Below are 144,179 nucleotides of genomic sequence, written 5' to 3'. Positions count from 1 at the left end.
AAAATTAACAAAAAATCACTTCTTGAATTTAAAACATCTGGTGATACACAAAAAAGTAAAAATTTGGCCTATGTCATTTAAGTAAAAAAAAAGGCTCTTGTTTTCGTGAAATTATCGATCAGTGGAACTTGATGACCCGCAAGCGTCAAGGAAAAACTATTACCGAGGGAATGCAGGAAGCGGAAATCATTTGTTGTTGCAAAAAAAGTCGTTGGAAAAGTGTAACGTTAATATGTCTGAAGGTAAGGGGTTTATATACAAAAGATTCTTGTTCCAGTGAACTGTCTAAAAAATTCAGAAATTTCTCAGTTACGAGCAAATTTAAAATCGATTGTTCGGATGGAGCAGTGGGGGGGGGGGGGGGGGTTTTTTTTGCTGGGAGTGTTGAAATTATTCGTGTCACACACGAACTTCCCCCGGGGAAAAGAATTGGACTTTTCCCCCATTTAATCTAAGGGCGTTAGGGTTAGCAATATACCCGGTTTCCCAAATTTAAAAGTGAATTATCGTCGTTAAGCATTGTCTTTTAGGATAAACTAAAAACCGGGCTGCCACGTCTTGGAGAGAGCTGCCAGCACCGTAAACTAAACACATTTAAGGTTTTTTTCTAGAACTTCCGGGGGGATTGAAACATTGCTGCAGACATTTCCATTGGTTTCCCGTAAAACGTTTGGGTTTAAGGGGATCAACCTAGGTGAAAGGGCACTGTCTCGTCACCGGAAAGGGAAAATTTCGCTTGTTTTACTTCAGAGGGAACAAGTCTGCTTCACATTTCGTAATCTAGTTAAGGGAGTAAAAACTTTCCCCCTCAGTACAGTAAGAATCAGTTGTAAAATAACACCGGAAACAGAAGCAACGTTAAAAAATATAAAAACACGGAAATTTCTGGTCACTTTTTATGGGAACTACAGACGGCAATACGCGTTTTGTTTCAAACAAATGAAGCTGGAAGTCGAGTACATTTAAATTAACCAGGGGAAATTGGACTATAGTGAAATATTTAAAACATTTCTCATTGAAAATTTTGTAAATAAAACATAACACATCAAAAGACATATGAAAATGTTTGTAAGAGTTAAAAAAAGCCGTCTTTCGAGTGAAATAGACACGAAAAACAAATTTTAATTTGCAATTTAGGAAAAAAGGGGTTTAAAAAGTTTTGCATAGATGAAGAGGATGGACGTTCTCATACTACATGGATTTATTCACAAGTAAGTTATTTTATTTGTTTTTTTACACTAAATAAAAATTTATTTTAATAAAAACTTCTACGATTTCTAGATGTTTTTTAGGATTTTGGGGCCCGAAACTTTCTGAAAGAGGGTTTTTAATTTGACAAGACAGTTTGGCATAACAACCAAGAGTCCCCGCTACACTGCATGCAAATTTTAATCTATTTTATAAAAAAGACCCGCCACCTGTCATATGTAAGAAGCCCCCTCCCCTTTTTATGCCCCCCCTTTTGGGGGGGTACGATAAAGATTGCCCTTTCCGCTTTCCCCCTTCCCCCAGAATGTTGTGTTCGCGCCTAGCTCCAAAGTATTTGACATAGAGTCACAAAATTTACAGGGAAAGTTGGTCACATTGAAGTTGTGCACCTGGGGGTTTTTCGCCAGATTCATTCAGTCGGGGGGGGGTTTTGCCCCGACTTGTAAAAATTGTCATTTTAGTGTTGTGTCAGCTAGCTCCAAAAGTATTTGACGTGCAGTCACAAACTTTACGGGAAATTGTCGCATGTGTAGTTGGCCCTTTGGGGGTTTCGCGTCCGATTTATTCAGTCGTGTAGGAGTTTTTGCCCCTTACTTGTTAAAAATTTGGGCATTTTTAATGTTGTGTCGCGTGTAGCTCCAAACATTTGACCAGATCCCAAAGTTTTCGGAAAGTTGGTCACATGTGCACGTGCACCGGGGGGTTTTGCGTCCGGATTCATTTAGCTTTGTAGGAGTTATGGCACCTGACTTAGTTAAAATTGTCATTTGAATATTTTGTGCACAGCTCCAAAAAATTGACCTAGAGTCACTAAAGTTTTTCAGGAATTTTTTAGCATGTGCGGGTTTTGCACCTGGGATTTTCGCGCCGATGCATTCAGTCAGTAGGAGTTTTGGCCCCTGATTTAGTTAAAAATTTGGGCATTTTATGTTGTTTTTTGCCTACTCAAAAGTTTTTTAAGGTCACAAAAATTTCAGGAATGTCGGGCAGCATGTGTAGATTGCACCTGGGCTTTTTTTGTTCAATTCATTTAGTCCGTAGGGGGTTATTGCCCCCGACTTAAAAAAAATTGGTCATTTGAATTTTTGTCCGCGTACTCCAAAGTATTTGACCTAGAGTCCCAAAATTTTCAGTAATGTTGGTCAGCAGTGCATTTGCACCTGGGGTTTGCGTCCCGATTCATTTAGTCGTGTTTGAGTTATTGCCCTACTTAGTTAAAAATTGGTCATTTTATTGTTGTGTCACACGTAGCTCCAAATGATTTGACCAGAGCACCAAAATTTAGAGGGAAAGTTGGTCAGCATGTGCAGTTTTTGCACCTGGGTTTTTTTACGTCCAATTTATTCATTATTAGGGGTTATGGGCCCCCCCTTTTTAAAAATTGGGGGCATTTTAAAGTTTGTCCCCGCGTAGCCCAAAAGTATTTGACAAGTCACCAAAGTTTTTCAGGAATGTTGGGCAGCAGTGCAGTTGTGCACCTTTGGGTTTCGCATCCAATTCATTCAGTTGTGTAGGGGTTTTGCCACTGACTTTGTTTTAAAAAATTTGGGCAATGAAAGTGGTGTCGCGCGAGCTCCAAAAATTTGACCCAGGTCACCAAAAATTTTTAGGAAGTTGGTCAGCATGTGCAGTTTTGCACCGGGGGGTTTCCGCGCCGGGTTCATTAGTCATGTAGGAGTTTGGGGCCCCCCGACTTAGTTAAAAATTGGTCATTTTTGTGTTTTGGGGCATGCCTACTCCAAAAGTATTTACAAGATCACAAAACTTTACAGGAAAAGTTGGTCAGCATGTGTAGAGGCACCTTGGGGTTTTCCCTCCAGATTCTTTTTGTCGTGTAGGATTATTGCCCCCCGTTTGTAAAAAATTGGGCATATGAATGTTGTGTCACGCGTACTCCCAAAGTAATTTTCCTAAGTCACCAAAGTTTTCAGGGAATTTGGTCAGCATGTCATTGTGCATCTGGGGTTTCGCGCCCCGATTTATTCAGCGTTAGGGGTTTTTGCCCCTACTTTTGTAAAAAAATTGGGGCAATAATGTTGTGCACGCGTAGCTCCCAAAATATTTTTACCTAGAGTCACCAAAATTTACAGGAAGTTGGTCAGCATTGCAGTTGTGCACCTGGGGTTTTTTTCGTCCGATTATTTAGACATGAGGGGTTATGACCCCTGACTTGTTAAAAAATTGGGCATTTTAAAGTTTTTTTACATAGCTCCAAAAGTATTTGACCTAGATCACCAAAATTTACAGGAAAGTTGGTCAGCATGTGCGTTTGCACCTGGGTTTTTGCATCCAGATTTTTTCTTAGTAGAGTTAGGTCCCGGACTTTTTTTAAAAATTGTCAAAATTTTTAAAGTTTTGTCGCGCAACTCCAAAAGTATTTGACCAAGTCACCAAAGTTAAGGGAAAGTTTTGGGCAGCATGTGCAGTTTTGCACCCGGGGTTTTTTTCGTCCAATTTATTTATTTTTTAGGGGTTAGGCCCCGGGCTTAGTTTTAAAAAATTTGGGCATTTGTTTTGCGGCGTAGCCCAAAAAAATTTGATCAGAGTCACCAAAGTTTCAGAATGTTGGTCAGCATGCAGTTGTCACCTGGGGTGTCGCATCCGATTCATTCATATTTTAGGATTATGGCCCCTGACCTGGAAAAAAAATTTTCATTTTAATGTTTTTTCGGGGATAGCCCGAAAATATTTTTTCCTACATCATTACGAAGAGAAAAGAGTTGTTTTAAAAATCTCAAGAAAGCTAAATTTTTAATGTACATTATATATGGTTTTTATTGCATTTTTTTTAAGCAAAAAAAGCTTTCCCCCAAAATGTTTTGTTCTTTTTTATGTAGTGGGGGCATCTCTGCCCCATAGACACATTTCTAGTTTAAAAAAAATAGATCTATCATGTCTATGTGATTGCGTGCACGTCTTTCCACCCCCGTCCGTCCCTCAAAACTCGTGTTCGGACCCTACCCTTTAAGGATTGATTTTAAACTTCAAACAAGAAGATGGCGAGGTAATGTCAGAGCAATTGAAAAGGCCTGAAGGTCAAAGGGCAAGTCCAAAAAGACTAAAAGGCACAAATGTTTCATCATATTTTTAAGTCTTTTGTACAACTTGTCCCGAGCATGAAAGATTTGACTTTTAAAATTGGGAGTAGATAGATGACGATAAAAAAGGCATAGCTTAGAAAAGGATCGTAGGTCAAAGGGCAAGGTCACCTTGAGTTTAAAAAGGGCAAAACTTCCATCATATGATTATTACCCATTCAAGATGACCTAATGACAAGTTACATAACTCTAGCTGTTAGGCCTACTTTTTGTTAAAAATATGCATGCCCTTTTCGTAGCCCATTTCTGGGAAATGTGAAGGGCCCTGCTCCATACGCGTCTGTTGCCTCTATTGCAATTTCCGTCCTGAGCATAAATTTTTTTAGCTCCCTGTCCATAGTGACAAGGGGAGCTTTGTGATCACCCTTTGTCCGTCGTCCGTCCGTGCGTCCTCCTCAACAATTTTTTGTCTGAACGATATGGTTTCATTTATGATTTTATTTTTAACCAAACTTGCACACAAATTGTTTACCATAGATCTCGGTTCCTTTCTTAACTGGCCAATCCCTTTTGGTTCCGAGTTTTGGCCCCTGAAAGGGCCAAAAACACTATTTTTTCCTTGCGCACAATCGCTTTTTTTTATGATTTTATTTTTACAAACTGGCACACAAATTGTATCACCATGATCTTTGGGTTTCCTTTTTTTGAACGGCCAATTCCATTTTGGGTTTTCCCGAGTTATGGCCCCCGAAAGGGCCAGAATTCTTTTTTTTGCCTTGTCGCACAAAAGCAGCTTCTTTAGTATTATTTTAACCAAAATTGCACACAACTTTATCACTATAAGATCTTGGTTCCTTTTTGAACTGGCTAGTTCCTTTTTGGGGTTTCCCGAGTTATGGCCCCTGAAAGGGGCCCGAATTAGCATTTGACCTTGTCTGCACAATTGCAGCTTCATTTTTTATTTGAATTTAACAAACTTGCACAAAAATTGTTTGCCATAAGATCTCAATTCCTTTTTGAACCGCCAAACCCCTAATGGGTTCCAGATTTTGGCCCCTAAAGGGCCAAAATTAGCTATTTTTCCTTGTCTGCCAATAGCAACTTCGTTTAAATCTTTTTTAAACCCAAAATTGCACACAACTTGATCACCACAAATCTTGGGGTTTTTTCTTAACTGGGCCCAAATTTCCCTGGGTTCCAAGTTATGGGCCCCCTTTAAAGGGCCAAAATTGGTATTTTTGGGTTTTGCAGCCATATAGAACTTCATTTAGGGGTTTTTTTGATACAAACTTCCCCAAAAATCTTCAAAAACAATAAATTTGGATTCCATACAAATCAATCCAATCTATTTCCAAGTTATTTTTAATTATCCCCCGGAAAAAGGGGGGGGGGGGGGGGGGGGGGGGGGGGGGGGGGGGGGGGTGATAAAAATTCTGATTTTAGTCAAAATTTTTTTAAATTTAAAAGGGGTTATTGAAAATAAGATATGACGAAATTTTATTTTTGTCAAAAGATTTTTTGGGCAAATTCCTTTTTTTTTTCCCCTTAAAAAAATTTTTCTTTTAAAATTTCTCCTTTTTTGTTACTAAAATACTTATTTTTTGTAACTTTTTTTTTTTTATTGGCCGAAGGGAAAAAACCAAAAGCACTTTTCGTGGGACAACTGGATGGTACTTCCAATTTTTTTGGTGTATTTTACATATCTGTACCTTGAAGAATTTTTTTTTTTCTTTTTGGTTAAATTTTTTCCTTTGTTTTTCCGTCCTTTGGACTTAGATATTTTTTCTGAGGACCTTGTTGTCCTCAAGTGCAATGATAACAGGTGAGCGATATAGGGCCATCATGGCCCTCTTGTTTTTTTGTTTTTTTTTTGGTTGGGTTTAACGTCGCACCGACACATTTTAGGTCATACAGCGACTTTCCAGCTTTGATGGTGGAGGAAGACCCCAGGTGCCCCTCCGTGCATTATTTCATCATGAGCGGGCACCTGGGTAGAACCACCGACCTTCCGTAAGCCAGCTGGATGGCTTCCTCACATGAAGAATTCAACGCCCCGAGTGAGGCTCGAACCCACATCAATGAGGGGCAAGTGATTTGAAGTCAGCGACCTTAACCATTCAGCCACGGAGGCCCCGAGTATAACTTTATAACCATTAAAGTTATTGACTTTAAACATGGCCTATAGGTAGATGGTAATGAGGTGATGTGCAGAGCCTTCAACTGGTTCTGAATGTTAAAGGTCAAGGGCACAAATTGATCCATAAGGTCAAAATTGGCCATGATCAAATTTCAATTCCGGAGCATAAGTAAATAACCATGAAAGACATTGACTTCAAACATTGACTTGTCGGTAGGTGGCATATAGAGGATGTGAAGAGCACATAAATAGGGTCAGACTAGGTCAAAGTCACAATTTGAGCTCAAATTTCATATGTGTCCGTTTGATTTCATGTCTGGAGCATAACTTATTAATTTCAATGTACATATATTGACTTTGTTTGATATATGTAGGATGTGATGAGATGAAACACAGTGTGGTAGGACAAAGGTCAAAAGGTCAAGGTCATAGCAAGGTGAAATCTAAACATCATATATTATGTCTAGAGCATTTATTAGAAACTGTTAAGGTATTAACTTGAAACTTTGAATATAGGCAGGTGTTGATGCGGACAGCGATAAATTACATTGCAGCCCCCCGCCCTACAATCCCCTGGCTGTGGTCCCGCCCCCACCCCCATCATTTTTTGACAATTTAACTTTTTTTTCTCATTTAGCTTCTTGCCCTTTGGGATCAGGGCTAAAAATAGAAAACCTTGAAACAACTTTTTCTCATGAACAGCTTGATAGATCTTCATCAGACTTGGTCTGTAGAACCATTGTAAGGTCCTCTTCCAATTTTATGCAAAAAGGGGCAATTGGCCCCTTTTACGGGCCACTACAGCTAAAAATAGAAATACCATTAAACAACTTCTGAACATGAACGGCTGGAGTCATATTCATCAAACATAGTCTTCAGCATCATTATAAAGTCCTCTCCCAAATTTTTACAAATTGGGGCACTTGGCTCTTTTATGGGCCTCCAGAGCTGAAAATAAACAAACTTTTAAATCACTTCTTGAAATGAACGGCTTCATAGATCTTCATCAAGCTTGGTTTGTAGCATCATTATGCAATGTTATAAGGTCCTGTCAAATTTTGTTCAAATGGGGGCACTTGGCCGCTTTTAGGGGCTGCTAGAGCTAAAAACAGAAAATCATTTAACTGATTTCTTCTCATGAATTATTGATGGATCTTCATCAAACTTGGTCTGTTACATTATCATATGTTCCTCTCTAAAGTTTCTTCAAATGGGGGCACTTGGCCCCTTTAAGGGGCTGCTAGAGCATAAAATAGAGAAACATTTAAATGACTTCATATGAACCGTTCGATGAATTTTTATCAAACTTGGTCTGTAGCATCTTCATAAGGTCCTTTCTCAAGTTGTTCAAATGGGGGCACTTTGCCCCTTTTAGGGGCTGTTAGGGCTAAAGTAGAAATACCTTGATACAACTTCTTCCCATGAACTGCTTGATGGATCTTCATCAAACTTGGTCAGAAGCATCATTATAAGGTCATCTCTCAAATTTGTTCGAATGGGGGCGCTGCTAGAGCTTAAAATAGAAAATCCTTTAAACAACTTCTTATCATTTACTGCTTGATGGATCTTCATCAAACTTGGTATGTATCATAATTATATGGTTCTCTTCCAAGTTTGTTCAAATGGGGGCCCTTTGCCGCTAGACCTAAAAGTAGAAAATCTTTTTAAAAGTCTTTATTTTTTTTTAATTTAGTACTTTGGCAAAAGCAAGATCTAATTAGGTCAAAGTCGGCCTCAGGTGAGCGACTTAGGTCCACTTGTGCCTCTTGTTACCACGTCTCCCTCCCCACCCACCACCACCTGTACCCCACCAAAAATATCTTTAAATATGCTTTTTCTCCTCCTCCATTGATATTTATAACCCTTCTGGCATATATACAGCCGCGCTTGGCTCTTGTTAATTTCAAATTTTAGGTTAAAGTTAAATTGCATTGTATGTACATGTATTAATGCAATTTTTTTAAAACCTACTAGATTCTAGGCCAAATGCTTTCAAACTTCACCTCATGGGATGGACAAGTGACACAACCAGATAGCTTTTATTTTGTCAAAATTATGCTCATTAACTTTTATGACAGTTTTGCATGTAAATATATTTCTTAGAAATAACTGGATCAAATGTTTTCAGATTCTCTTCAAAATTTATAGTTGAGCAGGCTCTGTCATTAAACAAATCTTGATTGTAAATGGGCTTGAATGTAATGTCTACCAGGTTTTAATCTGTGAGTAAAAATGTTGAACTGTTATCAAGATTTCCCTTTTAAGAGAAACAGGAAGTAAAATAAATATAAAAAAGATCACATGATTATATTTATGGGCCATGATTTATCTGGATTCTATGAATGTATGTTTAGAACATTTATTTTTTCAAGATTAATTTATCTTGTGGGCAGGCCATCTTACCTCTATAGTGCACAACATCTTAAATAATGACATCTCTTTTGACATGTTTGAGTGCTGATATCTTGTCTCTTGCATATGACAAATTTATCATCATCTCGAGTGAGTGTCATAAATCTTGTTCAGTCCTTTAATTTTGAAGACAGGATGACCTTGACCTTGTACTTGTTGGAAGGGGTGGGGGACAGGATGACCTTGTACTTGCAGGGGCGGGGACTTAAATAATCTCTGAATAGGCAGGACTCTAATTATCTACATGACTGATGACCTTAATACACACAAAGGGTCTTAATATATAGATATAAGATGTTGTGGGCTTGATTGAAATTAAAGACGTTGTGCTTATCAGATAAGATGTTGTACACCCAATGTGCGACCATAACTCTGACATGTTTTTAAGCAAATTATGCCCCCTTTTGGACTTTTGAAAAATCCTAGTTAAAGTGTGCCCGGTGAAAAGCATCCATAAATGGGACTTGTATTCCAAGGCACTTAAGTTTAGTTGGAGTGGCAGGCGCTGAAACTCAAGAGTTAAGACACCAGGTTTCGTAGTCTAACCATTTTGTCTGCTCTCTTATTAGATGAATTCCAGTTATACTGTTTGACACAGTCACATCCTTTGTTAAGTCAGTTTAATTGTGCGCCCGTCTGAAAGACGTGAGGAATGATAGGAACGCCCTTGGTGGGCTGGCAGGCGATGTCCACAGACTTTATTCCTAGCATTTCTTCTTCATTCATTGAGGGATTTTAATGTAATTTGGCACAAATATTTACAATCATGAGGGAGAGTGTCATGCATAAGAACCACGTCTCCAAGTCTAAGGTCAAGGTCACACTTGGAGGTCAAATATTAGTTAACAGAATGTCAGGAGCATTTCTTTTTCATGCATGGAGGGATTTTTTTTGTAATTTGGCACAAATGTTCACCAATGTAAGAGTGTATGCGCAAGAAACAGGTCCCTAGGTCTAAAGTTATGGTCACACTTAGAGGTCAAAGCTCAAATATAAGAATGAATGTTTTTCTAATGGCTTTTTAGCGGGTTGATGAATGCTTCTATCTATTGTCACCAAGGTACCCATGACAATCATTTTAGGTCAAGGCCAATTGGTCAAATGTCAAGGTCACTGTCACTTCTTTTATTGAAATGCATATATGAAAAGAGAATGATTCCACCTCATTGACTTCCAAGTTCATTTTTATTAATCATACAAATTATTTATTATGATTGTGCAGTCCTGTAACAAAAACTTTTTCTTCTGATATTTAGCTTTCGATGGGTTTATTTTGTGACTATGGCACCCTTGAATGTTTGCATGTAATATTGTTTTCATTTACAAGTGTCTTAAATATACCTGAAGTCAGAGTCTAAACCAGTATTCTATTACTGGAGTCCATATATTGTAATACTGGTTCATAGGTTAAAGAACTGACCAAGAATGCGCAGCCATTGGAAAGTTTGTCAGAATTATGTGCTCCTTAACAACCAGTTTCATGTTGGAGTTTAGGGCTTATTTTAGTAAGGGTTCCCATCTAAAATATCATCTAGGATGAGAGACTGATACCCTATTCACTGTATCACTATTTATCCATGATATGTGTTTTCTGTTTCCAGGCTTGTCTGTGTTCACTGGATTGCTGCTGTTTACTGGTGTGTCGTATGACAGCAGATGAGACAACTTGTCATCCGAATCTAGAAACAACTCATTATACCCTTACGAAGAGCAGTTGTATGGACAGTTGTCACAGGAGGTTCACTTCTGTTTAGCTGCAGTGGTTGGATTCTGTCCCTGGAATACTAAGAATTAAGGTATGCTGATAGATAAATATTCTCATATTTTACTGAAATTTGAATTATGAGATGAGGAGCAATGAGTGTTTGAAGAAATGTTGACTCACACTTTTTGACTAGTTCAGGTTATTTTTTTCAAGCATGGTGAAGATATTACAATTTAAAGAAGTCTTTATTTTAAACATTGCGTATTGTATCCTGTAACATTGTTTGTTGCTCAATTATTGTTTATTTTGGAAGTTAAATGTTAATTAGAATTACAGGATTTTAAAAATCATGTAAGTTTACATGTACATGCTTAAGAGTTCAAACAGAATAAAGAATTTTGATGGGAAATCAATTGGTTTTAGTTCCTTATGTATTTGTTTTGGTATTTTTGAGATGATTGAATAGATTTATATTTTCTAGGCTAAATAAGATGAATATTTGTTTTCTAATAGTGGTGTAAAATCCTCAGATACCCCCCCCCCCCCCCCCCCCCCCCCCCGGTTAGGAAAGTATCATCATTGCATCATTGTGTCATTCAAACAGATCCCAGGGGAGAAACATCTAGAGATGGTTTTATGGAGGATGGAGAAAAGGTTGAGTCTAATTTCTTCTTCTTTGAATTTATTTTTCATAAGATTTTTTTTGGCAATGAGAATTTTCAGAGTGTAATCAAAAACTGTCATAACCCAGCTAAAAATGCCGCTATTTTCTGGAAATTATAATCACTGCAGCTTTTTTGCAGAATATTAGGACTCATTTTTGCAGAATGATATTAAGCAGTTTTAGTGGAAATGGATAAATGAGACTTAGTGGGGAATATGTTATCTGCATAAAAAAAGATTTGCTCTGGTAAAGTGTGTATTTCAGAAGCCTTGAAGAATTATTCTTATTTGTGGAAGAAAACAGGCAGGTAGGAAGCATTTTCAGATGGTGGGGGTGGGGGAGCACATTTTGAAAATCAGCCGGCCTATAACAGAGCCAGAAAGAAACGTTAAACTACAGGTCTTTTTGTTTCGTGCTTTGTTTTCTTTTTTTGCTTTTTTTACTTGTGTATGCTTAGCCCATCTAAAACAATTACAAAACTGCAGGGCATTGCTGAAATTGACTCGATCACTTTCAAAATAACTGCCAAGATCATTACCTTAATTGGTCAAATTATGCCCTAATATCAATACATGTTATGGGCATGAGATGAATGAATGAAGTGAATGATGGCCTCTAAAACTATCCTGGATTGCTTTAGAAGGTCCCTTATGTGAAACCTCTAAAGTGACTCCTCTGTACCAAATTTCTTTGATGATTTCTGTAATTTAAATTAGTCCCAATGGATAAAGTAATTGAGACAAAAGAGTGACAGTATTGAAACAAAAAACTCTACACAAAATTAAGTCTCAAATATAGTACACTTGATTTTACCACAAGGCTTGAAGTTAGCGTAGTTAATGCTGTTTCTTTACAGTATTTCAGTGGTGTAACGGCAGGCAGTCAGCCTAACTATAAAATTAAATATCTCTTTGTAGTCTTCATTTAAGATGTCTTTGAAATGTTGAAAGTAGTTATGATTTTGTGGGAGCAAAAACAGTGTTTAAAAATGTCTTAAGGTTTCTGCACATTTTCCAGCTTAGAAACTGCCCAAAAATAGCTATGTCGACCTTTCTGCGGTTTTTTAGATCTTTTCCAGTATTTTCCATAGACAAAATTCTTTGCAGTGTTGTCCAGTAACTTTCCACAAAATGTTTTTTGTTGTTGTTTGTTTTTTAAACTACAAAAGAGATGATTTCCATAGTTTTCCACAAATTTTATCTTAATTCCACTGGCAGGTACCGGGAATGTAATTGATATTGAAGATAAGTCGTTACATAAGAACACTATTCTTCATGTATGTTTGAAACTTTTTTCACAGACTTTGACTGGGGTGTGTGGCAGGGAGGAAATATTTTTCAACATTGGCAATGTTTGATCTGATAGATACCCTACAATACGTCCAAGACATTACTCCTATGAAACGTCTGGAGCTTGCTGATACTGCAAAGGTAAATAAACTGTAAATCAAGATGTTTTTGCGAGGATATTTTTTTTTGGCTTAGTATATTCACAGGCTATCTGTATTAATTTACGGTATTTGTAAAAATGAATCTGTCATGGCTATTATTGTGAATATATATGTAAATATAACCATATATATGGAAATTTATCCAAGACTGATAAATAAGTAGACTAGCTCTTAGACTATGATACATTTTTTTACATTTTTATGATTGGCTAAAGTGAACTGAGCCAGTCTATATCCTATGATAATGTCCAATATCATAACATCATTCCTGTATGAAAATCTCTAATATAGACTGACTTTTGTCTCTATGGAATTGAATTCGACAGAAAGGGAAAAAATTTAGCAATATAATTTATTAATCTCCCGCCCCAAATGGTGGGGGCTTATAGGAATGGTCTTTGTCCGTCCATCCTTCCATCTGTCCGTAACACTTTCGTGTCCGCTCTGTATCTCATGTCAGCCATGCCGGTTCAAGGTCAAGGTCACAACTGAGGGTCAAAGTTTGAGCCTTCCATTTTGTGACTACTCTATATGTTCTAATTCCCTTGAAGGATTCATACGAAAATTGAGTCAAATGATCACTACATCAAGGCAGTGTGCAGAACTCATGAGTCAGCCATGCCAGCTCAAGGTCGAGGTCACAACTCAAGGTCAAAAGTTTTAGCCTTCCATTTCTTGTCTGCTCTATATCTCCTAAACCCCTTGAAGGAATTTTATTAAACTTGGAACAAATGATCACCTCATCAAACGATATGCAGAACTTATGAGTCAGCTATGCGGGCTCAAAGTCAAGGTCACAACTTGGGGTCAAAGGTTTGAGCCTTCCATTTTATGTCCACTCTGTATCTCCTAAACCCCTTCAAGGATTTTCATCAAACTTGGGTCAAATGATCACCTCATCAAGAACTCATGAGTCAGCCATGTCAACTCAAGGTAAAGGTCACAACTCAAGGTCAAAGATTTGAGCTCTGTCTCTCCTAAACCCCTTCGAGGATTTTCATCAAACTTGGGTCAAATGATCACCTCATCAAGAACTCATTAGTCAGCCATGTCAAGTCAAGGTAAAGGTCACAACTCAAAGTGGAAGGTTTGAGCTCTGTCTCTCCTAAACCCCTTGAAGGATTTTCATGAAACTTGGGTCAGATAAATACCTCATCAAGACATTGTGCAGAATTCATGAGTCAGCCATGTCAGTTCAAGGTCAAGGTCACAGCTTAAGGTCAAAGGCTTTCACTATCCGTAGCAGTGGCGGGAGATTTAGCTGTCTTTCAGACTGCCTTGTTATCAGTCTAGTGGCTAGTCTAATAAGTAAGTAAATTTTATCAAGATGAAAGTAGATGGAAAATGTTTACCTTGGGGACCAATTTCTGTTCTAAACAATATAAATTTGCATTAGCGTATGGGTGTAGAGAAAAGATATAGAATAAATAACCAAAATAATAGTGGTCCTATACCTGAAAAGGACAGATAACACAAAGAGTCACTTGTCAATATTTTTTTTTTCTACATGGCTAGTCTTTTGACAGTGAATGACCTTTCAACAGAAAAAACTGTAAAGTATTTGGATAAATCACAACATTTTCTGAAATGGCTCCAGTTTGGGTAATATCAATGTAAAAATCCACTTAAAAAATGTGAAATTCCTACTTTCAGGATGTTTGCAGGTTGGAAATAAGTTGTTCCATCCATTCCAGGTGGGGACTTTCATCGACTACCCACGTTAAACAAGAAACTTTACCTTTACCTTTACAGGACCTAGGCCTTTGATATTTTGTATGTAGCATTGCCTTTTGGTCCTCTACCAAAAATATTCAAATTATAACCCTGGGGTAAAAAGAGGCCCTGCTCCGGGAGTCTCAAGTTTTACATAAACTTATACAGGAGAAACTTTAAAAATCTTTTTGCTTGAAAATGCAAGGCCTATGCTTTTGATATTTGATATGTTGCATTGCCTTGTAGTCTCCTACCAAAATTGTTCAAATTATGCCCCTGGGGTTAAAAGAGGTCCTGCCCTGGGGGTCCCAAATTTAACATAGACTTATATAGGGAAAAATCTTTTTGTCTTAAAAGTTCAAAGCCTAGGCCTTTGATATTTGGTATGTAGCATTGCCTAGTGAATCTGTAACAAGATTGTTCAAGTTATGCCCCTGGGGTGAAAAGAGGCCCCACCCTGGATTACATATTGTGTTATATGAGTTTAGTTATATAGGAATAAATACTTAAAAATTATCAGATCATATTTCCTACACTGTTTAATTATAAATACCTGATGACCTCAGTGGATTAGGGGTCACTTGACTGTGACCTTGACCTACTGACCTACTTTCTTGTTTTTAGCTCACCTGAGCACGAAGTGCTCGGGGTGAGCTATTGTGATATCTCACCGTCCGGCGTCCGTCCGTCCGTCCACACTTTTCTTTAAACAACATCTTCTCCTAAACCACCAGGCCAATTTTGATGAAACTTCACAGGGATGTTCCATGGATGGTCCTCTTAAAAAATTGTTCAAAGAATTGAATTCCATACTGAACTCTGGTTGCCATGGCAACCGAAAGGAAAAACTTTAAAAATCTTCTTCTCAAAAACCAGAAGCCCTAGAGCTTAGATATTTGGTGTGAAGCATTGCCTAGTGGACCTCTACCAAGTTTGTTCAAATCTTGACCCCGGGGGCAAAATTGACCCGCCCCAGGGGTCACTACTTGATTTTACATAGAAAATCTTAAAAAATCTTCTTTCCTCGAAAACCAGAAGCCCTAGACCTTAGATATTTGACATGTAGCATTGCCTAGTGAACCTCTACTAAATTTGTTCAAATCGTGACCCCGGGGTCAAAATTGACCCCGCCCCAGGGGTCACTTGATTTTACATATGAAAATCTTCCAAAAATTTCAAAAAATAAACCAGAAGGCCTAGAGCTTAGATATTTCACATGTAGCATTGCCTAGTGGACCTCTACAAAATTTGTTCAAATCATGACCCCTGGGGTCAAAATTGACCCCGCCCCAGGGGTCACTTGATTTTACATAGGAAAATCTTAAAAAATCTTCTTCTCAAAAAGCAGAACCCCTAGAGCTTAGATATTTGACATGTAGCATTGCTTAGTGGATTTCTACTAAAGTTATTCAGATCATGACCCCGGGGTCAAAATTGACCCGGCCCTGGGGGTCACTTGATTTTACATATGAAAACCTTCAAAAATTTTCTTAAAATAAACCAGAAGGCTTAGAGCTTAGATATTTCACATGTAGCATTGCCTAGTGGACCTCTACAATATTTGTTCAAATCATGACCCCCAGGGTCAAAATTGACCCCGCCCCAGGGGTCACTTGATTTTACATAGGAAAATCTTCAAAAATTTTCTAAAAATAAACCAAAAGGCCTAGATCTTAGATATTTGACATGTAGCATTGCCTAGTAGACTTCTACAAAATTTCTTCAAATCATGACCCCCGGGGTCAAATTGACTGCCCCATGGGGTTACTTGATTGTACATAGAAAAATCTTCAAAATTTTCTAAAAATAAACCAGAAGGCCTAGAGCTTAGATATTTGACATGCAGCATTGCCTAGTGGAACTCTACAAAATTTGTTCAAATCTTGACCCCCTGCCAGGGTCAAATTGACCCAGCCCCAGGGGTTACTTGATTGTACATTGGGAAATCTTCATAAATTTGCTAAAAATAATCCAGAAGGCCTAGATCTTAGATATTCGATATGTAACATTGCCTATTAGACTTCTACAAACTTTGTTCAAATCATGACCCCCGGGGTAAAATTGGCCCCGCCCCAGGGGTTACTTGATTGTACATCGGAAAATTTTCCAAAAAATTTCTAAAAATCATCAGTTTTACATTTGAAACATGTAGCTCATATTACTCTGGTGAGCGATCCAGGGTCATCATGACCCTCTTGTTAAGATACAGCCTTGAAATTTGGATGACATGTACAGTTTTACACACTTTTAGCATCGGTTTGTCATTTCAAACATGTGGCTCTTATTACTTAGGTGAGCGATTCAGGGTCATGATGACCCTCCTGTTTACTTTTTAGGTAAAGTAAAGAAATTTGACCCAAAGTTAGACATAATTCAGTATAAATCATCATAATATTATCTGAAGTCCAGAACTTTAAAATTACTTATTCTGTTGGATTTCTTGTATTTTTTAGCAGTGCTCATGTTAAGGTATTGTGATCACGCTGTGTCTGTCGTCCGTCCGTTCGTGTGTACGTGCGGACGTCAAGTCATCGGTCGTCAATATTTGCGTTTAAGGTATTGGACCCGTAATTGAGTACCTCCTTTTTGAAGAGTATTCAATTCCTACCATCAATCTACTTTACAATTTTCAGGGGGGCGTAGGTTCAAGCCCTGCTGGAACCAAATTTTTTTTCTCCATATTTTCCTTTTTTAGCTCACCTGTCACAAAGTGACAAGGTGAGCTTTTGTGATCGCGCGGTGTCCGTCGTCCGTCCGTGCGACCACGCGTGCGTGCGTCCGTGCGTCCGTAAACTTTTGCTTGTGACCACTCTAGAGGTCACATTTTTCATGGGATCTTTATGAAAGTTGGTCAGAATGTTCATCTTGATGATATCTAGGTCAAGTTTGAAACTGGGTCACGTGCCTTCAAAACTAGGTCAGTAGGTCTAAAAATAGAAAAACCTTGTGACCTCTCTAGATGCCATATATTTCATGAGATCTTCATGAAAATTGGTCAGAGTTGTTCACCTTGATGATATCTAGGTCAGGTTCAAAACTGGGTCACGTGCCTTAAAAAACTAGGTCAGTAGGTCAAATAATAGAAAAACCTTGTGACCTCTCTAGAGGCCAAATTTTTCATGGGATCTGTATGAAAGTTGGTCAGAACGTTCATCTTGATGATATCTAGGTCAAGTTCGAAACTGGGTTACGTGCCTTCAAAAACTAGGTCAGTAGGTCAAATAATAGAAAAACCTTGTGACCTCTCTAAAGGCCTCATTTTTCATAGGATCTGTATGAAAGTTGGTCTGAATGTTCACCTTGATGATATCTAGGTCAAGTTCGAAAGTGGGTCAAGTGCGGTCAAAAACTAGGTCAGTATGTCTAAAAATAGAAAAATCTTGTGACCTCTCTAAAGGCCATACTTGTGAATGGATCTCCATAAAGATTGGTCAGAATGTTCACCTTGATGATATCTAGGTCAAGTTCGAAACTGGGTCACGTGCCTTAAAAAACTAGGTCAGTAGGTCAAATAATAAAAAAACTTTTTGACCTCTCTAGAGGCCATACTTTTCATGGGATCTGTATGAAAGTTGGTCTGAATGTTCATCTTGATGATATCTAGGTCAAGTTTGAAACAGGGTCAACTGCGGTCAAAAACTAGGTCAGTAGGTCTAAAATTATTAAAATCTTTTGACCTCTCTAGAGGCCATATTTTTCAATGGATCTTCATGAAAATTGATCTGAATGTTCACCTTAATGATATCTAGGTCAGTTTCGAAACTGGGTCACGTGCGGTCAAAAACTAGACCAGTAGGTATAGAAATAGAAAAACCTTGAGACCGCTCTAAAGGCCTCATTTTTCATAGGATCTGTATGAAAGTTGGTCTGAATGTTCACCTTGATGATATCTAGGTCAAGTTCGAAAGTGGGTCAAGTGCGGTCAAAAACTAGGTCAGTATGTCTAAAAATAGAAAAAACTTGTGACCTCTCTAAAGGCCATACTTGTGAATGGATCTCCATAAAGATTGGTCAGAATGTTCACCTTGATGATATCTAGGTCAAGTTCGAAACTGGGTCACGTGCCTTAAAAAACTAGGTCAGTAGGTCAAATAATAAAAAAACTTTTTGACCTCTCTAGAGGCCATACTTTTCATGGGATCTGTATGAAAGTTGGTCTGAATGTTCATCTTGATGATATCTAGGTCAAGTTTGAAACTGGGTCAACTGCGGTCAAAAACTAGGTCAGTAGGTCTAAAATTATTAAAATCTTTTGACCTCTCTAGAGGCCATATTTTTCAATGGATCTTCATGAAAATTGATCTGAATGTTCACCTTAATGATATCTAGGTCAGTTTCGAAACTGGGTCACGTGCGGTCAAAAACTAGACCAGTAGGTATAGAAATAGAAAAACCTTGAGACCTCTCTAGAGGCCATATTTTTCATGAGATCTTCATGAAAATTAGTGAGAATGTTCACCTTGATGATATCTAGGTAAAATTCAAAACAGGGTCACGTATCTTCGAAAACTAGGTCAATAGGTCAAATAATAGAAAAACCTTGTGACCTCTCTAGAGACCATATTTTTCAATAGATCTTCTTGAAAATTGGTCAGAATTTTTATCTTGATAATATCTAGGTCAAGTTCAAAACTGGGTCACATGAGCTCAAAAACTAGGTCACTATGTCAAATTATAGAAAAAACGACGTCATACTCAAAACTGGGTCATGTGGGAAGAGTAGAGCGATTCAGGACCATCATGGTCCTCTTGTTTTCTAGTAAGTTTTTACTTCTTTCAAGACTTATTATGGATGTATTGTACAAAAGTGCAAAATTTTCATTTTATAAGCGATTTCTTGCTGTTCAAAGTGAATTTACCTCTGAATCAGGAGGGGTAGAGTTAGACATCTTTAAAAATACTGAGTTACATGTGGTAAAAGTTCTCTATTTTGCCTTCATTCTTAAATAAATAGATTACATATTGTGGGAGAAATGCAAGTAGGTTTTACTTCTGCCCCAAGGTTATTTTTGAATGAAGTAAGCAAAATTCAAAACAGACCCACAGGATTCGACCTCAATTTTACAATGTTTGTGTTAGAATTCTGTCTCATTAAATCTGACAGTGTTTACTTGAGGCACCCTAGAAAAAATGATATTTACAGTTTTATTTTGTGTTTTATAATTGTTTAAAAATAGTTTGATGTTTCTTTTATCAAAATTAATGCTGTAATGAATTTTCTGAAAACGTTTTAGATAGTGGCCATCACTTTGAAATTTGTCTCTACTTGAGCTTGAGGAAATACCATAAATTACCCGTTATACAAAATTTGCAAAAAACGGCACGGTAAAAGTTGTTTAGAATTTGCTAAACAGTGCAAAACATGGTCAACTTTAAGAATATACCAAGCAAATGCTATTAGGGGTCCAATACCTTAAACGACATCTCCTCCAAAACCACTGAATAAGTGAAACTTGGCAATGTTGTTCGTTGGGGGGTCCTCTACCAAAGTTGTTCAAAAGGTTCCGCTTGGTTGCACATAGGGGCTGCCAGAGCTAAAAATAGAAATAACTTAAAACGACATCACCCAAACGGGTGGTCCGATTTTGAAATAATATCACACAAATGGACTTTATGCTACCCTCAACCAAGATTATTCAAATCATTAGGATTCATCAAAAGACATGGCCGCTAGAGGGCGTGGTCACTTTTCCCAATATGTATATAGAGGAAACTTTAAAAATCTTCTTGTATGAAACTGCTAGTCCGATTTTAGAATAATTTTACACAAATGGTCATTGTGTGACCCTCTCATAAGCTTGTTCAAATTATGTAGATTCCTCAAAAAAGATGGCCGCCAGAGAGCATGGTCACTTTTCCCTATATGTATATAGTGGAAACTGCTTGCCTGATTTTAGAATAATTTTACAGAAATTGTCCTTGTTTGACCCTCTACCAAGATTGTTCAAATTATGCCGATTCACCAAAAAATGGCTGCCAGAGGGCGTGGTCATTTTTCCCCTATACATATAAAGTGGAAACTTTAAAAAGCTTCTTGTGTGAAATTGCTTGTCCGATTTTAAAATAATTTTATAGAAATGGTCATGTGACCCTCTACCAAGATTGTTCAAATTATTTTGATTCCTCAAAATGCATAGCTGTCAGAGGATGTGTTCACTTTTCCCTATATTTATTATAATTGAAATTTTAAATATCTTCTTGTGTGAAAATGCTGGCCCAAGTTAAAAATAATTTTACAGAAATGGCCCTTGTGTGACCCACTACCAAGATTGTTCAAATTATTTTGATTCGTAAAAAAAATGGCCGCCAGAGGGCATGGTCACTTTTCCCTATATGTATATAGAAGAAACTTTAAAAAATCTTTTTTGTGTGAAACTGCTGGCCCAATTTTAAATAATTTTGCACAAAATTTTTATGGTTCTTGTGTGACCCTCTACCAAACTTGTTCAGTCTTTTTCCGATTCGTCAAAAAACATGGCTGCAAGTGGGTGTGGTAACTTTTCTTCTCTGAATCAATAATAACTAGAGCCTTGATATTTGTCGTGTGATATCAGATTTTTAAAGTATACAATAATTGTTCAAATTATTGCCCTAGGTTTAAAAGTGTGTGTGTTACATGTATATAATATAGGCTAACATGGAAGAATTCTATCTGTTATTGATACAAACACACTTGGAAACAGAATTACACATAAGTTATCATTTCAGCCAGTTTTGCTTCAATGATAATGACTGCTTTTTTGAAGAAGGTGTGGAAGTGAAATATTCAGTGAGGATGAAAGTCACCATGTGATATGAATTGTGTTGCTGTTATGTTAAACTCAGCAAAACAGACAATGAAGATAAATGAGGCTAACTTTGCTTTTGGCAATCGACTAATGTAAAACGATGCTTTGAATTATCCTATTGGTCAAATTATAGCATTACTGATTTATTTTTAAAAACAAAGAACAATGAATATCTTTAAGTTTAATGTGGCAGTCTTAGTCTACATTACTTATGAAAATACTGGTAGTTTATTGCTGAATGACATGTATGATTATTTTGTGATTTACAGAAACAGGCACAGTGGTAACAGGCTGCTTAAGGACATGAGAGAGATGGCACTGAGAATTATGTTTATTGACATTTGTGAAAACACAAACAGGTAAATTTGTATCAAATTTTAACACTAAGTTTTTAAACATGTATGTAAATACATCTATTAATTATCCCCTGCCAATGAAATCAGGAAGGTGGTATTGAAATGGCGTTGTCTGTCCAGCCATTTCTCAGTAACTAGCAAGTAGAATTTCATCAAACTTGAAATAAACATGAACCAATATACTGCGGTGATGCCCGTCAAGTTTTTTTTTATTGGTCAATTTCCATTAGAGTTATTGCCCTTGATTTAAAGGTCCAATACTAAGGAAAGTGAACATTTTAATTTCTTTTAAAAAGCACAGAAACTATTTCATTTTATTGGAAAATGAAAGTTGGTATGTAGAAATTCGAAATAAATCGCAGTATATGTACAATTATTTTTCTATGAAGTATGAAGAAAGTTAAAAAGACCTGGGGGGTCATTCTGTCGATTCATTGAAATTTCAACATAATACACATACATTTCTTTGAGTTCCAAAGACCTTCTGTAAATTTTGACCTGCCAATCTTCATTATTTAGTGTCTTGCAGAAGTCTATGCACTGGCTATGAAAAAAAATGCCAACTCACTTTCCCTTAGTAATGGACCTTTAATGAAAAATGTTCGTCTGCAGCCATTCCTCAGTAACTAACAGTTAGAATTCCATTAACTTTGAAATAGACATGAACCAAGATACTGAGTGGGATGATGCCCTTCAAGTTTGTTTTTGATTGGTCAATTTCCCATAGAGTTATTGCCCTTGATTTAATGAAAAATGCACAAAAATGTCCAACCGCAGCCACAGCCATTTCTCAGGAACTAGTAGGTAGAATTTTATCAAACTTGAAGTTAACATGAGCCAACATACTGCAATGATGCCCGTCAAGTCTTTCTTTTTATACGCCCGTTTGAAAAACGGGACGTATTATGGGAACGCCCCTGGCGGGCGGGCAGGCGGGCGGGCGGCGTCCACAGACCTTGTCCGGAGCATATCTTCTACATGCATGAAGGGATTTTGATGAAACTTGGCACAGTTGTTCACCATCATGAGACGGAGTGTCATGCGCAAGAACCAGGTCCCTAGGTCTAAGGTCAAGGTCACACTTAGAGGTCAAAGGTCAAATTCAAGAATGACTTTGTCCGGAGCATATCTTCTTCATGCATAGAGGGATTTTAATGAAAGTTGGCACAATTGTTCATCATCATGAGAAGGAGTGTCATGCGCAAGAACCAGGTCCCTAGGTCTAAGGTCAAGGTCACACTTAGAGGTCAAAGGATACAAGAATGAAAACTTTGTCCGGAGCATTTCTTCTTCATGCATAGAGGGATTTTGATATAACTTGGCACAAATGTTCACCACCATGAGGCGGAGTGTCATGCGCAAGAACCAGGTCTCTAGGTCTAAGGTCAAGGTCACACTTAGAGGTCAAAGGATACAAGAATGAAAACCTTGTCCGGAGCATGTCTTCTTCATGCATAGAGGGATTTTGATATAACTTGGCACAAATGTTCACCACCACGAGACGTAGAGTCATGCGCAAGAACCAGGTCCTTAGGTCTAAGGTCAAGGTCACACTTAGAGGCCAAAGGTCAGATACAAGAATGACTTTGTCCGAAGCATTTCTTCTTCATGCATGGAGGGATTTTGATGTAACTTGACACAATTATACACCATCATGAGACGAAGTGTCATGCGCAGTTCCCTTCTTTCGAATTACTTCCCTTTGTTGTTACTATAAATAGCTTATATTGTAACTTTTTCATTACTAGTCATAGGGAAAAATCGAGACCACTTTTCTGTAGTACAATATGCATGCTACATCCAATTTTGAGGTGTATTTTGACCAGTCTCTACCTGGTAAAGATTTTTGTGAGGACTTACAATTTTTTTTTTTCATTTTTTTTTTTTTTTTTTTTTTTTTTTTTTAAGATTAACTTTCCTTAGTTGTTACTATAAATAACTTATATTGTAACTTTTTTATAATTGACCGTAGGGAAAAACCAAGACCACTTTTCTGTGGTACAACATAGATGTTACTTTCCAATTTTAGGTGTATTTTAAGGTATCTCTACCTGGTAAGGAGTTTTTTTTGTGGACTTAGAAAAACAAAACACTTAGTTATTACTAAACAACCACAAAGTTAAAATTCCATTTGCAAATACAGGTGCTAGAGTAAAGAAATTTGCTGTGACGGGCGTATATTGTGACATTCTTGCTCTCTTGTTGATTGGTCCATTTCCGTTAGAGTTATTGCCCTTGATTTAATGAAAAATACACGTCTGCAGCCATCTTAGTAAGAAGTTTGTAGAATTTCATAAAACTTGAAATAAATATGATGATGCCCGTCATGTTCTTTTTTTTATTGGTCAATTTTCCATAGAGTTATTGCCCTTTAACTGTTTAAAAATCCGCAGATTTGTTCATAACAAACCAACCAGTTGGAAGAATTGTGAATCAAACAGTGTCATCAGCACGTGAGCTTACGTGTAGTGTCCCCCAGGGAAGCTGTTTAGGGCCGTGGCTCTACCTCACGTACGCAGGAACGATTTTTGACATTGTTCCCCCGTCCATTTCCGTCTATGGCTTTGCCGACGACCACACCGCAAGCACACGTTTTAAGCCCGAACCATCCATCGAGGCAAAATCCATTGGTGAACTGGACGAGTTTGCTACAGATTCAAATGGGTGGATGAACAGTAACAAACTAAAAATGAATTCCTCAAAAACTGAACATATTGCCTTTGGGAGCGCCCCTCAGTTGAATAAGTTAAACATTCATGAGATAGATATTTGTGGTGATAAAATCAAGAGACAGAGTAACATCAGATATTTGGGGGCCTATTTGGACGAAACTTTAACTTTCAAAGAGCATATAAAAATAAAGTGTAGAACGGCAATGTTGAACTTTTTCCGAATCAAAAACATTCGCAAATACTTGACTCAGGATGCAACTGAAACCTTAGTGCTATTATTTCTGGTTATTTCGCATTTAGACTACTGTAATGTTATTTTATACGGTATTTCTGATTGTGACATCGTAAAACTGCAACGCATTCAAAATATGTGTGTGAAGTTAGTTCTGAATCGTAGAAGAAGAGACAGTTCTAAGCAGGCACTCTACGATTTGCACTGGCTGCCGATCAAAGCCAGAATAAACTTTAAGATCTTGACGTACATGTTCAATTGCCATGTTGGAAATGCGCCTGCATATTTGATTGAACTCTTAACACCGAAAATCCCCCAGCGCTCCCTCAGATTCTTGGAGTCATCAGTTGACTGTTACACCGTCCCTTTCAACAAGCGAAAAACCTTTAGTGATAGAAGCTTTAGTACTATAGGGCCAAAGTTGTGGAACAATTTACCGCTGAACATCAGACAAAGTTCTTCAATTGACAGCTTTAAGAAAAAGTTGAAAACGCATTTCTTCAGAGACTACTTTACATCATTCTAAGTTTTGACTGAGTTTTAAAACAGTGATGCTAGTGACAGTGATAGAAATTTAATGTTTGTCTGTGATAATTATATGTTAGTAATATTTTAAAATATAGTATTATCATTAACTTTAAATTAATAATTGCTATTTTAATTCGTTTTAATTAATCTTATTTGAAATATTTTATATTTAATATTTTATTTCAACTTGTATTGTACAACGCCATTGAATATGTTTTAAATGTAGAAATAGGCGTTTAAGCAAATAAACCAGTTTCAGTTTCAGTTTCATTCTTTTCCATGAACATTTGTTATAAACATGTAAAGTTGTGTACCTGGTCGCCACCTTGCCTTGGTCACACCCCCTCCCCCCCTCCCCCCCCCCCCCCATCCCCTCCCCCCCTCCCCAAAAAAAATTCATTCCTTTTTTTATTTCTTTTTTTTTCAAACATGTAAATTTGTACCATTCTCTCACCTCACTCCTCCAACGAGTCATGCTCACCATCCCGATCATGCATCCCCCACTTTTTTTTTTTCATTTTTAATTTTCCATCAATATTTCTAATTAACATGTAAAGTTTTGTACCCTCTCCTTCTCTCACTCCCCCCACCCCACACACAAAAAAAAAAGCATTCATTTTCTGTTGATTTGAATTTGACTAATGAAATTATTTGCTTCCTTGTAACATTCTTAACTTTTTGCCAGATATATTTTTTGCCATTCCTCACCACAGACCCTTTTGGCGGGGGATATCAATTCATTGAATTTGCTTGTTCAATTAGCATTGCAATCCATTTTTCAGCAATACTTGAAGGTATGCTTTTATCGGAAATTAAACAAGAGGTCTTAAAGAGCCTAGCCTTTGTTTGACTGTACTTAAGAGACTGATGTCCTTCCATCAAATTTGGTCACTAGCACATGTTCGACTGTAATTAAGAAATGGCTGACCTTAATGTGCATTCAGTCATCTTCACAGGTTTCGCTGTACATTGGCCCGGTGGCCTTGGTTTACATTTGGTCACCAGATTAGGACTAACAGTACTTAAGTGGCGTTTGTTCATATGTTGTCATCAGTATAGGTTTATCAGTATTCAAGGCTTCACAAGTTCACAAGGGTTTCCAGTACTTGAGAGTTAATTTGTGACCATCAGTGCCGCTCGAGTTCATAAAAATCTAATGACCTTAGCTCGCATTTTGGTCATCAGAACAGGCTTGACAGTACTTAAAAGCAAGGTGACCTTGGTTTTGCATATGGTCATCGACCCTAAGGGTTCACGTGTGTTCATCACTACATGTATAATTGTTATTAGAAGTCTGGTGGCTTTGGTCCACAGGCGGTCATGAGCAAAGGTTTGACTGTGCTTAAGAGCCCAGTGGTTTTGGTTGATAATGGACATCAGCACAGGTTTAACCCTATTTATTAGCTTGGTGGCCTTGGTTATATGTGATCATCAGCACAGGTTTAACATTGCTTGAGAGTTTATGTGCAATAACCAGCTCAGGTTGACTGTACGTAAGAACCTGGTGAGCTTTGTTCATATTTTGGTCTTCAGAACAGATTTAAAAGTACTTAAGTATAATGTGACCTTGGTTTAGATGTGGTTTTCAGAACAGATTTGACAGTACTTAAGAATAAGATGACCTTTGTTTACATGTGGTCTGCAGAACTGGTTTGACAGTACTTAAGAAAAAGGTGGCCTTGGTTTACATATGGTCTTCAGAACAGGTTTTTAAGAATAAGGTGGCATTTGTTTATATGTGGTCTGCAGATTTGGTTTGACAGTACTTAAGATGAGGTGACATTGGTTAATATGTGGTCTTTAGAACAGGTTTGACAGTACTTTAAAAAAAGGTTTCCTTTGTTTACGTGTGGTCTTCTGAAAAGGTTTGACAGCTTTTAAGAATAAAGTGACCTGGTTTACATCTGGTCTTCAGAACAGGTTTGACATTGGTTAAGAATAAGGTGACCTTGGTTTACATCTGGTCTTCAGAACAGGTTTGACATTGCTTAAGAATAAGGTGACCTTGGTTTACATCTGGTCTTCAGAACAGGTTTGACATTGCTTAAAAATATGGTGACCTTGGTTTACATCTGGTCTTCAGAACAGGTTTGACATTGCTTAAGAATAAGGTGACCTTGGTTTACATCTGGTCTTCAGAACAGGTTTGAAATTGCTTAAGAATAAGGTGACCTTGGTTTACATCTGGTCTTCAGAACAGGTTTGACATTGCTTAAGAATAAGGTGACCTTGGTTTACATCTGGTCTTCAGAACAGGTTTGACAGTGCTTAAGAATAAGGTGACCTTGGTTTACATCTGGTCTTCAGAACAGGTTTGACATTGCTTAAGAATAAGGTGACCCTGGTTTACATCTGGTCTTCAGAACAGGTTTGACAGTGCTTAAGAATAAGGTGACCCTGGTTTACATCTGGTCTTCAGAACAGGTTTGACAGTACTTAAGAATAAGGTAAGGTTACATAATATTACACATGTACTTTAACCTTTTTAGCTCACCTGTCACAAAGTGACAAGGTGAGCTTTTGTGATCGCGCGGTGTCCGTCGTCCGTCCGTCCGTGCGTGCGTCAGTCCGTCCGTAAACTTTTGCTTGTGACCACTCTAGAGGTCACATTTTTCATGGGATCTTTATGAAAATTGGTCAGAATGTTCATCTTGATGATATCTAGGTCAAGTTCGAAACTGGGTCACGTGCCTTCAAAAACTAGGTCAGTAGGTCTAAAAATAGAAAAACCTTGTGACCTCTCTAGAGGCCATATATTTCATAAGATCTTCATGAAAATTGGTCAGAATGTTCATCTTGATGATATCTAGGTCAAGTTCGAAACTGGGTCATGTGACTTCAAAAACTAGGTCAGTAGGTCTAAAAATAGAAAAACCTTGTGACCTCTCTAGAGGCCATATATTTCACAAGATCTTCATGAAAATTGGTCAGAACGTTCACCTTGATGATATCTAGGTCAAGTTCGAAACTGGGTCACGTGCCTTCTAAAACTAGGTCAGTAGGTCAAATAATAGAAAAACCTTGTGACCTCTCTAAAGGCCATAGTTTTCATGGGATCTGTATGAAAGTTGGTCTGAATGTTCATCTTGATGATATCTAGGTCAGGTTTGAAACTGGGTCACGTGCGGTCAAAAACTAGGTCAGTAGTTCTAAAAATAGAAAAACCTTGTGACCTCTCTAGAGGCCATATATTTCATGAGATCTTCATGAAAATTTGTCAGAATGTTCACCTTGATGATATCTAGGTCAAGTTCGAAAGTGGGTCACGTGCCTTCAAAAACTAGGTCAGTAGGTCAAATAGTAGAAAAACCTTGTGACCTCTCTAGAGGCCATAATTTTCATGGGATCTGTATGAAAATTGGTCTGAATGTTCATCTTGATGATCTCTAGGCCAAGTTCGAAAGTGGGTCACGTGCCGCCAAAAACTAGGTCAGTAGGTCAAATAATAGAAAAACCTTGTGACCTCTCTAAAGGCCATATTTTTCATGGGATCTGTATGAAAATTGGTCTGAATGTTTATCTTGATGATATCTAGGTCAAGTTCGAAACAGGGTCATGTGCGGTCAAGAACTAGGTCAGTAGGTCTAAAAATAGAAAAACCTTGTCACCTCTCTAGAGGCCATACTTGTGAATGGATCTCCATAAAAATTGGTCAGAATGTTCACCTTGATGATATCTAGGTCAAGTTTGAAACTGGGTCACGTGCCTTACAAAACTAGGTCAGTAGGTCAAATAATAAAAAAATCTTGTGACCTCTCTAGAGGCCATACTTCTCATGGGATCTGTATGAAAGTTGGTCTGAATGTTCATCTTGATAATATATAGGTCAGATTTGAAACTGGGTCAACTGCGGTCAAAAACTTGGTCAGTAGGTCTAAAATTATTAAAATCTTTTGACCTCTCTAGAGGCCATATTTTTCAATGGATCTTCATGAAAATTGATCTGAATTTTCACCTTGATGATATCTAGATAAAGTTCAAAACAGGGTCACGTACCTTCGAAAACTAGGTCAATAGGTCAAATAATAGAAAAACCTTGTGACCTCTCTAGAGACCATATTTTTCAATGGATCTTCATGAAAATTGGTCAGAATTTTTATCTTGATAATATCTAAGTCAAGTTCAAAACTGGGTCACATGAGCTCAAAAACTAGGTCACTATGTCAAATAATAGAAAAAACGACGTCATACTCAAAACTGGGTCATGTGGGAAGAGGTGAGCGATTCAGGACCATCATGGTCCTCTTGTTTATAATTTTCTCCTGGTTTAATTACACTAATCTTTAAGGCAAAAGTAGCCCAAACAAAGGTGCATCATAGTGGTGAACATTTGTGCTAAGTTACATCAAAATCCCTCCATGCATGAAGACGGAATGCTCTGGACAAAGTCCTTCTTGAACTTGGCATTTGACCTCTAAGTGTGACCTTGACCTTAGACATAGGGACCTGGTTCTTGCGCAAAACAAGCCATTTCATGGTAGTGAACATTTATGCCAAGTTACATCAAAATCCCTACATGCATGAAGAAGAAGTGTTCCAGACCAAGTCATTCTTGTATCTGACCTTTGGCCTCTATGTGTGACCTTGACATTCGACTTAGGGACCAGGTTCTTGTCCATGACACTCCGTCTCGTAGTGCCAATTAATATTCAAATCCTGTTTTGCATGACAAAGTTATACACTGGACAGGAAAAATGTCCCATTGACCTTTTATCTCAAAGGGTGATCTTGACCTTTTAGCTAAGGCTCTGGGTTTTACGCATGATACTTTGTCTAATCATGGGGAATATTTATGCCAAGTAATATTAAAGTCCCGTGATGGATGACAGGGTTCTGGACCAGACAGGAAAACAACCCTATTATTATTATTATTATTATTATGATACCAGATTTATGTAGCGCCCTTTTCATGATAAACATGTTCAACGGCGCTTTACATATACTGCAGCCACACAGGGCGTGAAATCATCCTCTACTAGTATAGACACGGAGCGATCTGACAAGAGGGACAGAGTGAGATAAAGCCCCCAGAATAGACAGAGAGAACATTTCAGATACAGACGTGTCCGGCTAACTTAGGCTAGCTCTTTTCGAATAGACAGTCTGGTTCTTTAACGTGCCAGGTGTATAGCACCGATACACGTGAAGCCGTCTTTCCTGGGAAGACCCAGTACAGGCCTCTAGTTAGGTGGGAGACACTCAACAGCATCTCAGAAATTTCCAGTGCCTGGACCGGGATTCGAACCCCAGACCTCTGGATTGACAGTCAAGCGTGTTACCACTAGACCACCGGCCCACCTTTGACGTCCAATTGTGACCTTAACCTTTGAGTTAGGGGTCCGAGTTTTGCGCATGACACGTCATCTTATCATGTGGAACATTTTTACCAAGTAATATTAAAATACCTTCATGGAAGGCAGAGTAATAGACCGGACACAAAACAGACCCTGTTCATGCCATGGTAACATTTGACTGCCAGGTGTGACCTTGACCTTTAGGCTAGGGGTCTGAAAGTTGTGCATGACACATTATGAGATACATTTGTGTAATATTAAAATCCCTTCATGGATGGCAGAGTTATGGACCAGACAGGAAAAAGGCCCTGTTGACATTTGACCTCCAACTGTGACTTTTAAGCTAGGGGTCTGGGTTTTGCACATGACACGTCGTCTCATCATGGAACATTTGTGCCAGGTAATATTTAAATCCCTTCATGGATGACAGATTTGATGACCTGACACGATTTTGCGGGAGGACGGATGTAAAGACAGACGTAATGATGGACGGATGGAAAAGCGCATTCCTATAGTCCCAGAAACTGGTTTTTAACCAGTAGGGGACTAATAAACCGATTTTTTATCGCTTTTCAACATGGCGTCAAAACGGACGTGCATGGTAATTTTTGCGACGTTATAGCTAAAAAGTTTCACAAATAACCAAGAAAACAGTTACACATTCATAGCTGGGGTAACTTCTACTTTAATATGATATCAAAATCATATGCGGGTTGTAAAAAAAAATACAAAGTGCTATTCCACCTTAATGTCTAGTTGTCAAGCAGTTTTGTTTTAGGTTGTAGACAAGTGATAAATTTGCAAACAGTTAATTCTTGTTTCAGTTCTGGTCCAACAGAGACAAATATTTATAAACCTGCAGACAGTGGAGCTCTCCATTATTGATTAGAAGGGTATTACAACATCAACATTCAGGAAAACCTGGCCTTATTAACATGTAGAGATCTTTCATCTAAGATCATGTAAGTTAAATGATACAATAAAAGTGATATTTCTACTTTGCAAGTTAATACTGTACTAAGGAAATTAAAAACGTGATTAAGAGATCTGTATTCTACATACATTCAGAATCTCGTATATCATTTGATGTAACACAATTCTTTATTTTGCATTTTACTCAAAGAGCATGCAGTTAAAAGTGTTGAATGGATATAGTATCTGAACCAATTTTTAGCTCACCTGAGCACGTACTGCTTAAAGTGAGGTATTGTGACCGGTCAATTGTCCAGCGTTGTCCGGTGTGCATCAACTTTTCCCTTGTTCAAACTCTAGATGACACTCGGTCTTTATGAAACTTGGTCAGAATGTCTTGATTTCGAAACTAGGTTATGTGGGGATAAAAACTAGTTCAGTATACCAGATCAAAGGAAAATCTTGTTTACACTCCAAAGTCCAAATGTTTAGCTTTGAAAGTTTGTCAGAATGTTCCTCTTGATGACCTCTAGGTTAAGTTTGAATATGGGTCATGTGAGGTCAAAATCTAGGTCACACGGTCAAATCAAAGGAAAAGCTTGTTAATTAGGCCACATTTATGACCCTATCTTCGTGAAACTTGGTCAAAATGTTTGTCAAGTTAGAATATTGGTCATCTGGGGTCAAAAACTATGTCACCCGATCAAAAACTGAAGAAAAATATTGTGTATGCAATAGGGGATGGCTGCATTTTTGCACTGGATCTTCATGAAATTTAGTCAGAATGTTTGTTTTGATGACCTCTAAGTCAAATATTAATATGGGTAATCTTGGGTCAAAAACTTGGTCACCCGTTCAAACAAAGAAAAACAAGCACCACCTTTTTCACTGGATCTTCATGAATCACAGAGTCTTAGATGATTTTGAATCTGGGTCAAAAAATAGGTCATCTTGGCAAATCAAAGGTTTATTCTCTAGAGACCTCTTGTTTGCTCCAATCTCACGAAACAGGCAGAATGTTTGTCTTTATAAAATTTTAGACTAGGCGTCATTTGGTCAAATCAAAGAAAATGCGTGTTTACAATCAAGAAGCCACTTTGATGGTCCAATCTTAATGAAAATCATTCAAAATTTTGTCTTCATGTTATCTCTGACGGGTTAAGAATGGATCAGGTTGGGGCCAAAACTAAGTCACTTGGCCAAATCAAAGAAAAATCTTGTTGACACTCTAGAGGACACGTAATTGCCCCAATCTTGGTGAAACTTGGTCAGAATATTATCTTTTTTAATGCTCGGATGAGTTTGAATCTGTGTTATATGGTGTCAAAACTGGATCATTAGGTCAAACATGTTTACACTGTTATGGTAGGTTACTCAGCTGAGCGACCAAGGGTCATCTTGGCTCCCTTCTTGAACAACGTACATTGTCATTTGAAACATTTATCCATAGCGCTGTACAAACAACTGTTCGGAAATGTTTTATATTAATTACAAATCTTTCAAACTAACAAAACATGTTTACAATGTTTTCAGACCACCAGTTGCAATCCAGAACCTAGATTTCAGCACCACTAAGTAGTAAATTCATAGACCATTAGTTTTACGTCCAGGATCCCTCTTCAACTGAAAATTTATCAGACAATGATTGCAGTTATATCTGGATCTCAAGACATTTATGTAACAGTAACTTAGTCTTTACAGTCAACCAATTCTACTAGACTAAGTAGACACAGACTGATGAAAGTACTAAGGTGGATCCCAGTTTAACTGAGAAGTAACTCATCTTGCAGACCAGCAGTTGTGCATAACTATTTGCATACCAGCTCCTATGAAATTGTATGTAATGTTTAAAAGATAGTTTTTCGATACAACAATATGAATCTGAATTAGAATAATGGGCCTCGCAGTGCAATTCTATTTAAACAAAGAAGTTGAGATTTTAAAACCAGTAAATATAGAATCACCTGTAATGATTAGCGACTTCTTTAATTCTTTTGATTATGTGGATGTTTATGTTCTTAAATTTGAACCCAAGATGAAAACCTTCAGATATTGTTATGTTTTTTAGCTCGACTATTCGAAGAATAAGTAGAGCTATCCTACTCACCACAGCGTCAGCGTCGGCGTCACACCTTGGTTAAGTTTTTCGTACCAGTCCACATTTTGACAAAGTCTTTTGAGATAAAGCTTTGAAACTTTCAACACTTGTTAACCATCATCATGTCCAGTTATAGGCAAGAGTACATAACTCCATCAAGGATTTTGGCTGAATTATGGCCCCTTTTGACTTAGAAATCTGGGTTAAGTTTTTCGTACCAGTTCATATATTTTGTAAAGTGTTTGAAATATGGCTTTGAAACTTTTATCACTTATTCAGTATAATAGTCTATATCTGTAGGAAAGAGTACATAACTCTATCATCTATTTTGGCTGAATTATGGCCCTTTTTGGACTTTGAAATTGGTTCTGTTTTCATACAAGTCCATGTTTTGTCAAAACTATTTGACATATGGCTTTTAAAGTTTGAACACTTGTTTATCATTATGATTTCCATCTGTAGGCAAGAGTACTATTTTGACTGAATTATGGCCCTTTTTGGACTTTGAAATTGGCTCATATATTGCCATTTAGTGCAAGACTTATTGAAATCAAAGTAAGGCCTAAATTAAAATTATGTTTGTTTGCCGCTTCCGCCCGACCCACTAGAAATGCGCCGGTCCAAAAACATTTTTGACCCAAAAAGTATGATCTTTTTTTTTTTTTTTCTGTTCATTAAATATTCTTTTTGTCATGTATCTTCTCGTTGAATTTGCAGTCTGGATCATGCTTTAAATAGCAATGAGAGCGTCGTTGATCGCCGAAAGAATGATGTCAATCAAGATGTCCCGACGTAATGTAATAATCGTGCCACCGATTATTTACTGTATCTCGCACACGGGTAGATGTCGATAAAATCCGCGGAGACCGATTAATTCTTCCATTTTCCCCGCCATGTATCCAACTGGCACGTGGCGTTTTAATGCACTGACCTAGAACTCATGAATATTCCGTATGTTTCCGTAATTGATTTTCAGTGAATGAATTAAATAACGATAATCATTTAATTTATTAATTAATATCGCATGCGCAGATCCATCTCGTTGTTGTAAGGAGAAGTCCTCTGTGTTACCATAACATTTCGTATTTCACGATGGTAAAATTGTCACGCATTAATATCATGATTTTCGTTCAATTTCATGAAAAACTACTCTACTACTCAACATTAATATTCTTCTTCATGCCAGAATGCTATAAAAATATTTTATACTTCTTTGTTCATGCATAATAGTTCCGCAAAACCGTTCTACGAAATGTCAACAGTAAAATTTTCGCGAGTAGGACAAGTGTTTTATTCAATAAACGGACATTTCAAGAAACTGTCACCTGTACACGAAAAAAGATACAGGTAATATGGATACAATTACATTACATAGAATTAATATTGATGGTCTGAGCAGAATTCGAACCCATGCTGACGTGCGTAAAAGCTGGAGAGCTTACCACTATGCCAGCGTGCCATTGGTAGACAAATTTATATAGATATTTTCGGACAATAATTTCATATACTTGTAATGGCCGTTTTGCATACGCATCAAAAGTGAACAGGGAAAAGAAACAGAATGCATTGCAGCTAACGAGAGTTCCAGAAGGAAAACGAAGCTGAAACGAAAACGTGCTTGATTCTCTGTATGGAGATTACTTTTCCCTAAAACGAGTCGAATTTTTCTTTGCCCATACAAATACAATGTAGTAAAACAATTGTACAGAATCCTTGTGATTCGCATGTACCCATTTCATTATCCGGCGGCGACGTAGTGCCTTTGTATCAGTAACATATCATCGTCATCCATAGACACAGGAATTTCTTTTATATATTTGTGAGGGCACTAGCCCATTCCAAAACGTTTTTTTAAAGAAAATATATAAGTCGCTAGGAAACCTCGTATCATAATGATCCCTGAAAGTCCTCTATTAAACAGTTTACTTACTGACGGCAGTTTTTACCCTCGTTTTCTTTGCAAAGGTATGGCACGACATTGCTAGCCCAACATGTGTTTAAGCTGTTGCGCACGTGTTTTGTCTGTTTTTCTGCCGAATTGTTTGGTTAGATTGCCAAAATCAAGAATCAATAAGGATATAAATCAGTGCAATGCTAATTCTGAAGATCGCGAACATCCTTTTTATTTGAATATTTACACAAAGGAAACATATTTCCATGATCATTGAAAAAAACAAAAATTGAATTGCAGGATGAACTCTTCTGTTAGTTTGTCGTCAGATTAAAGAAAATGATAGGTAGCCCTGCAACTTTTTTTACTTTAAATCACCACTGACAAATTCAGCTGTTTTACGATGTTGTAAAAAAAGATGAGACTTGCGAAATAATTGCATATATGTCCTCATAACTGTTATTCTTTAAGTACAAATGTAGTATGTGACCAAAATGATCACAGTGTGTTATTTTCGCATTTTAGCATTTTTAAAAGTGTTTGAAAACATGTTTACTAAAACATGTACTGCGTGATATCATTATTCTAAAAACTCGTGACTTATTTTCGATAAATCGTGTTCAAAGAAATGACAAGCCTTGTTGGCGTCGGGACATGCCGATGATACATGTACGTTTTAAAATAAAAATGCACTTGACTAAACAGGATTTTTCCAAAACCGTATTGCTAGATCCATATACATTTTTGTAGGTAGACTTTCCGAATATTTGGTTGAACGTGGGCGCAAGTTGTAAAGAGCCAGTCTTAACGAATGAAAACACGTAAATATCGGCCCATTTTATACGTCATAATGGATTTCCAAATGGAACGGGAAGCAGACGTTTCTTCAATTATTTTGGCGGGAAATCTGCACGTGCCTTCCATAATGTTCTTTGGTATTGTCCACGAGTTTACAGAAAATTTAGTATTTGCGTTATAAATTTGTATTAAATATCGGACCATCTTATACGCCATAATGGATTTCCAAATGAAACGAGAAGCTGACGTTTCTTCAATTATTTTGGTGGGAAAACTGCACGTGCCTTCCATGATGGCCGCATGTTTACAGAAAATTTAGTATAATGCGTTATATTTTCGTGTCAGCAGTCATGTTCAATTTTTTATGGAATGGTAAACAAAATGTTCTAGATCTACAACCAAATGAAAATACATGCTTCAGAGCTTGAATCTATTTCGTTTCTGTAGGCCAGCGGCCGTTTCTGAAATGGTCGAGTATATATTTTTCATTCGAGTTCTTAATATTTCATTGATGTGTTCAGCATCCAAAAAGAAAGGATGTTAATGTTTAAACAGCAACAGGGTGATAATGACGATCCTTTCACTTATTTCTTATTTTGCAAAAAAAAAATAAAAATTACCGACCTACCGACCTAGTCCTTGAAGTACTGGGTCGGAAGCGGCAAACGAACATATTTTTAAGGGTGGCCTAATACAGTAACATTGTTTGTCTAATCTATTTATTTCTTTTGTCTGAATATCCGTGGAAATATTTTGACCCCATTCTTCAATCAATTCTTCGAATAGTCGAGCGCGCTGTCATCAGACAGCTCTTGTTTTATCTCAGATCAGTACAAAGAGGGCAAGATGAACTCATAACAGCTTGTCTAATCATACATAACACATAATGATTGTACAAATTATATATGTCATACCATGTGTCTTTCGCTCTGACAGTTCATATACTGCCATTTGTTTATTGATGACTATGAATACTCAGGGAAATCAGATTCAGTATGTTTTACATAACATGCCTTTCTTATATCTCATTTTGTACATACATGTACATAGCATAGACAATACATTTTAATTGATATGTAAGTATACTGTCTATAATTCCGTAGCAGTTTCATTCTCACTTAATTGATGCCAAGCATTTTGTTACATCACTCAGGGAATACACATTTCATGTCATATTATCATATACTATTACCTGTTTTAATTGGTAACAAGCTTCAGGCTTGGAGAAAAAAGTGAGCTTACAGAAGTGTAAATATGTTCCTCCTCTAGCCTGTTATTTATTTTTTAGTTCTTGTTTGTACACTAAGATTTGAACGTGTTTTCCATATTGTTTTGTACATAAACATGCATGCATTGTTTAAGTTGAATTACATGTAAATAGGTTGTCTATACATGTATATATATCTTGTGTTTGGTTTTATAGTAAGGAAATACAGATTGTTGTGTTATTATGTAGCAGACTGCATTGTAAATGAGATAGTTGCATTCTTACCCTATCAAAAATGAATATGTTTTTTGAAAAACAAATATTACACAGGTGCATTTTAACATTGTGTCCGTGGTAAATTTTGTGCAAATCTTTGTCAGCCTTCAGATCTATTAACAAGGGACAAATACAAAACACTTTTTTTTTGTCTTTCAGCAATTTATTTCAGTGTAAAGTTATATTGCATTGGCACAGACTATAGTATACAGTATTAACTCCCCCTGTCAGCTGTTCTGATAAAAAAAAAAATGATTTTTTTATAGATTTTAACTTCCATCAAGAACTATACTCTTCTAAATTTTAATGTGGAAACTATTTGATTTTCTCCATATATGCATTTTTATTTGTAATGTAAACAGTTTGGACCTTATATTTTCCAGTTACATTTGTAATTCACTTGTACATATTTGTATATAATACAAAATGTATGTTCATTTATGTCAAAATGCATAGTAAGTTGTAAGTGCTGTCAAAAACGTTAAACCGAACACACACACACACACACACACACACAATAACAAATTGGGCCCTGGCAGACGAGTGATTAAGGAGGCTGACTTCAAGTCACGTACTTGCTCCTCTCTACTAATGGTTTGAAATGGAAGGTCAGTGGTTCTACCTAGTTACCAGCCAATGCCTAAATATTACTGAAGTACACTTGGGGCCCCACCATATCAAAAGCAGAAAAGTTGTTTTATGACACGATTGTGTTGACTGGATGTTAAACATAATAAAATGATAACACATACTCTCAATTTATCGATGATGTCCTCTGCCAAGCTAACCATTTCAAAGGAGTTTGGATTCGTGTATTTGTCAAACTTGTAAATATGTAAATAAACATCACATGTTTTTGCTGAGGTTGTGAATATGAATGGGCAGCAGTGTTTAGGGTTTAGTTATCAATGTGTAATTTATGTACATTTTATTGTTTATTTACCACTGATGTAACAGACTCTGTGTTACAGTTCAGTCTTTAAAATAGTGAAGTAAAATAGGTTAAAACAAATTTAGTTACTGTCTGTTCTGTATATATGTATACATACATATAATAATTATATTTCTGTTTGTACATACATGTAACTTTATTCAGTTAAGCTTTGATGTAAAAAGTGTATATTATTTTTGTCTTCATTCAAACAATGATTATGTTTGAAATGTAATGTGGAATTTGGTAAATGAAGTCAGTATCATGAGTATAAGCTATTTAGTCCAAGAGCATGAGAAGGGAAATAACTGCTGTAATGTGGAATTTGGTAAATGAAGTCAGTATCATGAGTATAAGCTATTTAGTCCAAGAGCATGAGAAGGGAAATAACTGCTGTAATGTGGAATTTGGTAAATGAAGTCAGTATCATGAGTATACGCTATTTAGTCCAAGAGCATGAGAAGGGAAATAACTGCTGTAATGTGGAATTTTTTTAAATGAACTCAGTGTTATGAGTATATGCTATTTAGTCCAAGAGCATGAGAAGGGAAATAACTGCTGTAATGTTGAATTTGTTAAATGAACTCGGTATCATGAGTATATGCTATTTAGTCCAAAAGCATGAGAAGGGAAATAACTGCTGGAGTAGAATGTGACCTGTTCTAAATATTGGACAATTTATGTACTACCACTAGGTAACAATTATTCCATAGAAAAATTCTGGAATATAATGTTTTTGAATGTTAAATTACGCCATGCTGTTGCATACGTTTTGACGTCGTTGTTATGACGTCATGTTCCTCATGACGTCATCAACGTTATTGCTTGTAAACATTATACCCCTGATGAAGGCATTAAAAGCCGAAACTAGTTGGAAATAAATTAAAAACCAGTTTGAAGTTGTTCTTCCGTTTTCAATTGTATAGAAAAATTCTCTAAGTCATATATTTTTTGTCCAGTAAGGTAAATTACAAGCAAAACAACCTTTACATAGCATGAGTTTCTCTAAATCTTTTTATCAAGATCATGTTAGCCATATAAATGAAGTTTGCTTGTGAGACGTTTTACTGTATACTTGTTGATAAATTTGCTAGAAAATTACTTTGTTTGACAATTTTGATAATGGTGTTTCATGTTTAGATTTCTATAGCATAAAGTAAACAGACAAACCTGTATATAAATGCATTGCTTCCAAAAGACAAAGAATGGCCTTTGTGTTGGGGTGGCCTTTATTCACAGGTTAAAATAAAATAGAAATATTAAATTTGGAAACGAAATTAACAGAACCCTTTATAGTCAGTTGAGCTCAGCTCACAGGGAATCATTGGCAAAGGTTTGACTGTACATAATTATTTCATTTAAGATAAGCTATTCATATTTTCTAATCAATTCATCACATATTTCAACCATATGTGTTTCCCATCTTATCAGAGAGAAACTACATCCATGCAATCTGTCGAAGACCTTTTAAGTTTCACGTAAAATCTGCAAACAAAATTGGAAGTTTTCCTGTTTAAACGCCTGTGTCTTCGACGTGTTTTATTAAGGACTGAGGTATTTGTTAAAATGATAACGGTGTGGTAGTTGTTGAACATAATATATACTTTTAATATAATGACCATATTTGTATAAATACATATATAATACATGGATATCACTAGTCTATCAAAGAGGTATTGTAGAAGAGAAAGCTTTCATTTATTTTAGGGATAAACATGGAAACCACAGTCCTTCAAAAGATAATAGGTACGTGTAGATTTCTCGGAAGCACAAAGCATCACAAGCACAACCGCAGTCCTTCAAGTTTCATTGAAACTTTTTTATTATTATAATGAGAGGCTATTTTAGGATATAGAGCATCTGAACCTCATTACTTCAATTTTCTCTGATATTGTTTCTTTCATATATTTTTAATCAGGCCATTTTAGTAAAGGTACAATAGTACTAAATAGGTAATCCAGTCGCACTTTTGGGCACTTTCCGATAGTGGTGGACAAAAAAGTCCTCATTTTTTCCGCGGTTAAAGTGGAAATTTCATGGTTTATTTAAGCCAGTTCCTGTTTTTATTTCATTGTGGATCTATTATGGACAGGATATTTTTTGTATTTATAGAAATGTAAAAAACCTTATTACTCATGTGTTCATACCCACATTAGCTGTCAGTTTGAAGGATATTCCATAGTGTTAACCTGTCATTCAAATCAAAATTCAGAAGATACATGACCCTTACATTCTGTAGTGGATTTTTTTGTTGTTTATAGGTCATTTAAGAACATTTGGTGTAGTAATCCTTTTTTTAAAGTGGCCCTGACTATATGTTACAGCTGTCAGAAAATTGTTAATTTCATAAATAACTTATAGCAAATTTATATACTACTGTACAGTCTAAATGGAATTCCCGTCATTTGATAACATTTTCATTTTTGGCGTTTCTGATTGTATAATTGGAAGGGTACTAATCAAAGGAGCAGGAACACTTGTTACTTTGAAAAAAAAATCAAACATAGTGAATAAAATCTAATAATTGTTTAAATAGAATATAAGACTACATACATGTTCAAATTAATTTAATGTTTTATGAACTGATATTTCATGAGTCAGGAACCGTAATGTTGCCTATACATCTTTAGTTTAAAGGTATACCTGACCTAAATTTTGTATTTGAAAACACAAATAGTTTCTAGATATAGTTTTAGTAAACATCAAATTAACAAGTTTATATATATTTTGTTTGTACCATGCATTAGGTTAAATTAAGTACACACTGTATACATGTATAGCTGGACACGGTATAGATGTCCATAGAGAAGTTTTCATTGGATATCTTTAATGTCTCATGAACCGGGTTTTCATGAGCCAATAAAAATGATTTTGCCTGTACAACATTTTAGTTTAATTTTTTCATGACTTGTTTTCATTAACCAGGAACGATGACTTTGCCTATACTCCTTAATAAGTTTTAATGATTCTTGAATCGTGTTTTCATGAGCCGGGAACCATGACTTTGCCTATACTCCTTTATAAGTTTTAATGATTCTTGAATCGTGTTTTCATGAACCAGGAACGATGACTTTGCCTATACTCCTTAATAAGTTTTAATGATTCTTGAATCGTGTTTTCATGAACTAGGAAGGATGACTTTGCCTATACTCCTTAATAAGTTTTAATGTTTCTTGAATCGTGTTTTCATGAGCCAGGAACCATGACTTTGCCTCTACATCTTTAGTTTAATGTTTTGTGAACCGTGTTTTCATGAGAAAGGAACCATGATTTTACCTGTAAATCTTAGGTATGATATGCCATGTATTTTTTATGAGCCAAATACCATACTTTTCGCTATACATCTTCAGTTTAATGTTCCATGAACCATGTTTTCAGGAACCATGAGATGTTTTCAGGAACCATGAACCAAGTTTTGGCCTGTTGAAATTTTGTGGTTATCATATGCTTATTATCCCCCGCCGATGAAATCGGGAGGGGGGTATTGAAATGGCGTTGTCCGTCCGTCAGTCCGTCCGTCCGTCCGCAGCCATTTCTCAGTAGCTACTTGGTAGAATTTCATGAAACTTGAAATAAACATGAACCAACATACTGCGATGATGCCCGTCAAGTTTTTTTTTTGATTGGTCAATTTCCCTCAGAGTTATTGCCCTTGATTTAATAAAAAATGTCTGTCTGCAGCCATTTCTCAGTAACTAACAGGTAGAATTTCATCAAATTTAAAATAGACATGAACCAAGATACTGTGCTGATGCCCGTCAAGCATTTTTTTTTATAGGTCAATTTCCCTCAAAGTTATTGCCCTTGATTTAATGAAAAATGTCCGTCTGCAGCCATTTCTCAGTAACTAGCAGGTAGAATTTCATCAAACTTGAAATAGACATGAACCAAGATACTGTGACGATGCCCTTCAAGTTTTTTTTCGATTGGTCAATTTTCCATATAGTTATTGCCCTTTAATTGTTTAAAAATCCACAGATCTGTACATAACAAACCAACCAATTGGAAGAATTTCATTAAACTTCTTCCATTCTTTTCCATGAACATTTATTATAAACATGTGATGTTGTGTACCTACACCTGGTCACCACCTTACATTGGTCCCCCCCCCCCCCCCCCCCCCCCCCCCCCCCCCATTTTTTTTTTTTTTTTCATTTTTCGTTTTTTATCAATATTTATAATCAACATGTAAACTGTTGTATCCTCACCCCATCCCCCACCCTCCACCCAAACAAACCATTCATTTTCTTTTAATTTGATTTTGACTAATGAAATTATTTGCTTCTTGGTAACATTCTTAACTTTTTGCTGGATATATTTTTTTCCCGTTCCTCAACTCTGACCCTTTCGGCCGGGGATTCCAATTCATCGAATTTGCTTGTATTTATCTTGTTATCAACTGTTTATGATATGTTCAATGTATTAGCTTACCAAAATATGTGCAAAACATATTTTACTTAATATTATAAATTTTAATGTATTGTATTGAGAATGTGTTGAATTAAAAAGTAACAATGAAAGTTATATTTGATATTATTGTTTATTATTCCAGTTTTAACAAATTGGTCGTTTCATATGGAAATGTTTTACTTGAATTTATCCCGGTCACATTTTTAAACTGAGAAACTAAGAAACTGTGATATGAGTAAAGACCTTGCTTAACGTACCGCTACTTTTCGTTCATGTCTTGCACATTCAAGAGCGGTGCTTTGATTATTCCATCATTTCATACTCAGAGGTTGAGTTGGTATTAACAGAATACAAGTATGGTCGTTCATAGGTAGTTATACGTACTTTTGGAATATAGATTTAGGTTCAATTCAAATCTTCAATTTATTAGCTGGATGGAGAGCTGTGTTACTCGACCGCATATTGGTTAAAGTTTTGATGCACTTTCTCTTTATCTCTGCAATTACTTTATCGATTTGTTTCAACCTTAAAATAGATATTCCTCATCATCAACCACATCATATGACAAAGGGGTAATAACTCGCGCAGCAATATTTCATGAATTATCCCCTTTTTAGCTAGGCTGAGAAAGGTGAGCTACTTTGATCACGCTGTGTCCGTCGTGCGTGCATGCGTCCATCTGTCGTGAACAATTGTGTTGAAAAAACATCTCCTCCAAACCCACTGCATGGATTTTGAAGAAACTTGGCATAGATGTTCCTTGAATGGTCCTCTACAAAAGTTGTTCAAACGGTTCTTCTTGGTTGCACATAGGAGCCACCAGAGCTAAAAAAAGAAAACTCTTCTAACAACATCTTATTACAAATGGTCAGATTTTGAAATAATTACACAAAATAGTCCTTATGTCACCCTGATAATTGTTCGAATTATACCGATTCGTCAAAAAACATAGTTTCCAGGGGGCTTAGTCACTTTTCCCTATATGTATACAGTGAAAATTTATAAAATCTTGTGTGAAATTGCTGGACCGATATTTAACTCTACTATTCGGGGAATAGGGGGGCTATACTACTCGCCCCGGCGTCGGTGTCGGCGTTTGCGAGACCCTTCTTGGTTAAAGTTTTTCGGCAACCTTTGTTTCTCTGTCATATCTTTGTTACTTTTGCTTATATCATACTGTAAGTTCACATAAACATTGTCCAGCATACAGACAAAGTATGTGTAGGGGCTGGGCCCATTATATCCAAGGTCAAGGTCACCAAGGAATTATTTTCATGTTAATTTTTTTCGAAAGCTTCGTTTATAGACATATATTTGGTACTTTAAAAGATAATGACTTGAAATTAAAAGTATTTGTTTATAATCATCTGCATGTGTGGCTACATACCCCATAACTCTAATTGTGTTTTGACAGAATTATGCCCCTTTTGTACTTAAACTTTTTTGCAGTCTTTGCTTTCTGGACACTACTTTAATGCAATATAAGATAAAGACTTGAAAGTTAAAATGTATCTTTATCATCATCATCTGCATGTGTGGTAACAATCCCCATAACTCTGATTTGTATTTTTGACCGAATTATGCCCCTTTTATACTTAGATTTTTTACAAACTTCGTTTTCTGGACATAACTTTGGTACTATATCATGACTTGAAACTCAAAATATATCTTTATCATCATCATTTGCATGTGTTGTAACAATCCTGATCTATAACTCAAATTTGTGTATTTGATGGAATTATGCCCCTTGGTGTATCTTCCTTTTAAAGTAGAGGTCTCTTATTCAGACATATATTCATTTTACTGTCAAATCCCTGAATAGTGGAGAGCGCTGTCTTACGGACAGCTATTGTTATACGCCTGAAGGGACGTATTATGTTATGGTTACGGTGTCTGTCCGTCTGTCCGTCTGTTAGCAATTTCGTGTCTGCTCTGTAACTCGTGAACCCCTTGAAGGATTTCAAAGAAACTTGACACAAATGTTCACCACACTGAGATGACGTGCAGAGCGCATGTTTTGAATGTCTCATTTCAAGGTCAAGGTCACACTTAGGGGTCAAAGGTTATATGAGTGTGTTTCATGTCCGCTCTGTAAGTCTTGAACTGCTTGAAGGATTTCAAAGAAACTTGGCACAAATGTTCACCACACCGAGACGACATGCAGAGCGCTTGTTTAGGATGACTAGCTTCAAGGTCAAGGTCACACTTAGGAGTGAAAGGTCATATATGACTTTGCTGTGTCCACTCTGTAACTCTTGAACTGCTTGAAGGATTTCAAAGAAACTTGGCACAAATGTCACCACTCTAAGGCGACGTGCAGAGCACATGTTTAGGATGACTCACTTCAATGTCACACTTGACAGGTCATATACGACTTTGCTTCAGGTGAGTTTTTCTGATCGCTTGATTGCCGTCGTTTGTCATCTGTCTGTCGTCTGTCAGCATTTAGCTTGTGTATGCGATAGAGGCTGTATTTTTCAACTGATCTTCATGAAATTTGGTCAGAATGATTACCTTGATAAAATCTAGGCCGAGGTCGAAAATGGGTTATCTGGGGTCAAAAACTAGGTCACTAGGTCAAATAAAAGAAAAACCTTGTGTATGCGATAGAGACTGCATTTTTCAATTGATCTTCATGAAATTTGGTCAAAATGATTGCCTGATTGAAATCTAGGCCAAGTTCGAAAATGGGTCATTTTGGGTCAAAAACTAGGTCACTAGGTCAAATCAAAGAAAAACCTTGTGTATGCGATAGAGGCTGTACTTTTCAATTGATCTTCCTGAAATTTAGTCAAAATGATAACCTTAATGAAATCTAGGCCGAGTTTGAAAATGGGTCATCTCGGGTCGAAAAGTAGGTCCTTAGGTCAAATCAAAGAAAAGCCTTGTGTATGCGGTAGAGGCTGTATTTTTCAACTGATCTTTATGAAATTTGGTCAGAATGATTGCATTGATGAAATCTAGTTCAAGTTTGAATACGGGTCATCGTGGGTCAAAAATTAGATCACTAGGTCAAATCAAAGAAAAACTTTGTGTATGCGATAGAGGCTATATTTTTCAGTTGATATTCCTGAAATTAAGTCAGAATGATTGCCTTGATGAAATCTAGATCAAATTTGAATATGGGTCATCGTGGGTCAAAAAGTAGGTCACTAGGTCAAATCAAAGAAAATCCTTCGGTATGCAATAGAGGCTGTATTTTTCAACTGATCTTTATGAAATTTGGTCAGAATGATTGCATTGATGAAATCTAGTTCAAGTTTGAATATGGGTCATCGTGGGTCAAAAATTAGATCACTAGGTCAAATCAAAGAAAAACTTTGTGTATGCGATAGAGGCTATATTTTTCAATTGATATTCCTGAAATTAAGTCAGAATGATTGCATTGATGAAATCTAGACCAAATTTGAATATGGGTCATCGTGGGTCAAAAAGTAGGTCACTAGGTGAAATCAAAGAAAATCCTTCGGTATGCAATAGAGGCTGTATTTTTCAATTGATCTTCATGAAATTTGGTCAGAATGGTTGCCTTGATAATATCTAGGTCAAGTTCGAATATGGGTCATCTCGGTCAAAAAAATAGGTCACTAGGTTAAATAAAGAAAAACCTTTTGTATGCGATAGAGGCTACTTTTTTTCAACTGATCTTCATGAAATTTTGTCAGAATGATAGCCTTGATGAAATCTAGGTCAAGTTTGAATATGGGTCATCTGGGTTTAAAACAAGGTCACTAGGTCAAATCAAGGAAAAACTTTGTATAAAATCTGAGCAGAATGGTTGCCTTGATGAAATTTAGGTCAAGTTTGAATATGGATAGTCTGGGGTCAAAAGCTAGGTCACTAGGTCAAATCAAAGAAAAACCATGTGTATGCGATTGAGGCTGTATTTTTCAATTTGTCTTCATGAAATTTGGTCAGAATGATTGCCTTGATGAAATCTAGGTCAAGTTCGGATATGGGTCATCTGTGGTCAAAAACTAGGTCACTAGGGCAAATTATAGAAAAACCTTGTGTATACGATAGAAGCTGTTTTTTTAATTGATTTTCATGAAATTTAGTCAGAATGATAACCTTGATAAAAAGTTAGGTCAAGTTTGAATATGGGTCATCTGTGGTCAAAAACTAGGTCACTAGGTCAAATCAAAGAAAAACCTTGTGTATGCGATAGAAGCTCTATTTTTTAATTGATCTTCATGAAATTTGGTCAGAATGATTGCTTTGAAAAAATCTAGGTCAAGTTTGAATACGGATCATCTGTGATCAAAAACTAGGACACTAGGTCATATCTAAGAAATTCTTGTTTAAACTCAAGAGACAACATTTTTGGTTTAATCTTAATGAAAATTGGCCAGAATATTTGTGTCCATGAAATCACTTGGTCAAACATGTTAACACTGTTATGGTGTGTTTCTCAGGTAAGCGACCTAGGGCAATCTTGGCCCTCTTGTTTATGTAAATGAATATACCTAGCAGTTTTTAATGAGATTGGTTTGAAACATTATTCTAATATGGCTAACAGTGCTTTAACCCTAAGACTGCCAGAGGGCCACTTTTGTGGCCCGGCTAATGCACTAAAATTGCCAGAAGGCCACTTTTGTGGCCCGAAACCGGCTTAGTTTAGGATCGTTTAATTCAGTATCTTGTTGCTAAAAAGAAGGTTTGATGAAATGTAAATAGCTGTTATTTTGTACACTTACTGAAGTCATTTGCGCCGTGACGTCGTCTACGTGATGTTTCGCGCCGTAAATTTTCAATTACGTTGGTAATTGAATTTGTTTGTACAGTTTTATCTGATACTGTATTTCTATAAAAATTGCGTGGAAAGAAAATTTTCGGTACACTGGGCCCTCGTTTGCACTGTCTTGCATGAAATACATAATGGTTAACCATGTCAAACTAAAGTCTTCTTTCATCAAGGGACAGTACCCTGTATTTACCGTTGATAAGAAGAATTAGATATGCGAGTTTCTCCCCTTATCTACCCGTTTGGTAACATAACGTATCTTATCACCTAGCCTGAGATTCAGTCGGTGATATTTTTTGCTTTGTCATAACATGCGCGCTATCTTATGTGTATGAGAAAGTTGCTGTTACTGGCCCGTTTAGTTTCTAACAGTAGAACAGAAACACATGAAAAACCAACCGACTGGAACCCAGGCTACTTTTCACAAATAAACAGTGTTATTATCATCTATAAAAGAAAAGGAAAGACGAAATGCATGGGAGTCCGTATAATTAATGCAAGAATTTTACAGGATAAAATATTTTCATGATCACCTCAAATAATAACCAACCTTATGAAAAGATAGCTATGATGTAATTATGATCATATGAATTGTAATGATAAAAATATCATTTCATCAGTGATATGTGATTGAAATTTTAATTAAAAACATTTAAATTGTAAAGGTATCCGGATAAGAAAATTTTGATTCATCAAAAGCTTTTAAAACTCGATTTGTAATATTTAGTGTTAAAATAACATTTTGCTTCAAGGCTTTCTTTCGATTTTATTAAATGAAAGTTCATTTTTGAGTACAGGCTATGAAATGGACTAAGGCAGTCTGGCATTGTGGAAACTTTAACTTGCAGCAATTAAAACACATGTATTTACAATATGTAACAGTACAGAAAGAAAAATATTAATAAAAAATTAAGACACCGGTCACATTATTTTAAGTACTAAAATTTTAGGTTTATCAGACCACTATCGCATTTGCATTTGCTTAGTTAATCAAGTATGATATGTTGCGCAACAGAACATCTGGTTGTATATATCCGTATGGATAGCACACACTGCATGCAGTTGTGTGAACTCGCAATTCTGTGATCAAAAGTATTCAATAATTTCCGAAAAAGTCAACGTTTTAGAATATATTTTTAGGATAGAAATAATTATGATGGTTTAATTAAATATCCAGTTCATTTTCTTTCTTTTCATTTCATCATGAAGTTTTTCTTTTATAGCTGACCCTTATACAGGCGCGGATACCTGCTGTGTTAACATAAGTTTATCATATTGTCATGCTGACAGCTACTATACTTAACACTTTGCTATTAATCAGAAACACAGTACACCCTTATATATAATTAGCAAAACAGCCAACATGCTATATGATATTTTACTTTCAGATCAAAATTACTGTAATATTAAAATCTATTTTAAATAAAAAGATATCAAGTTAAAAGATATATCATGTCAAGCCACTGTTCACATTTAAACTTAGAATAGTTTTGACAACTATTTGTTCGACTGTATGATGATTACAATTAAACACTCGAATCAATAGAATATTTTATATACTTCCAGTAGTGCTAAATTTATATGTTAGTCCATTATATCATATAGCAATCTGGTAATACATAAAAATACTATTTTTATTTCGCACGCACTAATTTCACTTTTGCAAAAATGCAACCGATATATTCTGTCAGTCACAGTGAAGCGTGGATTTACAATTTACAAAACTATAAACTGTAATTTGTGGCATTTTAAATCTGTTATATTCTAAAATCGAAATTTTCAATGATACGTGGTTGAGACAATTTACATTTTTTTGACACGACTGACTTTTACCGAAATACATAGTAATTTTTGACACCATTTTCTTTTTTTGACATGAAATAAACGATATGTAACGAAAAATGGGATAAAGGCAATATTTGATCTTTTATTTTTAAAACAATCAGCCAAAAAACTTGAGCTTTACAATGGTATTCCAGCTATAATAGATCCATTATCTTTGCCTCTACTACGGAATACTTCAAGCAAGACCGAGAATCTTATCAGCTAACCGAACATAACTCGGACATTTTGAGCAGAGTGGCTAAAGTGCAATTTTAGCCATTTTTGAATGCAAATGGAAGCAAGATGCTATTGAATTACTTTAAATATTTTTATATCATCATTTTCTTTGTTTATTATACTTTCACGTCATAACAGTGATAAAAATGGTTTCAGAGGAGAAACAGTATTAAATGTCCTTTAAAGTAAGCGAAAAACGTGTTTTGCTTGCATTTTATATAGGTTATATAGGGAAATACTATGGTTGGTTTCAAATGAAATTGGAAGCAAGAAGAAATAGTGTTACATTGATAAAAAATACACCAGTGGAAAGATAAGAAAATGAATTTTATGGTAGGAACAGTGATAAATTTAAATATCAGAACAGGAAATAAGAATGGTCGAAACAAAATGTAATCCTTCTATATTTCAATGTAAATCTCAGGCCTGTCTGATATCGGAAAGTCTCTGCGGCGGCTCTTCTCGCACCCCGCTGCGGATGGCTTGATAAGACGCCTAAGAAGAAAAAAGTTGGGTATGGTATGTAATTTGTAGGATATATATTGTACGAAACGAATTTATCCTTCGTTCTGAATGGACTTTGTGCTAATGCAGACAGTTTACTGAGCTTCATCATTGAATCTAGACAATGAAGTTTGTATAAATATGGTATATTTTCTACCCTGCAATTGTATAGCACACGTGTGAACGTTTCAGTTTGCTCAGTCTAAAAGCATTTTTTCTTGTATGTTCGTTGTCTCGTTACTTTTCTCCGTCCAGGAAAGACAATTCACTTGTTTCTATCTTCGATTACTGTTTAACTCCCCTTTCGGAAATTATCAACAGACGCACAGTCAGTGAAAGAGAAAGATTTTTGCAGGGAGATTGAAATAGTTAAAATATAAGATAAAGTAGAGGATAGTAAAATTTGGTTGATAACACACTTCGTTACAACTAATTGCATGTATGTTGGCATACTACCTGCTTGAAAGATTCAAGCTTGAGCAGAACAATACGACGAGAGTATTTGGAAAAAGGAAAATTTATAATAATTGGAATGTATGTGGGAAGTTACACATTTATAACACCATAAGTTAACTTTTCCAAAATGGAGAACATATGGATGGAAGTGTTTCCACCGGAACAGATGAGAATAACCGAAAACATTTGCCAGATCGTTATGTCTAGCCTGTAGTTTATTTCATGTTCATTTTCGTAATGAATTTGATGAGAAAAATTGTGACAGAGACGAAGAAGTAACACATTGATATTATGCTGAATCATTCTGTTATGGATTGTAACCAGTACCCCGATTATCTGCGCATAGGGTTTGTGACAATATTGGGAAGAAGAGTGGGGAAGGGGCGGGGGGGGGGGGGGGGGCAGTACACAGCAAAATAGGTAACAACATAACGAAACATCGGTTAATTACGACTTCTCATTCCCCGAATTCACTCATCTTTAACACTTGAATAGCGAATTTGGTAACATCGAAAAACTCGTGAAATAAGGAATAATAATTTTAGCAAATAAGTAATGAGTTCTAACGTACAGTTTCTGTTTGAATTCCGTCGACCATAACATTAAAATTAAATTAAAATCATGATTATAAGAGTATAAATGAGGGGAAAATAAAGTTTGTAATGTAGGCAAACACAATGTTTTAACGACTTTTAAAACCACATAATAACAAATTATTTCCAATACACACACGCACACACATTTACTCGTTGTGTATCAAAAATATTCAAAATTTTGATAAAATTGGTCGTGAGTTTATGCAATGATTAAAAACCGACACTTATATAGAGCAGATGGTTAAAAAATGCAAATTGTCTAATGAGTTTTTGAACGCTTGTGATAATATACTGTCTATACTAGTATGCGGCACATTTCATTCGTGCACATGCCCAGGCTTGGGCACACAGGCGCTATTCAAATGTTCATTGGTGGACAGAACAAATAATAAATCAGAACTGAAAGGATTCATTTCCGTTGTACATGGGACTGATCAATAAGCCAGACAGAGTACTTCGTGGTTTGGAAATATGTTTACCCGCACCATAATCCAAAACGTTTTGAAATATCTACATTTTGTAACCGTTGAATAAGACACCTTATTAAGCAGTTTTTATAATATATATTGTGACAGTTTTTTTTTCACACCCATTAGATTAGCCCCTGAACTTTTCAAAATATTTCTAACGGGAGCATTACGTCAAATAGTATGATGCCAAATGCAATCAAAAGCGTACAGCTACAAAACAAAGAATCAAAATTTACGAAAAATGGTGCGTTTTTGCATTGCATTCAAGGAGAATAACAAAACAAAACAAAAAAGTAAAAATGTTGAGTACATTTCACGCCGACAACTTAGGTAATAACCAGAAACCCATGGTCATAACCAAATATAATAAATACATAGGAGGTGCTGGCCTCAATGATATGCTTTCAACTTCTTATTCTGATCAACGAAAAACATTGAAAATGAGGGAAAGGGTATTTTTATCTGCTTCACAGATTTACTATTAACGCTTAAATTTCATATAAACAGAATACTGACCGTCCATAAAGTAGGTTAAAATTCATGGAAGGAGTTGTCAATTCGCTTTCTTATGAACATCTTTGAACCAGGCGACACTTTGTTCCTCGGGGCGATGTTATGTTGACGTCACGTCAACGTGATATTTAGCGCCATGTACGCATAAAGAAATAGCGCTTTCAAATTTCATAAAATATTTTACTTAATAACATGTTTTAAACGAAATATCACATTGCACAAATGTTTTGATTCATCATTTATACACATACTGAATTAGTTATCCACTTTGCTGAATAATTCGCAATAATTTTCGCTCGAACTGAATTCTGCCGCAAGACATATAACCGTTTCCGGTCCTGGCGTGTTTGACAAATACCTACTATTGGCGCCATGCTTGCGCGAAGAAACAGTTCCATCATATTTGATATAAATTTTACAATAAAGAACATATAAGGGCCCCCGTGAAATTAGTACGCCCGACGTAAAACCGCCCATCGTGTATAAACAGTGATAAAGCACTGTTTTGCTATAAATTATTTCTTAATTTATGTCTTCCATAGTAAGAAATTTCTACTTTTACTTTTTTTCTAATATATTGTTGTAAAGCTTGTGCTCTGAATCGTCTACATGCATATACCAAATTTGGCATTATTACTTTTTTTTTTTTTTTTTTTTTTTTTTTTTTGATTTAACGTCGCACCGACACATGATAGATCATATGGCGACTTTCCAGCTTTAATGGTGGAGGAAGACCCCAGGTGCCCCTCCGTGCATTATTTCATCACGAGCGGGCACCTGGGTAGAACCACCGACCTTCCGTAAGCCAGCTGGATGGCTTCTTCACATGAAGAATTCAACGCCCCGAGTGAGGCTCGAACCCACATCGATGAGGGGCAAGTGATTTGAAGTCAGCGACCTTAACCACTCGGCCACGGAGGCCCCCTTTAGTAACTTTACACAATGATAAAGCCCATTAAAAGAAAGTGCGGTCAACGTGGCTAAAATCCATGAATCTTCCTCGTTTTACAAACAATGTCTTGGACATAACTTGAATACTATGTAAGGTACTGACATTGATAGAGGTCTGTAAGAGGGAGTACAGCGACAAGGAACCATAACTCTAGATGGTCCCTTTTTCAAATCATCTGCCTTTTTTGAAAACCTTGTCCGGGGCACAGTTGAATACGATGTAAGATATTGACAGAGGTAAGTAAGAGGGAATACAGTGAGATGAAACCATAATTCTAGATGATCTAATTTTTGAATTATCTCCTTTTTTATGACAACCTTGTCTGAGGATAAAATTCGAGTACTATTCAAAGTATTGACTTTATATCTTACATAGAGATCAGTGAAAGGGAATGCAGTGTTAAAGTACCACAACTCTTTCTAACCACATTTCTCCTTAAGGCTATATACCAATAAAAGAAATTGTTCTTTGTTTCATATGAAATTCAGCTAATTTAGATCAATTCTGTTACAACGGTTTCTAGATATTCACTCCGTCGTAGACCTGTTTTCTACAAGGTATTCATATACATGTATTTGCTTCAAGAAAACGAAAAGAAAAAGGGGTGTTGAATAGTATGCAATGAAATGAAAGTCAACTGAAGTCAGGTACCCCCATATTGCCCCATTTCAGAAAGCGGTTCGCAGAATAAACATCCTACTTTCGTTTTCAAGTAAACAACTCGAAGACATGCAAATAGTAGCACGAAAAGTGTCTTATTGTATGTAAAATTCATTCCGCGAGTGAAATAATGCCCATTTGGCCGCCGATTTACACGCAAATGCGTGAAAAAATGTAAGAAATACGATCTATTTATTAGGGACTTCTTTCACCTCGGAAGAACATTTTTGACCGAATTACTGCATTATTACCTTAACACAACATCTGTACCAGGAAAGCCCCTTATGCTACAGTAATAGCAGGGAGCATCCATTAGTGTTTTTGATCAGTTAATTACTTTTAAACCTGGTTCCCATGCTGACTTACATTCGTGAAGACAAACAATCTTATATAGTTTTAATCAAGATCAGGTTTAGTTTATACATAATTTATTTTACGTCGATTGTGAAGGAAGTTCTACAACTTATATTAATCACTCTCGACACCTCATTCCTGATGGAATCCATCGCCACGAGGGTATGAGAGAAGAGGCCAGTTTCCCTTTTAACGCTGAGCGCCAAGCATGGGAGCTATTGGTACCATTTTTCACGTCTTTGGTATGACGCGGCAGGGGATCGAACCCACGACCTCCCGCACTCGAAGCGGACGCTCTACCACTAGGCTATCAGATCAGGTTTAAACTCTATAATGTGTACAAGGCTTTTATCCGATTTGACCTACTGACCTACTTTTGACACCAAATTTAACAATTTCAAAACTGTCCGAACCTTTATACAGACAGATATTTTGAAGTAGTTTTGAAAGGACTAAGCAAAAGTTGTACTTTTTATATTGTTAACAAAGCAAATGCGAATGCCAGACGACAGATCATCAAGAAAGCAAGAGTTGTCATCTTTATGCTTTATAATTTATCTCACATCAAACCTGTATATAATTTTACAGAAAGTTTCTTTTTTATATTTATAGTTGGTGAGAAGTAACAATTTAAAACAAATTCTTAAAGGAAAGAAACTCAAAAAGTGACAGTTTAAAAGCTCATTATTATTTTTCCTAAATGGTTGTACTGCAAATTTTCAAAAACAAATTCTTCAAAAGCACTGAGCAGGTCAACACCAAACTTCATTTTAATGATCCTAGGGTGAACTCCTTACAACAATACCGAAAGAATTAAAACCCAAGCAGAACTGCGGTAGTCATGGCAACCGAAAGGAAAATCATTATTAGATAATCTAATTTATGTCGTATTTATTGCTCAAATAAATTACGTTAAATTTTATGGAGTAATTACGGAATCCTGTTTGCACATTATCGTATGTCATCCGTAGCGCTTTGAGGTTGACGCACGACAATGCGACAGGACATCGCGACAATGCAACGCGACACACGGCAATGCGACGCGACATCGCGACAATAATATCATTGTGTCGCCTTTCAAAAGCACAATGTTTTGCATTGTCGAGTTGCAATGTCGTGTGTCGTATCGCACTGTTGCGATGTCGTGTCGCATTGACGCGATATCGTGTTGCATTGTCGTGCGTCGCGGTCTGACTTTTCTGCTAGTCGCGAAGCGCGACAACGTGACCCGACACGTGACAACGCGATATGACACGTGACAATGCGAAACGATATTTCGCATTGTCGTCTTGAAATGCCTTGCGTCGTGACTGTGCTGGAATCGCGGCATCATGTTTATGACCAATTTTTTTTTTCGAATAGTCTGTTCCACTGATCTGTCTCGCGATACAGATAGTACAAACGCGTGTAAGAGTCTAGGTTTTGGAAGAACATTTCACAAAATTGGTTGAAACTTTCCCTGTTCGTGACTTTGATATGCAGGTATCCGTTTTCGACATATAGTGATAAATCGAAAGAAAATTACACCTTGTATATCTATTTGTTAGCTCATTTTCAAGTAAAACAAAACACTGCAATCTCTCCGTACTTTCTTTCCAAACTTTAATAGGTCATCTAAATCAAGTGTATGAAAGAATAAAACAGATACAAGTTCTGCTAGTTCTGAGCGTTACGCGGTATAGCTCAGAACGTATGTCTTAACTTGGGCGAAGCATAAAATCGCGGGTATATTTTGTGCGATTCAGTGACGCGGAACGTCACATGATGTAAGGCGGGCTATTGCACGACCAGAGCCGTGTTAAATCAGTTCTAGGCTTGACTTCTATACAGACACACGTATTTTCTCTATTCAAATTCGGATATGTTTCTCATTTAAGTTTGTACATCACGGAAATAATAACATTATTTTAATGTACAGTGCTATTGTTTTGGAAAGGCGTACAGGGATGATACCCAACATCTAGTGGTATGACAGTCGGCGTATCTCGCCGATGTCAAATCAGTGGAGGTTCCCGAGTTTTTCCCTTTAAAATAAAAGGTTTTACTTCAGGTTTTCCTCGGGTCGACCACGTCTGTAAGCGTTTTCATAACCATGTACGGGTGTTTTACAACAAGGATCATCAGTTATAACTTTATTTTGTATTTTTCGAGGAGCAAATGATCAAAGATGTTTAGTTGTAGTTGCAGATTTGTTGACAGAATGAAAAAGAAATATTCATTTGAATCAGTTGTACAAGATTTTATTATTCTGCATAGATTACTTGATGTTTTTATATAGAATATACTTTTTCATATCGAAAGTTTTCATTTAGTCCAGAGCATGATTTAAGCTTATTTTGTGCACGTTTGGACTTATGTTGATAATATACATAATTACATTATAACAGTAACGCCTTTCAGAATTACTTTAAACTACTTAGAACTATTATATAATCACAAATTTGTTACCGTACATGTACATACTTTGTGCGCCTGCCTTTCGTCCAATAAATATAGTAAGACTTGCCCACTGCAAACTGGAGTTTGTGTGTAGTTAGGTTAAGACATAAGCTACCTTTGCTTGAGCTAATATGAATGCACTCTACCAGTTAACTAACTGCACGTGAAGTTCGTGAACGAAGTCATAATCTGTGCCTTATGTAAAGAACGATTTAATTTTTGGCTATCTTCTTCAATAGGTACCAATATTTTAGAATTGCAATGTAAATAAATATTTTTAAACAACACAAAAAAGAATTATTAATTCTCACTTATAAACAGACCAGCAATGATAGCTTTATACCGCAGTCTGCAATACTTGACACATTAAAAATTAAGTGGGCTGCGCCATGTGAAACCTACGATGTTCCGTTAGGGCCAGAGCCAGCTTCTTATGAAGGCAAAGGTACGAGTGTACGATGACGAAGCGCCAAAGTACGATGTTGAAAACACGACAGTCAAATAGCGAAGGGCCATCGCATCTTCGTACTTCACCATCGTACTGTTGCCTTCCTGTCAATCATGCGTGGAACTTATTTGTACGACGTATAACCGCCCGAGTGTATTAGTTTAATCATATTTTATTTGCTCTATACATATTTACAATAACAGATCATATACACAGCTTAAAAAGTAAAGCAAAAACGGTTGGGCAACAAGTTCTTACAACATTAATGAATGCCCTCCCATAACAAAACATATAAAAGTTGATCAGCTGACAATTATAACCTAAAGGAGCACAAAACAATGTAAATGAGCAATATATATGTTTTGGTTTTTAAAAGACCTTAGTAAGAAAGAAGAAAATAGCTCGAACAGATTGAAGAAGTTGATGCCAGTTTCCACAAGGATTAAGAACGAGTTTTAGAGTCACGAGGGATGTAATTAAGGACTATTAATGATACACATCCAATCGCTATTCAAAACGATTAGTATGTTTAATATAGTTTTAAACTTCGATGAATAGTTCTTCATTTTCCTCTGGTAACAGCACATGTTTTCCCAATAACAAACAGTCCAAGTTCAAAGGATGAACATGTCGTGTCAGCCTAAAAATATTTATGCGATGTTCGTTAAAGTTTGACATTGAAAAAAGTAATGCGCAGCTTCTTTGCATACGGCTCCACTGTGACATGGTGCATTTTCACGAAGATGATTTAAGAAAAGGTCATTGTTTAAGTTACTGCAATTGATTCTTATTCTTGTATGATAAAATGAATAACGACTTTCAAGATAATAAGAACGAACCGGCGATGGTTCAAAATTTTTCTTTAATCTACTTTTGAAAATACTCAGTGATGGTGAATTCCGAATTTCAAGTTCAAGATTGTTTCATAAGGAAATTGAAGATAAATGAATGAATTTGAGTATATCTGGGTTCTCCTAGCAATAGTAATATAATGTTCACTATTACGTAGATTGTACGGTACATTTTCTGTAACAATGTTTGGAAAATTTCTATTTAAGTTTTCTGGTAATAGATCATTGTGTCCTTTAAAAAATTGTAATTAGTTTTTTGAATTTTTCTCCTATCAGAAATTGACACCCATCCTATTTCAACAAGAAGTTTATTGATAGAAACTGATTTGGTTAAACCTGTAACTATTCTTGCTGCTTCATACTGAAGTCTTTCTAGTGAAAGTTTATCATATTCAGTACAGCCATCCCAAACGACAGATGCATATTCTAAAATAGGTCTCATGTAAGACAGACAGATTTGGTTTAAAGAAACTCTTTTTTACCTAAATTCAAGAGCTCTCATTGAACCTTAGAAGCTGATGCAGAAATATTATTTATGTGTTCGTGCCATTTGCAATCCTGACTTAAAGTTAACCCAAGGTGTTTATGATGTTGGACGTAATCTAATTTTATGTCATTAAAACATAATTCTGATTTTCTAAAGGACCCTAAGGAAAAGAACATATTAACTTCATTTTTTTTTTTTTTTTTTTTTTGGTGGGGTGGTGGGTGGGGATTGAACTGAACTAACCACTGTTTTGCCCACTCATTTATCTGCCTCCGCCCGAGTGTATAAATAGCGTTTAAACACGGTTTCCTATCTATTTTCGTTCATTTCATTTATGCCCTTAATCAAAAACAGTAGATAAATAGAGGATACATGCGCGGTTCCAGCCAATTTTCTCAGAGGGGGTCCGACCGCCCCCCCCCCCCCCCCCCCCCCCACACACACACCGACCCCTGGACAATTTTGAAATTTAGCGCTTCATTTTCTGCTTTCTGGGGCATTCTAGGAGCATTTCAGAACACCTTTTCAATGCCATTCTATATACAATACACCCCTTATTTTCACAGTTTTATAGGCTAACCTGTTAAATTTAGGAAAATGATAAAATCAAGTTTTCTTGAAGGTAATGTACTACTTAGTTTCTTTTAGATAATTAATATAAGTATGACTTATGTCGGGGTCGTATGTAGCAGCAGTCGCATATACTTTGAATGCGGTCCTAATGTTGTCTTTATTTTCTTTCCAAATTCTTTCCTTTTTTAACGATTTTCCAGTGGGGGTCCGGACCCCCGGTCCCCCCTATGGATCCGCGCATGGGATATGTGTTTGTTTTGAGTTAGTGAGAAAATTTCAAATATTTTCACGAGCGCGTAGCTTCGAGGTGAGATAATATTCAATATTCGCGAGAAACAAACACATTTTCTTTTTATTTTATGCTTATTTACGTTTGGATCACAGGTAGCAGTACCGTAGACCTAAAAAAAAACTAGGAAAATAGTAAATTATAGAAAAATTTTTTTAGATGGTGTTGGATGGTGTTTTTTTTAGGTCTACGATACTGCTACCTGTGGTTTGGATGTGCGTTGATCTCAGCGCGGGAAAAAAAGACGCGCGTAAACAGATATGACGTCAGACGTGTCTTACAGCATAAATTTCCATTAATATTGGAATTACTAATAATCTTGTGTAACGTAAATGTACAAGAAAAATCCAATTGTATTGAACAGAAAATAACAGAATACGTGCATAACAAAATAATAGTAGGCCTATTACATGCGAACATGATAGCAATCTCGTGCGAACGTGATTGCTATCATGTGCGCACGTGTTAATTTCAACGTCCGTACGTGGTAGCTAACACGTGCGCACGCGATAAAATACAACTTTCTTATGTCCCGGCTATGCCACCGTACTCACACGAGTAGGTAGCCGATCCCACTTTTATACCAAAGGAACCATTGTCACAGATGTTTGAAAAAAGTGATTTTGTTCAATTTTATGCCTTTTTAACATTATGAGGGTAAAACCATCCCTTATAAAGGCATGAAAAAATGAAAACCAGATATCAAAATTTTGTGAGCAATGAAATGTGTGCAAAATGAACTAAAGGTTTTAGGTTTAGTGGGTCCTCCCTATTTCAAAAATATTGATAAATGGTAAGACGTTTTTATTACCTAGACCCATATTTCTCGGGTCACATTATTTCGCTTGATTTGTGTTAGATTAACAGGCATACGACAAAATATGGAGTGGAGTCATGGAGTGGGAGTTAGGAGTGACCTTGGAGCTAAAAAATGGAGTGAGATTTTGGAGTCAAAATCATATGTTTTTTTTTTTGTTTTTCATATCAGATATATTGATTACATGATGGAGGTCATAAAGAAGGAAAGTGGTGGAACGAGAATGTTGTTGGAAATAGCGAATCTACTGATGATGATGATAATGATGATAGTTTTTGTAGCGTTATTTGTTGATGATGTTTATGTGAAGTATGCTGATATTACCTTTGTCAATGTTTTTATAATGCTGATGATGAAAATGCAGCTGATGATGTTAATAGCACTGATGACGATGATGTTGTTATTCTTTTATTGGGAAAGGGAGGGAAAAGAATGACATGTAGTTATGCCGCTTTTTTATGATGATTTTGTTTTGATTTTTTATTGCTGCTGCTGCTGTCGATGATGATTATGATGATGATGATGATGACGGTGATGATTTTTATGACAGGATATTTTTAATGACGGTGTTCATAGGATGAAGTCTTTTAGAAGATATTTTCATTATAATGTTGTCAGTGAAATAAGAATGGCATGCATATGATTATGGAAGGGAATCTCCGCCAGGACATGCATGCTGCTAAATGACATTGCTATGTTATTTACATACATATGCGTTCTGCAACATTGCAGCTGCATTTTAGTTTCTTACATTTGCCTTACAAGAAATTCATCTTGAATGCTTCTTAATGCTAAGAAAACAGTCCTTTCATGAATATCGGTTATTCTTGCATGTAATTGACAAGTGCGTTCAATCTTTTTGTTTGCTTACTGCAATATTGAAATGTATACTCATGCTATTACTAACTGTATTCTATGTTTTCTTACGCGTGTTTGACGTTGTTGCTACTGAATGTAACGAGCTATTAACAACGTTGTGACTTGTGAATATTCCGAAATTTTCATAACTTGATTGTTACTGCTTTTTGGATTTAACATTAGTGATGCTTGCAACCTCTTGGTTCTTGTTTATATTACAGTTTCCCGGCAAAAATAATATACTAAAACACATGGCTTTAATAAATATTTAAACTTGCAGTATAACAAAAATTTAAGCACGGTAGTGCATTACAACATTACAGGGAACCAACAAAAAGCAAAAAATTTAGCGCAAATTAGTATACACGGGAGACCACTCTCGACGGCAAATTCACGTGTTCGGTAGTTTCCGTGGGTTAAACGGTGAGAGAGTCTAAAACTTACCCGTGTATACTTGTGTTGTTTTCGGTAGAAATTACGTCCCTGGACAGTTGGAAATTATGAGTACTTTTTTACTAAAACACCGTTCATGGTTCACTGATTTTACGGAAACTGCCGGAATTCTGGTTCCCATCTTTCTACGAATTTCATATTACAAATGTTGAAGTCGCATTTGATTAACTTCGTGCTGCTTATAGTGCTTACTTAGCACTGTTTTCGCCTTGCATAAATTTCAATCATTGCAATACTAAGAATCCATGAATTTAAAGTAGGGACCTACATAGAAAAGGTCTACAACAGGGACCTATATATCAAAAACAAAAAACAACGAACAACAACTAAATGTTAACATGCATTTGTTAGTTTTATATAATGGAGGAACGATTTAATCAATTTCAGAAAGTAAAACGTACAAAACACTTAGAACTTGTTCACATAAACATTTTAATATGCCACAGAATGGATGCATTTGCCATTTACACGCAAGAATATGCATTTTACATACATGCAGTGACGAAATGCAAGGCATGTGCCACTAACAGATGGAAGGTAACACAAAGAAGCATGAATGTTGCATTTAGTTTAAAACGAATAACACAAGGCAACAAGCATTTGTCATTTAGCAGCATGCATGTCCTGGCGGAAATTCCCTAAAATGCAGTTGCAATGTTGCAGAACGCATATGTAAGTAAATAACATAGCAATGTCATTTAGCAGCATGCATGTCCTGGCGGAGATTCCCTTCCATATATGATACTGATAATGATTTATGTTGTTGTTATTGGTGAAAATAATTGATATTGTGATGATGAAAGTGTAATTAAAACATTTGTTTTGAATTGATACTTAAATTAAATGAAAAAACTGTATATATGGTTTTAATTTTTAAATCATCATCATCATTAAGATCTGTAATCATAAGAAAAAAATCATCATGGTATTTTTACCAGTATTGAACTGGAAAGCTCGTGATTTGAACTTTTTATTTTTTCAAATAAGTTTGATATCAGATTTGAATTCCTCCCTGACTCCCCAGCCCCCACCACCACCCCTACCCCCGAAAAAAAAAAAAAAAAGCCAACATCTTGCCAATTTGGACACATAGAAAACATTAACCTTGTTTATACTAGTTTATTTTATGTTTTCCAGTGAATTATAGAGTTTTCTCAGTGAAATAAAAGTGATAATCCACAGTTTTGAAACAGTAGATTATCATTTTTATTTTTCACTGTTTTTGCCGAACTAATTCCGGTCCTTCGCCGCGACTGAAGTCAAATTGTATACCGAGCGTTATGAATACCGGGGACCATAATGACGATGACGTCGTTAGGATGACGTCATTTGTGTTATGCTTTCTGTTGATTTTTCCCGCGATTTTCGACATTACAAAAGTAAAGTATTACACATAAAATAAAAAGAAAATTTGTTTGTGTCAGTGAAATATCAATTTTATTTCACTCGTGAGAACCAAAAAAAAAGTCATTTCCACTAGTGGCTACGCCACTCGTGAAAATACCAGTTTTTGATGCTCACTTGTGAAATAAAATTGATATTTCACTGAAACAAACAAATATCCTCTATATTATACATCAAACAAATTAGGCTTGTCAGTGCAAGTCATGGCATTATTCAACTGCTGCATGTTTGGGTACTCCTTTATCACCAATCTAATTACCATGTCTTCTGATCAAAAATTCTTGAAAGATAACAGCAATTATAAATAAAGTTGCTCTTGATATGGAAAAAAGACCATTAGAAGGTTTTAAGGTCACATGTTTTGTCATTCTCACTCATTTCAGTTGTTACACTAGTCCTGCAAATTGTTCTTTAGTGTCACTCTCTTGCACACCGGTATGGTGAGGAACGAACGACAACTCTGCTTGGAGATTGCTTTAGTGTGTGCCTTATAAGATCCATTCATCCTCATGCTTTGACACATTGAAGTGTTATTATTATCATCGTCATCACCGTCATCATCATCACCATCGTCACCATCAACATCGCAATTATCACAACAATCATCATCATCTACATTTTTATCACCACCACTAGTGTTGTTATGGTTGTGATGATAGTGGTGATGTTGATGATAGTAGTGACACACTACTATCATCAACATCACCACTATCATCACAACCATAACAACAATCATCATCATTACAAATACTATCATCACCAGCAGCACTACCATCATCAAGATCATCATAACCATCATCATCTTTATCAAGATTATCATCTTCATCACCACCACCAACATCATCATCACCAACAACAACACCACCAGATAATCATCATCATCATTACCATCGTATTCATCATTAACAACATCATCACAATCACCACTGCCATCATCACCACTGTTATCAAAATAATCATCATCATCTGTTATTACATCATAATTATCATCGTTAGTTTTACTGATGTGTTTGCTGATGAACAAGAAGAAAAACAGATGTGGTCGGAGGATAACGCTTTGTTGTTATTGTTACTGTTGATGATGATGACTATAGGTCTTTGTATTGTGCTTAATAATAATGGCGATGATTGAAATTTGGACAATTCTTATCCTTAGGCGTAAAAAATGTTTGTTTCCGGTATCCCGACCTACCCTAAATTTTTGGCCTGACCCTAAATGTTTTTATGGCCCTGGAGACCTTTTGTTTTTCAACTTTTTAACAAAATGTTGCAAAACTGCATTTTTTTATGCTTTAAACATGTTCAGTGCTGTCAGAAATTAACATACTGATGCTCTAAAGGCATAACTCCCCTATTTGTATTGATTTTTTTGACACAAAAATAATTTCCGAAAAGTCTCACTTAGATATCTATTCTTGCATAAAAACTACTTTTTTCACTGGATCCGCCCATGCATTAACGGGAGAAAAATCGTGTGCAAACAAGGCAATTCACGTGCTGTTAATACATGATTTTTATTTTTGAAATGCTTTGCCAGGGACGTATGTATGTATTTCTGCGCAAACTGATATTTGGCATCTGCATCTTGTTTCTTTCATAATAACATCATCTTGTAGCATTATAGATACAATGTAATCCATAGTATGTTTAGCTGTATCGGTTTCCAACCCCAAACGTACTGCCCCCATCAATGTACGCTCTAGCTTCTCTTAGAGTTTACTCCCTTTACAAAGCGTCTGTTCAGTTATTGTAAATAACTGTGAATAAATAAGTATCGCGTGTAACTTGTGCTGTTGCCCGTTTTTAGGTATTATATTAATGATTTTTGTTAGTATCAGTCGGTTTGTTTTTACCTGATTTTTCGCAGAATTCATATAATAAACCTCAAAAGCTAGTCACTAGCTTCGTACTCATCCGTACTCTGTGTTCGTACTCAAAATAATTCGAATGTAAAATTGTACGTTATTCTTAAAATTATGTTCCTGTTAATCAAATTTTTAAGTTATATGCAAAATTATGTTTAATGTAACGTTTGTTATAAACTAAAAATAAAAATAAGATGCTCAAAAACCTTCAAATCACGCTTTTGGTAGTGTTGTTGTTATGTGTGCCCTGGTTATGGATATTTAAAACATGTTTACCGTTTCCAAGAACAACCGAATGGTAACTAAAAATGTACCGGAATCGTAAAGTCATCACATATGAAAACAATGCATTTAGTCGTCGTGTAATGTTTTTTTATGCAAGAATAGCGACAATACACGTTTGTTTTGTGTATTAACGCCTGCAGAAGCCCTTGGGATATGTTTGTGACCTCGACCTTCGGTCTCGGTCACAAACAATCCCGCGGGCTTCTGCAGACGTTAATACACAAAAAAACGTGTATTATCCCTACAATAAAAATCCAATTCCAAAAGTCTTTTGAACGACAGCAACAACAACTAAATTTTATACAATTTACACTATCGCGTAACCATTTCATTCTTGGACAAACCCCTTAAAACATTTAAACAATTACCATTTAGGCAATCAAATTGTATGTCAAGGTTTTTGTGTTTGTTTACTTATTTTATCGATCCATATCTATTTATAGGTGACTACGTGCTATTAACAATGTTTACGGACTTTAACGAGAAACTACGGATTCTCGATCGTTCTACATGCGTCTCTTTACTTCTGATAGCATATTTAAACCGCTCACGCGTTAGCTCAGAAAGCATTGAAAACAGAGTGAAATATAACAAACTTATTTGGAAATGGCTTGGAATCTTGTACCAGTATGGTCTGGAGATTTTGATTTCTTTGGCCGTCAGAGGGATTTATTCTCTGACTGGCTAGAGCATTTTGATGATGATTGGCGCGCAGCAAGTTTCGAGGACTCACGGCGGAGGTTCGACCGGGAGTTGGACAGGGTCCGAAGGGAGCTGCACAGAATGGATGCCGAGCCGCATACGCTTGATGTTCAGCAACCCTTTATCACAGGTAGGTGATGTTTTATTTCATTTTCGTACAATTTTGGAGACTTTTAGTCTAAATAATGAGACCTCGGGCAGACCGATTTTACATTTTGATATTTTACGTTGTCTACCTAGGAGGCGGATATCGACAAGTCAAAATAATATAACGATATTCAACTCTCGAGTACAATTATTTGGACTAGGAGACTTTTTCTAGGGCGTAGATCGAACGCGGATCTCATTGTTTTATTGATGTGTAAGTTGCAGTTAAATCTTTGCAGTAGATCTAGCCTCTAGTTACATTCTTCCGAAATGCACTTTTTTCGCTCTAAGTCTTTCAGACAGATCTATCTGTACAACTTTGCGGTAAATAAATTCTAGTTATCACAGGAGTCTGAAATTCTATCAATAAGACTCGAGTCTATCTTTTATTTTATATGTAGAATCTATGGGGTATATTTTTTTAAGATAGACTCTGGGTTCTTATTGATAGAATTTAAGACTCCTGTGTAGTAATCGATAGGCCTGTTTTATCTAGTTATAAACTTTGCGACCTCAATTACTACGCCCCTGAAATATAAGAACAAAACATTTCAAGCCTTCAAGGCCAAAGTTTAGGTTGTTTTGTTACAATTATTGGACAATGAACAAGTTAAAAGTACGCAAGTACTGCAAGCAGTATAAGATTATACTTATACTTAAGACTACATAGACATCAACATTTATTTCATTTGACATTTTTTCTTATTTCGTTTTCAATAGAATCTACACTAATTTTAAATAATTAAACATTGAATTACAATCAATACATTATGTACAGTCAGACCAGTTTTTACGTAGTCCATTAGATCTTAACAAATAGAACGTATGTTAAGGTAGTTCTGCACGTTTGGATCGAAATTTTTTCTACAATGTAGAATTTGATTAAACTCTGATTTTTCAAAACTTCAGAATATACCTAGAAAATTCAGCAAATAAAAAAGATAGGGTCGTGTGCTTGATTTTTTGCTAGACTGATTTGAAAAATGTGGACCTCGCGCAATATTTCATAATGGGAGTCTATGGGAAAATCAAAACTTTCATAACATTTTCGCGAATAGAAGTTTTTCTACAATGTAGATTTTGATGAAACTTCTCACAGTTGTAAATAGACACATGACATATAATTTGGTGGAATAAAATATATAGGTCCATATGCTTATTTTTGAGATATTTGACCATGATTAAAGTGAAGTGGACATTTCACGCTTTTTAAGACATTATTTTGATTTTTTATGTGTCATATGTTTTAATATCATATTTTGACTTGAGAAATATAGCAATAGTGTCATTGTAATACATTTACTCACAGGTTGCGATTAATTCATAAAATGACTTTCATTTCCGTATGCCGAATCCAAGCTTTATTCTACGTTTTCCGGATAAATGACGTTACGCCATCACTTCCGGTTTATCAAACGTGCAGAACTACCTTAAATTACTTTTGTAAAATGACTTGATCTTTATCTGAACTAAGAAACTCATATCACTTCGATGCAAGCAATAACTGTTTTAATCACTTAAGTATCACAAGGATTTTCGCTGACTGAAAAATAGTCTACGGGTCCCTTTAAAACTTTTGCAATGATATTTCTAAATGCGTTTTGTTTTTTTCCCCAGATCCGTCCGGTAACAGAAAGCTCTCACTCCGTTTTGATTGCAGTGCATTCAAACCAGAGGAGATTACGGTGAAAACATTGGACAACAAACTCAATGTCCATGCTAAACATGTAGAGGAAGGGCCAGGACGCAAAATTCACCAGGAATTTACCAGGGAATACACACTTCCAGAAAACGTCGATCCGAAGAAGCTGAAGTCTCATCTTTCTTCTGACGGTGTTTTAGAGATTGAGGCCCCGGCACCAAAAGCCGTTGAGGCCCCAAAAGAAGTTTTGATTCCTATCGAACATCTTCACAGCAAGGGGAGCTCAGAAAAGAAAGAAGAAAAGTAACGCAACAGTTGTCGTCCTTGTTAACTTTAGGAAGGATTTGCGTTGGACATTCAAACAGAATGTTGAATAGACATTTAATTTTTTAGTTTTGTGATTTATTACAACAGATAGTTGTGAATTACAATATGTAATACTGTGACATTTTATAATCTGCAGATGTGATTTGTAGACAGACTGATTTCATGCCATATCATCTGTTGTATTTTGCATTCATGTGCTCATTTTGTCTTCTTAATGAAGTGATCAATAAAATTGATGTTCATCCAAACTCCGTTTTCATCTTAATATAGTACTTTTTGCTGCGTTTAACGTCGCACCGGTACAAATATAGGTCATACAGCTCTTTCCAGCTTTGATAAGGGAGGAAGACCCCCATGTGCCCCTCCGTGCATTTAATTATCAAGAGCGGGCACCTGGGTAAAACCACCGAACTTCCGTAAGTCATCTGGGTGGCTTGCTCACATGAAGATTTTAACGCCCCGACTGAGGCTCGAACCCACATCGGTGAGGGGTGAGTGATCTGAAGTCAGCGACCTTAACCACTAGGCCAGGGAGGTCCCTCACAAGATAGTAACCCTCCTAAATTCTGGAGTTAACTGAACTAATTACGCTAACACAGGAAGCTTAAGAAATAATTTATCCCTTGTTTTACATACTAAGTTGCCAAAAATTATGTTGCACATTCTCTTTTTAACTATACATGTGTAATTGGTAAACAATAACCGGTCCCGCGGGACAATATAATGACTGATACATGTACAAAAATACCACTATATTATAAAACATGTATCATAGGGGGTAGCATGTATGACGTGCATGCAGTGTCAGTTTTGACTGATATTTTCTGTATTGCTAGGTGTCGGTGGCTTAGCCAACTAGCAGTACTGATTGGCTTAGGCTCTCTCAATGTCCATTTTGTGTTGTGTTCTGCAACTGTATGGCGTAATTTGAGCGATTGTCAGGAGAATGTACCGACAATTCAACTTGAAGTATTCAAGTGGACTTGTTGAGGTCACGATCGCTCCCACACATGTGTTACAAGAGCACTTTGACTTATCCCAGAGCTCGAGTGATTCAAATGAATCTCAAAGAGATCAATATAAAGACAATCTCACGTCAGGTCCATTTTATTACTGAAGTTAATTTTTTTATTGTAAAAGACGTCAAATCGCGGCTTTTGTTTGCTATCACGTTTCTGGTACTGCACCATAAATACAAAAATGAAAAAATAAGATTAGGGAAACACTCGTGTAATTTAATAGCAACGGCACAATTTTGGAGTTTTGTCGTCTGCTTCAGCCTCATACGCAGTGATGTCCCTTTCAAGATTTTAATGAATGAAATGAATTTAATCAAAAATGAGAGTCATAAATGACTTTCATGGTATTGTCATGTGGTGAAAACTAGAGACAACTGCTGCTCGGATAAGCAACATAATCCTGGACACGTGTTGGTGTTTTAAGTAATATGACGTCAGCTCAGGTACTGATATAGCGTACGGTATACGATGCACACTGCTTTGACACTATTTTTGTAGTCACGAATATCCAAGTAGCAGAGGCAAAACAAACATCCTGTCTAAGTACGATAAAAAATTATCTTAAATGCATACATTCGCGTTATCAAAATAAATCCATCTTCTAAGTCAAGAATGTTTCTTAAAACTGCCATTTTCCGTAGACTCTAACCCTGAACCAATCAAGTATTCTTTTTCAATCGTTTATTTGGACACTGCACCGTCTGAGCATCAACACCCAACCGTCGATTCAAAAACTAAACCAAGTATTATTAAACTTTCAGTCGTAGATTCGAACACAGCCATTCTAGTAATTCACTGTTCTAGCACTGATTTTCAACAATCGATTCTAGCACTGAACCATTTTAGTATATTATTTTTCATTAATTTTCTACCGTTGCTTCTAACCCTGAACCATTTAGTATTAATTTTCAACCGTAGATTCGAACACAACCATTCTAGTTTTTTTTTCAAATGTCGATCCAAACATTGACATCGTAGTATTTCCTAACAATGATTCTATTACTAAACAGTTCTAGTATTAAACTTCAACCGTCTTTCCTAGAAGTCGATTCTGACATCGAGTCTACCACTGCACCGTTTGAGTATTAATCTTCAGATCTAAACATACGCTTTCAGTTATTATCTAGATAAGTATCTAATTCTGGACAGAGCTGTCAGTAAATCCAGGGTTTCTCCAAGTTCCATCTTCTACCAGAAGGCTTTGTTCTGTCTGTGTTTTGAATGGTCCATAAACTGAAAGTGAAGCAATTCAGAGATGCATATTTCCCAACGTTGCATTCTAAATGAGCAGTGTACATTTTTTTACAAATTTTTAAAATTCCATCTTGTGTGTAAATTTATGTTCAGAATGATCACAATTGAAATTCATTAAAAACCATTTCTTTCAATGTTGCGTAAGGCTATGTTTGAATCTATTTTGATTCATTATAAAGCACTTAATTTTCAATAAAAATGATCAAAAGGTCCTTCCTAAAGTTCCTATAAGTAAGCTACAGCTGCTCAAACATTTTAATACTTTGGTGTAAATACAATACTAACATGTTTAGGCTTTTCCCAAAGCTTTGATGTTAAAGAAGCTACCTTTACATTTAAATACTTCGATGTAAATACAATACCTATGTGTTTAGTCTTTTCCCAAAGTTCCTTACATTTAAATATTTTTGGTATAAATACAATATTAGTACATACGCAATCTGACTTAAGTACTTGATCTTCTAAACGAAGATCTGAGAACGACCTATTCACATACGTCATCTGTATATTTTGGATTTCCAGTATTGCTATTTTTATTTTCACAAATCTATTTTTATTTGAACCAACCAGACGACTTGTTCGAATGTCAAAGAGTAAGAAAATTGTGCAGTCATTCCAGGGCTCGAACCCGGGACCCCTCTGTTACAGAGCAAGTGGCCTACCGACTGAGCTAACCGGCTATCTGACACATTACGACATAAGAATTGTAAATATCAAAAGTCAAGGCTAAAGGTAGATTTGCAAAATGTTGTAAGTTAAGCTCTGATTGGCTAGCGAAAGGGTCGTCAGAACGAGGCTATGAATAGGTCGTTCTCAGATCCTATGCGTAGCGTAATAGGAGATGTACTTTAGTCAGATTGAGTACATACGTATTAAGGCTTTTCCCAAAGTTCCTTACATTTAAATAGTTTTGGTATAGATACAATACTAGTGCATACGTATTTAGGCTTTTTCCTAAAGTTTGATGTTTAGGAAGCTTCCCTTACATTTAAATAGAGTATTGCGAATATAGTACCTGTTTGTTTAAGACCTTTCCCAAAGTTCTGATAAGTTAGGTAGCATCCCGTACATGTAATTATCCTCATAAACACCATCAGTACAGAAGTAAACAATGAAACACGACTTAAAATGTGATCTGTGTCCGCCATATGTAAATCTTCTGCCGACTGAAGTATATAATCACAAAATACAAGAAGTGAAATGATAAATTTTGACATAAAAGTAGCTCTATATTAAACAAAAAGAGAGTGGTATATTATTATGTGCTGTTCAACATATTATATCAAACATTAACAATTCGTCTTTCAAATATTAACAAAAAAATTCATTTCTACAAAATACTCTTTGGTGACAACGTTTAAACAGTTCTTTAAAGCAGAAAACTCATGCCAAACAATGTATTACAGAACAAGAGCCGTCGGATGACAGCGCGCTCGACTATTCGAAGAACTGATTGAAGAATGGGCTCAAAATATTTCCATAGATTTTCAGACAAAAGAAAAAAATGGATTAAACAAAAAATGTTCCTGTAGTTGTGGATTTCGATTAGTCTTGCATTAAATGGCAATGTGTGACCATGATGGCAAATATGTTATGTTATATGTTAGGTAAAATATGGATTTGTATGAAATATTCAACTAATTTCCAAGTCTAAAAGGGGCCATAATTCAGTCAAAACAGTTGACAGAATTATGTACTCTTGCCTACAGATGGAAATCATTTTGATAAACTAGTGTTAAAAGTTTCAAAGCCACAGTTCAAATAGTTTTGACAAAACGCTGACTTGTAAGAAAAACTGAACAAATTTCAAAGTTCAAAAAGGGCCATAATTCAGCCAAAATAGTTGTCAGAGTTATGTACTCTTGCATACAGATGGAAATCATGATGATAAACAAGTGTTGAAAGTTTAAAAGCCATTTGTCAAAAAGTTTTGACACAACATGGTCATATACGAAAACAGAACCAATTTCCAAGTTCAAAAAGGGCCATAATTCAGTCAAAAAAGATGACAGAGTTATGTACTCTTGCCTATTAATAGAGACTGTTATACTGAACAAGTTATAAAAGTTTCAAACCCATATATCAAACACTTTACACAAAATATAAACTGGTACGAAAAACTTAACCAAGATTTTTAAGTCAAAAGGGGCCATAATTCAGCCAAAATGTTTGATGGAGTTATGTACTCTTGCCTATAACTGAACAGAGTGATGGTTAACACATGTTGAAAATTTAAAAGCTTTCTCTCAAAAGACTTTGTCAAAATGTAGACTGGTACGAAAAACTTAACCAAGATTTCTAAGTCAAAAGGGGCCATAATTCAAAGTGCTTGACGAAGTTAATTTCTCTTGCCTATAACTGGACATGGTGATGGTTAACAAGTGTTAAAAGTTTCAAAGCTTTATCTCAAAAGACGTTGTCAAAATGTGGACTGGTACGAAAAACTTACCCAGGGTGTGACGCCGACGCCGTGGTGAGTAGGATAGCTCTACTTATTTTTCGAATAGTCGAGCTAAAACTTTGAGTATGGAAGCAGAGGTTAAGCTTCTCTTCACCCATGAGGCCACTGGTTCGAACTACTCTAATGGCGCATCACCCCCAATCCAATGGCGCCAGGAAACGGTTTCTGGAGTTGATCAACTCATTTTCAAGTTTCATGACTAATGAGCGAAACAGATTAGTTTAGACAACATTAAATTAAATATTTATAGTCCTACAGTAAGTATTTACTGTATTACCTGAACTAATAGATACATCCCTGCTGCTACAAGGAAAGCAGACGACATACCAAAGAAAATTACCAGCAGCTTACTCTCGTTTTTAGCCTGCAAAATTTAAATGTACATGTAATGCAATTCATACCAGCATTTTAATAGAGGCTTGAATTTATTATAAAAGATAAAAGGTAAGGGTAGATTTCACGGAAGCGCAGAACACCAAACACACATCCATAGAGCCATGCATTGCAAAGTAGGCCTACGACAAAAGAAGCTGTAACGGAAAAATGTTGTAGACGGGTTGCTTCAAAAACCCAACAAGTACATTATAAATATATGCAAAATACAGTATAGCGTGGTTGGGTGATAAGGGCATAAGGGTTAGATAAAGTAATTCGTGCTGTCCAATCAATTTCATTCACAAGGACGCAAAAAGCAACCTTATATTCCAGACACAAAGCACAATTATTGTTTTCCTACAATTTAAAGTCAACAAGGAATATTCTCCGATCTTACTTTTAGAATGCATTACAGTCATGGTGTTTTCTACATATGGACATCGCAGAACGTTTCTAACCTTGCAATGGAAGGCGTTTTTCTATTTTGTATAAGGCAGATATCTAGCTTGTCATTACCGTATTTTGGTATATACATACTGGTTGAACGATCTTTTTATTACCTTTGTTCAACAGCTATTGACGCGACCCCAGCTTATACAACTGGCGCGAGTGAAATCTTTGCTAGTTCGAATTCTTATCGATTGTCGAGTCATATAACGAATCCTTACTTGGAAAAAATATGTAATGATAAGGTCAAAGCTGAAAAAAGTGAAGATAATAAAAAAACATTTATGCTGTTTAAAATGCATATATACTTACGCTGAGATAGCCAAACATACAGGAAACAGATGCAATGATCACAACTGCGAAAAATAGAATGAACATCTCTTTTTGTTTAATGTTCCCAGAGTCCAACTCGACGGCATATCCAGACGTTAAAGTAAACACGGCCGCACTTATCTGCAATGATGCATTTTGAAAAACATATTTTGTCATGTGAAAACTGCAATATACTGTAGAAGTAGCAATATTCGCGGGTAAACAATGTTCGCTAGTTGTCATTTCCAGACGTTCCGCGATTGGAAAAATTTGGATGTGCCGTACTTAAGTTTCAGCTCTGTGACCTTGGCACTGAGTGATATTCATGTTAGCAATATAGGGTCATCACGGTCCTCTTGTTTCTGTACTTTTGGTATATCTATTTCATTTAAAATGAACTATTAATTTTGTTGAGAAAAAAAGCTTTCGAAATAACTCATTGTTGCACATGCCTTCTGGAGACATAATATTTCAAAGATGACACTTTAATAAAGCACAGCGTTTAGCACGAAGTTAAAATTGCAGAATTTTTACGTTTCCCACGGTCATACATTCTACTGTACAATCTCTACATTTTAAATGGTAAACGTAAATTTTCGCTTATTTTAAAGTTCTGGTGCTTCATACTGAATGCAACAAAAACTGAAATGAGAGTGCGTACTATTTTTGCATGAAGCTGTCCATTTCTCGCATTTCGCGTAAACACGGTGGCACTAATAGAACGCTATAGCAAACAGAGATTTAAATACTTACGTCACATTGCAAGTTGACACTGAGAAGAAAATAGAACAATAGCATGGTTCGCAGACATTTTCTGAGAGTTTCTTGTGTTTTTTCATTGCTAGCATCGCTGTCGGTGTTCCAGGCACGCCTTCTAGGTTGGATATCGCTTATTCCATACCTCGCCATGAAATTCTTTGACCTCAAAAACCTCCATAGATGATAAATTCCGAATCCACCAATGAAAAGCGCAAATGGCATGCCCAAAATTAATCTTATCTGAAAGGTGTTGTAATATTTGTATGTCAGAATATTTCAGAAAATGTATGCTCCGTTACATAACCTAATCATCCTTTGCGGCGGTGGTGTGGGGGAATAATCACGAACATTTTTTTAAAAACTTGCAGTGTATAAAACAGCCATTTATCACAGCTTAAAACATTTTAAGGGACTGAAAGTTCATCTTTATTCAATCTAACTAAAGTACATCTCCTATTACGCTACGCTTAGGATCTGAAGTCGTTCTTCGTTCTCACGACCCTTCCGCTAGCCAATCAGAGCCTTACACTATTTTGTATGTGAAAGCAGAAATTTAAAAAAAATCTATATTTAGCCTTAGTTTTTCTTATATACAATTCTCATGACGACCACATCTCGACTACGCCCTTGTGTTTTGAGAGAAATCATATGTCATGGTACAAACTTGGTCACGTAAAGTGTCAAACAGCCGTTAGCTCAATTAGTAGGACACTCGCCCTTTCAGTGAGGGGTCCCGGGTTCGAGTCCCGGACTGACTGCACATTTTTCTTACTCTTGACATTTGAAGCTATTTTGACGGTTCAGCAAAATGCTTGTTGAAACAAGTTGTCTGATTGGTTCAAATAAAAATAGATTTGCGAAAACAAAAACAGCCATATTGGAAATTCAAAACATACAGAAATGTGTACGAAATGTGAATGGGTCATTTTCGGATCTTCGGTTAGAGTATCAAGTACTTTAGTTAGACTGATCTTTATTCATTATGAGGTATGACAGTTTTCCGTTCAGCCCTCGGTTTCACTTCTCGGAGCTTCATCTCTAAGTTGCACTGCATAGTATTTCAAAAAGAACAGATATTTTATTTACCTCCTTGAAAACGGTTCTGCCACCAAGCGCATAGTCGATGATAATGTAAAATGTAGGTGGCGCCACTGACAGCACGAGTATCATGAGATCGTAAGGGTCCTCATGCTTGATTCCTTTTACGGTATAAATCAAAGCAAAGCCTGAAAATCATACAGTTTACATAGATAGCATAAAATGAACAAACGTAGCACATTTAATTACCCTCAGTTCTGCGGCGAAAACCTAGTGCGACTAAAATTGTGACTATTGCTATTAATGAACGTTTAGCTGAACGACAAACAATGCCGTCACAAAAGACGTCACGTACCAGAAGGTTAATATGGAAATGTTTTATTAAATCTATCTATGAAGTATTTTTCATTGGTCTAAACATTTTTCATTGGTCTAGACATAATTAAGTACATGTATATAAAGTCGTATTGACTCGGGTGCGGAGCAAAAACACGTATTGACCGCCAGATGTGACGTTATGACATTTGACGTATAGGAATATGACGTCGTACACAATTTACTAGTCCAGGGCCGTTGCAAATGTTTATATTTGATTTTTCTACACATTTTTGTATTTTGTTAACCTACAAGTCTTTGGATTTGATGACAAAACAATCGTTGCCATTTAAGTTCGGTTATTATGGCTAGAAAACGTGATATAATCCAGGCCTACGCCCTAAGTCGACATAAATTTTTACAAGTCGATAAACCCCCCTACCTACCCCACTGAAAGAGCAGCCTCCGTGGCCGAGTGGTTAAGGTCGCTGACTTTAAATCACTTGCCCCTCATCGATGTGGGTTCGAGACTCACTCGGGGCGTTGAATTATTCATGTAAGGAAGCCATCCAGCTGGCTTACGGGAGGTCGGTGGTTCTACCCAGGTGCCCGCTCGTGATGAAATAATGCACGGAGGGGCACCTGGGGTCTTCCTCCACCATTAAAGCTGGAAAGTCGCCATATGACCTATCGTGTGTCGGTGCGACGTTAAATACAACAAAAACACACACACAAAAACCTCACTAAAATATTTTGATATGTAAACAATTCAAATAGTTCAACAGGACTCTTTTTGAAAGGTATCTTCTTTTTTTCTTTTTTAAGGAGGCAGTAAACATTTTTCAGCTGTTAGTGTCGAACTGGCTGGGGCCAAATAGAGGCAATAAAGAGCATATAATTTGTAGTATATAAGCCGTGCCATGAGAAAACCAACATAGTGGGTTTGCGACCAGCATGGATCCAGACCAGCCTGCGCATCCGCGCAGTCTGGTCTGGATCCATGCTGGTCGCTAACAGTTTCTCCAATTCCAATAGGCTTTAAAAGCGAACAGCATGGATCCTGACCAGACTACGCGGATGCGCAGGCTGGTCTGGATCCATGCTGGTCGCAAACCCACTATGTTGGTTTTCTCATGGCGCGGCTCAGTTTTTTTTATTATAATATTAACAACAGGAATATTGGAACAGTAAGAAAAACGGTACGGTTCGCACATATATTTATGCTTATTTTCAGATTTTACGGTAAAACGTAAGAAACCATGTAGGCCTATAATTGGTGCTATCATTTGCTGGGAATATTCTGCAGCGATTTGAAAATTGAGAAAATATCTTTTTTCGTCATCAGATTTCGAAACCGGTAAAGCACAAAATTCAGGTATTATAAACAGAAAAGTAGAAAATAAACATGTAGTTGTAGATGGCAATATTTTTGTTTTAGGTGTTTACAGACTTGTGCGAGGTTTTGGAAGTCAAATAGGTAACATTATTACTAGAAGCTCGAAAAGTTGTTTATTGCCTCCACAGGCATAATGAAAGTGGACACTAAAGAAAAAGTCGATAACAACTATATGGTTGGTGAATTGCTATTGGGGTACAACTTACAACAATTTACTGCGAAAATGAAAAGATAACTAGAGTCATCTGTCTGAAAGTGATCCGCTATGATACCATACAGAGCAAATCCTATTGCAACCAGAAGTCCGACTGTTGATCCCACAAGGTACAACCGCTCCCCCGCACTGCACTGGTTACATCTACGCCCCTTCAATGGCAGGAATACAACGTTATATACAAATTGTGACTTTAATATGAAAATAAATCGCTGAATATATTATCTCGTAAAATTTCCTGACTAACAACTTGTAATTACACACATATGGGTAACAAGTCCCAAGTAAAACTCAACAAAATTATGAATCAGTTATGATCAGCATATATTAAAAAGATCTGTCCTTCAGACAGCACGCTCGACTTTTCTCAGTGTTTGACTCTGAATTAGAGCTTTACCAGTAAGACTTTATAAAATTAACAAAAACATTCTAATTTAAAAAAGGGACATAACTCTGTCAAAATTAAAAAAAAAAAGAGTTATAGGTATTGTTTCTTCTGGAGTAGACTTTGAACGGAAATAACTATTTTCAGTTTCAAGTCAAAAGCTTTGAAAGTAACAGAGATATTTGACTTTATCAAAAACTTTAACAAAAAAATCCACTATAAGTTAAAAAGGTTCATTACTTTGTACAAATTCGAATCAGAGTTATGGGAAATAACTATTGAAGTTTCAAGTAAAAAGCTTGAACTGTAACAGAGATGTATGACTTTATCAACAACTTTAACTAAAAAATTCGAAATTAAAAAGGGGTCTAACTCTGTCAAAATTCAAATCAGAGTAATGGGGATTATTTCTCCTGGTGTAGACTTTAATAGTTATATACACGTAACTATTTTAAGTTCCAAGTCAAAAGCTTTGATGGTAGCAGAGATATTTGACTTTATCCCAAAAAAAAAAATTAAGTTATAATGGTTTATAATCCTATCAAAATTCAGAGCAGAGTTATTGGAATTGTTTCTCCTCGTCTAAACTTTGATGGTAAATAAGTATTTAAAGTTTCAAGTCAATAACTTTGATAGTAACATAGAAATTTGACTTTATCAAAAACTTTAACCACGGCGTTGAGATAAAATGTGTTTTATTTGCAACACAAGTAAAAATTTGTTTTAAGGAAAGTCAAAATTCTTTTTTAATTCTTTTTTTAAAATGGATAACATTTTACGAATACTGCTAAATTGAGATATACTTACTGGCCTCATAGCTCCCCGATAGATAAGCCGTCAGGTCAGTCTATTCCCGTTCGCTTTTTATAACCGCAATGCTTGTGAAAAAAAAATTAATCAAATAATTTTACTATATTTATAACTTTTCAATTTTAAATCTAAAACTAACTGTCAGCAAAACTATTATGGAGACTGAAGGTTGATTATTGTACAGTACAAATATTAACAATAATAATGATATCATCCCATGCTATGCAGAGGTATCCTAAAGGGTTCGTTATGAAGGTAAGTTGTCAATAAGAACACAAATCTACAAATGATTGATATTTTTACATTAACCGTCATTAACAGAACGTGTTGTGTGCGGAGTGGGATGATAAGTTTTGTTTGTTTGTTTGTTTTGGGTTTAACGCCATTTTTCAGTATTTCAGTCATGTAACGGCGGGCTGTTAACCTAACCAGTGTTCCTGGATTCTGTACCAGTACAAACCTGTTCCCCGCAAGTAACTGCCAACTTCCCCACATGAATCAGAAGTGGAGGACTAATAATTTTAGACACAATGTCGTTTATCAAATAGTCACGGAGAACATACGCCCCGCCCGAGGATCGAACTCACGACCCCGCGATCCGTAGACCAACGCTAAGCGGGCGGGAAGGGATGATAAGTATACATGTACATTTTATGTTGTTGTTTTTTCATAGCATATAGCGTTTGTTTGCGTCATGTGCCCTACACGATTTGAGGAAGCAACCAAGCTGAAATGCGGAGGGTCGTTTTTTCTACCCAGGTACCATACCGTGCTTGAAATTAGTTATAGGAATCGTGTCGGTGCGACTTACAAAACATATAAAATGTATAAGTATACTTACTTATTTTCAAGCTATCTTGATACTGTCACATTACGAGAGAATTATTAATATAAATAACAAAGTCCTTGCCAGTAACTTAATATAAAAGTGAAAACTTACCAACAATTTTCCGTATCTATCAAATCCGTATTAGCCTATTCTCATTATTTTCCAGAACACGCTGTTAACTTGATACGAAGAAGAAAATTGTTGACACAATATTAAAGATAGATATTACAGATATATAGTATACATTTGTGACAACAATCCGAGTTAATATTTTATCTTTCAAAGAAAGCACACTTACAATATAGGACAAGATTAGATAGTATCAAATAACTGAGATATGAAATTCAGTATATATACTTCATGTGAATAAGATAATAACTAAACTATTACTCATTTCTAGTCCAGAATCGAACTTGGTCCATTATGTCTTAACTGACAGAGGTAGGTGAAGAAATAAACGCACTCGAGTATAATTATAGTGAAATCATGGTATACTGATCATTGAGAGTCAGTCTGATCAAACAACAATCATAACTGGAGTTCCTAGTCCGACATGACCGGGACCACATGGTCATACATGTACATATAATGCCCAAACTGATGAAATTGGTGATAAAATATGCGCGTATTGAAACGTGGTATGTTAATCAGTCAAAGGCCACAACTGGAGATCCTGGTCCGATTAAACCCAAAATTTTACACTGGTCAAACGCAATGAGTCTTAGTTCGAGCAGAGGTGCTTTAGAAATGTGTGAGCTAGTCGAGTGTAAACAAATTATTTTGGACGGAGGACGGACAGGTAACGATCATTAAAGCTTTCCATGAGCGCTTCTTGTTGAAATTAGCCAAAGTACGGCTACCGCGGGCATACATGCTCCTCAAAAATGGCTGATTCAACTACATGCAGTTCTCAGTTTTATTTGCAATTAAGGATTCATTTTTTTTTCACAAGATATGTCCATGTTTGTCATTTATAAACAGACTTTTCCTCATGAAATAACAGCATATATATCTGGAATCTGGTTATAGGATTTGAGACCCATTTTGAGCCAGTTTTAGTGTTTTGTGAATACTGCAACAGACTGGATCCATGCTTTGTTGTGTTGAAAAAAAAAAATCATTTCTGTACCAAAGGGTATGAACATTAGCTAGAAGACCAGTCACAGACTTGAAGCATATGGTTGTCAGAGCTCAAACCTAAGACTGTCCAACGACAGGACGGCATTTTGGGACTGGTCTCAACCCCTAGACGTAGATGTGAATTATAGGCATTTGTAAGTTTTCGTATTTTTCATTTAGCGTTATGAAGCGTGCAATGCCTAATTCGATAGTACAAAGAGGCACAGTTACCTCCCTTAGACTGTGAGCCGCAATAAATAATATGTCGTCTGCTGTTTTTTAATAGAAAATAGAATATGAAATTTTACAACTGCTAAAAATAACGTTAAGTCTATCTATAGGCTACTGCTGTTTTAATATTCAATTTGTTAAAAATTAGTATGATACAAAATAGATTACTAGATGAAAGCAAATAGATCTATAAACAAGAAATATCTTTAAAAATGATGGTCGGCGAATTGTAATAAGGAAAGAAGTTTATGAATTTTTCATCTAACATTCATCTTTCATTTAACATTTTTCAAATTGCAAAACTAAACACCGCATTTTAACAATTTAAATGGTTCTCTTTTAATTTTTCGCAAAGGTTTCGTAGGGTTGCAATTTTGTTTCGTTTATTATTTAGACGAATAATTACAGCAGTAGTTTGATGAAGATTCATGAAGCGGTTCATGAGAAGAGGTCATTAAACGTGTTTATATTTTTAGCTTAATTGGTCCCAATCCCCATTTGTAACAAAATAGCAGGAGACCTTACGATATTGTTACACATCGAGTTTGATAAAAATCCATTACATTTTAGTGGTTAATGCGAAGAAAGGCATATCTACTTTTAGCTATAATGGTCCCTAATAGGGCCCAAGTTCCTATATAAATAAATTTGTAAGAGGACCTTATAATGATGCTCTTGACCAAGTATGACAAAGATCCACCAAGCTGTTCAGGAGACGCTGTATAAAGGCATTTCTAGTTTTAGCTCTAGCAGCCCCTAAAAGGGGTCAAATGTTCCAGCTGAACAAAGTTGGCTGCGGGCCTAATAAAGATGCTACAAATCAAGTTTGATTAGAATACATGAGAAAAAAATCAATTAAAGGATTTTTTTATTTATTTCTAAAATAGGCCAACTGATCCCGCTTTAACAAATGCATATTCGCTATTCATGAATATTAGGACAATGACGTTACACCTATAAAAATGTGAAGGTCAAGCAAAACATACAATTGTAATCATTTCAATATTTCTGTTTCAAAAGCAAAGTTTGACCGTTATAATATCACATACTTTAGATAAACTGTATGCAGCGTACCTTCATTTCAGTGTAATGAGATTCAGTCATTATATATTATATATATAATGAAACAGATTTCAACTGAGTTCAATATTTGCATACCATGCTAAAGAAAAATATTCATATACAAATGTATAATAAATCAGTTAAATAATTTATAACAAAAATATCAAAGCAAACAAGTACTCATTTTAATATGCAATCTGAATAAGTCACAAAAGCAAGAAACCTTTTCATATACAGACGACAATTGTAACAAGGAAAATCTTTTAAAAAGCACTTCTCTACATAAAAGACTCTTATCACACCCTTATTCATGTGATACGCAGACCGTATTCAGCTCTTTCTTTAATTTGATATATTTTGGTATTTGAACAGGTTTTTATCATATTTATTAAACTTACTTATCATTTTGAGATATATCAATATTCTTGCTAAATATACTGAGCCAAAGTTAGCTTTAAAACTGTGAACAGCGTCGTTTAGGATAAACGCTTTGTCTACATTTCACTCAGCGTAGCACAATCAACAGAGTGAAAGAAATTGACACTCTCGTCCAATCAGGCAGAGCGTTGCATAAATCTTCCATTTTGATAAATTATCTATAATGCGTTATCAAGTAGTTTGATTTGCCAACTGAAGTCACGTGGCATAGGAAACGAAAACGAATTTAGACGGCGTCGCCGAAAAAAAAAGAAAAAACACATGATAAGAATAATCATAGTAGTGTATAATTACAACCTGCAAAGCTAAGGCTACATAACAATAATTTGTCATCACGGTTGTAAGCAGTTTAGTATGCATGAAGTAAATGTATAATCGTTAATGAAATGTTTGAAGATTAAGAATACATATATAAATATGACTACTGCAGTATGAAATTAAGCGAAATCAATTAAAAACACATCTTATATAATATATCTCTTACACATTATCAATACGGGAATCAAATTTAATGTCACTGTATAATATATATATATTTAATTATATACATAAATAAAATATATATAGAGGATATTACATGAGTGTCTTTTCATATTGAATTTATTAAACTCGTTGAATAAAATAATAAAATGTGAGGCTGTGCCGAGCATTTTATTAATTTTATTCAACGAGTTTAATAAATTCAATGTGGAATGTTGAAAATGTAATATTCTTTTTATCACATGTTAGCCTTTCTTGTCCGAAACATTAAAACTTTGACTTTCTTTTACTATATAAACAAGTCAGACGTCTCCTATACTATAAATGACGTCGACGTCAAACATGTGATAAATAATTATATACATATTTTTGCAGGCGACATTCCGGCTTTCGGTATATTTTGCAGAAGGCACTATGGTTTTTCTGCACCTTTTTCAAACTACACATGTCTAATTATCAATAAATATAACCCCTGACTCACTAACAACTTTGGTTTTAGTTTTCAGTTTAATACGAGAACTTCCTTATTTCAGAATCTTTGGAATGAATTTTGGGGCGTGTTCCTGTAACATTCTCCAGTACCACTGGGTTCTCCTGATAATGACTGGATTTTGTACTCTTTGATTCCCAACCAGTGTGTACTTTTAATGAAATAATCAAATCATGTAAATTACAGAAGACCAGTAATGAAAATTGCCAATTTCCATGCGATTATTCTTGTTTGGTATTTCGGCATCCTTTAGATATAACAGAAGAAGTGTAAAATTTGCATACGGAAAATACGTCATCGGACGGAATTTGCCGAACGTCACTACAGGTCCTCTATCCAAGCCTTTGGGTACTGCTAGAGTAGACTTACATACAAAGCTATTCAAGACAAGTACCTGAATGACCATAAACCATAAATAATGTAATGCAGGCACCTGTTATTCTTATTCCACATATCTTTAATGAAGATAAATATATATGTGTTAGCTTAATACCATATCGGACAAAGGAACACGTAAACCGCTTAAGCAAAGAATACAAATTGTCATATAAATCATAGGTCTTGCATTACTAACACAAAATGAAAAATAATGTCATAGTTATTTGCTAACATGATCTGATACATATTCAATGAAAAATAGTCAACCTCACAAATTACTAAATCAACATTTATGCCGATGTCGCCGGAAATTTATGAAAGTATGACGTCATGAGTTAATTCACAGGCGCTTGAAGCTCTATCAATAAATATATGCATTACCATATCCCACCCACCTAATATACTATGAAATAGTATATCTACGATCTCTTCAAGACATCTAACCTGCACATATATGTCTTTGATAGAGCTTCAAGCACCTGTGGTTAATTCAATTCATTCATGAAACTGAAACTGTCGTTTGCGGTGAACGAAAATGTAATCCTATGTATGTTATCACAGTCATGTTTAAAATCTGGCAAGATGTTTTATGCCTGCTCCTGCTGCTGCTGTTGTTGTTGTTGTTGTTGTTCAGAATTAACAGCAAAACCGTTTTCCAGTCTGCCGTATACTGAAAATATATATACCATTGTTCCGAATACTTATAGAGAAATACAACATTGCTAAAATGATAGAACAGCTAAACAGTTTTATTCTGAAACATCAAAAAGTATTCAAGCTCTAAAAACTTTACAAATTAGAAGCCATCATGACAAATGACAAAATAAAACAAGACGACACATTGGTATTTATGTTTACTGTCAAAAAATGACTGATATTTAAAACAGAAATAACAGGGTGGTCATTATCCCCTTGGCAAAATGGTGATTGACTGAATCTATATCAGTTATATAAGGGAATCAGTGGTAGTGGTAAAAGTCGCCAGGCGGCTTAAGGGAGGGTGGTAGTTCTTCCCAGAAACCCGTCTGTGCTTGAAATTATGCACAGAAGGCACACTGGGTCTTCATCAAGCAATTTAAGCAAGAAACTTGCCATATCACCTAAATATTATGTTGCCATAACTTTCAATTTAGATTATTAAGCTGTCTACGCATGCGTATAAAAAGACCTGTCAAGTGAAATATGTACATCCGATATTAGGTCGTCCCGAGTCTGAACTTTGAGGCATTTGGTCACGGTGAAAGACATAGTAGAACTCGCAGAATTAATTTATTTTTACCGTTTTAATAACTGTCACTTTGTCTAACAAATGGCAGTTACAAATGTCAAAAAAGGCAAATATTTTTAGGTGAACCCTTTTGCTAAAATACTGCTGAGATGTAGACATAATACTCATTCGTTAAAAAGTAAACTAACCTTTCTGGTTTAAGCCTTTCCCGAAATTAAGGAACGCTTTTACTCCAAAGAACAGAGCAGCACCTCTCACCGCCAAACAGGCCCCGGCGGCAACAAAAACTACGGCATTTAATGAAGTTTCCGTCTGTTTATTGTCGTCACCAGACTGTAACGCTTTTGCTGCCTGAAGAATCAAAATATCGTTAGTCTGCTTGTGGTATAAAAACTTGCCTTTGCGACCAGTGCTGACCAAAATCAGTCTGCTCGTGACCATGGTCTGCACTGTTCGCTATTCAGTCAGTAAATTTTCAGTGGTCACCCCTTCGAATAACGAGTGTTACTGCTCAATTGAATGATGGGCCAGCCCATTTTAAAAATTTAGCAGGGTAAAGGTTAAATTGCTGAAAACATAGCGTATGAAGGGCCTATAAAATCCACGTGACATTGAAAGCTAATTTGTGCTTATAATAAACCGTTGACTGATAAATATCTTAGTTCCCCCAAGTGGATTTTACTATATGAATGAGTGGTTTTTACTCGTAACTGAATAACTCCACGACAATTATGCTAATCAGGTTATTTCATATCTGATTTGAATGATAGTTGATTTAAGACATTTCTGACTGCGACAACTTTGCCCCATATTTCTGCTGACCTTGTAACTATCATTTCTTTTGAATAGCTGTATACTACAACTTAGAATTAGCACGTTTTGTAAAAGATTCGATTTCTATGGTATCATTTCTTACTTTTAGCCATTAAACACTTTGTTAAAATATACAAGTTATACAGTTTGACAAAAAAAGCTCTTCAGGGTTTATGTTTGATATTTGTTTATGTCTTGCCGACTTATATTAACGATCTTATTCTTAAGTAACACTTTCAACCATCAAAATAACAATTAAAGGGAAACAACTCAACACCATCAATAACAAGTAATAGAGAGTACAACAGAAAGGTTCCTATTTCAAAACGTGCATGTTTTTGTGTGCATTAAAGCCTATACATAATCGGTCGAAATTGTCCAGTTTTGATATAGTAAATCAACCAGTTCTAGAAAGGCAAAATTAGAGTCTACAAATATTCTATAAAATATTTTATGATAGTGTGCATCGAAATTCAGTCAAAATTGCAATGTTCCCAAGTTTGATACCCTACGTGTGTACTAATATGTATAATGCAAGCCCAGCATGTGTACGAGTACCGGCACTGGTGTGTACTCTCTACCGCTCTAATTGGCATGCTATTTATCTCTAACCTAATTCAACGAATTGTATGAAAACTGTACTTAACTGAATGACGGTATACCTGAACAATAAGGTAGACAGCGTATGCCGGCATCGTGATCCAAATAACGCCATATATAATAGCCACTGCTTTATTTTCAAACCGGACCTGAAAAAAAACACTTAATGAATTAACTCTATTTACCATATCGATGCTCCGAAGAATTTGAAATAAACGATAAATTAAAACTTTCACTATCGAAAATATTAAACATATTCAGTAAGACCTCTATTGCCCAAACCTCTATTGCCCAAACCTCTGAACTGCAAATACCTCACCTCTAAAACGGGCAGAATTTTTTCTCAACTTAATCATTGTAAAGTATGCCCGGGTGACGCGTCTTTTTAAATCAATTTTTCAGTCATATATAAACTACGATGTCTACCTGAAGTACTGAGCGCAATGTCTCACTTTCTAGTTCTGCCTCTCTGGAACATAAAAGCTACAGACTGGTTACATGGTATCCTATTCAGTCATATTACACAGACACCGGGCTGACCAGTCCTAGCACTATCCTCTTAATGTTGAGCGCCAAGCGAGGAAGCTACTCGTGCCAATTTTCACGTCTTACGTATGACGCGGTCAAGGAAGCGAACCCACTACCTCCTGCACTCTAACTAGACGCTCTACCACTTGGCTACCGAGGCTATCTAAACCATTCATTCATAAGTTACTAACCGTTGAGCATTCTAGGTATCACTCATGAATATTCAAAATGTTGCTGTTCTATAGATGCGGCATTGCAAACATTACGGACCGGCCATTTCTATTTAAAGTCTCGTTTTATTTACAATAAAATATTGCAATCCTTGCCGGTTAAAACAGAATTGAGAGATTCTATCCCTTGTGGAGAAGTTTTCACTAATAAATAGATCCGTTCAGCAAACAGAAAAAATACTCACGTCTTACATTATTAAAAGTAATATTCGGTCCATCTACGAAGAAAAAAGAATGTGTCTTAAAACTGTACAATTGAGTGCAATAGTTTTTGGTTCACATTACAAAACAAGTAATAACTTGAAAAGCACTACTGCAGAAAGTAACTAAATACTGACAAAAAGAACATTTTAAGACTTACGGAAAGATATCCGGTGAGAAAAGTTGCTAGCCCAAACAATAACGACAAGGGTAGCAAGATCTTGTCCTCTAAGTCCAGGTTCTGTCCAGACCTCAGAATCAACAATGCCAGAGATACCTGCAATATGGTAAAAACTAAAAAATAATTATGGGAGGCCGAAGTACGATACAAACTGCCGTATGCTGAATGCCAAGTACCGAAAATCGAATGTCAAATTCTTAGTGCCAAATATTATTCGCCAAATACTTACTGCAAACTGCCACATTCTAATCGCTAAATTTAAATGCTAAATGTGTGTCAAATGTAATCTTCGGCGAGTAGAATGTGAATCTACATCACGCTTAAATGAACAGAAGATCCTGTCTATTTAATGAATTTTCTATTTCCAAAGCACTATGATATGAGATCTTTTTTTATTAGTACTGAACTAATCCAATATCGCACGTATTATTTTGGCAATAATGCTTTGAACATTGGTGCTTGATATTTGAGATTTGATTATCAGCAAAGATACGAGAGGACCTATGGCTGGCGCGCAATGCTAATTGCCAGGTGCTGAATGCCTAAAAGTGCAAAATGCTATTCGCCAAATGCTTAATTTTACTTAACTGTCAAATGGTTACTGTTAAATGATAAAAGATAACTGGTACATTGCGAATTGCGAAATAATAAATGCAAAATGCTTATTGTTCTGCGCTTATTCAACAAACAAGAGCTGAAAATATCAGAAAATGAATGTGTCTTGTAACCTTTAGCCTGTTGGCGGCAGGTGATTCTGCCTTTGCGACCAGTGCAGACCAAGATCAGACTGCACATTTGTGCAGTTTAATTATGGTCTGCACTGTTCATTATTCAGTCTGTAAATTTCCAGAGAGCACCATTTTGAATTATAAGTGTTACAGTCAAACCAGTCCATTTTAGAAATTTAGCAAGGTAAGGGACATTTGTTACATAACTTTGTCTGTATGAAAAAGCAACTGGCGTTAGGCATTAACTATCTGTCATTTAGCCTGTTGCAATTAGCATGTTGCTTATGGTCCTAAATGAGCCGTGCCATGAGAAAACCAACATAGTGGGTTTGCTGTTCGCTTTCAAAGCCTGTTGGAATTAGAGAAACTGTTAGCGAACAGCATAGATCTTGACCAGACTGCACGGATGCGCAGGCTGGTCTGGATCCATGCTGGTCGCAAACCCACTATGTTGGTTTTTTCTCATAGCATGACTCAAATGTGCATTTGTCTGTTAGCAAATTCGTGTTGCTTTAACCTGTACCCTGCTAAAGTTCTAAAATGGACTAGTTCGTCGTTCAATTTGGGCAGTACCACTTGTTTATAAAAGGGATGTTCACTGAAAATGTACCGACTGGATGGCGAACAGTGCAAACCATGATCAGCATACACGGATTTGCAGGTACTGGCCGCGAAGGCAAATTCACTTGTCGCCAGCAAGCTAAAGGTAAACAAACTTCTTGTTCATGCTCATGCAAGTTTAGAAATAATAATCATTTTTATGTTTTGGTATTTATTTAATGATTTAAAAATTAAAGTAATCAGTAAAAGTATGAGATGAAAGCGTTTTTAACTGCATGTCGGCCCGTTTTGATGTGACAACTTACTTCAAAGTATAATTAGTTAATTACGGAGTATTGATATAATAAATTAATTCTGAAATGTTGTTCTTATGTTTTACACAATAACTGATAAACGAAATTTATTTCTTAATCATCAAATCTAGAGTGGACCCCTTTTAAAATATCCTTTTTTAAGGTCACATATGATGTTGAAATGTAATAAGATATTTATCAAATTTAAACTTCCTGCATGACAAAATTATTGTAAAATGTTATCATATTACGTGCGTATCACTGACCTTCGGTCGATACGGGAAGCTACAAACTTGAAACATGAGAAACGTCATAACAATTAAACAATACCCTAAAAACAGGAAGTTAATTTGTTAGAGAAGACAGTTTTCGCAAAATTTCGACGTGTATTGCTAAACAGAACACAACAAAAATTGCTTGACGAATGATACGTATAGTGTCTTTCCTTCAAGGAAATACTCACATAATTCGGTCAATCAAGATAGGCCGTTGGAAGTGTCCCTTAAAAAAGATCCCTAAATCATGACGTTTTTTTGTTGGATTTGACGTCGCACCGACACATGATAAGTCATAATGGCGACTTTCTAGCTTTAATGGTGGAGGAAGACCCCGCAGGTGCCCCTACGTGCATTATTTCACCACGAGCGGGCACCTGGGTAGAACCACCGACCTTCCGTAAGCCAGCTGGATGGCTTCCTCACATGAAGGATTCAACGCCCCGAGTGAGGCTCGAACCCCCATATCCCCTCCAAATAGGCTGTTTAGCAAGCATCAAAGAAACACTAATTTCTTACCGACACTTGTAAATCAGCTTTTAGAAGATCGAAGAACACAAACATAGTTCTACACAGCTCCTGCAAGGTCGCGTGCGCCCCAACAGTTCGGAATATAAGATTTTTCGACTCATGGTAATTTTTTGCAATCAGCACGCCCATGACCATCACACATGGACTCAATGCAGACGATACAATAAGTCGAGCCTGAAATGCAAAAGAAGTAAAAAATATCGAAAATTGATAAATCAATTCTTCAAAATGGCCATATCTTTCACTAGTGTCAGTGTATTATATTTATTTTCGTGGTCAGAAGTAGATCTACTTCTATTAAAGACCGGCGACAAGCAAATAATCTTAGATAAACTGATAAGTTCAAATCGGCACTATTAAAAATCAACAATGCCTTTATCTATAATGGTGCTGTCACACTATTGTTATATCCAACAAACTTTGTCTGTTTCTTAATAAATCCTATTTTTGACTATTGCTTTCTCGTGTATTTGCCAAAGATATGAATACTGAATAACACAGTAGAAAACATCATCTAATACATTGCTTTTAATTACCTCCCTTTATTACTCTAACAGTGCAAGTTCATATGTAATTTTGAAAGCAGTGATTTTCAAAACACAAGATCTATTCATACAACTGCTTTATACGTTCTCACATAAAAATAAAAGCCTTGTGAAACTTAAACTTGTATATACAACGGAATTTACATGTGCCCCAATACTCAAAACTCAGGCAGCTGATTGGCTGTATCTGAACACAATGTTTAGATTGACCAATGGCAGGGTTGCATTGTGATACTGAAAACCGCATCTGATTGGCTGTCTCTGAGCACAATCTCTAGATTGACCAATGACAAGGTTGCATTGTGATACTGGTAACCAATCGCATATGATATTTACTTTTAGGGAATGGGCACCTATGTTGGTCTCAGTAATGTGAAAGGTACAAGGCGACAAACTTGCATCCCTTTGTTAAGACCACGTACTTGAATTCATTATTAGGTACACCTGGAATAACCTCAACATGCTTATACATGTATAAATCCTTACCCTGCTAAATTTCTATAAATGAACTTGCCCATTTTTCACTACAATTAACTGTTTAAAGGGAATTCCTATAGTTTTTTATGCGCATCTCTCTGCGCAGCCGACACTTTCTATGGAAAACTAAACTGAAGTCAACATTTGTTGAAACATGTTACAGACAATCTTAAATATGAGGAATTTTGAATGAAATAACATTTTTGATAAGTTATATCAGTAATCAAATGTTGATACTGGTTTATGTTGTATTGACAAGTGTCATGCCTGACAGGTATCTTGCTATTTTTGTGGTTGTGTTTTCACATCGCATTTTAGTACAAAGACAGTGTTGTTCATATAATGTAAGACAATTGACTTAGTACTGATAAGACAATATCACCTTTCAGATTATTTAGTATTCAATTATAGAAAGAATTAAGAATTTTTAAATCTTTTTTTTAACTTTTAGCAGACATACATGTGATCAATTTGGCCAGGTTCGCGTCATTTCCGTCCGAACAGGTGTTGTATTCTAGTGGTCTTAACATAAAATTTAGCCTGGTGACCCATACATTTTTAGCCATTTTTATGCTCACAATACAATTATATATACACAAGAAAAAGAAAAAAATCTATGAAAGAGTTTTTTCAAAATTAAAAAAAAAAATCTTCACTATGGGTATTTTTCATTGAAAAAAGTTCAGAAAAGTAAATATGAAACAATATTTTTTTCATTTGTACCCATTATTGTAAAGATAGAGTATTACAAATATGACTATGATATCAAATAAGTATATAATAAATCTGTAAAAAGAAAAAACCGTATTGTGCTGCCTGGATGTATATTTTGGTTGGTATTTATATAAAAGCAGAAAATTATGAAAATGTTGAAAAATCGCTGGTAGTTTCAGCAACAGTGGATGTGTTCAAAACATTTTTTTCACAAAAACAAGCCTGGTGACCTATTATTTTTATTTGTTCATTGTTTTTAGCCCAAATTTTCCTATTAATATATGTGAATTTAAAAAAATTCTATGAAAGGAAACAAGAGCTGTCGGATGACAGCGCGCTCGACTATTCGAAGAATTGATTGAAGAATGGGGTCAAAATATTTCTACAGATATTCAGACAAAAGAAAAAAATACATTAGACAAACAATGTTCCCATATTTGTGGATTTTGATAAGTCTTGCACTAAATGGCAATGTGTGAACAAATTTCAAAGTCCAAAAAGGGCCATTATTCAGCCAAAATAGTTGTCAGAGTTATGTACACTTCCCTACAGATGGAAATCATGATGATAAACAAGTGTTCAAAGTTTAAAAGCCATATGTCAAATAGTTCTGACAAAACGTGGACTTGTATGAAATCAGAACCAATTTTGCAAGTCCAAAAAGGGCAATAATTAAGCCAAAATATATGACAGAGTTATGTACTCTTTCCTACAGATAGAGACTATTATACTGAATAAGTGATTAAAGTTTCAAAGCAATATGTCAAACACTTTACACAAAATATAAACTGGTACGAAAAACTTAACCAAGATTTCTAAGTCAAAAGGGGCCATAATTCAGCCAAAATCCTTGATGAAGTTATGTACTCTTGCCTATAACTGGACATGGTGATGGTAAACAGGTGTTGAAAGTTTCAAAGCTTTGTCTTCAAAGACTTTGTCAAAATATGAACTGGTACGAAAAACTTAACCCAGATTTCTATGTCAAAAAGGGCCATAATTCAGCCAAAATCCTTGATGGAGTAATGTGCTCTTGCCTATAACTGGACATGGCTATGGTAAACAAGTGTTGAAAGTTTCAAAGCTTTATCTCAAAGACTTGCAAAATTAACTGTACGAAAATTCTAGTCGAAAGGGGCCTAAATTAGCAAAATCTTGACGGAAGTTATTACCTTGCCTATAACTGGACATGGTGATGATAAACAAGTGTTGAAAGTTTCAAAGCTTTATCTCAAAAGACTTTGTCAAAATATGAACTGGTACGAAAAACTTAACCATGATTTCTAAGTCAAAAGGGGCCATAATTCAGCCAAAATCCCTGATGGAGTTATGTACTCTTGCCTATAACTGGCCATGGTGATGGTAAACAAGTGTTGAAAGTTTCAAAGCTTTATCTCAAAAGACTTTGTCAAAATGTGGACTGGTACGAAAAACTTAACCAAGGTGTGACGCCGACGCCGACGCCGACGCCGACGCCGTGGTGAGTAGGATAGCTCTACTTATTCTTCGAATAGTCGAGCTAAAAAACTATAGGAATTCTCTTTAAAGGGGTGCTTACCAAATACAAACCGAATGGTAAACAGAGCAGATCTTGATCAGACTGCTCGGACGTGGAGGCTGATCATGATCTGCACTAGTCGCAGAATCGTGTCCAGAAAGATAAGTGTTAATCTTGACGTAAATATATTGAGGAAGTATACGCTTTGTTGCGTTCCCCTTTTTATGTCTTTTGTTTGGTGTATAGATTTCGTAACTCACTCAGTTACTCACTCAGTTATCAAAATTCTTAACTAAAGCCGTGCACTGTAACAAAATGTCCAGCAGTATGCCTTCTAATACCATTCAAATACAAGTGTTGAAAATTTCAATATTAAATTACTGTGTAAAGAAATTTGTAACAATGTAATTTTTCGATGCGTGTATATTTCAAAGAAGTTTCGTGCTGCCTTCAGGACAGCTTCAATTAATTTAGCATAGAACTGCTTGTCTATGTTGAAAAAAAAAACATCACCATTTTATAACGAATTCTGCCCATTATTAGGAAGGATCTCAAGAGTATAGGGACACGAGTTCGATCCCAGGGCGAGACATACTTTCTGCATGAAGATTTGCTAGAAGTGAATGTGTCTCGGATGATTAATGTGGGAAAGTTGGCCATTACTTGAAGAAAACAGTCCGGCATGTGTGTAGAATTTATGAATGCTGACTAGGGAACAACCGCAGTTATATAACTGAAATAATGTTGGGGAAAAAAACGGCACTTCAAACACTCTCCAAATCCCCAGCACTAAAAATAATTACATATTTTGAAAATTAATTAATGAAAACGTCATTAACAGACAAAATTATGGTGCATATACATACAAATTCATTACGTGTTTGTGTTTGCTTTTACAAAATGGACTTACAAGTTTAAATGGTCCTTTAGCACTGATAGCATAGTTCAGGACCAAGTACAACCAAACAACACCGGTAGCCAGCACCAGAATAGCGATTTCATATGGCCGCTCAAAAAACACGCCGCTTAATACATAGTAGATGCAGAAACCTTCGAGATAAAAAAAAAAGAATTATACATGAGATAGTTATACGAACATCACCGTCATCATCATTGTCATCATTATCGTCACCGTCGTTATCGTCATCATTGTCTTCGTAAATACGAACATCATTAACTTGAATGTCATCTAAATCATTCACTATTCATGTTGACATTGTTGTAAGATAAATTCTTTCAGTCATTGTATTCACGTAAATAAATGTAACATTTTTCCTAACTATGCTCCCAAGTACCTAATATCGTGTAAAATTTATTAGATGCTAACACTACAGAAATTTTAGACAGTTGGTAGAAAGGCCATTTCCAAGTTTGTAATACAAATGCGTCCACTGCCTTAAAATACTTACAGACTTTGAAAAATAACACAAGCACGTGTCCACTGCCTTAAAATACTTACAGACTTTGGAAAATAACACAAGCACGTGTCCACTGCCTTTAAATACTTACAGACATTGAAAATAACACAGACATGCGTCCACTGCCTTAAAATACTTACAGACATTAAAAAGCAACACTAGCACGTGTCCACTCTTAATATACTTACAGACAATGAAAAGCAACACTAGCACGCGTCCACTGCCTTAAAATACTAACAGACATTAAAAAGCAACACTAGCACGTGTCCACTCTTAAAATACTTACAGATATTGAAAAGTAACAAAATCACGTATCCACTTCCTTAAAATACTTACAGATATTGAAAAATAACACTAGCACGATTCCACTGCTTTAAAATACTTACAGATATTGAAAAGTAACAAAAACACGTATCCACTGCATTAAAATACTTACAAAATTTGAAAAGTTACACAAGTACGTGTCCACTGCTTTAAAATACTTACAGATATTGAAAAATAACACAAGTACGTGTCCACTGCTTTAAAATACTTACAGATATTGAAACTTTAATACAGACTTCCACTTGAAAAGTAATACACGAGGTCATGCCTTAAAATACTCAGTACAGACATTGAAAATAAACAAAGCATGCGTCCACTGCCTTAAAAAACTTACATGACTTTAAAATACATTTCAGCATTCAACATAACAAAGTACGTTGCCACTGCTATTAAAATACTTACGACTATCTTAAAATAACACATAGTCAGCTTTAAAAAATACTTCAGATACTGAAAAATACACAAGTACGATACAGCTTTAAATCTGTCCACTGCTAATATTGAATAAACAACAGTCTTTTAATACTACATTGAATACACAGCACGTTCCCTCTTAAAATACTTCAGATATTGAAAAAATACCAATCGAGTCAATGCCTTAAAATACTCAGTATGAAAACAATACGTGTCAAAGTTAAATACTTTCCAATATTTGAAAATAACAGTACGTGTCCATGCTTTAAATATTCAGATATGAAAAATAAAAGTACGTCCGCTTTAATACTTCAGACTGAAAAATAACAAGTACGTGTCAGTTAATACTTCAGATTGAAAAATAACACAAGTACGTGTCCACTGCTTTAAAATACTTACAGATATTGAAAAATAACACAAGCGCAAAGGTGAAATCTGAGGTGTGTTTTTCTGTTGTAACCAGTCGTTCTATAGTAATTCCGAGTGAAGCCGCCAAACTCAGCAGAGAAACGACAAGAAACGCTATCTCGAGCTTAGACAAGGAGTTACAGCTTCGAATCTGAAAGGAGATATTAAAGAAACTTCATTTTTTACACGTGCCTTTCCGAAGCCAGAACGTTGTCCTGTTACACAGCCGTTGATTTCTGGAATTACTCTTTAAGTAAAAATGAAATGGTTATCTTATAAGGCGGATGATTTTACCCAAAATATCTGGATCCGATAAAATTTTGATCGATTACTGGCAAAACTGAAAGTTCGATGGGAAGCAATTTTGTGGAAAGTTGTGATTCTCCTAATTATAAAGACTCCCTCTGTGAAATGAACGTTGGTAATATTGATAAACATATCTATTTACTGTACTTTCTGCAAATCTGTACATTACTTGTGACTCAATTATGATTAAAAATATACTGGACATTTGTGTTCTGAACCTGGCTATAAACAATAAGTCTTCCACTAATGGGCATTGACCCACTTCCCTTCCCACTCTCTCTCTCTCTCCCTCTCCCCCCTCCCTCCCCCCCTCTCTCTCTCTCTCCTCTCTCTCTCTTAAAATATAAAACAAAGCATTACTTGCCTTTAAAAACATGGTTTCAAATAAAACAACAAACTATAAATTAAATTAAAATAAAAATGTTTTCAAAATAAACGCATGAATTACGTGCAAAACCGCTATTGACGTCAATGAACATCCGTAAAACTCGTATGTTGTTTTTCAAGTTCCTTAATCCGTTTTATACTTTCGATTTTGATCTGGAGAGTGTACTGGGCGTGCCTATACATTCTGTAATTATTTGATAACATAAATAAGAATTTGGTCCGCCTTACGATGAAGTTATTTGAAAAGTGTGACAGAACTAGGCTCTCCTGGTCTTGTACTAGTTGTAGTTGCATCGACGCAATTATAGGTAATGTGGCGACTCTGTTATAAAAATCATGACAGTTAGTCCAAACGTTTAGGGAGAGCATGATAAATTTTGACTGTAGAGGGACAATGGCATGATAAATTTTGACTGTAGAGGGACAATGGCATGATAAATTTTGACTGTAGAGGGACAATGGCATGATAAATTTTGGCTGCAGAGAGACGATGGCATGATAAAGTTTGACTGTAGAGGGACGATGGCATGATAAATTTTGGCTGCAGAGGGACAATGGCATGATAAATTTTGATTGTAGAAGGACAATGGCATGATAAATTTTGACTGTAGAGGGACAATGGCACGATAAATTTTGACTGTAGAGGGACAATGGCATGATAAATTTTGGCTACAGAGGGACAATGGCACGATAAATTTTGGCTGCAGAGGGACAATGGCATATATATTTTGGCTGCAGCGGGACAATGGCATGATAAATTTTGGCTACAGAGTGACAATGCCACGATAAATTTTGGCTGCATAGGGACAATAGCATATATATTTTGGCTGCAGAGGGACAATGGCATGATAAAGTTTGGCTGTAGAGGGACAATGGCATATGATAAATTTTGGCTGCAGAGGGACAATGACATGATAAATTTTGACTGCCACTCAGGCTTTAGAGCGATGTCACTTATAAAGTACATGTATCAGATCATAAAATAAGCCATCCTGATAAGCGTAATGAGTAAGGCTATGAGACAGTTATCTTTGAAAATTTAATTAGTATAATATTCTGTTAAAACCTAATGAGATACGAGCTGTAAAACTCTGCATTTAACACTAATGTTCTGCTGTCAAGCCAAACACACACCATCCCGCGGCCCACGCCACGCATCCGAAACAGTAACTGTATTTCAATATTTGCGATGATTCTGTTAAATTGTATTCTTCGATTTAAAAAATATATATCATGTATGAAGATCTAGCTCATCAACAATCAATGCACAAGTTTATCAAACATTTTGCTCGTTTAAAAAAATAAATAAATAAAAATAAAAAAAAAACATGTTTATTGTCCGCCCACCCCACCAGTACTTCTATATAGACATATAGATACGTTTCTATACCTTAAAATTAAGAACTTCGATTTTGTACAATAACTCAGTAATTTTTGTATCTTGTTATCTTAATTATCCCAGATAAGCTCATGTGCACCTGGTGATAAACCAAACAAAGTCAGGCTGTCAATATTATATGGCCATGCTTTATAAGGCAGAGTTTATTGTTTACATAAAAGAAACAATCTAAAAAACTTGCAAGATGGCCGAAGTGTGTTTGTCAAGACAAAAACAGAACACGGGAAAGCGCACGTCACAAATGACACAGGCCTCAACAAAACAACCAAAAACAACAGACATAGAAATTCATTGAACACATTCATTTAAAGCATGTTCAAATTATATCTTTTAAATTCGTGTTTTATCTAAATTTTAAGACAGCATTAACAACATTTTCTACTTTATAAATCTACAGCTTTTTAGGAACGTTTCTGTAAATATTTGAGCGCCGCAAACACCACCCTTTACATACACCACTGTTGCCCCTGAGAGTGGGACCTGTACACCAGTGGAAGAAGACCGGCCGTCTTTTCTAGTTTATTCTTCTGACGTTAAACTATAACCGACTATATCCTCATCCAACGTACTTAAGTTTAGGAAGTATATAAAATGAGAATTGTTTCATTATACTGTATTACATTGAAACGAATCGCTATAAAAATAAATATTTATACTTCTTTGATTCGTAATAAAACATTGGATCAGTACATATTTTATAGTGTCTTAATAGTGTAGATCTGCAGAATAGTGTACGAAAATTTGCACTATCTTAAACCTTGTGCATATTATACTGTTGATAAAACCTGATAATTTTATGTTTACATAAACTATTTGTAGCAACTGTTCACATTTTCATACGAAATTAGGATCTAGATCTAGTATATAAACATTTGAAATGCTATGGAACTTGTACGTATATTTTTGTGCGATAAAGATCATCTACAGTGAGAGCTAGAACTGACATTCCAGGTGATTGCAGAATACACTATATAATTATAAAAGTTATGCGAAAGTATAGTCAGGTATATATGAAAAGTCAACTCGTATACTTATACCTTTCCCAGACAAGTGCCCTTGGTCGGTTCTGTTATCATGATACGCGATAAAGACAACATACAACGAGCAGCTGGAACTGACAAGGTGGTAGTCTAAATAATGAGACTATCTATCTTTAAATACTGCATGACACCCTTGCGAGTATTTTATGCAGGTGCGCGTCTGTGCATAAGAGTTTAAAAGCAGGAATGTACAGGAGAAATAAAGTAATACATAAAGTATTTGTGAGAATTTGAGACAAAGCTGATAGTGCTAATAAAAAGGCGAAATGTACAGTAAAAAGATTAAAAACAGCCTGGTCGCTCAGAAGTCCTGGCACAGTTTGGTTACCCCTTGCCTAAACTGGTCCAGGGTAGGTGCCTGAGCAATGTCAGCCGGCAAAGAATTCCAGAGAATGATGGTAGCCGGGTAGAAAGAGAACTTGTAATAATTACAGGGTGTTTGAATTTGCCGGAAAGATAGGGAATGCATGTGTCTAGTGAGCCGGGTAGGGGGTAAAATATAAGATGGCATTGACACTGCAACCAGTCCGTGGACAATCTTGTAAAACATCAGTAGCCTGGCATCATTTCTTCTGTTTGCAAGGGAACGCCACCCCAATTGCTTTAACATGTGTGTGACACTGCTGTAATTTGAATAGTCACTGATGACCCATCGAGCGGCCCTGCGTTGGACCATCTCGATTTTATGTATGTTGAGCTGTGTATGTGGACTCCACAGTGAGCTGCAGTACTCTAGTTGTGGTCTAACAAGGGTTTTGTAGGCAAATTCCCTAATATGTTGCTGTTTGGAGGGAATATTGCGCTGAATGAAGTTAAGTGTTTGACCAGCTGTTGAAGTGACCTGGTTTATGTGTTTGTTCCAGTTTAAATCTGAAGTGATGCTAACACCAAGGTATTTTGCATCACTCACGGTTGCTAGTGTCTGCCCATGTAGTGTGTAAGTGGTTTTGTAAGGGTGTTTAGACTTGGAAATATTAATCACTGTACATTTGGATGGGTTGAATTCCATGTCCCATGTGTGTTCCCATTTTTGTAACCTGGTTAAGTCCTCTTGCAGAGTATGTTGTTGTGTAACATTGTTGACTGTGATATAAACAGCAGTATCATCAGCAAATAACCGGACCTGTGAAACAATATTTTCAGGCAGGTCGTTTATGTATAGCAGAAAGAGAAGAGGGCCGAGGACAGAGCCCTGTGGGACACCAGATGTGACCGGGACCTCATCCGACTTATCACCATTGACTAAGACGGACTGACGGCGACCGATGAGAAATGATTTGACCCACTGTAGTGTACAGTCCTGGATGCCATGTTGGTGCAGCTTATATAGTAACTTTAGGTGATTAACCTTATCAAACGCCTTTGAGAAGTCGAGGAGTATTAAGTCTGTTTGGTGACCTTGAATTAAATTCCTGGATAGGTCCTCGACAAGTCCTAATAGTTGAGTTTCGCATGACCGTTTTGACCTGAAGCCATGTTGAAGGTGATAAAGTATGTTGTTGACCTGGAAATGTTTAGTGATGTTTGATGCGACAATGTGCTCCATAACTTTGCAAAGAACACATGTCAGAGAAATGGGTCTATAGTTAGCAGGGTTGCTTTTATCACCTTTCTTAAAGAGAGGAGTGACATTCGCCTTGGACCAATCGGAAGGAATAGTGCCTGTTTCTAGAGATTTTTGGAAAAGTTTGGTGACCAGGGGGGCAATTTGTACACTTAGGTTTTTCAGGACTACCGGTTTTAAGTTATCGGGACCGCAAGCTTTGTCACTCTGTAATGTGGACAAAAGCTTTTGGACACCAATTACACTGATGGAAATTTCAGGCATTTTGGGGTATTGAGGCTTTGGGGCATTGCTAAACAGGTATTTGGTTTTCATTAAGCATAGCTGACTTAGTTTTAAGGGATTCATTGGAGTGAAGACGGACTGGAATTGGCGGTTGAGAACATTTGCCTGGCCCCTGCTATCTGTGATAAGGTTATCATTTTCCGATAGTGGGGCAATGCCTTGGGTGTCCTGTTTAGCATTTTTAATGGTTGAAAAGAGCTTTTTACGGGAGAAGTTTTGACCTGGTTTGGGGTTATTTGGATCACCTGAGTGTGCTTCTAGGACATACTCTAGGTAGTTTGTGTGGGCCTGCTTTATCTCCATTTTGACCTGGTTTCTGAAATTTTTGTACTGATGTTTGACCTTTGAATTTGAGCTGTTTTTCTGTTTTTTGTACAATTTATTTCTTTTTCTGATTTGTCTCTTGATGCCTTGGGTGATCCAGGGAAGAGATGGTTTAGAACCCAACCTCTTGGAGGGAATGAAAAGATTTATTCCTTCATGGACAAGATTTTTAAATTCTATCCACAGCTCTTCAATGGATTTGGAATGGAAGTCACTAAACACAGAAGGTGACTTTGATTTTACAAACTGTTGGAAACTGACCCAGTTGGCTTTTCGAAATAAGTGTACAATACGAGGCTTTTGTTTATTAAGACGGGGTTTGACCTCAGAGGTAATTTGGACAATATCATGATCCGAGATACCAGCTACTGACTTTACAGATTTAATAAGGGTAGGGTTGGATGTGAAGAATAGATCTAGAGTGTTATTTAACCTTGTGGGGAAATTTACCATTTGTTGTAATGAGAAATCATTTACTAAAGATATGAAGTCTTCGTAAAGTTTGGGGAGGGAGCAACCAGGCTTGACTGTAGGGATGCTCTCGTCCCATGCTAATTTTGGTAAGTTAAAGTCGCCGGTAAGCCAAACTTTACCTTTAAGTTTGCTTACCATTTGTAGTGACTTGTACAATTCTAAGACATCAGGTTAGACCGATTTTAAATTCTAATTTTTCATGTTGTCTACCTAGATGAGTGGGGCATTATGACAAGTCAAGAAAGATAAAACTCTCCAGTACAATTATTTGGACTAACAAGGTGGTTGCAGAATACTACACTATTGTAAAAGTTACAAGAAAGTACAGTACAGTATAGTCCGGTATATCGATATATGAAACGTCAACTTATACCTTTCCCAGACAAGTGTCCTTGGTCGATTCTGTTATCGTGATACCTAGATCGGCAAAACTGATTGGTCCGTCGCTTTCCTCCATTCTTCAGTTCAGCATTCTAGATGCATACTTTTCAAAAACAGCCACCAACTTTCTAAAATAATTATTAATGTATGAAAACCGACTGAAAGTGCCACCGGCAAGTATTTAAAATGAGTCGTCTCTGTAAAATCCAGGAGTATAATTTATATCACTCGAGATCTTATGTAGTTTGAAACTGCCCCAGTCAAATTATATTTTCGGTATCCGATAGCACCCACTCCTGCAAAACTAGGAAGTAAATTGAAAGTGAAAGTAGACTAGACAGAGTAGTTTCCCTTGCCAACCATGACATTTGTAGTCGACCTTGACCAGTCAACTCGAAACTATTCAACTGACCTTTTTGAATTTCTTTAGAGTAATAAGGTAACTATCAAGTGTCTTCTTCCTTTTTAATTGTCGTTTACTACACTTTTGATTGACTGAACTGTTATCTTTTTTATTTCTTCACGGGTACTTAAAATGATAATATATTGTCATGTAGTACTGAAATCGGACTTTTCAATTTTCGGATGCAGTAGGTTTTATACACATTGACTGTCATGTATATAAAACACATGTCATTGAATCTTTTTATAACCAACTTTTTATAAACAGGTTAAACTTATGAAATTAGGGGATTATATGATGGACAAGCTAGGTAGAAAAATCAGCAGACATATTTTATTTTTTTTATCCTCATGAATCCATGGCCATGCAGTTTTAATGTCAACGTAAAATGATAGATCTATAATGTTATCATAACAATACATTGCACATGTACAAAATGTTCCCAGTGAATTTCATTGGGGATTTCCTAACAGAAATATGCAGAATAAATTTGGATGTGATGGGACAGCGAAAGTCAAACATTATCACACTGTCCTGATCGAAATGTCCTTTGGACTAGCCACTCCATAGGATGTGAATGCCCAGCATCAATCTATAGAGGTCTTACAGGGTAAGATTCAGAAGCATTTTAAACAAAAGCCTTATGTATATTTTATTAACTGAAAAATTGAGTTAACTGTATAGACATTATTATTTTGCATTACATTAAAAAAATTAAATAAAATATTATGAAAGCATGAGTCAAAATTAACCATTCTTGTTTGGCTAATCAGTATGGCTTTTTCATGACCTCATATTCTGTGTATAGTGTCCAGACCTTTCAACTGTTATGGACAGTTTCTATCCGAAAATTAAAATGCTGTCCTAAACATGAATCATTGTTGGAGGATGAAATGACTCTTGCAATTTTTTCATTAATCATTTGAAACTTCTCTTACCCTAGGATTGAACTCATGACCCCATGATCTATAGATCTGTGCTCTCCCTAATGAGTCGAGGGGACAGGCTAGGTCAAATGGAAGTGTACAAATGTTTACAGTGAATCACAAAGACAATATGACATGATATAACTCTTTTCCATTAATTTCTAGTTTGTCATTAATTTTTTGAAAAATTAATGTTTAAACAGATATATGTCAATTTAACACTAGTTTTTTTTGTGTGTGTGCTTAATTTCTAATTAATTTCAGTGGACAGATATGTTGTCCCAGAAGTCAAGGCTGTTGTACAATGTTGGCCAGAGGTTTGGAGGGATCATCCATAAACAGTTGAAGGCAACAGTGGCTGCTACTGATGTTAACCCATTTTACTATCAGGATATACTTGAGATGGAGAGAAAGCCAAGCATTCAATGGAAGAAGCTTACAGGTAGTAATACTTATGTGAATAAATCATGGTGGTGAGAGCTTAATGTTTGCAGGTAATGTAGAAGGGTTTTTTTTTTAAGCCAAACAAACTGTGTTTAGGGTTACTTGAAACCCCTCCCCACCTCCCCACACACCACACACAGGCAGAGGACAAGTAAATAGGCAGTTTTTTCCACTAAAAGATTTACAGACTGAAGTAGCTTTGTGAGCTATGTAACTGTGCTGTTGCCTTATCTGTCAGAATAGGAATTAGGAAGTAGTACTGTTCAGTGTCTGTAGGTGTTTTTTGTTTGTTTCAGGTTTAACGCCTTTTTTCAACACGGTTTCAGTTACTTAATTGCAGGCAGTTGACCAAATTAGTGTTCCTGGATTCGTTACCAGTACAAACCTGTTCTCTGCAAGTAACGGCCAACTTCCTAACATGAATCAGATGTGGTGGAAGAATGGTGTCAGACACAATGTTTTTTTATCAAGTCATCACAGAAAACATATGCCCTGCTTGAGGATCACAGTCATGAACCCCACTATCCATACATCTGGTGTCTGACAACTTGATAAGCTAAAGAAAAAAGAAATATGTTCAATCAAACAAGTAATAGTTGCATCAGTCTCTTGGTTCTCTGCTTCCACAGTATCTTCTAATAGATTTTATTTTTTCACTATATTCTTACCTTCAGGTGATTATGTGTCAACTTTCGAAGTGAAGGGAAAAAAGTGTTTGCAAGTGGAGCCAGAAGCTCTCACAATGATATCAGAGCAGGCCATGGTTGATATTGCACATCTTCTTAGACCAGCACATCTACAGGTATTCATTGACTTATTATTTTTAGTGTTTTTCCTACTGATTTGGGAATGGTGCCAGGGCATTTATGATTGGGAAAAATGCATTATAAAGCAGCTGAATTGGGAATTGTTAATGATATTTTTTCATGAAAATGTTACATCTAAGAAAAACAATGGCCATAAATGCTATATGTTAAAGGTTTCATAAAGTATCAGTCTTGTATACTGTCATGTGTTTAAAGGTTTCATAAAGTGCCAGTCTTGTATACTGTCATTTGTTTCATATGTTAAAGGTTTCATAAAGTATCAGTCTTGTATACTGTCATGTGTTTCATTTGTTTAAGGTTTCATAAAGTACAAGTCTTTGTTGAAAAAGTAAACAAAGAAAATCTTTTTAACATTGGTAATTTTAACTTTGAAATTGTGAATGAAAAACATATTTTTTCATTAGGATTGTGACCCAATTCTGGCCCCAAATTGGCATGAGAAAAAAACTGAATTTTTATACTTGAGAAGTTTGTCCAATGATATAGATGCACTGACCATTGAAGAAGAAATCTGCTACTAGTTTAAAAGCTCAGTTTTCTAGTCTAGGATTCTGGTCATATAAAATGTTAACTATTTGGTATGCTGTGACTTTTTTTTTAAAGCATGTCAATGTGCCAGATTTAATTTTCATATCTGTGACTTATGACATTTTAAATTTTTGGAAATTGCATTGATTGTGCCATATCTTGAAAATAAAATCATAATTATGTGACCCTTTTTTATAAAGCCAAAAATAAACACTTTGTTAATAATGTAAGGTTCTATCTGTTACTCAACCTTTACCAATCTGAACAGGATTGATTCTGTCATTGCAACCAGTGTAGATCATGATCAGCCTGCACATCTGTGCAGTCTGGTCATGATCTGCTATGATTGCTTTTCAGTCAGTATCTTTTTTTGGCATGCACCCCTTTTAACATTTAATTGTACTGTCTAAACTGAAAGATGGACAAGTACTTTACATAAATTTAGCAGGGTAAGTGTTAATACCTAGTGTTTGATAAGTTTTAGAAATATCTTCTGAATAGAACGGTCATATCTGACACTTCAAGATAGCATAATATATGATTATGACCTTTCATTATTGACAACTGCAGAAAGGAGAATATACAATTTCTTTACCTTTAGCCTGCAGGCGGCAAGTGATTCTGCCTTTGTGAACAGTGCAGACCAAGTCCTGCCTGCACATCCATGCAGTCTGATCATGATCTGCACTGTTCTCTATTCTGTCAGTAAATTTTCAGTAGCCAACCCTCCATAAGATAAATGGTACTGCCAAAATGGAACAATAAACCAGTCCATTTTAGAAATTTAGCAATGTAAGGACTATAAAACTTCCATTGACCCACTCTACTGCGAGTTTGAAACAATGCTTGGGACTGTTAGAATTCTCTCTAGAATAAAAAAGATTTCCAGCTTGCATTCAGAAGGTTGATAGTTCAATTTAGGTGTCTTTTGAAGTGAAGCCTTATTCTTAGATGATTACAAGAGGTCTTTATCCGCCATTAAAGAACACTGAAAAGTCGCTGTATGAGTCAAAATGTTTCATTGTGCAAGTGACTTAAAAGCCAGTATAGCAAACTAACCAAGTTTTATTAGACTGTGGAATGAGTTATAGATCTAGGTATCTACAGGTCAGAAACTGTGCCAGTGTGACATACATGCCAATAGAATAAAGTTAAGAACTTTTGCAAGACTGCGAAACATGTTATAGACCTACATGTAGGTAATTCTTTCTACAGGAAACTGTTTTTGCTCTTTTCAGCAATTGTCTAATATACTGAAGGATCCAGAGTCCTCGAGTAACGACAAGTTTGTGGCACTTGAACTACTGAAGAATGCAAGTATTGCTGCAAATATGGTGCTGCCTGGTTGCCAGGATACAGGGACAGCTATATGTATGGGTAAGATAGGTCTCAGCCGGTTAGGTCTCGGTGCTCATATTATATATCTGTAGTACTGTACAATGTACAGAACAGCTTTTAAACCTGGTTTGAGAATGCTGAGAATTTTTGCTAGCATAAATAGTTGAAAACTTACCTGGAAACTTGATCTTGTTAAGTTACTGAAAGAAGTATACTAGCATGTCTTGGTTTAACCACAGGAGCCTGAAATTCTATCTATAATGCTCCAAAATGGCTAAATATAAAAATGACCCCTCCTATATATATTTAGCCATTTTGGAGCATTATAGATAGAATTTCAGGCTCCTGTGGTTTAATTCCCTGCTTAACGAAGAAAAGTGAAACTATGTGTAACATTATGCAGCACACTTGCAGTTTTTAAATCAGAACTATCATGTCATAGCATCCAACATCTTAACTATGAGCTTGGAAAAAAAATTACAGAAAATGCACAAATATTTTTTTGTTGGATGTCTTCAAAGTTTAAAGGATTCGAAATAATATGTAGGAAATAGTGATTTGCTCTTGAATAAAATCATTATTTGTCATTCAGATGTGTATTTTATATATATCACTGGGTTTGTACCCTATCGATACAATTTCTTCACATCTGAACTCCAGTGATTTTATAGGGATATATTATTTTAATTTATTTCTTAAATAAAATTAGGTTGTAGAAACATATTTTATAAATTTGAATTAAATCATCTAATAAAGAAATAATATATAGCCAAAGAGTGCTTTAACACTATTTATGCACGATGGGTGGTAATACGTGAGTGAAATTGTATGAACGACGTATTACCACCCAAGTGTATAAATAGTGTTAAAGCACGTTTGTGCTATAAATTATTTCAATTTCTAGTATGCCCTTAATTTCAAACACTAGATAAAATACAGAACCGCTCTTTCTTGGTCCAACAAAAACTTTGACGTCACCGCACGTTAACGTGACGTCATTCTAGCGTAAGAGTGTTTTAACAGAGAAAAGCATGTTAGAATCATAATTAAAGGCAGCTGTAAGAAGTTGGGTTGCTTTAAGATTATACAGTTTACAGAAGTAAATTTGTGTTTACATACAGAGGTTTTGTCATGAAAAGTTGTTTCGTTTTTGAAAAATAAGTGCTAGAATACAGGTGTTAAGAAATGAAAGAAAGAAGCATTTAGAGACAGCAAAATATGCCTCTTTTGAAGAGGTTTTTGATTGTCACAGGCTTCATTTTACATTGGATTCAATATATTTCTGACCCGCCCACTTAGCTCAGTAGGTAAGAGCGTTAGTCTACGGATTGCAGAGTTCGATCCTCAGGCGGGGCGTATGTTCTCCGTGACTATTTGATAAACGACATTGTGTCTGAAATCATTAGTCCTCCACCTCTGATTCATGTGAGGAAGTTGGCAGTTACTTGCGAAGAACAGGTTTGTACTGGTACAGAATCCAGGAACACTGGTTAGGTTAACTGCCCGCTGTTACATGACTGAAATACTGTTGAAAAACGGCGTTAAACCCAAAACAAACAAACAAATCAATATATTGCTATGTTAGGTTACTACTGAAGGGAAATAATTCTAAAGTTTCTGGTCCTAGAGCATGTAATACTGAAGAATGTAAGTATTGCTGCCAGTCATACTATTTGATTCTTACATTACTGATTTATGCTTTCTTGTAGGAAAGAAAGGACAGTATGTATGGACAGATGGCAATGATGCTGAGGCAATATCTCGAGGTATCTACAATACGTACACACAGAAAAATCTCAGATACTCACAGGTAATCATAAATAGCTGACTTTAAATGACTTGCCCCTGACCACCATAGCTTCAAAATCCTTGGGTCTTTCAAAAGCTTGACGAGTTACCATGTTACCTAAAACCTGTCACTGTAACTGAAATAAAAAAAAAAACATAGAAAAAGTTCCTGCATGGAAAACTTAAATAGCCAACTTTGAATGACTTACTCCTAACCATAAAAGCTTCATAATCTAGGCGCCTTGCTCTGCCAACAACTTGAAAGGTCACTATGTTACTTAAATTGTGTCTCTGTGACTCTAATGCAATAAAGACCAAAAACTATTTTCTGCTTCCTGCATGGGATGTTTGATTCTTTCAAATGAAGGTACCAGCAGGTCTGAGGTGGTTCTATTATGGGGCCTACCTTTATGGGTCCATTCCTGAAAATAAAAACGGTGCATCTGGAGTTGTATGAATACGGTTGTGAATTACCATTTTATAGGGAAAAACAGCCTACAGAAAATGAAAGTGATATTTTTCTTTTTATGCCCCCGGCATCTACTGATGTGGAGGGCATATAGTGATCGTCCTGTCCGTCCGTTCGTCTGTCCGTACGAGGTTAACCAAATGGGACCGTTTCGTCTGGCATCAATACCCCTTACTAGAATGACTTGATACTAATGTAGATGTAACCTGTGACCATTCCTCATCTTCAGACATCACCTGACCTCAGCTTGACCTTGACTTTGACCTCATTTTGGACTTAGGTTGTTTTATATGGGCCATCTCTTGGTTAACCAAATGGGACCGTTTTGTCTAGCATCAATACCCCTTACTAGAATGACTTTATACTAATGCAGACATAACCTGTGACCATTCCTCATCTTCAGACATCACCTGACCTCAGTTTGACCTTGACCTTGACCTCATTTTGGACTTAGGTTGCTTTATATGGGCCATCTCTTGGTTAACCAAATGGGACCATTTTGTCTAGCATCAATACCCCTTACTAGAATGACTTTATACTAATGCAGACATAACCTGTGACCATTCCTCATCTTCAGACATCACCTGACCTCAGTTTGACCTTGACCTTGACCTCATTTTGGACTTAGGTTGCTTTATATGGGCCATCTCTTGGTTAACCAAATGGGACCGTTTTGTCTAGCATCAATACCCCTTACTAGAATGGCTTTATACTAATACAGACATAACCTGTGACCATTCCTCATCTTCAGACATCACCTGACCTCAGTTTGACCTTGAACTTGACCTCATTTTGGACTTAGGTTGCTTTGTATTGACAAGGATGCCATCGGGGGCATCAAGCATTTATTGAACGCAGCTTCGTGTTTTATTTATTATTATTTATTATTGTTCTTTCTATTTTTATTATATATTCTACATGTCAAATTCCTAAATTACTGCTCTGAAATTTTGTAGTACTGAAATTTTACATCAGAGATATAGTCCACTTTATTAAAGAAAGAAATACCATGAAAATTTTACTTTTCAACAGGTTTCGCCGCTGGACATGTATAAGGAAGTAAACACAAAGACTAACCTTCCGGCACAGATTGAGATTTATTCCCAGAAAGGCAATCAGTACGACTTCTTATTTATCGCTAAAGGGGGCGGCTCGGCCAACAAAACATTCCTATATCAACAAACAAAAGCACTTCTGAATCCAGAAAGATTGCTGAAATTTGTTGATGAAAAAGTTAAGGTAATTTCTGTTTGCTTTTAGTTTGTTTTTGTTTGATTTTTCAGATTTAAAGCTATTGTTCGTCAGTATTTAATTTAACAGTTTTCCTGTTCCCTGTCCAGTATTTACTTGTTCTTTACAAGAAAATGATAACTTTTCTTCACTAAAAATGTCTTTCACTTGTTAATATAAGATTTTAAATTTTCTCTTAAAGCCAAGGTTTAGGGCAAAAAATCTCAGATATATTATATAGAGTCAACCATCACAGGGAACAGAAGCCTCTCTGTGGTTTTGAACCTACTTCCTGTAGATCTGAAGTTGGGCACTCTTCCTCTGTTGAGCTAACCAGGCAGACTGCATTTAGTGACTTCTCTCTGGAAACAAAGTCAGCTGTACATTTTCCTTATATGCCAAATCGAGTGCTATTTAACGAGTATAACGGAGGAGTGGGGTGGGGAGGTGGGGAACAGATTATGTTTTCAGAGTGTCTTATATGACAAGGATTATGGGTGGTCAGTTTTTAACCTTCAGTCTGCTGGTGGCAAGTAGTTTTGCTTTTGCGACCAGTGCAGACCAAGATCAGTCAGTAAATTTTCAGTTAATGCCCCTTTGACATATAAGTTGTACTGCCCAAATTGAATGATGGACGGGTGCATTTTAGAAATTTAGCATGGTAAAGGTTAAGAGACACCACTTCTACTTAATCCTATACACCAGTTTTTGACAAAATGTTTTTCAATGGAGCATTGAAATATAACGATGAAATATCACAGGGTATATGGTAATTTCACATTGAAAGATATCAAATATATTCTTCACTAGTATAATATGCGTGGGCAAATTGGTAAAATAATTATGGTTAAAACAATTGAAAAGACATGAAATAAAAAGAAAATTGTTTTACATGTTAGATCAAAATATCTCTCACTTATGAAGATAAAATTTTACATGTTCTGTCACTTGTGGCTATGCCATTTGTGAACATAATAATTTTGTATTTAATTCTGCAGAATATACCTTATTCTTACACCAGAAAAAAGAAACATATATGTTTTTAAAAGAGAAAATAAGGATTTCATCTTTTTTATCCGCATTTATTTGTATTTTCAGACTTTGGGAACTGCTGCTTGTCCTCCATACCATTTGGCTTTTGTAGTTGGGGGAACATCAGCAGAGTTCAATCTGAAAACAGTTAAACTGGCCTCAGCCAAGTATTTAGATACATTACCCACTACAGGTAAGTTGTAGGCTATCTGAAAACAGTTAAACTGGCCTCAGCCAAGTATTTAGATACATTACCCACTACAGGGAAGTTGTAGGCTATCTGAAAACAGTTAAACTGGCCTCAGCCAAGTATTTAGATACATTACCCACTACAGGTAAGTTCTAGGCTATCTGAAAACAGTTAAACTGGCCTCAGCCAAGTATTTAGATACATTACCCGCTACAGGTAAGTTCTAGGCTATCTGAAAACAGTTAAACTGGCCCCAGCCAAGTATTTAGATACGTTACCCACTACAGGTAAGTTCTAGGCTATCTGAAAACAGTTAAACTGGCTTCAACCAAGTATTTAGATACACTACCCATTACAGATAATGATGTAATTGTGGGAATATCTGCTTAGTTCAGTCTGAAAACAGTTAAACTGACTTCAGTCAAGTATTTAGATATGCTGCCCACTACAGGTAAGTTGTAGTAGAGGAAGATCAGCCAAGTTCTATCTGAAAACAGTTAAACTGACTTCAGCTAAGTATTTAGATACACTACCCACTACAGGTAAGTTTTAGTTGTTGGATTATCTGCTTAGTTTAGTCGGAAAACAGTTAAACCAAAGACTTAATCAAGACAAAGAGTAATAAGTTTATCAACCAAGCAGTTAGATACACTATCCACTACCAGTAAGTAGTAGATGGGGAATCATCAGTAGAGTTAGTCTGAAACAGTTTAACTGGCTTCAACTATAAAATTTGCCACCCACTACAGATAAGTGTTAGCTGGGGAGAATATTAGCTGAGTTCACTTTGAAAACAATTAAAAAATTTACAAAGACATGCAAATTAATACTTATTGATAAAGTGTTAGATACACTACCTACAACAGGTAAGTGGTAGTCAGGGAAGCATTAGTCGAGTTAGTAAGAAACAATTTAATTGATTTCAGCCAAGTATGTACATACTGCCCACAACAGATAAGTGATAGTCAGGGAATATCTACTTAGTTCAATCTGAAAACAATTAAACAAAAAAAAATAATAAAAATATAGGAGGTCAAATTTATAACCACTGTAATAGTGGTGTGCAGCTCTTCCTGTGATGTCATGCACGACATTGGAAATGAAATAATTTCATAGATATTAGGCTCAAATCTACAACAATGAGAAGAGATTTGAAGTCATACTGTTAACCAGTCAGTCATAAAAGCCCAGACTAGTTATGACACAGATAAAAAAAATGTGTAGAAGGTTGAGCAAAGGACAAGGAACTAGAGGTTAAGAGTTCCACCATAGTGTGAGGTATATTTTCACTATGATATGATTTGACAGAGGACACATATCTGAACTTATTCGTCCTTCACCGCTAACAATTTTGGAGGAGTTGTCAGTTTCTTGAGGAGAGCAAACCAGTAATTTTACAGAATCCAGGATCACTGGTTTGAATAATAAAAAAATCATCATAATATAAATGAAATTCTGTTGCTGGTAGCGTTGATTTTGCCTTTGCAACCAGTGCAGACCAAGATCAGCCTGCATGTCCGTGCAGTCTGATTTTGGTTCGCACTGTTCGCTATTCAGTCAGTAAAACACCCCTTTGAATTATCAGTGGTACTACCCAGAATAAATGATAGACCAGTCCATTTTAGAAATAAAGCATGGTAAAGTTTAGAAACAGCTGTGAACTTCTGTAAGCCAATTGTATTTCCATTTATAGGCAATGAGCATGGTAGAGCATTCCGTGACCTTGACCTTGAGAATGAGATACATCAGCTGACTCAGCGTATGGGTATAGGTGCACAGTTTGGTGGCAAATATTTCTGTCATGACGTGAGGGTTGTTAGACTGCCTAGACATGGAGCGTCGTGCCCTGTTGGCATTGGTGTATCGTGTTCAGCTGATAGACAGGTTAGTATTGATGCTGGACTGGTTTACTTTTTTAAACTTACTTTATTTTATGTCAACTCTATTAGATCTGTTTAAGAAGTAATATGTCCCAAACAGTGATTTATTGTTGATTAAAATCACAATTCGAAGTTCAATTTCAAAGGTACATTTTTTTATTACATCACAAGTGTGCAGCTTGATTGATATAATAATATTCATGATTTTAGTCAAGAGCAAATCACTGTTATAGATGTTTTATTTTGATTCTTACACAATTATATAAAGATTATTATCTACATCTTTTTAAGAGATTTATCAAATATTTGGCTGTTTTGTGTGATTTTCTGTTGCAGTGCCCCACTATGACTCTGTGTAGCTATGCAGTTCCATAATAATTGTTACGGATGAACAGTGCACGTGTTACATACATGTATTAACATACAGTTTTAGCCTTTTTTGTTGAATAGGGAAATAAGCTAGGTCGTCTCATATCATACTATGCAGCTTATATTAACTATTCCTGAACCTGTGTTCAACACTGTCTAAAACTTAAGCCTTAAGTCTTTAAAGGGACATGCCTGCAGACTGGGGTAAAAGGAATTTTCAAAGCAGATTGCTATTTATACTTGACACATCATTATTAATTGTTAGCATGACTTTTCGAAGAAAATGTAGAGCAATAGCATTCGCCCCAGCATCAGTGTCATCGCTGTTGGTTCAAGTTTTTGAAAAAGTCAAATATCTCTGTTTCTGTGAAAGCTATTGACTTGAAACTGAAAATAGATATTAACTATCAAATTTTACACTAGCAGAAATCATCCCCATAACTTTGTTTGAATTTTAACAGTATTATGCCCCATTTTAACTTAGAATTTTTTGGTTAAAATTTTTAATAAAGTCAAATATCTCTGTTACTATCAAAGCTTTTCACTTGAAACTTAAAATAGTGATTTACTATCAAAGTCTGCATCAGGAGAAACAATCCCCATAACTCTGGTTTGAATTTTGACAGACTTATGCTCCTTTTTAAATATTTTTGGTTTATTAGCTCGTCTATTCAAAGAAAAGGGGAGCTATCCTACTCGCCCCGGCATCAGCGTTAGCGTCACACAAAAGTTAAAGTTTGGCAACCACCCCAAATATTTTCAAAGTCCATTGAGATATTGCTTTGATATTTTGCATACTTGTTTACCACCATGACCCCAGTCTGTACAAAGGAGGAGGCAACTCTATCAAGCATTTTGACCGAATTATGGCCCCTTTTCGCTTAGAATAAATGTTAAAGTTTGCGTACCACCCCAAATATTTTAAAAGTCCATTGAGATATTGCTTTGATATTTTGCGTACTTGTTTACCATCATGACCCCAGTCTGTAAAAAGGAGGAGGCAATTCTATCAAGCATTTTGACTGAATTATGGCCCCTTTTTGACTTAGAATAAATGTTAAAGTTTGCGTACCACCCCAAATATTTTCAAAATCCATTGAGATATTGCTTTGATATTTTGCATACTTGTTAACCATCATGACCCCAGTCTGTAAAAAAGGAGGAGGCAACTCTGTCAAGCATTTTGACTGAATTATGGCCCCTTTTTGACTTAAAATAAATGTTAAAGTTTGCATACCACCCCAAATATTTTCAAAGTTCATTGAGATATTGCTTTGATATTTTGCATACATGTTTACCATCATGACCCCAGTCTCTAAAAAGGAGGAGGCAAATCTGTCAAGCATTTTGACTGAATAATGGCCCCTTTTTGACTTAGAATAAATGTTAAAGTTTGCATACCACCCCAAATATTTTCAAAGTTCATTGAGATATTGCTTTGATATTTTGCATACATGTTTACCATCATGACCCCAGTCTCTAAAAAGGAGGAGGCAACTCTATCAAGTATTTTGACTGAATTATGGCCTCTATTTGACTTAGAATAAATGTTAAAGTTTGCGTACCACCCCAAATATTTTCAAAGTCCATTGAGATATTGCTTTGATATTTTGCATACTTGCTTACCATCATGATCCCAGTCTGTAAAAAGGAGGAGGCAAATCTGTCAAGCATTTTGACTGAATTATGGCCCCTTTTTGACTTAGAATATGCTTATTGTGTAATGTTATAGTTTTATTCATAGCTTATATTATACTATCAAGCACTGAGAATAGTCGAGCACGCTGTCCACTGACAGCTCTTATTTTTTATGAAGTTTTTACTGGCAAAGCTCCAATATAGGGTCAAACACTGAGAAATGTCGCGTGTGCTGTCATCAGTCAGCTCTTGTTTGACTAGTAGATTCTTAATATGTTTGATGTAAAGTACAGCTAAGTTCTGTATATGAACCACACCATGAGAAAACCAACATAATACTTTTGCGACTAGCATAGAGCCAGACCAGTCTGCACATCCATGTAGTCTGGTCAGGATCCATGTTGTTGTCTTATGGTTTCTCTGATTGCAGTAGGCTCTGAAAGCAAACAGAATGGATCCTGACCAGACTGCGCAGATGTGCAGGCATGTCTGGATCCATGCTGGTTGCAGATGCACTATGTTGGTTTTCTCATGGCGTGGCTCATATATCTTTGAAAATTGCTGTATCAGTACTTACACTTTTGAGAGTTTTCTACATTGTACACATTTTATACATTAAAAGATCGTTTTTATGAATAAAAAATACTTAAAGGAGTTCATCACAATATTTTGTGCGCAGCTCAATCGCGCAGCAAGCGATATCTGCTGTAAAGTTCAGAATTTGCCGCCGAAAGTGCATAATTGTCGGATATGCAGCGCACTCGCGCAAAATATATCGTATGTACTGACAATATAGGTCGTGCATCCATATTTTACCTTTAAAAGTGATGGTGTTTTATTGGAGGAGTAGTTGTAGGAAGTGCTTGAATTGAATACATTGTGGACAGCCAATTTGAAAGTAAACTATTTCGTCCAGTAATGATGCAGCCGACTCCAAGTCAAATAAAATTCCAGAAAATCTTAACGTAGATATATCTCCTTCAAGTTCAAATGTGACTTCCTAAAAATGTTGTTATACTTTTTGTGTCCCATCCCGCATTTCACGTAATAAGACCAGAGTTATGGCCCTTGATAGTCAAATTGTACATAAAGTGTCTAAACATTTGTGTCGCATGTACCTCAAAATTATATGTGCCAAGAGTCATGAAACCACACAAGAATTAAATTCAGCATGCGAAGTTGTGCACCAGTGCTTTTATTTGAGGTTTCACTCAATAAAACAGATTTATGTCCCTTGACGTGGTCAAATATATACGTAAATGGGATGTGAAAGCTTGTGTAGCACGTATCTCAAAAAGTATTTGACCTAGAGGCATGCAACCTTAAAGGAGCATTATTCTGCATGTGAGTAAGAATATTGGTTAAGGAACTGATAATAACATTGTGCAATTTGTTTTGTAAGAAAAAAATGTTCATAATTTTTAGGTGGGTGGGGTAATGAAAAAAATACTTTTGTGGGTGGAGTGAATATTTTTTAATTTTTCTTGAAAACAAGCACGGGTCGATATTATTTTTTTGGTTTAGATTTTTTTGTCTTAGTTCTAGCTTACATAATATAAAATATGGAAAAATTCTGTCCGCTAGATTTTTCATATCATTAAGAAATACTTCGTGTTTTTCTCAGTTTCAGATACTTTCGACATCTGTCAAGAGTAATTTTTCTGAGTTAATATATCTATATGTTGACATTTTATGCATAGTTATAGTGGTGTTATAAATTTGGATGCATAAACAGTAACATCAGAGTGAAACTTTGAATAAATATTTGTTTGCAGTAGTTTTATTATGACATGTATGTACTGTTTCTTCGGACAAAAATACCGATTTGGTGTTCTTAATATACTTTGAGTATTGAAAAAAGAAGCACGGGTACCTATTATTTTTATTTTTAGCTCACCTGTCACAAAGTGACAAGGTGAGCTTTTGTGATCGCGCGGTGTCCGTCGTCCGTCCGTCCGTCCGTTAACTTTTGCTTGTGACCACTCTAGAGGTCACATTTTTCATGGGATCTTTATGAAAGTTGGTCAGAATGTTCATCTTGATGATATCTAGGTCAAGTTCGAAACTGGGTCACGTGACATCAAAAACTAGGTCAGTAGGTCTAAAAATAGAAAAACCTTGTGACCTCTCTAGAGGCCATATATTTCACAAGATCTTCATGAAACTTGGTCAGAATGTTCACCTTGATGATATCTAGGTCAAGTTCGAAACTGGGTCACGTGCCGTCAAAAACTAGGTCAGTAGGTCTAAAAATAGAAAAACCTTGTGACCTCACTAGAGGCCATATATTTCACAAGATCTTCATGAAACTTGGTCAGAATGTTCACCTTGATGATATCTAGGTCAAGTTCGAAACTGGGTCACGTGCCGTCAAAAACTAGGTCAGTAGGTCTAAAAATAGAAAAACCTTGTGACCTCTCTAGAGGCCATATATTTCACAAGATCTTCATGAAAATTGGTCAGAATGTTCACCTTGATAATATCTAGGTCAAGTTCGAAACTGGGTCACGTGCCGTCAAAAACTAGGTCAGTAGGTCAAATAATATAAAAACCTTGTGACCTCTCTAGAGGCCATATTTTTCATGGGATCTGTATGAAAATTGGTCTCAATGTTCATCTTGATGATATCTAGGTCAAGTTCGAAACTGGGTCATGTGCGGTCAAAAACTAGGTCAGTAGGTCTAAAAATAGAAAAACCTTGTGACCTCTCTAGAGGCCATATATTTCATGAGATCTTCATGAAAATTGGTCAGAATGTTCACCTTGATGATATCTAGGTCAAGTTCGAAACTGGGTCACGTGCCATCATAAACTAGGTCAGTAGGTCAAATAATAGAAAAACCTTGTGACGTCTCTATAGGCCATATTTTTCATGGGATCTGTCTGAAAATTGGTTTGAATGTTCATCTTGATGATATCTAGGTCAGATTTGAAAGTGGGTCACGTGCCATCAAAAACTAGGTCAGTAGGTCAAATAATAGAAAAACCTTGTGACCTCTCTAAAGGCCATATTTTTCATGGGATCTGTATGAAAATTGGTCTGAATGTTCATCTTGATGATATCTAGGTCATGTTCGAAACAGGGTCATGTGCGGTCAAAAACTAGGTCATTAGGTCTAAAAATAGAAAAACCTTGTGACCTCTCTAGAGACCATACTTGTGAATGGATCTCCATAAAAATTGGTCAGAATGTTCACCTTGCTGATATCTAGGTCAAGTTTGAAACTGGGTCACGTGCCGTAAAAAACTAGGTCAGTAGGTCAAATAATAAAAAAAACCTTGTGACCTCTCTAGAGACCATACTTTTCATGGGATCTGTATGAAAGTTGGTCTGAATGTTTATCTTGATGATATCTAGGTCAAATTTGAAACTGGGTCAACTGTGGTCAAAAACTAGGTCAGTAGGTCTAAAATTATTAAAATCTTTTGACATCTCTAGAGACCATATTTTTCAATGGATCTTCATGAAAATTGGTCAGAATTTTTATCTTGATAATATCTAGGTCAGGTTCAAAACTGGGTCACATGAGCTCAAAAACTAGGTCACTATGTCAAATAATAGAAAAAACGACGTCATACTCAAAACTGGGTCATGTGGAAAGAGGTGAGCGATTCAGGACCATCATGGTCCTCTTGTTTATTTTAACTTGTCATACATCAATCTATAAATATGCAGAGTTACAAAAAATTCTGTCCGCTAGAAATAATTGTGAAAAACATCTTTAAAATCTATGAAATCACCAGTAAAATTCTTCCTTTTAGAATGGAAGGATCTTCTAAATTAAATTAAAAATATTGCTAAACTTTCTGTTTGCTCTGGCATTGATGTATATGTGTAGATTGCAAGGAAATCTTCAGTCTGTGGCTAATGCTGAATCAGCTAAATTTCAGTAGTACTGTTGACTAAGCATATTTGCTATGAAAGACTGTTAATAATTGTTATATTTGTTCTATAATTAGATTGTGGGTAAGATCAGTGAAGAGGGTGTGTTCTTGGAACAGCTGGAAACTAACCCAGATAAATATTTACCCGAGATAAGTGATAAAGATCTGGGTAGTGATGTAGTAAAGGTAGGTCTAGATATTTGTATAAACCCAGATAAATATTAACCTGAGATTGGTGATAAAGATCTAGGTAATGATGTAGTAAAGGTAGGTCTAGATATTTGTATAAACCCAGATAAATATTAACCTGAGATTGGTGATAAAGATCTAGGTAGTGATGTAGTAAAGGTAGGTCTTGATATTTGTATAAACCCAGAAAAATATTAACCTGAGATTGGTGATAAAGATTTGGGTAGTGAGGTAGTAAAGGTAGGTCTAGATATTTGTATAAATTCAGGTAGATATTTACCTCAGATTGGTGATAAAGATCGGGTAGTGAAGTTGTAAAGGTAATTATAAAAAATAAATTTTAACCGAGGTAAACATTTACTCAAAATTGGAGATGACAAATACTGGGTGGTGAAATTGTAAAGGTGATTATAAAAATAAATTTTAAACCAGGTAAACATTTACTCAAGATTGGAGATTAAAAAAAAACAACTGGGTAGTGAAATTGTAAAGGTATGTGTTGACATTTTCTTACAATTTTTATGCGTAACAGAAATTGAAGAGGATAGAATTATATTTTGGAAAATCCCAATTGCCTGAGGCAGGTTTCTAACCTGGGTTGGGCAACTATTACTCTAACCACTGAGCCAGAGTCAACTCCCTGATGCTGTTGTCAGAGATTGGTTTTTAGCTCACCTGTCACATAGTGACAAGGTGAGCTTTTGTGATCACCCTTCGTCCGTCGTCCGTCGTCCGTCCGTCCGTCAACAATTTCGTGTCTGCACGATAGTGGTTTCGTTTATGATTTTATTTTAACCAAACTTGCACACAACTTGTATCACCATAAGATCTCGGTTCCTTTCTTGAACTGGCCAGATCCCATTATGGGTTCCAGAGTTATGGCCCCTGAAAGGGCCAAAATTAGCTATTTTGACCTTGTCTGCACAGTAGCAGCTTTATTTATGATTTGATTTTCACTAAACTGGCACACAACTTGTATCACCATAAGATCTCGGTTCCTTTCTTGAACTGGCCAGATCCCGTTATGGGTTCCAGAGTTATGGCCCCTGTAAGGGCCAAAATTAGCTATTTTGACCTTGTCTGCACAGTAGCAGCTTTATTTATCATTTGATTTTTACCAAACTGGCATACAACTTGTATCACCATAAGATCTTGGTTCCTTTCTTGAACTGGCGAGATTCTGTTATGGGTTCCAGAGTTATGGCCCCTGAAAGGGCCAGAATTACCTATTTTGACCTTGTCTGCACAATAGCAGCTTCATTTATGATTTGATTTTAACCAAACTTGCACACAACTTGTATTACCACAAGATCTTGGTTCCTTTCTTGAACTGGCCAGATTCCATCATGGGTTCCAGAGTTATGGCCCCTTAAAGGTCCAAAATTGGCTATTTTGGCTTTTGCAGCCATATAGATACTTCATTTATGGTTTTATTTGATACAAACTTCCAAAATATCTTCAACAACAATAAATCTTGGATTACATGACAAATCAGATCCAGTCGTAGGTTCCAGAGTTATTTTATATCTGATTACCTCCCCTGATTGTAGTCAAAATGGATTTATATCAGTAAGTACTTATAGGACTTATTTGAAATTTCATTATTGTCATTAGTTGGACTGAGCCAATCAGGGTAGATAACTATGGACTGATTTTATGTCAAATTACTTCCCTTTATTTCAAATTAAAATGGGTATATCTCCGTAACTAATGAAGATACTGATCTGAAATTTCATTTATGTCAACAGATTTATTTGGCAGATCCTTCTTTTGTTCACTTACAATAATTTTTTTTTTAATTACTTCCATTTTACGTTACTATAAATAGCTTATTTTTAGTAACTTTTTTATTATTGGCCATAGGGAAAAACCGAGACCACTTTTCTGTGGTACAACATGGATGGTACCTCCAATTTTTAGGTGTATTTTGACATATCTCTACCTTGTAAGATTTTTTTTTCTTTTTGGTTAAATTTCTTCTCTTTGTTGTTCCTGTCCTTTGTGGACTTAGATATTTTTTCTGAGGACCTTGTTGTCCTCAAGTGCAATGATAACAGGTGAGCGATATAGGGCCATCATGGCCCTCTTGTTTAAACTTACAAGCTATGTGTAAGTGACTGCAACACTTCACCTCTTCTGAGGAGTCAGCATTTATGATGATGTAAGCCATTTCAGCTTAGAAAGTGCCATTTTCATCATGAGATAAAGTCTGTTTCCCGGACAAGCCCTTCTTAGGACTTAAGAGCCGTATTAGAATTGAAGAGGATAGAGTTTTATGATTAAAATCGCAAGTGTCTGAGGGGGGATTCAAACCTGTGTCGTACAGGTGGAAGTCCAGTGCTCTAAGTAATGAACCAAAGAGTTGACTCCCTGATCCCCCATCTGTTCACTTTTTGGTGTAACAAAATTTAAAGGGAATATAACTTTATGGCGAAAAATCTCAATTGTCTGTGGCGGGATTCAAACCCCGGGTCACATGGGCCAAACCATTGAGCCAAAGAATGGCCCTTGGAAGTGAAATCTTTAAAGTAAATAGAAATAAAATCTTCGATTAAAAGTACTGATGGTGAAAGATTGAGTATTGAGTGGTAAAGTTTACAAATTTAATGGGTGAAGAGGAGACTATGACAGCAAAATTTCATTAAACTTGATGTTTTGCTTTGTTTAATAAGTAATGTAGAGGTATCTTCTAATAGAATAACTTACTTTAACTGTTGAAAATTCTCATAATGTCAGCCGGTAACAGTATGAAATGGTTGTCAGTTTTGATGATTCCATAAAATTTTAGCATAGTTATATTCTTGAAATTTTCTCTGTAGATTGATTTGAACAAACCTATGTCAGAGGTACTTAACTTACTTGACCAGTATCCAATCAGAACGAGGCTGAGTTTAACAGGTACGCTGATCGTGGCACGAGATATTGCACACGCCAAGCTAGAGGAGAGATTAGATAGTGGTGACGGATTACCAGAATATTTCAAGAAACATCCTGTATACTATGCTGGTCCAGCGAAAACACCTGAGGTAACTAAAGAGTTTAGTGTGATAGAATATCTATGAGAGAAAGACAAGTAAACCCTTGTATGCCATGTGTTGAAATTATACAATTTCTGGATTTTCCATAGGAAAATAATCTTTTCTAAAATGACGTAGCACTTCAGTGACATCACTGTTGTATAAGCCATATTATGAAATCATAAATTATGTACCTATTACTGTGGGGAAAAAAAACAGATCTATTTGTTCCTGCAATTTTTAGGTCACCTGAGCATGAAGAGCTCAAAGGTGAGCTTTAGAGATCGCCCTGTGTCCGTGGTCAGTCATCAACAATTTGACTTTTAACACTCTAGAGGTCACAATTTTTGCCCAAACTTAAAGAAACTTGGTCAGAATGTTACCCTCAATAAAATTTTGGACGAGTATGATATTGGTTCATCTGGGGTCGAAAACTAGGTCACCAGGTCAAATCAGAATGTTACCCTCAACATAGTCTTGGATGATTTAGATATTGGGTCATCCAGGGTAAAAAACTAGGTCACCAGGTCAAATCAGAATGTTACCCTCAACATAGTCTTGGATGATTTAGATATTGGGTCATCCAGGGTAAAAAACTAGGTCACCAGGTCAAATCAGAATGTTACCCTCAACATAGTCTTGGATGATTTAGATATTGGGTCATCCAGGGTAAAAAACTAGGTCACCAGGTCAAATCAAAGTAAAAGCTTGTTAACACTGTAGAGGTCATATTTATGACTGTATCTTGGTGAAACTTGGTCAGATTGTCAATCTTGATGATCTCAAGGTCCAGTTTGAATCTGGGTCATGTAGGATCAAAAACTAGGTCACCAGGTCAAATCAAAGGAAAAGCTAGTTTACACTGTAGAGGCCACATTTTTGACCATATCTTAATGAAATTAGGTCAGAATTTTAATCTTGATGATCTTTAAGTCATATTCAAATCTGGGTCAGGTGAGGTCAAAAACTAGGTCACTAGGTCAAATCAAAGGAAAAGCTTGTTAACACTCTAGAGGCCACATTTAAGACTGTATTTTCACGAAACTTAGTCAGAATGTTAATCTTGGTGATCTTTAGGTCAAGTACGAATCTGGGTCATGTCTACTCAAAAACTAGGTCACTGGGTCATATCGAAGCAAAAGCTATTTAACACTTTAGAGGCCACATTTATGACCATATCTTATTGAAACTTGGTCAGAATGTTAATCTTGATGATCTTTAGGTCATTAGGTCAGGTAAGTGATACAGGGCCTCCATGGCCCTCTTGTTTTAATGTTGTAGGGGAGGAAATGATTTCCTGTGTCTGCAAGTGAATGACAGCTGTTCGTTCAACCCTCAAGTGAGCATGGATAAAAAGCGTTAATAATGCTCCATTCCATGCTGTCCCTTTGGTAGGACCAACCCTGTTTTACATAGACAGGCATGTAAAAGCCTAATAATATTTCAGTATTATGTCATTTTTAGCTCAACTATACGAAGTATAAGGAGAGCTATCCTACTCGCCCCGGCGTCGGCGTCTTTCCGCGTCCCCACCTTGGTTAAAGTTTTGGTGCACTTTCTCTTTTTTCAACTTATCTCTGTAATTACTTGATGGATTTGATTCAAACTTGAAATACTTATTCCTCATCATCATCCACATCATCTGAAATAAGGGCCATAACTCTGGCACCAATATTTCATGAATTATCCCCCCTTTTCACTTGGATTTTCAGGTTAAAGTTTTGATGCACTTTCACTCTATCTCTGTTATTACTGAATGGATTTGATTCAAACTTAAACTAGTTGTTCAACATCATCACCCACATCATATGACACAAGGTGCATAACTCTGGCACCATTATTTCATGAATTATTCCCCCTTTTTACTTAGAATTTCAGGTTAAAGTTTTGGTGCACTTTCACTCTATCTCTGTTATTACTGAATGGATTTGATTCAAACTTAAAATAGTTGTTCAACATCATCACCCACATCATATGACACAAGGTGCATAACTCTGGCACCACTTTTTTCATGAATTATTCCCCCTTTTTTCTTAGAATTTCAGGTTAAAGTTTTGGTGCACTTTCACTCTACCTCTGTTATTACTGAATGGAATTGATTCAAACTTAAAATAGTTGTTCAGCATTATCACCCACATCATATGACACAAGGTGCATAACTCTGGCACCACTTTTTAGCTCACCTGTCACAAAGTGACAAGGTGAGCTTTTGTGATCACGCGTTGTCCGTCGTCCATCCGTCCGTAAACTTTTGCTTGTGACCACTCTAGAGGTCACATTTTTCATGGAATCTTTATGAAAGTTGGTCAGAATGTTCATCTTGATGATATCTAGGTCAAGTTCGAAACTGGGTCACGTGCCATCAAAAACTAGGTCAGTAGGTCTAAAAATAGAAAAACCTTGTGACCTCTCTAGAGGCCATATATTTCACAAGATCTTCATGAAAATTGGTCAGAATGTTCACCTTGATGATATCTAGGTCAAATTCGAAACTGGGTCACGTGCCGTCAAAAACTAGGTCAGTAGGTCTAAAAATAGAAAAACCTTGTGACCTCTCTAGAGGCCATATATTTCACAAGATCTTCATGAAAATTGATCAGAACATTCACCTTGATGATATCTAGGTCAAGTTCGAAACTTGGTCACGTGCCTTCAAAAACTAGGTCAGTAGGTCAAATAATAGAAAAACCTTGTGACCTCTCTAAAGGCCATATTTTTCATGGGATCTGTATGAATATTGGCCTGAATGTTCATCTTGATGAAATCTAGGTCAATTTCGAAACTGGGTCACGTGCGGTCAAAAACTAGGTCAGTAGTTCTAAAAATAAAAAAACCTTGTGACGTCTCTAGAGGCCATATATTTCATGATATCTTCATGAAAATTGGTCAGAATGTTCATCTTGATGATATCTAGGTCAAGTTCAAAATTGGGTCACGTGCCTTCAAAAACTAGGTCAGTAGGTCAAATAATAGAAAAACCTTTTGACCTCTCTAGAGGCCATATTTTTCATGGGATCTGTATGAAAGTTGGTCTGAATGTTCATCTTGATGATATATAAGTCAAGTTCAAAAGTGGGTCACGTGCCTTCAAAAACTAGGTCAGTAGGTCAGATAATAGAAAAACCTTGTGACCTCTCTAAAGGCCATATTTTTCATGGGATCTGTATGAATATTGGTCTGAATGTTCATCTTGATGATATCTAGGTCAAGTTCGAAACTGGGTCACGTGCGGTCAAAAACTAGGTCAGTAGGTCTAAAAATAGAAAAACCTTGTGACCTCTCTAGAGGCCATACTTGTGAATGGATCTCCATAAAAATTGGTCAGAATGTTCACCTTGATGATATCAAGGTCAAGTTTGAAACTGGGTCATGTGCCTTAAAAAACTAGGTCAGTAGGTCAAATAATAAAAAAAACCTTGTGACCTCTCTAGATGCCATACTTTTCATGGGATCTGTATGAAAGTTGGTCTGATTGTTCATCTTGATGATATCTAGGTCAAGTTTGAAACTGGGTCAACTGCGGTCAAAAACTAGGTCAGTAGGTCTAAAATTATTAAAATCTTTTGACCTCTCTAGAGGCCATATTTTTCAATGGATCTTCATGAAAGTTGATCTGAATGTTCTCCTTGATGATATCTAGGTCAGTTTCGAAACTGGGTCACGTGCGGTCAAAAACTAGGCCTGTAGGTATAAAAATAGAAAAACCTTGTGACCTCTCTTGGGGCCATATTTTTCATGAGATCTTCATGAAAATTAGTGGGAATGTTCACCTTGAGGATATCTAGGTAAAGTTCAAAACAGTTTCACGTACCTTCGAAAACTAGGTCAATAGTTCAAATAATAGAAAAACCTTGTGACCTCTCTAGAGACCATATTTTTCGATGGATCTTCATGAAAATTGGTCAGAATTTTTATCTTGATAATATCTAGGTCAAGTTCAAAACTGGGTCACATGAGCTCAAAAACTAGGTCACTATGTCAAATAATGAAAAAACGACGTCATACTCAAAACTGGGTCATGTGGGAAGAGGTGAGCGATTCAGGACCATCATGGTTCTCTTGTTACTTAGAATTTTAGGTTAAAGTTTTGATGCACTTTCTCTGTCTCTGTTATTACTGAATGGATTTGATTCAAACTTAAAATAGTTGTTCAACATCATCACCCACACTGTATGACACAAGCTGCATAACTCTGGCACCAATATTTAATGAATTTTGCCCCTTTTTGCTTAGGATAACTTATATAGTGTTTTGATACATTTTATCTTTACCTCTCTTATTACTTTAAGCTGATATTTTTGACATAGACTCAGGCTATTGTGCAATATCTTCATCCACAATTGGACACTTCAGTGACAGCTCTAGTTTCCTCAGATGTACCCAGTTTCACTATCCAGCAACTAAATAGTCGAGCGCGCTGTCTCCTGTGACAGCTCTTGTTAAAAAGTCCAGTGTTGAGAAAAATAAAAATGTGGTCTTTACTAACTAGTGATTTTATCAGTATTTGAAGGTACCCAGGTCTGATTTAGTGATTGATGTATATCCTGTGAATATCCTTGGGTAAGCAGCTATTAAAAGGGGAAGTACAGAAGAATGATGAAAAAATCAGCATGTTAAAGCCTAAAACTAATAAAAAAAAAATTTGTTTGATCTGTGCTCAAAAGTTCTTTATACAGAAAAAACATGTCACAAGCAGCAAGTCAAAGGAAGCGGCAAAAGTGACAATTTTAGATAGGTTTTCTCTCAATACAGGTAAATTTGCTACGGAAATGTAGATATGGGAAATAGCAGATATGACTGCTTATAGCAAGTGGCTGCTGGATAGAGGTTACTGCTTACACAGGTTTGACTGTAATACTGTGTATATATTTTAGGGTTATGCCAGTGGATCATTTGGGCCTACGACTGCAGGACGTATGGACAGTTATGTTGATAAGTTCCAGGCTGCTGGAGGCAGTATGATTATGTTGGCTAAAGGCAACAGGAGTAAACAGGTATGATAGGGACAAAGTTCTTTTAATCATCTATATGTTCTTACCATAAATGCTTCAAATATATTGTCGATTTGGACTTTCTATTGAGAAGCTTTGTCTGAATAGATAAGTCATCTAAATATTCTACGTTTGCATCATTATACAAGACGTAAAAAAGATCTGTCACCATGGCATGATATAGGTCTACAGTTGGTTTCACATATGTCTTGTATTAGGGAAAAGGTTTGTGATTTTGATTGTTTTTCTCAACTTTTCATGATCCTTTTGAAGTATCTTTTCAGACTGTTTGGAAAAATGTATATCAATTACACTCATTTCCTGTCTGTTTTAACCCTTATCATGCTGGACACGATTGATTCTGGCTTTGTGACCAGTGCAGATTGTGTTCAGCCTGCACATCTGTGCAGTCTGATCATGATCTTCACTGTTTGCCATTCAGTCAGTATCCTTTTAGTAAAAACCCCTTTGAACAATAAATGGTTCTGTCCAAATTGAAAGATGGACAGGTTCATTACAGAAATTGAGCAGGATAAGAGTTAAGACCTTGTAAAAATCATTAGATATTTTCCAAGTCCAGGTAAAGTGTAAGCAAGCAAAAATCTGTTACAGAAAACATTGCCAACTTGTCTGTTTTCCGATCTCTAGTTTTTGTATTGATTGTAATTTATAATAAAGTCTTGCAGTTTTAATAAATATCATTTACTCCTTATAGAGAAATATAAACAATGATCAGGTTGTTAATTGGTTTTTTTTACAGGTAACAAAAGCTTGTAAGAAGCATGGAGGTTTTTACCTTGGCTCTATTGGTGGACCGGCAGCTATTCTAGCCAAAAATTGTATACATAAAGTGGAACAATTGGAGTATCCTGAATTAGGTGTGTGTTGTAATTTATTGTATACTTAATATATTTCTTTATAATGAAGTGTTGGTAGGATCTCTTTGCTTTGTTTATTATGCCCCTCTTCAAAGAAGGAGCGGTATATTGTTTTGCAAATATTGGTTGCTCAATCGGTCGGTATGTAGACCAATTTGTTTTCGGATGATAACTCAAGAACACATGGGCCTAGGATCATGAAAATAGATAGGGAGATTGGTCATCACCAGCAGATGACCCCTGTTGATTTTCAGATCTATAGGTCAAAGGTCAAGGTCACGGTGACCCAGAAGAGTTAAATGGTATCTGGATGACAACTCTAGAATGCTTGGGCCTAAGATCATGAAAGTTGATAGGGAGGTTGATCATGAACAGCAAATGACTCCTATCGATTTTGAGGTCAGTAAGTCAAAGTTCAAAGTCAAAGTGACCCAGAACAGTTAAACAGTTTATTGATGATGACTTTAGAAAGCTTGGGCCCAGGATCATGAAAGTTAATAGGGAGGTTGGTCATCACCAGCAGATGACCGCTATTGATTTTGAGATCAGTAGGTCTAAGGTCAAGGTCACAGTGACCAGGAACAGTTAAACTGTTTCCGGATGATAACTCAAGATCACCTAGGTCTAGGATCAGGAAACATGATAGTGTGTTTGATTATGACCAGTAGACGAGTCCTAATTATTTTGAGGTCAGTAGGACAAAGGGCAAGGTCAAAGTGACCAGGAACAGTTAAATTGCTTCCAGACAATAACATGTAAACGCTTGGCCTGGGATCATGAAACTTTATAGGGAGGTTGATCATGATCAGCAGATAACCCTTATTGATTTTAAGGTTGTTAGGTCAAAGGTCAAAGTCTAAGAGACCCGGGAACAGTTAAAACTGTTTCTGGGTGATAACTGGAGAACGCTTTGGCCTAGGATTATGAAAGTCGAAAGGGAGGTTGGTCATAACCAGCAGATGACCCCAACTGATTTTTAGGTCAGTAGGTCAAAGGTCAAGATCACAGTGACCGTGGACTGGTAAACCCTTTCGGGAAGATAACTTGAGAAAGCTTGGGCTTAGGATCATGAAACTTTATAAGGAGGTTTATCATGACCAGCAGATGACCCATATTGATTTTGATCTCAAAGAGGAAAGTCGAATTAACCCAGAACGTTAAAACTTTTGTGTACAGTGACTAAATAATTTCTGTTTCTTTTGCAATTACTGAATGCATCAAGGGGGGCATTTCATGTTCTATGAGCTCAAACTTTGGGGAGGCTGCAACGTGGCTTTCCCTGTTTGATATTCTTCCTTGTTTTTAGCTCACCTGTCACAAAGTGACAAGGTGAGCTTTTGTGATCGCGCAGCGTCCGTCGTCCGTGCGTCAGTCCGTCAGTCCGTCCGTCCGTCCGTAAACTTTTGCTTGTGACCACTCTAGAGGTCACATTTTTCATGGGATCTTTATGAAAGTTGGTCAGAATGTTCACCTTGATGATATCTAGCTCAAGTTCGAAACTGGGTCACGTGCGGTCAAAAACTAGGTCAGTAGGTCTAAAAATAGAAAAACCTTGTGACCTCTCTAGAGGCCATATTTTTCATAAGATCTTCATGAAAATTGGTCAGAATGTTCACCTTGGTGATATCTAGGTCAAGTTCGAAACTGGGTCATGTGCCTTCAAAAACTAGGTCAGTAGGTCAAATAATAGAAAAACCTTGTGACCTCTCTAGAGGCCATATTTTTCATGGGATCTGTATGAAAGTTGGTCTGAATGTTCATCTTGATGATATCTAGGTCAAGTTCGAAACTGGGTCAACTGCGGTCAAAAACTAGGTCAGTAGGTCTAAAATAGAAAAAACCTTGTGACCTCTCTAGAGGCCATACTTTTGGATGAATCTTCATAAAAATTGGTCTGAATGTTCACCTTGATGATATCTAGGTCAAGTTTGAAAGTGGGTCACGTGCCTCAATAACTAGGTCAGTAGGTTAAATAATAGAAAAACCTTGTGACCTCTTAGAGGCCATATTTTTCATGGGATCTGTATGAAAGTTGGTCTGAATGTTCATCTTGATGATATCTAGGTCAAGTTTGAAATTGGGTCAACTGCGGTAAAAACTGGGTCAGTAGGTCTAAAAATAGAAAAACCTTGTGACCTCTCTAGAGGCCATACTTTTGAATGGATCTTCATGAAAATTGGTCAGAATGTTCACCTTGATGATATCTAGGTCAAGTTCGAAACTGGGTCAAGTGCCATCAATAACTAGGTCAGTAGGTCAAATAATAAAAAAACCTTGTGACTTCTCTAGAGGCCATATTTTTCAAGGAATCTGTATGAAAGTTGGTCTGAATGTTCATCTTGATGATATCTAGGTTAATCTCGAAACTGGGTCAACTGTGGTCAAAAACTAGGTCAGTAGGTCTAAAAATAGAAAAACCTCGTGACCTCTCTAGAGGCCATAATTCTGAATGGATCTACATGAAAATTGGTCAGAATGTTCACCTTGATGATATCTAGGTCAAGTTCGAAACTGGGTCACATGCCATTAATAAACTAGGTCAGTAGATCAAATAATAGAAAAAACTTGTGATCCTCTCTAGAGGCCATATTTTTCATGGGATCTGTATGAAAGTAGGTCTGAATGTTCATCTTGATGATATCTAGGTCAAGTTCGAAACTAGGTCAACTGCGGTCAAAAACTAGGTCAGTAGGTCTAAAAATAGAAAAACCTTGTGACCTCTCTAGAGGCCATACTTTTCAATAGATCTTCATGAAAATTGGTCAGAATCTTCATCTTGATGATATCTAGGTCAGATTTGAAACTGGGTCACGTGCCATCAATAACTAGGTCAGTAGGTCAAATAATAAAAAACCTTGCGACCTCTCTAGAGGCCATATTTTTCAATGGATCTTCATGAAAATTGGTCAGAATTTATATCTTGATGATATCTAGGTCAGGTTCAAACCTGGGTCACATGAGCTCAAAAACTAGGTCACTATGTCAAATAATAGAAAAAGCGACGTCAGGTGAGCGATTCAGGACCATCATGGTCCTCTTGTTTAAACACAGTAATATACCAAATGTAAAGTATATATTTAAATGAATGAAGCATAAAGTAAGAAATAGAAATCTATGGCTTAAAATAATAATATAATGTTTTAATGAAATAAAATATAATAATCGAATAATAATAGATCTATAATGTTTCAGTGAAATATAACATAATAAAAATAATAAATTGATAGAATAATAATATAATGTTATAATGGTAAAAACAAAAAATCTGCACATACAAAGTGTATCCCTATGTATCCTATGTAACCAGGATACAAAAAACGAAGGGTGTGGAAAGTGTTGTGTTTTTGGGCCATATATGCGGAAAATTGCTAGGGAATATTCCCTCTTAATTTAATGCTATAATTACTGTGCTCATCAGGTCACCTTTTTGTCAAAAATAACCTTAAAATTAAAATTATTAAGAATAAAAATTCAAAACAGATTCTACCACCACCCCTGGACACCTTAAAAATGATGTTCAGTTTATGTTGGACAAAAAGTAAAGCTGAAATTATGGAGAAAAAAAAATATTTATGGATCAAGTGATCAAACATGTAATAAATGTTACATCAATGATATAATTATTAATAAAGACTGTATTTGACTGTATTTCAGGTATGGAAGCTATATGGAGAGTGGAAGTGAAAAATTTCCCAGCATTCATTGTTGTTGATAACAAAGGAAATGACTTCTTTGATGAATGGCAGGTGGAATAAACCCTCTGAATAAGACTGTAATAAAATGATTCCCAGTGATACAATCTGTTACTTGAAATAGATTCAAGAAATGAAAATATAAGACATTAAAGCATGTTATTTGATACTGATATTTCAACATGGACAAATTGAATTTCAGAATTGAAACTAAAACAGAACACTAGGTGGAGTTTAGCTGTAATATTAAAATTAATACATAACACTTGATGAAGTGTAACTGTAACACAAGCAAGACAGTTTGAATTTGACCCATCCATAAAATATTGCAAGATTCAAACCTCAACAAAGGACTGAACAAGGAGTGTGAATTAAGAATTCTCACCGAAAAAATCATGTAACAGTTTTAAGTTTAATGAAATACAGATTCAGGCCCAAATAATACTGGTATAGTAATGTTGGTAAATATGGAGAAATTATAAATGCTTCATATTTGTCTATATTAATTTAAGTGTAGTTTAGAATCATTCTGATACATCATTTGTATATTTTAGGTAATGAATATTTAGGAGTAGAAAGTGATATAGATTTCGATATTACAAATTTGTTTTAACTCGACTTTTCAAAGAAAACTTACAGCTATTCAACTTGCCCAGGGGACACTGTTAAAGTTTTTGTTGAAGTCAGATATCTCTGTTACTATCAAAGCTTTAGACTTGAAGCTTAAAATATTTATTTATTATCAAAGTCTACACCAGGAAAAACAATCCAAATATCTCTGATTTGAATTTTGACAGAGTTATGACCCTTTTTAAGTTAAACTTTTTTTTCTTTTTTTTTGATGAAGTCAAATATTTCTTTGATCGAGTTATGCCCCTTTTACTGGCAAAGCTGTAATTGAGAGTCACACACTGAGAAAAGTTGAGTATGCTGTGTTATGGACAGCTCTTGATCAGTTTAATTGTTTGAAAGTGTGACACTGTGTAGTATGCAGATTATTATATGTAAATGATATACCAAATGGAGAAGTTGTTTGTTTAGGTAAACAAGGTTTTAATATGATATTTTTCGTAAGTCGTAATTTAATTGACCATTTCAGTAAATACCTACTAAAACAAGTCTTTTAAGAATGAATGCGTAATATAAGAACTTTGCATTCAATTCTTACAGGAAAAGTGTTTTCCCTTCAGAAAGAGCTATTGTGAATGGTAGACAGTACTTATAGCTTTTTAGTCCCCGACCTTAAAGCCGCGGGGGACTTAGCTTGGTCCCATTTTGTCAACTTGTCGCACAAAATGGGATCCTTTGATTACTTTTTCAAGTACAGGGTTGTTTTTTTTTTTTCATAAAACTTGGAACATGGATAGATGGCAACATGGAGAATATGCACATCCTTCTATTCTGTTGCTGTGGCAACACGGGTTACTGTGGCAACAAATAGTCTTCTGAATTATGACCAAAATAGTGGCAAAATCGGATCCTGCCATTGCTTTTAAAGTACATGGTATTTTCCATAAAATTTTGAACATGGATAAATGTAAATTATGGAAAATGCACTTTTGTTTTGTTTCTATGGCAACAGTTTTAGTTGTCATGGTAAAGTAAAATCAATATGACAAAGATGTTTCTTTTGATCACTTGAAAGTGTAAGAGTCTTTTTGTTGTTTTTTTCCCTAAAATCTGATATAAAGATAGAAAGTGGTATGGAGAATACAGGTTCTACATGTCAATTTTAAAACTTTTTTATTTATTTTCTTTGTCTGTCTGTGTTCATTTACCTTTAGTCATAAATGCTTGCTATAAATTTGAAAGTATAAAAGACTTCTTACAAAAGAACATCTATAAATAAATAAGTACAGTTATAATTTATCTGGTGTTCAGGGGTGTTGTACCTCTATTACATTCTTTCTTAGTTGATTAAAAGAACATTTAGTGATAGAAGTTAATATAGAAAATAGGCATATCACTTTAAATTTTTTTTGTTTTGTCTGTCCAATTATTTGTTTGTCCATACTTCAGTCACAGAAGGTATTTATATATACAAGAGATTTTATTATGAGTCCTGAATTCTAGATGATGGGTAATTTGTGGAATATGCAGGTCCTTGGATTTAGTTTAAATACATATTAAAACATTTGTTCTTAGGCGTAAAAAAAAAAATTGTTTGTTTCCGGTATCCCAACCTACCCTAAATATTTGGCCCGACCCTAAATGTTTTTATGGCCTTGGAGAATAATTTTTTCAACTTTTTGACAAAAAGTTGCCAAACTGCACTTTTTATGCTTAAAACATGGTCAGTGATGTTAGAAATCAACTTCCTGATGCTCTAAAGGCATAACCCCCCTATTTGTATTCATTTTTTGACAAAAAAATAATTTCCGAAGAGTCTCCCTTAATAAAAAAAAATTCCAAAAAAAAAAATTTTTCCGACCTACCTACCCTAATTTTTTTGAGCATGTTACCGGAAACAAAGAATTTTTTTTTTTAGGCCTTAGGGCAAAATACAAATAATTCCACTTCCATTGCTGGACAATAGTTTGTATCTTTTGATTTTTTTATAAGATAAAATGACATAATTCAACTGCAGTTCTTTTTTCAAATTAAGTGTATTATCTTTGAAATTGCTTTAGTGTTAAACACCTATCAAAACCAACAGTTTTTCAATAGAGTAAAATAATAATGGAGGTACTGAAGAGTCCAATTTCCATATACATTAAAGCAATGCTCACTTAAAGGTGCAAAATAAAGACAAATGAATAGACATAAATCTTAAAAAAAGACTACACATTTTGAAATATAGTACTTAACATTACGATAACCATGCAATATTCCCTTGAAATCAACACATGTACAGAGAAACAAATGATTGTTTCTGTATTTTCTTAGACTGACATGGGGGGTCATTTTATCCTACATTCGTGTTTATCGCTTTTCCGTAATCGGTCGGAAATTCTTCGGGATCACGTGATTTTAAAATTGTTTCAAACGAATATCCATTTAAGACGCACAACAAAATAACTGTATTTCCATGATGGTAATTATGCACGACTTGCACGAAAAATATGAGATGTACAAAATTTAAATTTAAAATTGACAGTGACATATATTAGGCCAAGACAATGTGTTTAATATCTAAAATCTTATTAAATTATTGTAGCCATGTGTACATAAATAAGTGTATTTAGGTAAATTTCAATCATCCTTTGTTTCTGCAGTGTAAGACAGTTACTCATTTATATTCTTAAAATTATACTGAAAAGAGATTAACTGAAAAAGTTTACAGACGAAGTTGTAAAAACACTTTTATTCGGGAATGGTCTGAATTGTCCTAATGAAAACTTGTAGTATAGCTGTATATTACCTGTATTATAAGAATGATTTTCATGAAATTTTTGTGAGTTACAAAATTGTTGAATTCCATGTGCTAAGTTTGTAAAAATCACGTTATCGGTTGGGCATATGATATATTTTGCATCTATTTATAAATTATAGCCTCGTTTCGGAGGATTCTTCCGAAAAAGTCCGAAGATGCTCGATGGTTTCGTAAGCATTCGGAAAGCATACTTTCGGTTTGACATAGGCAACATTTTTTGTTTATTTGTTAGTTATTCTTGAACATATTCATGACTATTTGGTCAGAACCGATGCAGTGGGCCATATTTTCAGTAAATAGGAAGTCTCAGCTGCAAACTCTGGTTTTCATATAATACTCGTTCGGGTTTTAGTAATGGACCTTTAAGCATCAATAACTTCGACACCAAGAGATAACTTGAACAATTAATTTTTATGCCCCTGAAGGGAGGCATATTAGTTTTCAACTGTCTGTCCGTTCTTTCGTAAGTTCGTTCGTCATAATGTTAACTTTTTGTATGAAGGCACTTACTCGCGAACCACTACACCCAGGACTTTCAAACTACACTTGCTGATAGTACTTATTGAGTACATGACCCCTACTGACTTTTGAGGTCACCAGTCAAAGGTCAAGGTCATAGGGACCAATGTTAGATTTTTGCTTGAGGGCACTTTACTCGCGAACCACTGCACCCAAGACCTTCAATCTTCACATGCTGATAGTACTTATTGATTACACGGCCCCTACTGAGTTTTGGGTAACAAGATCAAAGGTCAAGGTCACAGGGGCCAATTTTAACTTTCTGCATAAAGGCACTTTACTCATGAACCACTGCACCCAGGACCTTCAGACTTCACATGCTAATAGTACTTATTGAGTACACAACTCCTTTTTGGGGGTCACCAGGTCAAAGGTCAAGGCGCTGCGGGGGCATTTGTCACCATTAGTAACAGCTCTTTTGGTTTTAGTTGTTGTTTTCTTTACTGTTTCTAAGTTTGAATCACTTGAAACCCTGCATAACTTGAGTATTTTACATAATCCTCTTGTGACCCCTAGAGATCAGTGTTTTGCTATATTTGATAAACACATACTAGATATGTTTTGAATTTAGTGATAAAATTGTTCTTTTGTTTTTCTGTATTATCAGCAATGCACTCCATATACCGTAGATACCATTGTTTGATATGTACCCATGTATAATACGCACCTTCAGTTGTAGCCCCAAATCTTTGGACTTGTTTTTGGTTTTTTGTCACTATGAAACTAAGTCATATGGCAACTTTCCAGATTTTGATGGTGGCAAAAGACCCAAAGGTGCACATTTGGGCATTATCTCGGGCACAGATCAGCACCTAGAGCCACTGACCTTCCATAAGCCTGTTTGGTTGAAGAATCCTACTCTTCTAGCAAGGGCCCCTGCTCACTCCATATAATGATACTAGGGACAATAACAACAACTTACCGTAGTTCAATTTTCAGTTTTTATATTTTCATTTTATCTATTTATGTAAAAGTTAAGTGCTATATCGTTTTGTTTTGTTGATATTATACATTGCATACTGAAGATCTTTAAAAAAAAACCCTGATTTTATTTTGTATTTGATATGTAATGCATTGAATGCTTGATGCTTTTGAAATATTACATGGTTTAAAATGTCATAGTATTTGTTTCTTTCTTTCACATGAACATTCAAGTGACTCGGCATGCCTCTTTATGTCTGTCAAATATTGCTAGCTTTACAAATTAATGTTATTAAATAGTACCATCAATACAGTCAAACCCGTATTAACCAGACAGTCAAGGGAAAGACACTATTGCTGCTTCGGCCCTGATGACATTTTAAAGAGTTGAAATTAGAACAAAATACCAATTTAGGAAGTGAGCAGACTGGCTATTTAAGGCAAGTGGCTTGTTAATACAGGTGACCACTCAAATAGGTTCAACTGTATATAAGAACAACTGAGTGATAAAAGGCTATTTGGTGTGTAAGTCACAGGGAAAGCTTTGGCTTAAAAGGAAAGAATCTTAGCTGTACTTTATATCAAAGTTGCAACAGTGTGGTCCTGGACAAAGGTGCAGTTTTATTTTGTCATAGTAGCCAATGGTAACCTGCTTGAGTGACTCCTCTTGAAGACGGTAATTTTAGTGGAAGAATAGTGCAAGATACAGAAGATGCTCCAATTCTTGAAGATTCTCTGGTTCTTTAGTGTGCCACTAATAAAACACCCATAAACAGGACCTTATCCAAATGTTTAGTTAGAGTTTCCCCAGGCACTCTTGGATTATGGCCCTTGAATTACTCGAAAAACTGTGAATATTATAAGCCTTCTCTGCTCTAAGTCAGACAATTTTCATCAGTTTCTAATCTTCATTAAACTTGCTGACAATATTTTTGGGCATAATGTCTCAGCCAAGTTTGATAAAAAAACCAAATCGCTTCTGGCACTCTTGGTTTTTGGCCCTTGAATTACTCGGACAAAACTGTAAATTTAGCCTTTTCCACTCTCTAAGTCGAATAGTTTTCATCCGATCTTCACAAAACTTGTTGACAATGTTTGATGGCATAATATCTTGGTCAAGTTGGATAACCAGCAAAATCTCCCCAGCTAGGCACTCCTGGATAATGGCGCTTAGATTACTTGAAAAACTGAATTTAGCCTTATCTGCTCCCTAAGTCGAATAGTTTTCATTTGATCTTCACAAAACTTGCTGACAATATTTGTTGGCATAATATCTCGGCCAAGTTTGATAACCAGCCAAATCGCCGCAGACGCTCTTGGATTTTAGTCCTTGAAGTACTCGAAAAACTGCAAACTTAGTTTCGTCCACTCGCTAAGTCAAATTGTTTTCATTCCGATCTTCACCAAACTTGCTGACAATGTTTGTGGGCGTAATATCTCAGTTAAATTCAATAACCAGCCATATCGCCGCAGGCACTTTTGGATTATGACCTTTGAATTACTCAAAAAACTGAATTTAGTCTTGTCCGCTCTCTAAGTTAAACAGTGAACCTTGTGACCTCTCTAGAGGCCATATTTTTCAAAAGATCTTCATGAAAATTGGTCAGAATGTTCATCTTAATATTATCTAAGTCAAGTTTGAAACTGGGTCACGTGCCATCAAAAACTAGGTCAATAGGTCAAATAATAGAAAAACCTTGTGACCTCTAGAGGCCATATTTTTCATGGGATTTGTATGAAAGTTGGTCTGAATGTTCATCTTGATGATATCCAGGTCAAGTTTGAAACTGGGTTACCTGCGGTCAAAAACTAGGTCTAAAAATAGAAAAACCTTGTGACCTCTTTAGAGGCCATACTTTTGAATGGATCTTCGTGAAAATTGGTCAGAATGTTCATCTTGATGAAATCTAGGTTGAAAAAGAAACTGGGTTACGTGCAGTCAATAACTAGGTCAGTAGGTCAAATAACTTAAAAAAAAAACATTGTGACCTCTCTAGAGGCCATATTTTTCACGGGATCTGTATGAAACTTGGTCTGAATATTCATCTTAATGATATCTAGGTCAAGTTTGAAACTGGGTCACGTGCAGTCAAAAACTAAGTCAGTAGGTCTAAAAATAGAAAAGCCTTGTGACCTTTCTAGAGGCCATACTTTTGAATGGATCTTCATGAAAACTGGTCAGAATGTTCACCTTGATGATATCTAGATCAAATTCGAAACTGGGTCACGTGCCGTCAATTACTAGGTCATTAGATCAAATAATAAAACACCTTGTGACCTCTCTAGAGGTCTATTTTTCAATGGATCTTCATGAAAACTGGTCAGAATCTTTATCTTGATGATATCTAGGTCATGTTCAAAACAGGGCCACATGAGCTCAAAAACTAGGTCACTATGTCAAATAAAAGAAAAAACAACGTCATACTCAGTTCAAAACTGGGTCATGTGGGGACAGGTGAGCGATTCAGGACCATCATGGTCCTCTTGTTACCAAAGTGATGCGCATTTTCTCTATCTCAGTTGTTACTGAATGGAACTGATTCAAACTTAAAATACTGGTAGATATTCCACATAGTTAACCAGGTCCTGTCTTTAGCTTATCTGTCACATAGTGACAAGGTGAGCTTTTGTGATTGCCCTTCGTCCATTTTCTGTCTGTCCGTTGTCCGTCTGTCCACAATTCGTTGTGAACACGATAGAGACCACATTTTGCAATTGATTTTAATTAAACTTGCACACAACTTGTATTGGCACAATATCTTCGATCTTTTCGAGAATTGGTGAGATCCCATCATGGATTCGCGAGTTATGGCCCCTTAGCTATTTTGGCTTGTGAACACAATAGAGACCACATTTTGCAATAGATTTTAATCAAACTTGCACACAACTTGTATTGACATAATATCTCGGTTTCTTTCGAAAACTGGCCAAATCCCATCAAAGGGTCCAGAGTTATGGCCCCTTAAAGGAGCAAAATTAGCTATTTTGGCTTGCAGCCATACAGAGACTTCGTTTTACATTTGATTTTAACCACATATACACACAACTTAAGTCACAATAAGATCTCGGTTCCTTTTGAAAACCAGCTTAGATTTCGACATGTGTTCTAGAGGTACTGCCCCTTTCAGCCATATAGAGGTTTCATTTGTGCTTTGTTTTGATACAAACTTGCAAACAATGTTTGTCTTGATGATTTCTAGGCCAAGTTCAAAACTTGGTCATGATGGGTAAAAAACTAGACCACCAGTTCAAATCATAGGAAAATTGAGGCCACATTTATAACCTATCTTCATGACACTTGGTCAGAATGTTTATCTTGATAATTCCTTTTCCAAGTTCCAAACTGGGTCATATGGGGTCAACACTAGGTCACCCAGTCAAATCAAAGGAAAAGCTTGTTAATACTAGAGGCCATATTCATAACCAGGCGCGTAACTAGGCATACGCAAATACGCACGTGCGTCATTTTCAAATCGCATTTTCAAAAAATAAAACGTCTAAAATTTCGAAAACTGCATTAAAAATCGATGCTTAAGGGGGATTAGGCATTAAATTCCTATCGATCACAGCTGAATTCTTGAGTTCTTTTAATATCTCAAAATGAGAAGATGTCCCCCACAAAAAGCCGACCGCAGACCTACTTCGTTGAACCGTTTATAACCTTTCATGTATCATGTATATTCCAAATGTAAAATGTAAACAAGCCGCGAATGTTTGAAATGGCTGACTGTGGCACTTCGCCCCCTTAACGCTGACGTTTTTGAAAGCACAGAGAACCCAAAGTCTTGTAATAAAGACGAAAAAGTGGCATTGATCACTCACGAACGTGACGTCATTCTAGCGTAAGAGTGTTTTAACAGAAAAAAAGCATATTAAATAAAAACGATAATGCACTATAGTGTAATAAGCTTTGACGTCGACGTCGTATATAGTATACGAGGCGTTGGTCAAATTGATTTGTTTATATAGTAAAAGAAAGTAAAAAAAAATATGTTTCGACACATGTGATAAAAAGAATATTATGTGTGTGACTTTCCACTTTAATATCTTTAAATCCTTTTTATAAAATTGATAAAATGATCGACAGAGCCTTGCATTTTATTATTTTATTCAATTCGTTTGATAAATTCAATATGAAAAAAAAAACACTCGTGTAATATCCTCCAGGCGCGTAGCTGCCTTTACGCAGATACGCAGCTGCGTAGTGAAAATCTGGCAAGCATACACAATTCAAATTGCTAATCTATTTCGTTTCAATAAGAAGACTAATCATGCAATGGAGATTGCTTCATATACAATCATTGCTTACTTCGTACTCTGTTTTTAAAAAGAAGAATAGCGATCTCATCGGGACAAGCAAAATGTGATCGTTAAACATATACCAGTAGGAATTATTTGTATAGCAAACTGATTTATAATAAGTTGATTTAACATGCATTGAAATTCACCAATTGTCTTTGTAGTTTTATAACAATTTATGTATAGTTTTGCAATTTATTTCGTTATCCTACTACATGTATTTGATTACTTATTTTGTAATAATCGTGTCTTAATACAATCATACGCCATCTATGCTAACGGTTTAAACAGGCAAACTTCTATAACAAAATTATAACACAATGTCAAAAAAAGAATGAAACAATGTTGGCTTTCAAGTCTAAAAGATATTTTGAATAGGATATTTTTTATAATATTACGGACATAATTTTCGCACATAATAATTATTAAGTTATTTTCAGACGTCATAGAATATCTGCTATATGTTAAATTTATAATTTACTTACATGTATACGTAAAGGATATCGACCGAGTACAAGGTCTTCCTCTGCAGGAAAGACCTACGCACGAGCTTCTTGTGAACACCGAGAGCGCGAAGAGCTCGAGGTGTTTTGAGAAGCCCGTGCGCAGGTCTTTCCTACAGAGGCCGATGTATGAGGCCGATACCCGACTTACATACCGTCATTCCATCGGTTACGATTCTGACGAAATTTTATCACAGGCATTAGATCTCAGATGATATAATGAACTTAAAGACAGAAAGGTTTTTCTGACACAGAATATAAACATGTAAGGAATTTATGTTACCTTTAGAAATTTAGAAGTTATGACGTGATAATTGTTCTCGTAATTTTGTTTATATAGGTGTAGGAAGTGGTTAAACTGCACATGCAAGACCGGGAAGGTATGTTACCCCATCAAATATTACCTGAAAGGTTTATGCAGGATAATAATTGCCTGCCTACCAAAACAGTACTTCCATATCGGTAGACAATATGAAACCTCAGAAAAGTAAAAAATGTTTTCATTTTTGTAGAGCAAATTATGGACTTTTTTGTGACAAAACACCAAAAACATTGCCAAAAACGATTAAAACCTTTTACTGTAAGCATCCGTGAAGAAACTTGATATAATTTTGAAAAAGGTCACACAAATCTCGTTTTCGAAGAATTTGACGTTTATTTATAAAAGAAAATTTAAAGTATGGTGTACAATTCGCACCATTTAATCGAATCCACTACGGTTACACGTCTGTTCCAGGAAGACATTCCTGAGCACCTTATTATTGAACAAACGGGACACTGTTTCCTTGCCAGATGTGTGTTATTTATGGCTGGATTTTAGAATAACTTTTCTCGGTGTTCATCACATTGATCTGACGTGACGGGCATAAGACCAAAGTCCGTAGGTCAAAGATCAATATCACACGTGTAGGTCAAAGGTCAAGATGTCCTGAAAATATACACACATACATGTATGTGTGCTGAAAGTCTAATTTTCTCATTGAAAGAACATCGTTTTTATTCTCACTCGTAAAGCTTGTCTACAAAGTTCAGACAAGAAGGTTATAGAAAGTTTGTCCATTACCGATTTAAAAAAATATGTATGAGACTGTGCCCCTACTTTGAAAGAAGTGTAGTTTTAAAGAACCTGACTCAATTTTTGAAATATATACCCTTAGTATAAAAGATCGTACTGAGTGTAACTAGAAACCTATGTAAATGGCTTACTTATACTTCAAACATTTAAAGAATTAAGTGGGAGGATGTGTAGTGACAACGTATCATAAATGCAGCTGATATTTTTGAAGATATATCCCTAGATGTTTAAAAATTGTATGGAGCATTACTTGTGTAGTATAAGAGGCGCTCGTAATTATAAAACACATTGAGGACAAATGAAAAGGCACAAATCGCAACCATGTATTATTAAAATCTGTGTTGCATTTTATTCAAAGTTTTAAAGTTTATTCAACTGAATAATGTTTTGACTGGAATAGGCTGGAAAATGGTGAATTGTAAAACGTTTTTTGTCTGCCTCAGTGGTAGAGCGGTCATTCTTTACTTTCACTTATCATTTTGATTTCACATACATATTTGTCTTTTCATCATTTACGGCTTTATTTGTAAATTTGGAATTTTTTCCTCATTTTGGTCAGGCATATCATGATTATCTCACCATAAAAATCATGTGATTGAAACATATTTATGTGTTTGATAGATGGTATTTAATTATTTTTCTTGTGCTCAGGTCTGGGTAGAACAGGTAGACCACTGCACGAAAATTCTTTTGTTCAAAGAGGTCTTTCAGAAAAATATAGACCTCTTCCTAACAAAGGAAGAGGTATGTAAAATTATCATTTAGTCCATGGTCACATTGTTGTAGAATATAAAATCCTATAGAAATCAAGTAATTAAATCCGATTTTATCTTACGCCATTGCCCCACAAGTCTTAAGATACTACAGTAAAATCCAGTTCACAGTGAGATAAATATCTTCTTTCTTTTATAATTGATGATTATATATTTTAATGGCGGATTAGGTAGCTAAATTATATGTAATTATATTTCAGAAGACGTTAAACTACATTCTTAAAAACAATCAGATCAAGATTTCAATGGTTTTAGATGTTGTTCAGATATATCAACTGTCACGCTAAGATTTCAGTATTTGTTGTACGAATCAATATGTTAGTACAATGTCTACCCAATGCTAATGTTAAAGCCTCGTATAAAACTTCTGACAAAATACTTTTTTGGTTCGCTAAAGCTTGATATATGTTATTTCAATGTATATTTTAACATTGGGACATGAAAATATGTTCCTTACAAACCATGTTTGTTTACATAGATCAAAGAAGGGCTAAAATAGGGACATTTTAAATTGTTCTTTATAATAGAAAATTTACCGAAAATTCATTTTAACTATGTTCGTTATATTTGAAGTTAACTCTGTTCACAATGATTACACTAGCGTGAAATCACAATGGCGAAGCACGAAACTGTGAATTTTTCGTAATTTCGCTCTTCGCCATTGCAACTCCGCGTTTCGCAATCGTAATGTTGCGTTTTGTGCTTCTCCATCATGCACAGGTGATAAGCGAAGCGTTGGATCACGATCCATGACGGCAAAGTGCGAGATCACAAGCACAAAATCGCGAACATTTCTTAATTTCGCACTTCGCCATTGTGATCTCACGCTTCGCCACCGTTATTTCGCTCTTCTCGCTTCGCTATTACGCGATGGTGAAGCACGGAATTTTGCGATCTCGCATTTTGCCGTCGTGGCCCCACACGAGATCACGATAGCTAAGCGTGAAATCGATAATTTGTTTTGCACTTTGCAATCGTGTCGCACTTTGCCATCGTGGTCTAGCTCTTCGGCATCATTGGGTAGGCGATACGTGAAGCGCGGGAACACGATGGCAAAGCTAGAGTGACGGTAAAATTCATTTTAACAACTATCGTACATTTTCTTATAGACATATCCCTTGAATGATATATCCAATCATAATGATATTTTGACAGTATATTACCTCGAAACATCTGTTTTGTTTAAATACTTGCACACATGTACATGAACAGCAGTTTACGCGTGTCATATTATACGAATACAAAGTAAAACCATACATTTTATATAAAAGAAATGAGAAAAAAAGAGATTTGTGCAATATTTTTGCTTAAAAAAATATGCTATTTAAAATGCACAATTTGCCGTTTTCACATTAAAAAAATAATCAGAGGAGGATACCTCGACCCCAGCATTACCTCTGCGTACTATGAAAAATGCCCCAGCTACGCGCCTGATAACCCTATCT

The 144,179-nt window shown here is 36.0% G+C and overlaps 3 protein-coding genes across 4 annotated transcripts; 2 read left to right on the top strand and 1 right to left on the bottom strand.

Moving 5' to 3' along the window:
* The first annotated feature begins 65,353 nt into the window (after window positions 1-65,353).
* Window positions 65,354-67,866, top strand: LOC123527454 (alpha-crystallin A chain-like). The gene is made up of 2 exons (XM_045306916.2): window positions 65,354-65,632; window positions 67,267-67,866. Exons 1-2 carry the CDS (start codon window positions 65,407-65,409, stop codon window positions 67,596-67,598), a joined length of 558 nt encoding a protein of 185 aa, XP_045162851.1. The 5' UTR covers window positions 65,354-65,406; the 3' UTR covers window positions 67,599-67,866.
* LOC123527453 (uncharacterized) lies at window positions 67,264-79,901 on the bottom strand. Its single transcript, XM_045306915.2, has 9 exons — window positions 79,344-79,901; window positions 78,401-78,471; window positions 77,201-77,360; window positions 75,332-75,471; window positions 74,240-74,485; window positions 73,487-73,627; window positions 72,630-72,716; window positions 70,907-71,057; window positions 67,264-69,870 (listed from the first exon to the last, which is right to left on the bottom strand). Exons 2-9 carry the CDS (start codon window positions 78,407-78,409, stop codon window positions 69,773-69,775), a joined length of 1,032 nt encoding a protein of 343 aa, XP_045162850.2. The 5' UTR covers window positions 78,410-78,471; window positions 79,344-79,901; the 3' UTR covers window positions 67,264-69,772.
* Window positions 79,902-101,886: 21,985 nt separating this feature from the next.
* On the top strand, window positions 101,887-136,280 carry LOC123527455 (fumarate hydratase class I, aerobic-like). 2 transcript variants are annotated; one of them, XM_045306917.2, is made up of 13 exons: window positions 101,887-101,996; window positions 103,151-103,328; window positions 104,005-104,132; window positions 105,924-106,062; window positions 107,733-107,833; window positions 109,313-109,519; window positions 110,609-110,735; window positions 112,426-112,616; window positions 118,580-118,690; window positions 121,513-121,719; window positions 126,585-126,704; window positions 127,462-127,579; window positions 131,234-136,280. In XM_045306917.2, the coding sequence occupies exons 2-13, from the start codon at window positions 103,160-103,162 to the stop codon at window positions 131,332-131,334; spliced, it is 1,719 nt and encodes a 572-aa protein (XP_045162852.2). In that variant the 5' UTR covers window positions 101,887-101,996; window positions 103,151-103,159; the 3' UTR covers window positions 131,335-136,280. The 2 variants fall into 2 exon arrangements, with proteins under 2 accessions (XP_045162852.2, XP_045162853.2); XM_045306918.2 differs by lacking the exon at window positions 101,887-101,996 and adding an exon at window positions 102,441-102,570.
* Window positions 136,281-144,179: the final 7,899 nt, after the last annotated feature.

The sequence above is a fragment of the Mercenaria mercenaria genome, chromosome 14, assembly GCF_021730395.1.
Source record: "Mercenaria mercenaria strain notata chromosome 14, MADL_Memer_1, whole genome shotgun sequence".
Classification (NCBI taxonomy): Eukaryota; Metazoa; Mollusca; class Bivalvia; order Venerida; family Veneridae; genus Mercenaria; species Mercenaria mercenaria.
This window is presented reverse-complemented; position numbering and strand designations above follow the sequence as displayed.

Coding starts and splice junctions, on each gene's coding strand:
- LOC123527454 (XM_045306916.2), top strand. CDS start 65,407: ATGGCTTGGAATCTTGTACCAGTATGGTCTGGAGATTTTGATTTCTTT. Junction 65,633..67,266: donor TCAGCAACCCTTTATCACAG/GTAGGTGATGTT, acceptor TTTTTTCCCCAG/ATCCGTCCGGTAACAGAAAG.
- LOC123527453 (XM_045306915.2), bottom strand. Junction 72,717..73,486: donor GTATGTTTGGCTATCTCAGC/GTAAGTATATAT, acceptor TAAATTTTGCAG/GCTAAAAACGAGAGTAAGCT. Junction 71,058..72,629: donor GGATGTATCTATTAGTTCAG/GTAATACAGTAA, acceptor TATATACTTCAG/TCGGCAGAAGATTTACATAT.
- LOC123527455 (XM_045306917.2), top strand. CDS start 103,160: ATGTTGTCCCAGAAGTCAAGGCTGTTGTACAATGTTGGCCAGAGGTTT. Junction 104,133..105,923: donor TTAGACCAGCACATCTACAG/GTATTCATTGAC, acceptor TGCTCTTTTCAG/CAATTGTCTAATATACTGAA. Junction 110,736..112,425: donor AGATACATTACCCACTACAG/GTAAGTTGTAGG, acceptor TTCCATTTATAG/GCAATGAGCATGGTAGAGCA.